At 40.8% G+C, this 141,887-nt stretch overlaps 4 protein-coding genes and 1 long non-coding RNA gene across 17 annotated transcripts; all 5 read left to right on the top strand.

Annotated features, from left to right (window-relative positions):
• Positions 1 to 388: 388 nt before the first annotated feature.
• HHEX (hematopoietically expressed homeobox) lies at positions 389 to 4,671 on the top strand. Its single transcript, XM_048945284.1, has 4 exons — positions 389 to 779; positions 2,003 to 2,181; positions 2,265 to 2,315; positions 3,442 to 4,671. The coding sequence occupies exons 1-4, from the start codon at positions 398 to 400 to the stop codon at positions 3,661 to 3,663; spliced, it is 834 nt and encodes a 277-aa protein (XP_048801241.1). The 5' UTR covers positions 389 to 397; the 3' UTR covers positions 3,664 to 4,671.
• Positions 4,672 to 16,047: 11,376 nt separating this feature from the next.
• On the top strand, positions 16,048 to 37,692 carry LOC125693392 (uncharacterized). Of its 4 annotated transcripts, none has more exons than XR_007377080.1 (6): positions 16,048 to 16,154; positions 18,734 to 18,861; positions 20,028 to 20,212; positions 33,965 to 34,195; positions 34,305 to 34,454; positions 36,130 to 37,692. It is a non-coding gene; the product is annotated as an uncharacterized LOC125693392 (long non-coding RNA). The 4 variants fall into 4 exon arrangements; XR_007377078.1 differs by lacking the exon at positions 36,130 to 37,692 and adding an exon at positions 21,854 to 21,901 and having other exon boundaries at positions 34,305 to 35,391; XR_007377079.1 differs by lacking the exon at positions 36,130 to 37,692 and having other exon boundaries at positions 34,323 to 35,391.
• Positions 37,693 to 44,075: 6,383 nt separating this feature from the next.
• On the top strand, positions 44,076 to 128,881 carry EXOC6 (exocyst complex component 6). Of its 8 annotated transcripts, XM_048945271.1 has the most exons (24): positions 44,077 to 45,657; positions 63,531 to 63,702; positions 65,021 to 65,068; positions 65,171 to 65,261; positions 66,174 to 66,219; positions 73,753 to 73,957; positions 74,765 to 74,920; positions 75,833 to 75,901; positions 76,650 to 76,733; positions 76,827 to 76,873; positions 77,245 to 77,365; positions 78,688 to 78,759; positions 79,409 to 79,506; positions 80,604 to 80,709; positions 81,650 to 81,759; positions 82,812 to 82,923; positions 83,936 to 84,070; positions 87,376 to 87,555; positions 90,539 to 90,568; positions 97,340 to 97,481; positions 105,472 to 105,545; positions 126,902 to 127,014; positions 127,274 to 127,285; positions 127,751 to 128,881. In XM_048945271.1, the coding sequence occupies exons 1-24, from the start codon at positions 45,536 to 45,538 to the stop codon at positions 127,881 to 127,883; spliced, it is 2,478 nt and encodes an 825-aa protein (XP_048801228.1). In that variant the 5' UTR covers positions 44,077 to 45,535; the 3' UTR covers positions 127,884 to 128,881. The 8 variants fall into 8 exon arrangements, with proteins under 8 accessions (XP_048801234.1, XP_048801228.1, XP_048801229.1 ...); XM_048945272.1 differs by lacking the exon at positions 127,274 to 127,285; XM_048945273.1 differs by lacking the exon at positions 90,539 to 90,568 and having other exon boundaries at positions 44,079 to 45,657.
• Positions 128,882 to 129,521: 640 nt separating this feature from the next.
• Positions 129,522 to 135,014, top strand: LOC125693388 (cytochrome P450 26C1). Its single transcript, XM_048945280.1, has 6 exons — positions 129,522 to 129,713; positions 129,796 to 130,020; positions 130,121 to 130,396; positions 131,713 to 131,868; positions 134,011 to 134,493; positions 134,579 to 135,014. Exons 1-6 carry the CDS (start codon positions 129,522 to 129,524, stop codon positions 134,936 to 134,938), a joined length of 1,692 nt encoding a protein of 563 aa, XP_048801237.1. The 3' UTR covers positions 134,939 to 135,014.
• A 1,850-nt stretch (positions 135,015 to 136,864) lies between these two features.
• LOC125693389 (cytochrome P450 26A1) lies at positions 136,865 to 140,950 on the top strand. Of its 3 annotated transcripts, XM_048945282.1 has the most exons (8): positions 137,750 to 138,050; positions 138,254 to 138,478; positions 138,586 to 138,648; positions 138,760 to 138,870; positions 139,002 to 139,151; positions 139,490 to 139,624; positions 139,826 to 139,978; positions 140,155 to 140,950. In XM_048945282.1, exons 1-8 carry the CDS (start codon positions 137,862 to 137,864, stop codon positions 140,494 to 140,496), a joined length of 1,368 nt encoding a protein of 455 aa, XP_048801239.1. In that variant the 5' UTR covers positions 137,750 to 137,861; the 3' UTR covers positions 140,497 to 140,950. The 3 variants fall into 3 exon arrangements, with proteins under 3 accessions (XP_048801240.1, XP_048801239.1, XP_048801238.1); XM_048945283.1 differs by lacking the exon at positions 137,750 to 138,050 and adding an exon at positions 136,865 to 137,345 and having other exon boundaries at positions 138,586 to 138,870; XM_048945281.1 differs by having other exon boundaries at positions 138,586 to 138,870.
• The last annotated feature ends 937 nt before the right edge of the window (positions 140,951 to 141,887 follow it).

Genomic DNA, 141,887 nt, shown 5'->3' with positions numbered 1-141,887 from the left:
GCCGGGTAGGGGGGATCGCCCCACGGGATGCCCGAAGTCCGGGCCCGGTGCCGGAGGAACGCGCCCCGCCGCCCGCCCACCCCGGGTGCCCGCTCGGTGCCGTCGGGGCCCGGCTCGCGTTGATTGGCGCCGCGGGGAGTCCGCTCAGGGGAGGCGGGGGGGAGCTTTCGCCGGCGGGGGTGGTTTCCCCCTTCCCTGTCCGGGCTCATTGGCTAGACGGAGCCGCGGCAGGAAGGGGACAGAGACCACGCGGGCTCCGCCCCGCGCCGATAGAAACCTATCGGAGGGGAACCCGAGCCCGGAGAAACCCGCGGCGGCGGTGGCAGCAGCCGGCGGCCGCGCTCGGGGCCGCTCTCCGAGGGGCGGCCGGGCCGCGGCGGGCCGGGGGGGCCGCGCCATGCAGTACCAGGCGCCGGGCGCGGCTCCGGCGGCGGCCCTGGGCGTCGGCGTCCCGCTGTACGCGCCCACGCCGCTGCTGCAGCCCGCGCACCCCACGCCCTTCTACATCGAGGACATCCTGGGCCGCGGCCCCGCCGCCGCGCCGGCCCCCCACTCCCTGCCCGCCCCGCCGCCGCCGACGCTGCCGTCGCCCAACTCCTCCTTCACCAGCCTGGTGGCCCCGTACCGGACCCCCGTCTACGAGCCGACCCCCATCCACCCGGCCTTCTCCCATCACCTCGCCGCCACCTACGGCACCGGCGCTTACGCCGGGCCCCTCTACTCCTTTCCCCGCGCCGTCGGCGACTATACGCACGCACTGATCCGCCAGGACCCCCTGGGTAAGCCGCGGCCCCCCCTCCCCGCCCGGTCCCTATCCCGTCCCCTCCCGTCTCATCCCGTCCCATGCCGCCGTCGGGGAAGCGGCGGAGCTCAGCCCCGGCCCACTCGGCGCCCGCCTGCTTTACAGTAAATTCAGGGCAGCTCCGCGTTGGGAGCGAGACCGCAGTGCGCGGCCGCGGTGACTCAGATTTGTTTTCCTTCAACCGAGCGCCTCTCAGAGTGTCCTTAGTAATGTCGCGTGTGGTTTTGGTGGGGAGTTTTAATTGTGCCGAGAGATCGCGCAGCAGATCGCGGCCTTTTCCTGCCGATGGGTCCCAGTGCCGCCCGCACCGGCCCCGCTCCCGGCCCCGCGGCTCGCGGATGGGATCCGGGGGGGGGCATTCCATCCCGGTGCGGGGCCCGCGCTGCCCTCAGTGATTGCAAAACGCGCCCTGAGTCACCGCACCGCAGCAGCGAAGGAGCCTGACCCTTTCCGTTCATACAGGAAACCTTGAGCTCTCGATAGGAGTAAATCTGGTTTCAGTAGCTGTTAAGTGTTTTCCTGGCCGCCCGGAGCAGGCTCTTCCCCGGGAGTCGTGCACGGCGCTGATTACTTTATCGACATCCTCAATACAGACAAATTCAGGAAACACTCGGCTTCTGATAGCCGGGATCCGTTTTTCTGATATTGTTCATTTCCTCTGTGTGGGATGTGCCTTTATGACAGCTAAAATAACCAGTTGCTTCCTATTTTTTGAGGCTGTTTTGCACCAGAATTACTAAAGCCTGACGCAAGCAAAAATCTTGAAAAACAATGCAGCGAATTTCAAAGGCTGCGGGCGGAGGACGGGGGGACAGCGGCGATGCCTCGGCCACGGCCAACGACGCCGGGCCGGGACCGACCCCCGGGGGTGTCCCGCAGGCACCGGGCTGGAGCGCGGCGCGGGGTTGGGGCGTGCGGGCCAGGGCCATCCCGGTGGGAGATGGAGGAGACACGCGGCAGTGAAAGAGCAGAAGGAAGCGAAGGACTTTTTTTTTTTCTTCTACTCTGTATTTTTTTTGCGCGATAGACCAACAGGAAACACATTGACGGAAACGCTGCCAGAGCCCGTGGAGGGGCTCTGAACGCTCACTGCTCCGCCGGGCTGCGAAAACAGAGGAGAGAAAGTTGGGGCCGGGAGCGGGGCCGGGGTTCGAGGGGCCGGGATTGGCGGTGACGGTGCTGCTCCTTTTCTCCCCGAAGGAAAGCCGCTGCTGTGGAGCCCCTTCATCCAGCGGCCGCTGCATAAGAGGAAGGGTGGGCAGGTGCGCTTCTCCAACGAGCAGACCATCGAGCTGGAGAAGAAGTTCGAGACGCAGAAATATCTCTCCCCGCCTGAGAGGAAGCGCCTAGCCAAGCTGCTGCAGCTCAGCGAACGCCAGGTGAGGCCCAGCCCCACTCTCCGTGGCCGGGGGGTCCCTGCGTCCCGACCCGCACCACCCTGTGCCTTTCTCTCCCGCCGTAGGTCAAAACGTGGTTCCAGAACCGCAGAGCCAAATGGAGGCGCCTGAAGCAGGTACGGGATGGTTCTGTTTCTATAGCAATACGGGTTTAATGGCGTTATCTCGGCGCGGCGCCCGGTGCGGGATGTGTGCAGCACTCATCCGGCGCTGTTTAACCTCTTCACCTTGATTAAAACGGCAAACACCGCGCCGCGGCCCGACGGGGCTCACTCGGGCAGCATTAATGCTAAAAGCTCTTAATGCGGCTCCGGGTCAATGCCGGGCGGCCTTCACACCGCGCCCGTTGCAACTCGGCACTAATTGTTTTGTAAACCCATATGTTGTTTAGCCAATTAGCGCTGGGGAGATAAGCGAGCGACGGTGAACCGCTGCGGCGGTGGGGTCGGAGGGGACGGCCACGGCGCTTTCAGTGACCTCCCCACCCCAACCCCCCGTCGGGGGCAGCGCGGCTCTTTACGGGCGGTCCCGATGCGGGGCGCTGCGCGGCTCCTCCGCCCCTACGGACCGCGCTGAAGGCAGAGCTCTGTTTTTATGGCCCAGCTCAGTCGGGTCGGAGCCCTAAGCTCAAACGTTTGGGAAAAAATCCCAGTCGTGGTCCACTTTGGGCACGCAGGAAATTTGATCTGCAACTTTGCCTCGGGTTTACAGCACCTCGGCTCAGATCTCCTCCTTCCTGCACTCGATGTTGGTCCATAGCAGAGCCCCTCGGCAGTGCCTGTAGCTCCCGGCCCCGCAGCTGGTCCCTCCGTGCCGTGACCCCACACACATCCCCACACACCCTACGGCAGTGCCATGCATCTCCACCTGCTTCCCCCACTGTGGGCACACGGGCTCTTGTATTCAGCAATGGGCTTCAGTTCGATTTATGTTTTAATAGTGCGTGTTTTCACATTGAAGTTCGGCCTTGGAGCTTAATTATACTTAATTATATTTTTCTTCTCATTTGCTTTTGAGCCACTGATGAATTCGGTCTCCCTCCTTGTGCCACGAGGATTGCCATGTAATTGAGGACAGGTCAGGGCATTGTTTGGAGCCTCGCACCAAACATTCACTTCGCTAAAGGGCAGAGTTGGCTCCGAGTGCTGCAGTGGGCACAGCCCGTGGGACTCAGCCCTTCCCACACAGAACCCCGTGGTGCTTCCCTGTAGCTCCGTACCCAGTGACTTTCTGTCTCCGCAGGAGAACCCCCAGGCCACCAAAAAGGAGGAGGCGGAAGGCACCAGCGATCACGGTGACCCACGACCAGAGGGCAGCCCCAGCCCCGCTGGAGGGGGCGAGGCCGAGCCGCAGGACAGCCCCTCGGCTGCCTCACAGGAGGACCCCGAGTCCGATGTCTCTGACGACTCCGACCAGGAGGTGGACATCGAGGGCGACAAAGGCTTCTACAGTGCCACACGCTGATGTCCCGCAGGCACGGAGCCGAGCTCGGCTTGTGCTCTCCCGGGACTGCGGGACTGTGGGACTGAGGATTTTATGATGGGAGAGGACTTTCACCATTCCGCTGAAAGACAAAGAAGCACAAACGGACTCGTTCTGTAATGATCTGAGAAAGAAAAGGTGTATGTTCTACAAAAGATCCGGTTTTTGGCAGATCTCTGATTTGATTATAGGGACTGATCGGTGGTTTGTATTTACCGTGTAAGATCTATGTACATTGATTGGTGCTCTGACTGGGACACAGCGCTGTGCCCACCTCTGGCTGCTGGAAAACACCTCCCCCCCCACCCCCCCAGCTCATGTGGTGGGGGAGCACAGAGGGCAGGACTGTGCCTTTGTGTGTGCAAACGAATGTGCTTTAAATGGATTACTTTAAGTGCCCTTTGCAGGCAGAGAAATGTATTCTGTGCCATATAGAGGGATTGGAGCATCCCGACAGTGCCTTACCCCACACAGGACCTGCTGCCGCCCTCCCCCCCCCCCCCCCCCCCGAGGGATTCCCCCCGGACTGGACAAAGGCTGTGGCCGTGTTCAGTTTTGCTCTTGATGGAATGAAATGTCTCTCATCGTATTTTGGACGACTTTGCTCCACAATCTGCGTGGTTCCATTTGCAGGAAACAAAACAAAACAAAACAAAAAACAAAAAACCCACAACTCAAAAGCAATGCATCAAACCAACCCAGTTTGTTTTTTTCCTTGACAAATCTTCCCCAGATTTCCCATTTCAGAAGGAAATGAGGGGGCTGATAGGGCACTGCAGGGTGCAGCGTGGCAGTGAGCAACCATGCCCGGTGTGTCCCCCTCTGCTTCTGTACATAGCAGTTTGCCTTAAAAGTCTTTGCGGTTTTATACCTCATGTTCATATTTTGTACATATTGGTTCAATGTTAAGAAAAAAAAAAAAAAGAAGAAGAAGAAGCAAAAACTGGTATTTAATTTTCGATGGATTTGTTTGAAATAAAACGAAACTCTGCACGACCGCTGCCCAGTTCCTGGCACAGCCCACAGGTGCCCGCAGCCGGGCTTTGCCCTCCGGCAGCCGTTACCAGCGGCCTCGCGTCCCAATGTATCGCCTGGGTTCTCTACCGCGTGTCGGCTTCGTGCGAGTCCGGAGGAACGCGGGGAGAGAGGGTGGGAGGAGGAGCGGGTCCACGGGGCATCGACCGGAGCCGGGCAGCCGCTGACCCGCCTGAGTCAACAGCGGTGATCCATCGGCCTTTCTCCGAAACGCGGCGGGGGAAGGGGGGGAGGGGGAGACCTCGCGGGGTCTCCCCTCGGCTCGAGGAGCCGGTGCGTCGCGTCAGAGTGGGTCCGTGCCTCCTTAAAGCAGCCGGGCTGGTAACAGCCGAGCAAACACCGCGCAGAGCGGGAGGCGTCTCTGCCGCTGTTGAGCTCCGGCAGGTGTTCTCCGCCGTGAAACGTGTGGGAGAATCGCCGTGGGCAGTGAAAAGCATTCCCACAGCCCCATTCCCCTCGGGCCGGGTCTCCACTGGAGTCACACCGAGCACGAAGCGGTGCCAGCAGGGCAGCCCGGCCGTTCTCCTTCCTTCTCCGGGGTCGCGCGGCACCGGCCGTGCCATCCCGCGGGGACGGGAGCACGCGTGGCACCGAGCCGCGGCGGGCTGCGGGAGCCCCATTTCCAACCGAGGCGATATGGGATCCCCCACCCCGAAAGGTTCGCATCGCACCCGGAGCCCAGCAGGACTGTGGATTTGCGGGGTGTCGGGCAGGTGGTGGGGCTGTGCCAACGCCACAGGTCCCCGCGGAGCTCGCACTGAGGGTGGGCAGCGGTCAGAGCTGCGGCTGACGCTGGAGCCCGCTCCCAGCATCCCGGCCCCGCGAGGAGCTGCCCGCATCCCGGCGATCGCGTCCTCGGCGGGAGAAAATCTGCCGAGGCACTTTACAGCGTGCGGCAAAAGCTTCGAGCCCCTTCCGTGCCACACCGCTTTTTCCTATTTGTTTGCCTGTTGGCTATTTCATGCCGAACTAGCACGTACGACCTTTCCAGCACAACTCCCGTCTTGTTTTCGACTCTTTTATCAGCAGATTCAACTTGAAAATGGTTATCATTTAGCAGAAAAACAAACAGAAAAGCACATTTTTGTAAGCAAAACGTTAATGATTGGAAGAATTGCACCGATTTCAGCTTGACAGTGTGTGATTAATCCTCCGGGTCAGGTACTTATATTTTTAGTCATTGGGTTCGTCGGCCTTTGATATGCAGAACTCTTTCTAGCCTAATAGGCTATCGACCCGGCTGCCAATGTACTTTGACTCCTTAAACAGCGGCTCCCAGGTGCGGGGCCTCGGCTGCTCGGGACGGGCACACGCGGGGACTCCCGGAATTTGGGGCCGCGGAGCTGCGGGTGCTGCGGGTGGGACCCAGCTCCAAATCTCCAGTGCCCGATTCCAAAGCTCCGGATCCGGGACACGAGTGGGACACCCGGTCGTGGTCCCCCAGAGAGCCTCAAGCACTCTCCCTTTGAGCTCCACGAGACAGAAAGCCCAGGACTGCTGGTGACAGCGGGTGCTCACTGCAGAGCCTGTGCTGACTGCAGAGCCTCAGCCTTATCCCGACTCATGGGTTTTGTTGGCTCCAGGCCTGTATTTACATCAGCAAATCAATCTATGTTTCTGAAATATTTCAGATAGTGCACCTGAAGGACAAAAGAACTCGACACAATTATTAAAAAGACTCCTCGTGGTAACTTAAGTGTCTCCATTGTTCCAGAGCTATTGGCAAATGACCGCTGAGAACAAGCAAGCCAAGCCTGGACTGTCATTTTGGAGTTACACACAAGAATTGCTGTTCAGTAGGCACTTCATTTGCTGTGTTAATTTTCTTTTTTCCCCTAATTATCAGGTACCAATCCATGTCACAAAGACGTTATTTCTAATGGGACTCATCACAAAGTATTTTTTTTGCTATCTGACCAACACACAACCACGCCATAAAGCCTTAATGGTAAATAGAACTAATAGATTTTTTTTCTTTTCTATACTAACAGGTCCTGTCATTAAGCAATCGGAGAGGCTGGACTTGTGCTTCTTCAGTTGCATAAAGACTTTCCCCCTTGCTCCTTTGTCTTATCTATCTGTGTATTTATTCATTTTCCCGAGCTGCTGTTTAAGATGTCAAAGATGCCAGGACAGTTCTGGTAACTGTTCCTCTAACTTGTTCACTCGCCATTCAGCTTTCTAGAAGCACAACAGAACAAGGATGTACATAAATGACTAAGAGTTTATCTGCTGACTTGGTAGGAGATGACAATTATCACAACAAGAATGTGTACACACATGTTGGCCACACACTTTAAAATAGATGTTTAAAGGAGTAGCTTAGGTTGAAGGTTTTTTCTGAGTAAATTTTATCAAAAATCAAGGCAGAGGCAAAGCCAATGGATGGCCAGTGGCCTGTAAGAAATGAGTGGGTTCTCGCACCCAGCTGGAAGCACTGATGGTAAAGAAGCATCAAACTTTGCTTTTGTTGGTACAGCTTTGGCAAATGCACAGGGGCAAGGATTGAATGGGCATGGAAAATGAGCTGGAATCTTATCAGCCTTAGACAAAGGACCATTTCCAGAAGTAATTCAATCAAGCTTATTTGAGGACTAAGAATCTCATCCAACAACACATAGATTTCAATGTCCATAATGTTGTATTAGCAGGCTGCTATTGCCTGCTGGGACTCCAGACCTGCTACAGCTGAGCAGAACACAATCTTAGTGGACTTTTTCTAAGTTTTGCTTTTGAAAAGAGAGGTTCTGAGTAAACTGAATGTATTGAAATAGGATCTTTTGCTCCTATCACCGAGATGAGGCCTCAGAGTGTTCCCCCACTTGTCAATTGTTGTCGTTGCTTTGAAAACCTATGTGGAGAAACTCCTTACTGATATCTGCCTGTACTCCACGCTCCTTGGCTGCAGCAGTGAGGCTTTCCATGGTCTCAGTATGTCACTCTAGAAAACATTCTGGCATTGTCTAGACAATTATAAAAGTTGTGCTTTCAGAATTATTTAGCAAACACTTTTTAACATCTTTAAGCATTTGATTTGTCCTGTCTATACAAGGTTTCACAATGTGGTAGTCAAGCCACCTTAGTTTATGTCTTAAAAACACAACTTCTATTCTAGTCTAGACATACTGAAAGAAGGTGTTTGTCCTGGAGTACACCCACATGAAGTGATGGCAGTTGTACAATGAGTCAGGGCTGCTCACTACCATGTAGTTTATCTCAATGACTTACTGCAGATACTAGGGTAAAGATCACAGGTTAAAAGGGGAAGAGGTAACTTTTACATACATCACTTCTTCCACTTCCCTTTCTGTATGAGAAGGAACCCTCCTACCCGGCCCAAAGAACTACTCATCTGCACATGGGGTTGGTCAGAGCAACTGATCCTGCCCACACCTGTGGTGCAGCAGAACACATTATGCACAAAGCTGGGTAGTTACAGAGGTGCCTCTGTAGGGACCCACGCTCTTGGTCCTGTCACCAAACCTTCAGTTCTGCCAGGGAGCCCTTTCTACACCCATTTGGAACAAACGTTGCCCAGGCTAGTACAATATAGTACAAAACAATCCCAGGATCCCACTTCTGACACACTGAGATTGTTCAGTCTAGAGAAGAGGAAGTTGAAGGGAGGCTTTATCACTCTCTACAGCTCCCTGAATGTAGGTTGTAGTAAGATGGGCATCCACATCTTCTCCCAGGTAGCAGAGATGGGACGGGAAGTAATGGCCTTACATTGAACCAGGAGAGGTTCAGATTGGATATTAGGAAATATTTCTTCTCGGAAAGAGTGGTGATGCACTGGCACAGGCTGCCCAGGGAGATGGTGGAGACACTGTCTCAGGAGGTGTTTCAAGAAAAGGGTAGAAGGGGCACTGAGTGACATGGTCTGGAGCAGTCACAGACATGGGTTTGTGGTTGGATTAGGTGATCTTAGTGGTCTTTCCAACATTAATGATTCTATGAGTCTATAATATAATGGTCTTTGAAGAAGAGTTTTGCACTAACTTGGTTTGTTTTGTTCAGTGGGTATCTGGAACGTGGTGCCCAGGCAGCTCTGCTGGCACACTGAAGAAATGTTTGCCAATTTTGGTAGTATGGTTGGTTGGTCCTGGGCTTCTTGTCAAATTAGATATTGAATTCATCTTGGCTGTGTGCATGTCGATGCCAGTCAAATGTAGGGAGGAGCAGTGCTGGACTGGGAATAAAAGTGCTGCTCAAGAGGCAGATGGGGTCTGTCCCATAGCATTAGCTCTGGCTCTGGCCCTGGGTGCTGACCCAGCATGTCTTTGTCACCAACACAGTGCTTGGTGCAATGTGGCCTCCTTGGTGCTGTGACACCCACCCCACACAAACCATTAGAAGCATCCCACCCCCAGGAGAGCAGCTTGAAATAATCCAACAGAGCAGCAGAGCTGGTGGTGCTCAAGCAGGCTGCATTTCCCAGGGCTCCTGAAAACTATTCCCCATATTTACAGCTCTGCTTGGGAACCTGGGGATGGACCCAGATCACATCACTAGGCACTTTTGAAAATCCTGGTCAAAAACGGTACCAGCCCTCCTCCAACTGTGATGCGTGGCAGTCCAAGTGTGCTTAGTTGCAGAATCCTTTGTAAGACAGAAGAAGTGCCCTGTGCTTCAAGAAACAAATACTTTGCACTCACAGTTGTGATTAGGAACAGCAGTTTATAGTAATTCACAATGAAGTGCTCGAAAATGAGATTTCTTTATTGTAACATGGCCCTTAGAAGTAGTTTCTTGATGAAATTATTTTATATTCCCATGCAGATTTTTTAAAATATAATACTTTTGTTTATGGTTTTCTCCTAAACTGTGAATCACTTGATTCACCAACATAACCTGTACAACCTTATTTTCTCTCTCTGTATAATCAATATATCTGGCACTGACAACTCAAGCATAGATCCTGATACTTTAAAATGTAGAGTATTAAGTTATTTGTTGGTAGCACCAGAACAAATGTAGGGTAAATAATGTAGTTAAACAACAAATGAATTAAGGCCTTATTCTTCCTTAGTTGCTTATGGAATCTGCATTACTACATACTTTCCATTATTTGCAAATTACACCAGACTAATTGAATAAACGCTTTAAAATGGGTCCTGAACACTGGTTTAGAAGCACAGAGGAAGTGGTTTCTTAGACAACTGCTGCCCACATATTGATTTGATAACGGGGAGGTGGAGGGGAGAAGATGATTATGTTGATGTACAGAGCTGTTGATTGTTTAATTGAAGGTAAAATTTTTAGCTTCACTAGTCAATTACCTGATCTCATTAAGTCCTTAAGAATCACTAAAATACCATTCTGGCTGAAGCAGCTGCACTTTGCTATTATATTGTCTGAAGCATTAGGAAAATCATTTGCTAATGGTGATTTACAAGTGTAAACATGTGATATTTTTAGCATCTGAACAAGCTTTCCCCATGTGAGAGCTCTCGAATGACTAACATCAACCAGGTGAAGACAGGGAAGGACCTGAAATGTGCTTTTGTGCTTGCTTAAATGAACTGTAAACTTCTAAATATCCAAACCTTATCAACAAAGTGGAAGATGGAAGAAAAACCTCTATTTCTTGACATTAATACTGTTTAAATATACTTATCAAAAGCTTGGTACTGGGCGGAAAACAGAGACTGTTATAAGGATAAACGTAAACTAAGACGTAAGTTGACATCCCTGCGGTGGGAAGGGACACCAGGTAGGGGTGATCTGGAGACCTTTGTGCAGCAAAGACTGCTTGTCCTGTGCCAGGCACCATTAGTTTGGGAGCTGCACATGAGGATTTGTGTACCAACTTCCAGACTCCTTGTGCAACAGTGTGTGCAGCACTGATACGTTCTCATAACTTGTGTGTGCAGCACTGAAATATACATTCTCATAAATTGTGCCATTTTACATGTTTCCAAGCATCACATGAACAAACTCTTCTAGGTTAATGGGTTTTCACTTTGCAGGATGACTGCCACAAAGGAGGTAAACCACACAGGGATGATAAACCATAAAACAAGGAGGTAAACCATACAGGAATGTGAGATCTGCTTTCCAAAGGCCACTTGGTAAGAGCTCTGCTTCTTCGTGTTTTGATCTGGTTTGTTTGTTTTATGTTTAGGTGAGTTCATAGAAAGACAACTGCCTTCCTCCCATCATTCTTGCCAGCAACACGGCTCCAATCACATCAACCTGATGAACTCTCTCAATGAGCTCAATGTGCTTTTTTCTCAGTGTGAAGACGTAACAAACGGTTATGAATCAGTCCCAGAATGAGAGATTTAGCAGGAATTGTTTCTTCTTCCCTTTTTCTCTCTTCTCACCACAAAAGGACAATGATAGATGTTAGAAGCTGATAACTGCTTTAGAACAAGTACAGTGAGACTTGGACTTCTCAAGTGTTTTGAATATTCCCACTGCCATATAGTTTTGGTTCTGTGCCAATTTGTGTGTCACTTACAGTCTATCTGTAGTCAGAAATGACTGTTATTTTATGAAGAATTAAGAATTAACAAAAGAACACCGCATTGATGAGGAGAGGTGCCAGTACCCCGACCTTACAAGCCTTCAGACTTCTTAGGAAATGGAATTGGTATCTTCCAAGAGCTGTCTAGAATAACTCCAAGTTCCCATGTCTCAGTAGCCCTGAGACACCTGTATGCCTGTTACTTATTTTTTTAGATACCCAGTTGAATCGCAAAGTGTGAGGCAGAAGAAACCACCAGTGCTGTGTTCTGCAATTATACAAATTGGCAACTGTGTTCTGCACAAAGCCCCAGGATAAACTAGAAGACCTACACAATTCACAGGGAATCTTCCTGCGTATCATGGTATGTGCCGCCAGTTATTTTAAACACATAGCACAAAGCTATGGCATGAAAGAAAATGTGAAGGGTGTATCAGTAACATAGAGTTGATTTAGGTTTCTTAGACTACAAAATTATTTGGGATATGCTTTTCTGTTTGTTTGCCTTGAACAGGGAAGCTCTGTGAACAGCCAGCTCAGGAAAGTGCCCAGGGCCAAGCATATGCGGAGCTTTTCTAAACTATGATTCTGCTTAAACTCTTTGTGGTTTTGAGATAAGATACTGAGGAAACAGAATAAAAGCAACTACTCACCAAAAGAGTGAGTCGTATCCGAATATCACTTGTGTGTGCAGCCGCCCTCCCCAAAGGACCCATGAGTGGCAGGGGCTGCCTCTGCTGTCTGTGAGTATATTGCAAGGTGTTCATGGGCAGTGGAGTTCATACAGCTTCTGAAATATTTTCTACCCTGAACCTGATGGGTATGTCTTGATACATGGCTGTGCCTTTAAAAGAATCCTTTGTAGAGAAGTTTGGTGAGGGGAGAAGGTGCAGAGTCAGGGTGTTATTTTCTGGAATATAAAAAATATTTAATTCTGAAGTCCGTGTTTTTAAGCTCTGTTAAGTTTTGTATTATATTTCTTTCTCCTGTTATTTTATAGCATGAGTTGCTGATTCTCCAGTACTCTGAGATATACCAGATGCCCTGGGATGTATCTACTACTGATTTTTGTGGCAGAGTTAGCTGGGGTTGTCAGCCTATGGAGACTTTTTCTTGATTCAATAAATCAACACATTATGCAAAATGAAGGTGGTAGGTGGCTGCTTACTTTGTTTTGTTCCATTTCATTTCATTTGAGCTCACGCTGCTTTACACATCTTGGACTTTACAAAATAGAATAGAAGCATTAAGGTTAGAAAGGACCCCTAAGATCACCAAGTCCAGCCATCAATCCCTCCCCTCTCCATGCCCACTGACCATGGCCATCAGTGCCACATCTACCTTTTTCTCGAACACCTCCAGGGATCCCACCACCTTCCTAGACAGTGTGTTTCAGTGCATTGCCACTCTCTTTCTGAGAAAAAATGTTTCCTAATATCCAATCTGAACCTCCCCTGATGCAACGTAAGGACATAATCTCTCATTCTATTGCTGTTATCTGACCCCCATTTCGCCACAACCTCCTTGCCTTTAAGCTCTCTAAAATGTTCTCTAGAAAGGGAGTAATTACGATGAAGAGTTTGTCAAACTGCAACAAGAGTGTGACAGTAAAAGTATTTGATAACAGAACTAATTAACAAATTGTTTCTTCACAACAATCAGTTCACATGTAACGCTGTGAATATAACTCACGAGGAATGGAGATACCTCAGTGATTCTTGAGGATATACCACCTTCTATTTCTAGGTGTGAATAGGTAGTAAATACCCTATAAATATACATAAATTTAAAATCAGGATTTCCTCATGCCCATTAAGGTCAGTAATATATGATACAAAAACAGTGAAGTGTTTTATGTCATCTTGGCAGCAACCTTTTCTCTAATTATATACATCTCATTCCCAGGACAATAATCTTTCTTGCAAACCTTTTAATATGATCTCTTATAAATATTAAAGCTCTTGTTAGTACTTTTGTACAATGCTTATATTGCTTAGACAACGTTTACTGTGAATCTATTGATGTCCCACGTTTAATTCCCAATGCTACTAAAACTAAATTAACAATGTCCTCTCCTACAGTGTCTGTCTCCACATCTAGAAAACTGTTTATACAAGCAATCAGGGAAGTTAGCTGTTCACTGGCAGGGCAAGTGTCTGCAAATAGTCTCTGCAATAACATGTTAGCTACTGCAAATGGAGAAATATGAATTAAGCATATAGATTTTGCACTTGTTTCCCTTGTGCCTCCCCCCTTTCCTTGGCATGTTTGCTGATACATTTGTAATGTCAGAAATGGCTCTGAATGCAGAGCATTAATTAGACATGGGAACTGGAGCATAAAATAACATCTACATTTTATCCTTTTTAATCAAAAGGAAATGCTCTAATGTTGGATTTAGATTTAATGCAAAACTAAATATTTGACTCAATAGATATTATGTCAGTAGATTAGCTGGTATTTATCACAGTTTCCAAAAGCAGGGCTTTAATGCCTCATTTGACATGATTTTGTCAGTGCTGGCAGAAGGCTGATAAACCACCCATTTGTGCCATTACAGCTGTCTCTTGTAGCACTGTGCTGCTATGGAGAGGAGTCAGTTGTCATTTCCTTAAAACCTTTGTTTTTCATCATTTTATAATAGGTTGATCATAAGTTCATTTGGCTGTATTATAGTAGATAAGTTCCAGACTGTAAATCAGGTTCTGATGGTACAAAAATAAATTGACTAAGTGGCTCAAAATTTTCTAACTGCTGCTCCACTGCTGAGGGAGCTGAAGCACTATGGCTAGGGGGTTTCCATTTCCCCTGTAGCATCTTTTGTTTTGTCAAACTGCTTGCAGAAAGCTTGACTAGTTTTATCAGAATTGGTAAAATGGTAATGAAAAGCTGACTGCAATATGAGTAAGAAGTGCTACTCTGATGTCCTGTGCCCAATCACTGACCTGCTCTGGAAGATGAAGGATTTACTACTAGATTAATTGAAAAAATGCTGGCTAATTACTGAATTAGCCATGTGACAGCCCTAGTGTGGCAACTCTCTTAGAAATAAGAAATGGATGTGTATTTAGGAAGCACGCCTTATGGTTGCCAAAATGAAATGAATTGCAGACCTTCAGATCAGGTCTGAATTTTGTCCAGAACTATAAGGACAGTCAGTCCAGTGACACGGAAAATGTATCCTGCTTATCCTTCCTTTTTGTATGGTTGCTCCCATGGGAGCCAATGTTTGCAACATTGCGAGTAAGATGGGCATTCAGCTTTAGTGACTGACTTTTGGTAGAGGAAGTACGTGGAAAATAAGCTGCTTAGGAGATTGAAAACAATACTTTTTATGTCACAGGCATGATGATCCCTTTCCTTTATAAAACAAAAGAAAAAAACACTTCTAATCCTGACAGCTTATATTCTGCCAAGATGTCCCAGCGCTGAGGACACAACGTGTTTTAAGAACTTCAGCTGCCACACGTCTCTGCTCCTTGTTGTCAGCATTTACCCACCATTGCCTTTAAGGCACAATAATCCTTGGCTTTTTCCAGTGACTATTTCAGCTACAGGCTTTAATTTCTCCTTCTGCTTCAGGAAGAGTAAACAGTGGGCAAACAAACCAATTTCCCCAGTATGCCCCACTAGAAGGTGGGAGGAAAGTCAGACATATTTGTGCCTTCTTCAGTCCACCCACTCCTTCCTTCCCTGGGCTCGGCCTTCCGCCCTCCGCGCTGTCCCCAGGGGCACAGAGGTTCTGCCTTCGCTGTATGCAGTGGCAGCGATGAGGTGGCAACAAGCACTCTTTCCTGTAAGGCCTGGCAGGGAGTGAAGAGGTCTTCTGAGGGTCAGTCCTGGAAGAAAAGGAGGCACCTGTGATTCAAAATGCTGTAAGAAGAGCTTCCCTCCTGCCTCTGCCAGCCTGTGTGCAGTGTTTGACAAGGCGAGGTGGCTGCGTTGTTCCTGTGCCCCAGGTCTTCCAGATGATGCTACCACTTCTCTAACACAGCTTAATTTCCTGAGCTGCTGTTGAGGCAAAAATAGCAGTGTAGTGGGTTGAAGGTAAGAACTTCTGCTATCATGACATCCTTATGAGAACCTGCTGAGCCCATGGGACCAGTGGCACAGCATCTTTCCTTCGCTGAGCTGCTGCGAAATCAAATTTTGAGGACTCATCAGTGCTAGTCAGCAGAGGCCACTGAGCTCATGGGATTGGCTCTTTATTCACTTGAAAGTCCTGGTACCTTTTATTCAGTATTTCTGTTTTTCCAGGATGACACCCAAGCAAAGTCTCTGTGATCTCACTGTCTCAGCAGCTTTCATGTGTGAGGTTGACACACAGAGAGTCACCTTTCTGGCATCTGTTTATGCAGTAGAAAGTGAGCAAAGAGACATAGACTTGACCCAGGACAGAGAGGTGTCACCAGCTCCATGTATTGCATTGTTTATTGCATCAGATTGTATACTTCGTTTCCATTCATTGTCAGACTCAACCCAGTTCAGATGAGCTGGATAACTACATTACACAGTGGCCTGAAAAGGAAAGATGTTGCTGTCTTTAACCCATTATGAAACACCAGTACCAGGCCAATTTTGCACAAGTTCAAAATTAGAGAGCACTTTGCAGTAAGCTGTGTGAGCTCACTGCCATGTATCCTAAAGCTCCAAACTGCTAATTAGGTAACGTAGTATGATTATCCAATAATTCTTCATATTCCAGCACAGAGAAAGGAAAAGTTAAGCTTAATAAAGTTACAAAGCCCCTGATTTCTTAGAAATCGCTGTCTGAATTTTGTCTCAGGAAATGACGAGCCTACTACTCACCTACCATGAACAAAAATAAGAAACACCTGTTATCTTGTTGTTCTTACTTAATTTACTTCCTCTGGCCCACTTTGTTTCCTTGCCTCTATTCTGAAGACCTGAAATGAACAGTAGTGATGTCCTTGTTGTTTTTTAACATTTATGATTAAAGAAACAGGTAAGTGTAAGAAGTTGTAAAAAACTGATTTGATTTGCCCTTTTTTTATCCATCATTTTGGTTTATTTTTGCTCTCTTTCCTTTTATCCACCATAGTAGTTATCTGCTATTTTTGGCAGTGTGGCTATTTTTATTTCTCAAGTTATTTTTATCTTATAAGAATATAAGTCACTTAAGGAAACATATCTTACTTTAAAGCAAAATAAAACAATAACAACGATCAAAGCAAACTCTTATTTTTATGACTATACTCTTCAGGAACTTCTTTTCTTTTAATGCTTGTGTTCAACCAGATCACTCAGAATTTCTTTAATTTGGAGTGCAGGAAAATAAAAGCCTTGTATTTTCACTTCTGCAAATGAATGTGTTTCAGCTGGCAGACGTGCCAGCTTCTTGTCTTGAAAAATCTATCCAAGATTATGAAGCAAAAAGGAGTGAAGTTATGTCCAGTGCTCATCTTGGTTGTTGAAAAATAATTCAACATCAAATTTAGAATGAGTAACGCTTCCTGTATGACACAACTGGCTTAAGTAAAATGAAGCTAGTGTGTATCTATTTGTCCTTTCTGCTTAGGGGGAGGGGGAAGAACACAACACTTGATTTGACTGCTTTTTTTCTTTTTCTTCTCAAAGAGATTATTAATATGTTCTAGTGGTATTCCTTGCGGGCATTTAAAAGTCACCATAAGTGCGCAAAACTATGTATTCTCTAGACAACAAGAACAAAAGCTTCTATACGTGCTAAATATTGTTTCATTCAGGAAGTTATTCTTGTGTGTATGTTTCCACAACCATTATCAGTAGAACTGAAGGGTAGCAGCAATATCCACAAGTTGTCTGATTTCCTTCCCGCACTATCAAAGATTGAAACAACAAAGATGAAAACATTGGGGGAAATGCCTGTAATGATGACATAAATGGCTTTCCAGCAAACTTTTAAGGAAGTTGCCTTTAGTTTATTGTTTATAGCGTGCAGGAGAAACTCCTGCCTGAAACAGTTGGGTTGTGTTGAATCTTTTAAGCATTCCCCATGTCTGGCCTCAGGATGTTCTTCAGAGGGCTATGTTCTGGTGTATGCAATGGTGGTGGCAGTGTAAAGATCCTCTGTTGTTTCTGGGATGTTTCTTCTGAATTTGTGTAAATGCACCTGAAATTAGGTTATAGCAAGTTCCTGTAAAAATTTCACTTCGAGCACCTCAGGAAAGCACAGAGGATAAAAAATTACTCCTCTTAGAGCATGTTTTCATTCTATAATGTATTGTGACTTATACAGATCCTGGCACGACCTCTCGATGTTTGCTAGCGCATCTTAAATTATAGCTGTGCTGGGATATATGCAGCAGGCAGCTTAATGAAAGAGCAGCTGCTAAGTCCTGTGACGAGCTGTTATAGCCCATTTCCAGCTCTTGTTCCTGCCTAGGAGAAGTCCTCTAAACATATCTATCCTGCAATGGAATCACATGCCTGGCAAATGGCTTTAACATTGCCCAGCTCCCTTTCATGACCTTATTTTGTCTAAATGTCACAGATCAGTTAAATGCATATCCTGGTGTAGGAATGAAGAGGAAGCTGTTGGCAAAGCAGCTGGTTGGGAAAGGCATTAAAAGTAGATATCCAGATGCTTCCTTGATTAGAATTTCTAGACTGATATTTCCTTGGAGTCTGTGAAACACTGAAGGACTGATATCTTCTCAGGACACCCTTCTCTTCTATAAAGCTTCTGTCCCATCCCTGTCACCACTGCCACCCAATTCCCTTTCCCAGGGCTTCTGCTGACACTTAACAACTGATCACAGATCTGCATGCCACTGAGAGAGCTCCTCTGCAGCAGCTGAGCAGAAGCCTTGGTGCAAGGCCCTGCCAGAGCCCACAGGCTTGTCCTGTGGCAGTGACTGCCGCTATTGCCCTGCCATTTCCTCGCTGAGAACCTCTTGGCTGCTTACCTCAATGAAACAGCTCTTCTATTTGTGGTTAGAAATGCTTCTGAGGAGAGGAAGAAGAAATAAGCCTGTGCCCATAATGGGCTGGATAGTTAGCTGGGCCAGATATCTGGAGTATCTTCTGGCTCCCTAGTGCTCATATTGGAGTAGACCTGTCTGCTCATGCACAGCAAACAGTAAATGCCAGGAAAATTAAATCACTTCAGATCTGTCCCCAGTGTGAGGGGAAGGAGCTGGATGGCAGCTGGGTTTATAACCTTCAATTCTTCCCAAGACTCTCCTGTAATGAATTTTGTGGTTTCTTTTATTTTATTTTATTTTTTTTTTTATTTTTTTAAGTGAGCAGTAGAGACCACCTAAGGTCTGGAGGAAAAAAAACATGGTTCATTTGTAGCTTACTGCAGGAAGAGTTTGGGCCTCTTTAAAATTGAGTATATTTGCACTGCAACTAGAAATATTGAAGAGGTTAAAATAGAATTTACTACAATATAAGTCAAGTTGACCTCTCTAACTCAGAAAATATCACTTTATAAACAACATTTTTAAAATGTAAGACAGATGAAAACGAGTCAGTACATACTGAATCTTATTTGGTGGGCCTGTTTGCTGTGTGCTCATCAGATCTTGCTATCTTTCACAGGCCTGTGTAAACTCTCCAGTCTTCATGGTTTTGAGGACAGAGGCTTCTTGCTCATTTGTTGTAGAGGAGGCTATAAAACCACAAGATAAAAATACTTAACAGCCAACTAGCATCTGCAACATAAACAGGTGAGGTATGAATATCCATTGCCCCACATCTTCTGCCATCATTTGTGCAAATCCAAAGTGGTGTAAAGGAACGTCAGAGTTAGGAACCATTTCAAATTGTGTTAATCTGTTTTCTGTTACTCTATAGAGAAAGCAGTGTTTTACATTTGTGTATAATGCTTAAGGAAATGCCAGAGTCTACAATATATATTTTTGCATGGCTTCGTACAAGCTCTGAAGAAGGGAAAAAGATCATTTTACCACTATGTAATGTGTTGTTTTTGAAGTGGGGTAAAGTAAAATCTCTTTTCCTTCTCCAATAGTATTAGTTTGGTAGTATTATTTTTTTCCCTCTTATAACCAAGCAGTAGGCATGTGGGCCGATACACATTCTTATTGACTTGCTGACAGACAGCACAATAACCAGTGGCTCCCTTCTAAATCTCATGACAAGGAAGATCCTGTGCAAGCTCGTCAACATCTGAGAACCTGCTGTTAAAATCTCTTGGTTTCATTTCCATGTCTAATTCCTATCCTGTGTCTTTCCTGATTTGCCTTCTCTCCTCTGTTCCTGTCTTTTCCCCTCTGGGCTTTCAGCTCACCAGCCACTGTGGGATGTGCTGTTCAGTGCAGCCGTGCGAGTGCTGGTGTGGTGACACAGCTGCTCATTTGCCTAACTCATAGCAAATACTCAGGGGGGCATTTCTTAATGTTCCGCAAGTTGGTCACAATTGGTATATTGATTAACATAGTGATGGGAAACAAGAATTGCTGTTTTTGATTTTTTTTTTTTTTTTGTTTCCATTTGTCTTCCACAAACTTGCTTTTTGTTTCAAATAAATGGCCCGTGTTTCACCCTTAGATTCATTCCTGTAAGGCTGGAGTGATGATATTTACCAAGGAGCTGTTTGTGAGCTTCACTGAGTTTTTAGAATCCTCATCAGGAAACAGTGTAGAAGCATATGGCCAGTATATTATTTCTAAACAGCCCAGTTCTATATTCTTGTAAATGCTCCTACTAGCTTGTGGTAGCTTACAATCCCTTTCCAATTGTTCTGGCATTGCTGTAAGACATTTTGCAGTCAAAAAGGATTTTCTGGTTCTTCTCTCCCCAGTCACTGTCTCCATACACTTTGTGATAACTCATGCTAGTGAAAACTAACCACTTTATTTGTGTTTTTTTTCAGGTTAATTTCAGCTGAAGTTTCCTGATCTAACTGGTCATGTGGTTTCATGGCTGCTCACTCTCAGAGATGCAGTAAGATCACACACCTGAACAATGGCAAAGCTGCTCCTTTCAGCCACAGCATCTCTGCACGCTAGCCAACGTTTTCAGGAAGCCTAAGTTTCAACAGTGCATCTCCAGAGATTGGTAAGTAACATCAGTGAGCCCTGTGACCTGTGTAACCTCATGATGCTCCGGTTAACCATGCTCTGTAACAGTGAATTTTGCCTGTGATGAAAGTTTTGTGACCTGAAAATCGGTGTCTCAGGAAACAACAATTTGCAGAAATCCTCTAGTCAGCCTTTTTCTGATGAAGTGGTTTGAATTAGTGGAAAAACTATGTCCAGATTATGCTCTGACAGCCATCTTTGTATCCACACCTGAGTGATGGTTTTTCAGGGGAAGAGCAAGCTTGGCACCTCATCCCTGTGCTCTGCATAAACTCATTAGCTGCCATGGCTCAGGTCTTCTGCACTCCTCAAGTGAAATGGCAGATAATGAGGATATATAAGTTTGTGAAAGCTGAGGAGCTAAATAACTTTTCTGGGACAGTGACAGACTTCACTTAACACCCTGGAGACATAGGCAAGCAAGTTAGTCAAACACAGTCTCAAGAATGTCTCACATAGTTTTCTCTGCTGTTGAGGAGCCCACTTAGAGATAACAGGACAATAAATACTAAGTACTTGAGTCAGCTGGCTGTCAGAGTACAAATCTGATATTTGATCCTATTGCACAAAGTAGCACTGATGTCATAAAAGATATGAAAAGCTTTACGCTGTCTTTGTTATTTCTAAATCACCTCATGCTTTCATATTTTGATTATTTTTAGTGTATATCCCAAAAATAATAAGTGATATGCACCATTAAGTATATGCAAATGTGGACAAAAAGTTAAATGTTAAAACGTTTCTGAAAATGAAATTGTTATGATGGGTTTAAGAAGATGGTGTCCAAATCCAAATAAGATATTAACAAGTATTTCCTAACAAAGCAATATGACCCATATGAGTCAAGTATTACTCCTATACGTTTATAGACACAATGCTTTATTCTTTAGGTGCCTGATAACTTTGTTCAGAGTTCAAGTTTAAATACAACTGTCTACAATAATGGCAACTAGAAAGAGAAACAGCTCCACATCTGATTAAAATGCTATCATGGGTGCTGCTCCTACTAAAACAGTTCATAGGTATCCATGTCTGTTTTTTCATAGTTAAGTGCATCCATTAGAGTGTATAAAGAGCAGCTAAAGCATTAAATTACATTGTTGAGGAAGCAACCTTCTGTGACTGGACTAATGTGGTGCTTGAATGAGAATTGTTTTATTTCAGGTTCTCTCCAGGTTTCAAAAAAAAAAAAAAGTACTACAAACTACTGAAAGGTGACTCTTATTGCAACATTTGGTTGTTTTTTTTAATGAACTTTGAAGAAATGATGCTTGACTAATGGATGTCCAGAAGATCACAGGGCTTTTCAAATAGGCATTAAAATAACTCCTGCTACTGCTTTTGTTTGTTCCAGAGTAGATTGTAGTAACTGTCAAGATCACTGCTTACAAACTGCAGACAGATGGACTGATTTTGGAGAATGTTTCTGCTGTTGCACTATAAGGCTGCTGCAATTATATAATCCCAGGTGTCAAGCTTAACTCAAGGGCAGTGTTCAAAAAGCAGCCTTTTACTTAGTAGCTATTGGGAGATATTGCCACGAGTCTCGAAGTGTACGAATCTTAGTTAAATGGGAATAAATATATTGCATAAGTTTCTGTATTTATCTGCTGGGAAGAAGGCACAATTGACTTGAAGGCTGTTCTAAAATTACCATTGGAAAAGGGTAAGGCTTTCTTGTCTCTTTGGTACTATGTAATTTGGTTATGCTTTCATTCTGAGTGAAGATGCATCTTGGCTCTCTGGTATCTATTGCAGTTGTTTGCATTACTCTTTTTACTTTCTTGATGGCTTCCATTAAAAAATAGAGTACCTTGCCTGAAACCTTCAGATGGAAAATGCTCTAATAGAAAAATGCTCAGAGTCTTGTAGGTGGTGACTATTTGCTCAGGTAAAATGTGTGGAGAGGTGAACAACTACAAGTAGCTGGTCCTGTTTTTTAGAAGAAGTTATACAAGTAGCACTGTTTCTGGCTTTTTTTTTTTTTTAAAGTAGCTTATTCAGCTGTAAAGATTCGGGGCTGCTGTTTAATTAGCTGTTTAGAATTGTACACTTTGCATAATCATTATTTGACTACACTGAAGAAAAAAAAAAAGGAAGTTCAGACTATTCATTACTCAACTAAGACAATCTGAGATGCGAATCAGACTTTCCGATTTCTCTTCAGTGCTCTAAAATTTTGAGGTAAATAATTCTTCCAGGGAAAGACACTCAGACTTCTGCCTGACCAGTTTTTATTTTGGTCTCGTACGTGGTCTTACCTTTATGCAGAGTTTCTCATAGGTGGGAGGTATTATGTTCCAAGTTCCTTTGACATAAATAATCTATTTGACTTGGCAGTGGTGAAAATTCTAAGTTGTTCTGCAGTGTTAAATGAGAAACATCAAAACCCAAACAGACTAATATCAGATGTGAAAATTTCATCACATACATTTACCATACACACACGTGTATGCACATGTTATAGGCATAGAGACTTCTTTGAAATGTTTTGTACTGATTACTTTTCATACCTTAACAAGATGTGAGTGTTCTTGCCAATATTCTTCATCTATTATACCAGAAAATGAATAATTTTTGAAAGTTTTAAATGCATAAATACCTTCTGTAACTGCCAGCATAGCTAACTTTGTATTTTTTGCACTACTCCCACATTCTCAGGGGCTCTGAAAAGTGTACTTAAGGTTAATGGGGCAGATCCCACTGTTCATCCTGAATTCCTCAGGCTATACCCCGAACATAACTCTTCATAACTACAAACATTGGCCAAAATGGGTTGGAATGAGAGATCCTTCTCCTCCTGTCCTTCTGCTCTAGGTCCCTCTCCATGCTTCCTCTGTCCTTTGTTTTCAGGCTCCTGCAGCACCACCTGCTCACCCTACCTCCTTCCAAGCAGGCAGCAGCAGTTGGATTTGGGCCCCAAGGCTCTCTTACTTCGTTCTTGGTATGGCTCATGGTCCCAGCATGTGCTGAAGCTATGCTAAGGGGGTGCTGTGGACATGGTACTGGGGAACAAGTGTTTCCAGATATGTCCTCATACAGTTTGCAGCAGTGTTCCTGAATTCCTGTTTTGACTGTTGTCTACAGATATTGATGAAAAGCCCTTTTCATGACAAAGGCAGGAAGCTTTTAACATGAAAACGGTCAAACTGTTGTCACAATTCAAAGCAAATATGAGGCCTGGATAGAAACACAATGTAAACATTCCCAGGAGAAGCTTCTTGAGACTTGTTAGGCAGAGCAAAGTTGGCACAGTATCCCATTAGCAATGCTAAAAATCAAATAGTTTCTTATTTGTTATTTTTGCACTATTTAAGTGACATTCTATTTGTTTTAACATTTAGTTGCTGACGCACAAGTCTCCTCTGTCCACTGATTCACATCATATGAGCACGCCGTGCAGTCACAAGTGTCTGCTTTGCTGAATTGTTTTTGCAAACGAAAAATCAATAATTAATCCATAGCTGAGATAGAGAACTCAATCCCATTATGAGATTGCTGCCACTGTGAAGGCTTTCAATTATATTTGTATTAAAAGAGGAGGAGACTGAGGGCATTTGCTGCTTCTGGTTTGGTCTACTGCTCCAGTTTTTTTTGTTTTTTTTTTTCCCTAAGGTGCCTATCACCAGGCTATCTCAGTAACAATAAACTAGTTACTCAAATGTTGTACTGAATAGTGCTTTCAAGATAACTCAATGTAATGAGAATGAAACTTTCTGATAATGATAAAAATATTTGTTCAATGACTTTCTACCATAATTCCCAAGTGAACAAGAAGCCCATGAGCTCATGAAGTGTGTTTAGTAATTCAGTAACATCTCATACCTGAAAAAGGCAATTTGCTGTCCAACTGATTTATATTAACTCACCTGCTGGAGGTATCGCTCTGAGGGGTGGGAATGTACAAATGCTCAGAGTAAAACTAACAAAGTTAGAAGATTAAAGGTAAAGCAAACAATTTTTAATTACAAACTCTCTCAGTATTCGCAAGATACTGTAGAAGGAATGAAAGTAGGACAAAATTGGCAAGCATGTTTATTTTTTCGTTTGCTCAATTTACTTTATTTAACCTGTTGCTGTCACCATGGCAGTTATTCTGTCTTAAAGCATAGAGAGCACATAGTCAGCCACAACTTTTGGTTCTTTTCTCAAGTATACAACAAAGAGGCTATCCAGAAAATTATCTCCTGCTATGGTGAATCTATTGAGGGTGTGAAAGATTTCAGTTTAAGGCTTGGGATTTTCTGCAGTATATTACTCTGGTTGCATAGTCATTAGCATTTGCTGGGTTGTGTTCCCACTTACAGTTTCTTCAGGGGCAAATCTGATTCTCCTGTTCTTTTTCTGCCTGCATACAGATTGCTGCCATGGTTGTGATCTAACTCAGACTGGTGAAACGATCCACTTAGAAAGACTCTTTTAAAGATTTTTGGTGATATATGTAATAATTTGGAGTTATTTGTGGCTCTGTCTTGGTTTGCTCAGGCTCAGCACAGGCATGCTAATGGCAGCTTCAACAGTGATGAGATCATAAGCTTGGTGCATGCATCATGGTCAGCTTTAGGTCTGATCCCCAATACACAGAGTCCAGTGGGACCAGAAGCAATGTTCACACTAGGACTCTTTATGTGTTCAGGAACACAGTGCAGGGCAGATCTCTGGGAATATCACCACAGAGCTGTTGCATTAATTTAGCCTGTTGTTGTGTTTCCCCTATTACTTCATAAATTTGCAACAGAAGCAGAAGTTGTAAAACTCTTCAGCTATTGGTAGCGCTTGATTGCTTTTTAATATGCTGCAGTTGCTTCTCTCTGGACTGGTTACACAGCCTGTGCTTTTGAAAAAAACAATATGAGCTGAAAATATAGCAAGATGTGCACAGAACTAAATGAAAGAAAAAGAATAACGGCTTCAAGGCAAAAATTCTCAAAGACTCTTTATACCAGAACAAGTTGAAGCTCATTTCCCCCACAAGCTCTACTGTGAGGAAAATTCAGCTGCTCAAATATTCACAAAGTAAAATCAAAACAATTATAAATATATTAAATTTCTTGCATTTTGAGTTGATGCTGGTGAAAAATTGAGGGGAAACTGTGGCAACACGTCATGTTTTCTACAGGATTTTTCCTACACTGGAGGGAACATAGACTTTAAGCAGTTACTCTTTATTCCTCCTTACAAGTTAAACATTTTGTGGTTGGCTTCCTTCTGAGATTTTTTTTTTTTAATGTAAGTAAGAATACTACTAGCTGGAAGGTTTCCGAGTTGCAAGCCTCCAGCTGCAGCATTGGAGTTTTCAGGAGAACACGTCTCTGAAGAGCAAAATTTGGCCGTAGTTCCTCAAAGAATCACTTCAGAAATGTGTGAGTAGCACCACTCAGCTGCTTGCTGAATCTTAGTCACTTGTGCCTTGGCTTTTGCAATAGCCACGTGAAAAAGAAAGGGTTATTTATTAAGAGCAGAACAGTTCCCTTTTAGTTCTGTAGCAATCATGTCTCTTTTTTTCCAGTCCATGGAAAGTGTTATCTCAGGCAGCTTTGTGCAGGAAGTTCTGTTTATCACTTCCTCACAGTTGCAGTTTGTCTAGGACTTAAATATATGATATCAGATTGCATCAAAATGTGGGCCTTTGTGTGCTTAACTCATCAAAGGAGTGGACCCTCAGGACTTGATATCACTTCGCTGCATATGCAGTCATGTAACAAAACAAAGTCTATCTAAACAGGACAGAGCTATTTCTGTTGGTAGTGTAGCAAAGCAAGCAGAATTGGTGTAGTTTCAGGTATCTGCACTGTTTCACTTCTTGTTTTTAAATTTATCACTCTTTTTAAAAGTGACATGGTTTGCCTGTTTTTACTATGTAAACTATGTTGAAAAACCAAAATATTACTTGGTTTTTTTTTTAATTGTACACTGTAAGCCAAACTCAACAGAGATCCACTTGGTATAAGTTAGTGCTATGCATGCTTGCATTGCAAAAACACCCTTTAGAGCTTTGAATTCGTATGTTTTAGTCGACTTGAGAAAATCTGATATGATATGAGGCTACCCACAGAATTGTGTGTCAAAAAAGATTGAGATACCATGTCCAAGAGCATAAGAACAGCAGTAAAAGCTCAGCTAGGGCTTGTGAACCTGCTCTCCCACCTTTGCGGCTGTTTCTATTTTCTGTAGCCCTGATAAAGGAGTTCCCTCTTCAGTACAGCAGGCTGCCTTGCCAGATGCTAGTCTTCATGGGCAGCCACAGGAAGCCTATTCAAACTGTGTAGCAATACTTCTCTTCTGAGCAACAGCTCCTCTGTGCTGACTCTGGGTTTCAATACCACTCTCTTCCACGCCCCTTGTGTATCTGATTTGTTTATATTGGCCTTTTTACTCAGCACAGGCTGCTTTCATGGTGGCTTGTAAATGTCTGTTTGCTGTGGAGCCCAATACCCATTTCTGCCCCTTCCCACGTGCTTAAGGTGGGTGTTTTAATGACACAGGTGATGCAAAACTGAGAATGTGAATTTTATGTTGGTATCTGCCCTCAGATCCATGATGTAACACTCTTTCTGCTTACTAACATCTGTTAAATATATATATATATATTTGGCAGTAAATGATGTCTGCTCTCTTTCTTACTTGTGAAATAATATGTCAATATAACATGGGTAAAAACAACTTTTTCCTTTTTTTTTTCTTCCTCATTTGAAATGCTCCTCAGCCCACAGATTACTCCAAACTACATCAAACAACTGCTGTAGGAGCCAGTGTTGTGATCAGAGAGAAGATGTCCTAGAGGCAGAAGGGAGGTACAGAGGCTGAACCTGTGCGGATGATTAGAGAGGGTGTGAGGTCCTTTCCAACCGAAATCATTCTATGATCCTTTTCTGAAGGTCCTTCAGTGAACTGAAATAATGCATTTCTTATTCCGTCGCTGGCCTATCTGCCTTGTCATGCCAAGGAAACCCGAGAGGTGTTTTGTTGTCTTCTCGTCGTCAATTCCTTCCTCCGACTGTGTTTCCCACAGGAGAGGCTGTATAAGCCCTACCAGTCACTTGGTGTAGCTAAGGAAATTTTCTGAGGACGTAGGACATACTGCTCTGGGCTTTGATCTTGAGTTTTGTCAGGGCTTTAAGTTGCAAGCAAACTCTTGCTACCAGGCAGAAAACAAGACATTTCTCAAAAGTGAGGGTTTGTTTGTTTAACTAAAGCCGAACTTTCTTTCCCTTCTCTTTCACTTTGATTATACAGCAAAAATGAAAGTCAGGATTCGATCTCAACTGTCATGCCAGTTCGAAATTCTTCCACTTTGAAAATAACTATATTTTGAAGAAAGTTGCCTTATGAGGAATGCCTCAATTTTCACTGTGGTAGTGGAGGGAAAATGGCTTTAGTTACTCAATATGGATAATCAGTGGTCTGAGTCAAGTTTGTAGATATGAATCAGTCATACAGCACTTCACACGTAGACATTTACACTGTGAAAACTGGAAGTTTTGTGTAGTTCTGCTTTGTGGAATATCGCACCACCCTAAAAGTGCACTCAAAAAGCTTTTTTGGATTTGGTGGGTGAAAAGGGGGAGTGTTTGCCGTTACTGTTTAGAAAAGGTTGACCTTTCTTTGCTATTTCAAATGCAGATGTTCGTAAATGTACTGATTAATATTCATGTATAGTACAAAATATTGCATGTTCTAGTAGGTGGTAGTACACTGTGCCACTGGAGACATTGGAAGGGTCCACCCCTCGTAACAGTCTATGCTGTATGGTTTCTAATGAGCAGGAAAAGTTGAATCAATTGAATTAATAAATTCCCTTATCCAGTTAGGGCAAGACTTTTTAAACAGAATTCCTTCTACCTGTTACTTCTCCCACTTGCTCCTGACCTTCCTCCAACCCCCTAAATGCCCATTTTGGACCTCTGTCCTTGAGGCCACACTCAAGAGCACACATAAAACAATGAAAAATTTAAAGTGCTGCTTCACTAAAAACCACCAGTTGAACAATTTCTCATTTTGGGTCTGCTCTGGGACTCCTAGGGATGCTAATGCATGTTAATTTAAACTCTTTATCAGCAGACTAGCAAGATCATTCACGCATTTTCCAGAGACACCACAGGATTTAGGCTGTTGTCCTAATTGCTATTGTTCAGGCAGCCAGCTATTATATTTACCACAAGCTGTTTTTGTCTTGTTAGGTTGTTTTCCTCTTGTTGGGAGCCTGGTGCCAAACTGAAAAGCAACACCTACCTTGACCACTTTTCGCCTTTTGGAAGCTGAAGTAATTATGCTATAGGTTGCAAACAAGCTTCTGTACAAATGTTGTAAGCTTTTGGATGTGTTTTCAATAGATGGTGAATCTGTTTTTTAGGGAAATGCAGGGTTGCATGACACTAAGCGCTGCACACAGTCTTTCTTCAAGATTGTTTGTTTGTTTATTTGCTTAACTGATGAATATCTTGGTCAATCAGCTATGTTTGTGACCACGTTTTTATGCTTGATCAGGTCTGAACTCAATGACTGTCAGAGGTGAGCTTCTCTGCCCCACAGAATTTTTATCTGTTCAGAAGAATACAACATTTGCACAGCCATGATAATAGAAGTCTGAAAAATGGTTTATTTTCTTTCATTCTCATTTCTTGATTCAGTTCTGGGAGGGATTGAGGAAACAGGAGATCCCACATTTTAGGCAATAAGTTCCTATGAGACTGCACTCATCCATAAAATTGAACCCTAACTGTCTAACTTTCAAACTGTTTTCCTCTCTTTTGTATTTCTAGATATAGTCATTAAACTGCTTTAAAAATAAAATTCAGATTGCAACTCATAGGCTTTTCTGCAGACATAGGCTTGCTTTGGAAAAAAATTATAGAGACTTACCATCAATTTAAACCAAGTTTGAGGCTGTAAAAACAAAAAACAAATGAAACAAAACAGAACAAAAAACCAAAAACATACATACAAACTTTGGTAATGCTTGCTTTTGTTTCATTTTTTCATACTCTTCTCCACTTCATTTTTTTGTTGGTGTACTTCCACCTGGAAGTACTAGAAATATGCACCCAGTTTTGCACAGGATGAGTGTTCTTTTGTTGAAGGCTCTGAGTTGGTATTTAGGAAACCTGGATTCAATTTTCTGCTTTGCCACTTGTTTTCAGTTTAAAATTGTTATGTAAGTCATGTAGTTAATTAAGTCTGTGCTTCAATATCCCACCTGTGAAGCAGTTCATATTTCCTTACTTAAGAGGGCAGCAATATGTTCATTTGTGTTTCTGTGATGCTCAGATGCTATAGGGATCGTTTGTGAATACAGGCTCTTTTAGAATAACAGTAAATTGCTGTCATGCCACATTTGTCTTTGTTTCTCAAGTCATTATCTTGTTTTAACCTGCTGACAAGCTGCTGTGTTTGTTCCTGGACACATGCACCACCCCGTTCCCAGCAGCTCTGGATGTGCTTGCTGTGGCGGTGTTACTCCTGAGCAGCTAACCTGGAACTTGAGGGGTGGGACAGATCATCCAGTAGTGTTTTACAGAGAATTCCTGAAGGCTTTCTATTCTCACTAAGACATTCTTAACTTCTTTCTTTTTTTTTTTTTTTTTCTTTTCCTTTTGAGACCTGAAAGTTAGCAAATCTTTTGCTATAAGCATAGTAATGCTTTATTTAGTATTGTGACTCAGTAGGCAGTGCAAGTATGTACTGTATTTATGACAGTGTATTTGAGCAAGGAAGGAAGGATTTGACTTTGATCAGTTTAAGCTTAGATCCTGGCCCGGTGGATCAACACAGCATCTCACATGTTCAGTTCCTGGTGACCCTCTTTGATTCTTCTGCACATATAAAACTTTATTCCTAGATGAATGGGAGCAAGGTGTATTTAAGAGAATTGACTTCATCTGAAGGCAGCCACGAGTCTAACCAACTCCTATGTTAATGATCTGAAGACTGTGCCTGTTTGACTAGGAAATGGTGATTGAATTCATCTGTCAGCCTTAATAAAAGGGGTCTTCCTCTTCATGCCCTTAAATTAAGAAAGTGAGCAGAATATGTGCAGCACATGGCCGGGTGCTGAGGACTCTTCAGTGTCATGAGAGCTGGCAGCTATTGCATTAAGACCACATCCCATGATGCTGCTTCAGTCAAAATATATTAAAAGGCAATGATAAAACTCATCACTATAGATAAGTGTAGACAATTAGTTAATAATACAGTATCCCTTTTCATGATTGGGCTCTTTGATTATGTTGCAAGATTTTATAAGTCAAATTTTTGAAGGGGCTAAATAAGCGCACACACAAATTAATCCTGAATTTTGTATACTTGCCATTGATTAGAAATGCAAACTATATAAATAAGATTATTTATAGTGTAGTACTCTGCAAAATACATTGTAAAAGAAAGCCTTATAAGTAATTAGATTCCCAAGAAAAATTTAATCACAGCTTCCTGAGCAGCTGTCAGATGCCTGATCAAAAAATGACAAGTATTAAATGCTATGAAAACATCATCAAGTATCAATTACGTAGTAGTTCATTTACATATTTGCTTCTCTATTTTGCTTAGCAAGATTCTAGGCTCTTAAATTTATTCTCAAGCAAATAGCAGCTCTTCTTTAAGTAGGTTTATATGCACTGAAAGGCACATGTTTTTTTTGTCGTTACACAGTGAGTAAGCTGTCTCTTTAATCATAACTACATACTTAGGTAATTATACTATGATGATACAGATACTTTGCTATTCCACTTTTGTTTTTTTTTCCATGATACCTTGTGCTTTTACATCAAAGGGTCTCACAAAGTCCATCTACAATCCGAAAGAACACCTGAAGTTGAACTCAATGACATTGTCATTTCAGTATGTTCTAAGAATTAATAAAAAATTGTTTTGAACTTAAAGATAATTGGAAATCTAAAAAACTCACTAACTAATACGCATAAGCTAAGAACTGGAATTGACACTGGCTGCTTTGGAAGTTTTAAGAAATCCAGCAGCTGAGTAAGTAAAGGAGTTGGAGTAAGAAGATGCAGCTTGCAGTGTTTGGTACATTTATAGTTCTTAAAAGAATGTTTGCCAAGGGCAGTTGTGATTACTGGTTACTGTGTTGTTGACATATATAATTGACAAAAGGCTTTTAAAAGCATATCCAAGCTGTTTTTGTGTGTGATAGGATATGTTATCTAGGCACAGTTTTCAAAATAGCTGCATTGGATTAAATAATGGATGACTTTCCAAGAGAGGATTTAATATCAAATACAGTACAATTTTAAAGAATTCAAGTTCAGTTGCATACTTCTAGAGACCTTGATAGTAACCATTATCTGAGTAAATTAGCGTCCTTAAGTCTTTACACAGTGAACTATGTATTTGATTTAGATGGGTCAGTTCTGTTCTTAAGGACAGAAGAATATACATACTCTGTATAGCTATGTAGAATCTGATCTATGAAATTTTTGTTGTTTTCTGATGTCAAAGGAGTTTCTGTTGGTAGCACACAATTGTTCTTCACCTCAACCATTGTTTCAAAATCTTTCAGAGCTGTTCTAAGGGGCTGAGGTGGAAAGCTGATTTGGTGATGGTTATTTTTTGGGGGGGGTGAATGGTGGTTTTGGTTCTTCTCACTTTAGAGTAGATCTCTGTACTTCTAGCTTGTAAGTAAAAATCTCCTGACTATAAAAGCCATGATTCTGCTATACGCTCCCTTGTTAACCGCCTGTCTAGAACTTTAGAAACTGGGAGTGTCTGGTGACCTCTTACCTCCTAGAACTTTAACCGCAAGTGGCTGGTTGTGTAGGTTAGTCTTGGTTAGCTGCACGAATGCTATAAACAACTCATTATCTCCATCTCTGAATTATTGGCACTAGTCAATGGATGATTGATTAGGTTGGCTCTTTAATTAGAAAATTCACTGAGGAATATTTCACCAAGTCTGCTTTACCATTTCTGTAGTAAAAGGTAGATACAAACTGCATCAGTCACAGTGATGCAATTGTCTTTTGTTATGCTTCATTATATCTGGTGCAGGACTTCCTATTTTCCCTCTTTATATGGGACACCAGCTGTGTCTCCTAGCACAACTGTGATCAAGTATGACATTAAAAGCAAATTAAAATATGCCCACTAGATACCTGTAATGAACTATAGCATAGTGGAACTGTCCTGTTGTCATCTAAGAGAGGTCTGCCCCATGTATACTCTGTAGCCTGGCTGTGAGAATCTATTCCTAACATTTTGAAAGTAGAACAGTTTAATTCTTACTGATAGATGCGTTAATGCATTTGAAAATATGTGTGAAGTTCTCTTTCTGAGTTTGAAAATTGTGATTCTGGTACACTGTGGTATTCAGACGGGGAAAAATTATATAACCTCTCACATATGGAAACAAACATTCAATGAGTACTGAAAAATCTGGGATCTGTATGCATGACTTAGTGGTTGCATCAGTCATTGCTAGAGTGTCACTGATTTGGCTGTCATAAAACCAGACAGGCTTTTATTTTTATGAGAATTGTAATTTAAAAAAAAAAAAAAAAAAAAAAAAAAAAAAGACATTTTAGACAGGTGAAGAGTAGTATCGACTACTGGATATATTACCAATGTAATCTGAATGTTTTCTCCTGAAATTTTTTCTGTGTTTGTAAAATACTTTGGATGAACTTTAACGATCATTCACCATTTTTCAGAAAGTCATTACAATGTTATGGCAGAGAAAATTGCAGTTGCAGTGCAATTTAGGTGGAATTGTCACAGGGAGCATAGAGAGAATGAAGATCAGAAATATGATGTTTCTACTTTGCTAAGCAGGCATTCCTAAACTTGATCAAGTGCTTTCATGTTTTTCTCCTGAGAAACATAAGAATTTAAGTTAATGAGAATTAAATAAATGAAATCATTGGCCAATAAATGTAAACTTCTCTGTCTCAAAATCTGTGAATTAAAATAAGGAAGAAGGAGACGAAATCACTTCCCAAAAGAAGAAAGAGATGATGAAAGCTTTTATTTGTGCCTAGGGTCTTACGTTGATGAACTTGCATGCTATAGGGAAGGTTACTAAAGGCACCCGAAAGCTGCTTGGCAGCTTCCTGGCAGTTGCACATAATCAGATGGCTTTACATTATTTTTCTTCTAGGAAGCAACCCAGCAAGGATTGCTTTTCTGTTGTCAAAGTTTTGAGACTGTGTAAACCAAGCAATTCCTCACCCAGGGCAGTCCCTGCCAGGCCCAGAGGCTGCGAGCGGGGGGGCTGCTGTGCAGGCCTGGTTTCCCCACCAAAAGAGCAGCCACCTCCCTTTCCTGCTGCCCACCTCGCAGGCCTCTCTTGATGCTGTGAGGGGATTCGAAATAAGCCTGGGCAAACCTTTCCTTTTTTGGGAGAACTCTGCAATGAGGAGATCCCTCTTTGCACTGGGACCTTGTGAAAGCTCTTAGTCTGGTGGAATATTTAGGGCCAGGTGTCGTGAGGGTGCATCCCCAGCTAATCCTCCTCCCATTTGCCTTTGGGAAATGGTGCCTGTCTGGGGATTTCTCTGACTTTCTGACCCTTTGAAAAATTTACACTTGTGAGGGATAGTGGTTGTAATGCTCTCTCAGGTGCAGTTGGGTTCCCAAGTAGGCCACAGCATCTGTGGTCGTCTGTCTGGCTGCATCCATATGGGTGAACAGAAGGAATAGTGTCAGGGCTGGGATGTCTGCTTTATTTTGTCATCTCTCTTCTGGTATTTGCCCTAACAACCAGTTGTCCTTGTTGCAGTGCTTGGGCACGTCTCAGGGCATGGTAGAAGCCACCAGCTCATTCCCAGCAGTCAGGAAGGATGAGGCCATCCCAGACAAGTGACTGTCTCGCTGCGTGGATTGGATCTGTGCTATGTATGCCATTTGCTGACCCGGCCATAGAATGGGTGCCAGCCCTGATTAGTTTCCTAGTAGATGTGTAGCCTCTGATACCATGCTGAAATGGAAGTTGCTGTACTCAGGCTGTGAGGTAAGACACAAAAACAAAGTTCCATATTTCATTAGCTGAAAACAGCACATAAAATGGCATAATCTGTCATTTTAATTTCTCCTCTTTCAAAATGCATATGTCCCTGAAGGAAAGCTTCTGCTGATAGGTATGGTGTGCTCATCCTCCTGGGAAACTGGCCTGCAAGTGGTGCTGCGATGACCCCTGTAGCCAAGGAAAGAGAAGTGAATGGCTCAGCCAGATGCTCCCAAACCTATCCTGAAGATGCTGACTGTCTATGGTATGGGACTTGAAGACTGTAACATTAGAAGCAGTGTGTTGTACTTAAAATGCTTGTTATCTTGAAACAGAGTGGACTGATGAAGTAACAGGCAGGGAATCTGAGTCCCTTATTTTTTCAGAAGTTTAGGAATCATTTCAGCTCTGACACAGCGAATCCCAATATCAATCAGTGAGAACTCTTCAGCCCTTCTTGAAAAGAGAATTTCAGATGAATTGGACTATTCTTAAAACTGCGAGGTACTCCAGGCTCCAGCTGTCTGCTAAGATTTTCTGTGCCTCAGTCCAATTACAGAAATAGAGAGTTAATCAAACTCATAAAAAATGTTCATGCAATGTTTGAAATACTAAACTGGACAGACTTGAATTAGCTACCTTTGAGGAGAGCAAGAGACTTTTATCCCTTATACAAGTGTAATCCTATTGATGCGGAAATATTGTAACCAGTATTGCTTAATGTCTTCTTTCTTATTAGAACATTAAGTAGTAATTTCCTTTCCTCCCCCACCCCGCACTTCACCTTATGCATTATATTTACTGAGAACAGCAGGTAACAAGGCAAGCCTGGCATCTGACCAAAAAGGTTTTTTAGCTAGTGATTCATTAGTGTGTATAAAAATAGCTAACCTTGTTTAAAGGCACTTCTTACACAAAAAGAAAGGAGTTCAATTACCGTAGCTCATTCAAAGTGAAGATTTAACATCTTTACCAGGACAGTGCACTAATCCCATGAATCCTGTTTATGCTGAAATGTAGTGCTATTGGCAATAAACAGCAATTTGAGAAGTCATAACACAAGAAAATCATTGTCAAGTGACTTTAGAACTCCCTATAAATTTCCTCTTGATGCCTTTGGCAGTAGTGCTCAACAACAGAGTTAAATATTTGTATTAGATGCTCCTGCCTTTAACAGACTAATTAAAAAGATGGAATTCTTTGATTCTATCTCAAATCATTTTAGTTCTAATCTCTCTCGAGCAAAGTCAGCTCCATAAATTGAGCTAAATGTTTTTGGTTTCTTTCTCCTGAATAGAGACTTTACAGTGTAGCAATAAATTCAAGCACCGGGAAAGTAAATGTAAGTGAAGTGCTTTTAATGATGCTATTGTGTAGTTGTTATGGTTATAATCCCATTACACAGACCTCTGTCTTGAAGGTTACAAATTCTTCGAGAAAGTATTCTAATGGGAAAGGACACTGCTCAATGCTTTGTGTTTAAGCGTGACAAAATAGGGGAGGATTTAAATTTGAAGAACCAAGACACGCAGGCTGCCTGTCATGAAGAGCATCTGATTTGTATTTCCCAAGAAAATATGTAGTGGGAATAATGGTTATTAAGATAAATTTATACTAAGCTCATCCTTGGGATATAGTTGCGGTTGAATGAATGGTGGTGAGGGTAAGGATTTATGCTAACTTTGCTAAGGAAAGGACTTACTGTTATTTGCATCACAGCTATGTCTGGAAAGTGCTGTTCTAATCCACACCTGCAAACTTAAGAAACAATAACTGCATGAGGAACTATCAGTCTGGAAACCTGATCCCAAACTAAATGAAGTCAGTGTGAGACTTCCATTGATTTTAATGATTTGGAGCCAAGTATTTCTAAGACAAAAATCAATATTGTCCCACAGTGGTAAAGTTTTCATGTGTTTCTATTGATTCTTTTGTTGTAGATTACAGGATACCTTGGCACTGTCAAGATACAAAGTTTCAACAAACAGGTTTGATTTATTAACATCTGCAGTAGCAAGTATTTAGTGAGTGTCAGCAAACAGAAGTCTGTCAGAAGGAGCACAGCGGACAATGACTTGTTGCACAATGGGAGTTGGAATCCAATGGGAACAGGCTTTTCTTAATAGCAGTCTGTCAGAACTCTCTGTGGTGTGCTAAGCACAAGTTGTGCATTCCAAAACTTCTTTTTTAATAACCAATGAGAGCATTAAGTGTAAGAGAAGTCTCACCTCTTCTGAAGTACCTCAATTTATCTCCTGTCTGAATCACAGTGAAAAATAACATTGCTATGATAGTATGATTGCAAAAAAAGATGCCAAACTTCTCAAATTAAATTGAACTCAGCCTGTCAGTTATTCTTTATAGTTTTACAAAGGATCACCTTTTAAATACCAACCATGAAATAAGGTGTCTTATTTCAGAGATACATTGCTGCATTTATAGCATCTGACTTACAAATGCTAGTCGTGGGCATGTCAGCAGAACTGCTTGTCCCAGTACTAGTTACAGCTGTGGACTATTCAGCTGCCAGCCCTGACGCAGCACTCTGTACTGCCTTAAAATCAGTCAAAAATCTCCTGTAATATCTCAGGGATGCCTCTTCAATTGCTAGGCTTCTAATTCAACCTGATTTCAATACTATTTGAAAAATAAATAGTTCATACAGTTTAAAAATACTATGGCTATAGTCCAAAGCTATACAACTTTCCTACTCCGCACCCACATGGTAATATTTTAGTACTTCACATTCCTTTATGTGATACTCTCTATCAGTGTACAAAGAGTCAGGGCACAAATCTCCAGGTGTAAATATCATTTCCTCCATCTGAAAGGATCATTCTGCTGGAAGAAAATTTGAAACCCTTGTAGTCTCAGAACCTTCCCATTCCAAACCCAAACTGCTAATCATGCCTGACAGACCACAAAGTGTTATGTTCACTTGTGTTTTCAAAACCGCCTAAATCTTAATTTTCTAATTGAATTTGTAATTACTTGTCTTGTAATTATTACAGTAAGAATCTCTCTAACGATTTGATCGATCATAACAGAAGTGCAGATACCATGTAAATCTTATCGAGATCATCAAATAATGGGATTTTTGTTTACAAGGTGTCGATTGGTTTTAGAAGCTTTGATAATGACTCCAGACAGTCAATAAATACGGAGACTTTTACATTGCCGGTAGGAGCCAAACTGAACTATCTAATCTTTTTAAAATGACAGACAACACAATGAACTCTAAACTTAATCCCCTCCAAACACTAAGGAGACAGTTTAGTGCTTAAAGTACTATTCAGACTCAAAACCTACATTTAAAAAAATCATTAAGCATCGGAGTTAAATACACAAACCAGGGAAATTCAGAGTGAAGGCCACAGCTCTGGAGTGGTTTTCCTTTCCATGGCTCCTGCTCTGTCTGTGGTGGGCTGTGAGCCTGCCAGCGGCTCCTGCAGGGCAAGGAAAACACCTGCAGGTCTTTTGAAAACAAGTTTGTAGTTGAAGAATTTAAGATACATATACATACATATATATATATATATATATATATATAAATGTGAAGTCTTACTCTGTGTTCGAGTGAGGAAATTTTGCCCTAAGGTTTTTAAGAAGAGATGGGGGGGAAATTCTGCAGGCAAAGTTCCAGCTGGCAGAATTTACCCCACTGGGTTCATAACCTCGGAATGAAACACGTGTCCTTTAGGAGAAAAACGGAAGCATAAATGTAAGGCTTATGTAGGTGGGGGAGAGGGTGACAGGCAATGGCTGATGAAAAGTCTGAACAACTTTTTCTCTCTCTCCTGGTGGGGCAGCACCTCCAGGCACTACAGGTCACTGAGATTAACTGTGAAAGACTTCTCCTCCTTTACTTGAAATTATGAAGCAAGCAAGTCTTGCTAGAAAGTGACACCCACCACAGTTAAATGTTTCTCTCGTGCTTGTCAACAGAAAAAAAAAAAAAAAAAAAAAAAAAAAAGTTTGATAAATTATTAAATATATTAAAGTATGTAAATATGTAACACATATAAAACCATCCTTTATTTAACTTTTTTTTTTTTTTTCCTGACTGTAGGGCTGTATCTTACACTAGTAATAAAAATGCATGAAAATATGAATATTCATTATCAATTCTATCAGATAGTTGTTTGCTTTCTAACTTCTTTACTGTTGGCACACTCAGCACAGATCTAGATCTGACCAGTATTGATTGGGTGTCACCATATTTTCCATGGGTTACATCTTGCAAGTCTCTTTTGTTGATCTGTCTTATAAATGTATGTCTAGCTAATGTGTGGAGGAATCGGTGTATTCAAAGTGTTCTCCTCACTGCTTAGCGCAATGCTTGGCAGACAAGTGCTTTGGCTTTGTTCTTACCACAGCCCATGTATCTTTATTGTCTTTCCTGGGTAAATGGAGACAAGAGGCTGTTAAATCTCCACCTTTATTATTAATCAATTCCACTGAATAGGTACTTCCTGAGATCTTTTCCAAAGCCTCTCTATGGCTTACATAAATTTTTGTATGTAGAGGAGAAAATATGATTTAAATAACTGTTTGGACTTAAAATCAGGGATTTTCAGATATCACAATCTGCTTACTCTGTTGAATGCAATTTGTTCCTCTTCAAAATTAAGCATTTTAATTCCTTATGGGTATCCTTTTTTTTTTTTTTTTTTTTTTTTTTTGGTATGTTACAGCGAATAACCTCAGACATTTTAACAACTGATTCTCAAGCCAGGAAATTCTCAGGCTCCCCCTGTCTGCATTTTGCCATGATTAGTTAATTAAGCTCGTCTTTCTGGTTCAGGCAGACTGTAGCTACACATTGTTTAAGCTGTCATTTAGATGAGCTGTGTTATCAGGACAGCCAAAATCTTATAATGTGTTGTTACTGAGAGCTGTGCTGCTTGAATTCCCATGATGAGATCAACTGGCAGAGGTGAGAGAGTAAGTATTTATTTGGCATTCCTGTCTGGTGTTTTAAATCGTTCTGTGCAGTCTCTGTTTATATTGAATGCACAAGCTGTATCTCGATTTTGGGTTACAGTTCTGTTAATGAATTTTGCTGACTCACCACAACATTCAAGATGCTGTAATATGATTTTTTTTATTTTTATTTTTTAACTGTTCAAATGACAGGATTTTGATATTCAGTATTTTATCAGGTGGTCCTTTTTGGTAAAAATTAGGGGAATTTTCTATTTCATGATGCTTATCCTTTGCAGTGCTGTATTTTCATATTGCTTGATAATTACTGCCTGAGTCGGAGAAGAGTTAGGCATATTGTATAGAAAAAAATAATGTTACTGGACCAAAAAATTTCAAAGTACTGCATCAAACTTATTTGGATTTATTTTCTTTCTTTCTTATTCTGCATAAATCTTTATAAGTCACTCTGATAAAGATTGCTTCCAACATACACCACTTGAGCTTACTATGCACTAAAAGACAGGTACTGCAGAAAACCTTGCAGGAGGTTAACCTTGCTGCTAAAGATCTCCACAATTGGTCATGAAAAAATCTAAGTGCTGTCCAGTGGGAGCAGTACCTACAATAAGAGCCTCTGCTTTCTTTCTCTGTTTGGTGACTTACACAGCATTTGCAGGTGTTTTCTCTTTAAAGGTTTCCTTGTGAAAGCAGAGGAGACATAAGGGACCAGCCTCCTAATTAGATACTGCAGAACCTTTTACTCCTCTATTTGCTACCACACATTCCCATTTGTTTTTTAGAGGGAACGGATTTGTAGCTGACTAAGTTCATCACAGATCAAGCTGTAATTCAAGCTCATTATATTATTATTGTTATTATTTGAATGTCTATGAATGTTTGTATTAGTGGTAGCTATGAAAGTATTTATGAAAGTCAAATGACCACTGCTGGCATTGTGGACAACACCTCCTTGGCCTGGGCTGGGTGGCACAGGACTTGGGAATTAGCACTTCTGTGACCCCTGTGGCACTACAGGGCAATATTTGAAGTGTGGCGCAGAGCTCATGGGAAACAAGCCCTGCTCCCAGACCTAACTCCACCACGCTGTGGGCTTTCTGCTGAGAAGGTAGATAACAGGACAACCTTTTTTCCTTCAAAAAAGAATAGCTGTTACTGTATCATGAATTGCCAGCTGCGCAATGGCTTCACAGGGAACTTTACAGGGAACACACACTTCCCAATTTCTGAATTGATCAGCCCCTCCCCTGGCTTTGCTGAGCTGTCTGTGTATTTTTAGCCATGTAACCAGATCTGTCTTTGTTTTCGTGATACATACTTTTTTTTTTTTTTAACAGGAAAGCATTCATTATCAAATGTTGTGAGAACAATACAGTAACTGGAGGTTATTTAATATGAAAATATTGTTGATTGTTCCTTCCCTAGAAATCTCTCTTGGCGACTCACTTCCTGCCAAATGAATCAGCAAAAGCTGCCCCTGAAAGTTGTTAATATATAATACAATCATCCAGCACCGCACTTGGTCCTTATCTATAAAGTTCATTTGTGATCAATGATTCACATCACCCTCTGATTAGTCTCTGAGCACAAACTGTTACTTAATATAAATTAATGGCCTTGGAATCTCTAAATAAACATACCCTTTTGTTTAGCATCATTTCCTATTTTCTTACCAAAACAGAGTCTTACTGTAATTGTTCAGTTTTCACTGGAAAAAAAAGTGTTTGTGGACTGCTGGAATGTTCTTAAAAAACAAGTGGTTCCTTTCAGAGCCATTGGTGCTGATTTACAAGATTTAACCTGCTGTGTTCATTGAGTATAACTGGGAGATAGTACCAGTACGCAGCTACTATTGTCAGATAGGGTTGAGAAATGGTTCCTGCCCTCATTTACTGGGGGAAAAAAAAAAAAAAAAAGTTTTATCTTGAAGTACAATACTTTGCCTATGTAAGTCTTCTGTTATTTTCCTGACCTTTCAAAGTAATACAAAACAAATAAGCTAAATTAGCTAAATATTGTTAATTTCAAACACTTCCTCTTGCACTTCTCGTTATTACTAAAGTAGCCACGTTGCTGTCACAGGTATAACCAGGTTCTTTGGTAAACAGCAGTCCTGAAGGTTCCCTCTGGCCAGTAATTAAATAATTAAATTAATTAAAATAACCATCACAGAGTGGTTTGCTAATGTTAATGATCCCCTCTTGCAAACTTCAGTGGAGCAAGCATGAAGAATGCGGCAGAAGCCTGACCCACAGAGAGCTGGTGCAAGAAGCTTTCTGATCATTTCTTTTTTCTTTTTCTCTTTTTCTTTTTTTTTTTTTTTTCTTTTCTTTTTCATTTCCTTTTTCTTTTTCTGGTAGTTACTTGATTTATATCAATTAGATGGAGTTTAAACTAAGCTGAAATAAGAACCTGGGAGGAGATAAGTGCCTAGAGATATTTAATTTAATTAATTGGTATCCAGAGTGATTCAAGCTTATGTTCAAGCAAGGGATTTCTTTTCCCTAAATTATTTAAATAATACAGGTCATGATAAAAATGATCCAGTAGGTTGTTCTAGTGATTCTGCAGGGCATTGCTTTGCAGTGAGGACAGGCTCAGGTGGAACAGTGTCTGTCTACCCCTGTCTACCCTTGCCAGGCAGAGGTCACCTCCTTTGACATGTCCGTTGGGCACAGGCTCTTGACCTCAAATGTCATTTCCATTTCTAATCTGTTCTGTGCCACTGACACGCACAGCACCTTTCAGGGAAGAAGCAAAGCTTCCCCATGCTCCTGGGCAGCTGCTGGCTTGGGGTTTTACCCAGTGCCTGATCCTTAAGGCAGGGAGAACAACATAGTACTTGTTCCTTGATGGCACCAACATTATATAAGCACAGAGAATGAAATGTGCTCCTCTTGCTGTCACTCAGGAGTACCTCCATCAAACAAATAGCTTCTGTGGCTCTACTGACTTTTACAGAGATAACATCAGTGCCAGTAAGGATCTCTCCTAATATGCTTAGGCACTTGTAAGATGTAAATAAAATGTTAAAAGGAGTTGGTGATGAACTTCCCTCCTAGGAGAGATGTGTAATGTTTTGAACAATTAGCTATAGAAATAGCAGATTAAGTGTGCTATCAAATATTGTTACCTCTGTAATCTGGTTAGTATTTGTATATGCTGTCTTATTTTGAAATCCGATGTAATTAAAACAGAAAGCAATGTATTTACAGATTTTTTCTGTAATCCAGGAAGCATAATTTACTTAAATGTTCTGAAAAGAGAGTCATTTCCCTCTTGGCAAGGAATACAGCAGCAAGCGATCAGCAAAGTTCACAGCCTTGAAGGAATACATTTTATCAGATGCTTGCTACAGGGATGTTTTATGCAGAGACACAGTAGCAGCTCACTTCTAGTGATGTCAGTTTCTCAGCACAGGAGCTCTCCCAGCACAGGAGAACTTTCCCAAGGTTCTTGGCGTGGTTAAAGCCTAACTAGTACAAGTGCGATGCTGTAGGAGAGGCATTTCCTACTTTCCCTTTCAGCTTTGGTGGGTGAAGTCCAGAGATGGAGAGAAGGGAGCAGGATGAAGAGCAGCACTGGGCAGGAGCACCTACAGCAGGATGGGCTTTTGTCGTGTACTGACACTAATGGACTTCTGTGCATGCAGCTGGCTACAGATCCACAACTAGTTATTAGGTCTTTCTTCAGATGTCTTGATCTAACGTAGTTTCAATATGGGTGTAAACTTCTCCAGAGAGCCATGAAGCCGAGCCAGGGGCAATTTTGATTTATTGTGGTTAAATGTATATTTATATGCAGCTGTGATAGCTACAGCAACATTTACACAGCAGATTGAGATTTTTTTGTTGGTTCACATCTAAAGGAAGCTCCTGCATGTTTGAAAAAGGAGTGAGAAGTAATTGCATCCAAAATCTTTGTATCAAAATATCAAACTCACTAAAAATCACACAAAAATGTTCATGAAAGCACTCCATATCATGCTGCCATTGTTGAATTTTTTTTTATTTTTTTATTTTTTTATTTTTTTTTCCATGTTATGGTGTGTGATGGCACGAGGTGTGGATGTCTAAGATGTTGCTGATCTATCTGGGTTGGCTGTGCTCTGCCACATGGCTGCAGATGTCCTTTATTTTATCCTATGTCATGTTATCATGAGCCACTGCAATGGGGAAAGATGAAAGATGAAAGATGATCCAGATGAAAGTGGGTAGACATACTGCACTGATATCCATGTTATTTGGGAATAATAAAACCCTCAGAAGTCTGTTACTGAAATTCAAAGAAATTATTGGAAATTTTGCCCCAAAATAAGTTTGACCTCAGTAGGTAAATGTCCTCACCAAATAACTGCTCTGCATCTTTCCAAGACCTCTGACCAAGAGTGAGTTAACCTATTTAGTTGACCAGCCTTTGCAATATGTGTTGGCAACAGTTGATCGTTTTAAGTGCTCGGTGGGGGAAACAATTTAATCCCTCACATCTTTGTGTTGCAAAGATCGGACTGAAGAAAGGTGAAGTGATCAGGCTGCTGTGGCACAAGATCAAGGCAGAGATCAGTCTGCAAGATGTACCTCACTCTCAGGAGGACTCCTTCTTTCCCCTTAGACTATGGCCAGAATTTGGAGAGCAGGGTCAGATACCTCAGGTGACGGGAGCTGAGTTCTGCTCTGTGTTGCTCAGGAGAGGGCTGATGGCTCTTAAACTGCCTATACTAAGTCTACAGCCCAGCCTTTGTTAAGGTGCCATTGCATCAGGCTGGTATTTTTCATTTTTAATGTATGTCACTTACATCATATGCAGGAATTTAATTCATTGGTAATTAATAACTTACCTTCAGGTATGACCTGCTCTTAGCTGTGAAGAAAGGATAGTTGCAAGGGGCACCTCAAAATACCCAGTATTTATCAGTAGTGATATGACTGGTAGGAAGGGGTAAAACCCAGAGGAAGTTATAGTACTGTGATTTAGTTCAGAACTTTTAAACTTTCAATCAGAATGGCAAAACTCAAACATACAAGTTACAAGGTAGGTACCAAACTCATTAAATGTAATAATTCTTTCTAGTAGTAATTTTATTTTCACATGTTCACTCCAAACTTGATAAATTATCTTTTAATCTAGTGTCTGGTAAAATCAGGCTGAGTAGTTACAGTATCATTTCATCTGCATTTGTGTGACATCCAGTGGCTGGATGGGTCAATCACAGGCACCAATTTCTTACCAAAGGTATAAAAACCATTCGGAACACTAAAGAAATAAAAGTACTGGCTATTAATGCTAACAGAGCAATTGCTTAATTTTAGTTTAAAAATAAACAAATGATTAAAGAAGCTCCAGGGAGTGCCTTTTGGACCTGTACATATGTAACACAGTGCAGCCCTTAGAATTCCCTGTGCCTGCCTCTGGAGTGAGCTCTCCTCCTCTAAGCTCCTGCTGGAACAACTCATCACCCCTGTCAGAAATGAGTAATTTATGTTTTCCTGTATTGAATTCTTAACTGCACCATTGGTGTCAAGACTTGTATTAATTTTGTCTGGCACAGTACTGGGATAATTTTGGTTGAGACTTTTGAAATACCAAAAATAATCCAGTATAACAAGACTGATATGCCACTCAGTATAGAATTATATTTCCAAAAACCTGTTTAAATTGAAAGCACTAGAACGCCAGTCTCATGTCTGAAATAGCTGCCTGACATCAAGTTGTGCAAAGTATGCCAATGACATGAGCCTAGTATTGCTCTGAACACTGCAGGTTACCAAGCAGGTAATGAGTAGTAACAGTTCTATTTGTTGCATAAGGGCACACACTCATATAAAAATTATTGTTGTCCCAGAACATTTTCAGTATGTTTTTATATTAAAACCAGCATCTGTTAATGCACAGAATGAAAAAGGTGAGAATGTGAGAGTTTCTCTGCTTTTCCAGTCTGCTTTTCGAGGTCCATGAACCTGCTCTCTTTTTAAGAACACTATTTTTTTTTTTTAATTTTTTATTTTTTAAATCTCATAATACTTAACAAAGAAACCAAGCATTGACACCTAGTGTCTGAAATGACTTGAACATAATTTCAGGCTTAATGTTTATTACTGGTGAACTATTACAAGGATGTAGACATATTACTTTTGCCAACAAATTTCCTATAAAGATAAATCAGACACAGAGAAAAATGACTGTACTGGCCTGAGTACTGCACACAAGGCAAATGTTACCAGCAGAGACAGGAAAACAGCAGCTGTGCACCATTCTTGGACACAAAGTCCTCAGGAGTCACGAGGTTAGTGCAGGATCTGTTTTTTCATGCCTGGTTCTGCTGACTGCAGAGTCGCTTAGTCAACGATAATGATCAGAATATAAGTCCTCTCCTGAAGTTAGAGCAGTTTTTATGGCCTTCCTATGGCTAGGAAGAGCAGGCCAAATATGTCTGAAATGTATCTAGAAGAAAACAAAGATCAGATATATGAAAATGCCCTTGCTGAGATTGAGTCCTTTGAGCTGCCTCTTGGAACCACCCTAAGGTATGCATCATTTAGATACAGCTATATCGTTCATGGTTGATTTGTTCCACTCTTCAGCTGTTCTGACTTCAGTCAGCCCAGTGTATCACAAACTTTGTTAACTTGACATTGAAATCTATTGGGTAGTGGGATTTAACTTGGGTGTAATTGGGCCTGGTTGGAAAAATACAAACCAAGGACACTTGTGCAAGTCTTTACTGGGAGAAAGCTGTCTTTGGCTGGCTTTGTGTTCTCCAGAAATAAATATATTGCGCTTAAGCATGAAAATAAGGGAAGAATCGCTCTTTTGTGTAGCAGGGCTTTAGCTTAACAGCTATATTTCTATTGAATTAATTGCTTCTTATTCTTAAATTTGTAATAAATGTGACTTTATTTTTAATCACTAAAAACAATGCTTAAAATTTTACTGTTGATATCCCTAAATATCTGAAAATGTAAATAATTTTTTTCACGTGCAGTTTATGGAAACACTTCAGTGGTGAGGGTATAACTGAAAAAATTCTTCTGCATATCCACACTTACAAAAAAAAAAAAAAGGTAATATGTAAAAGATCATGATGTTATGTGCCTAAATATATTGTCAGTAGCTGTAGAAGACCTTTAAAAATAGCCCGCCTGCTGCTGTGGGCATCAGGTTGCAGTGACTATCAGGCTAAAGAAAGAGAATTTCATTTACCCTGAAAAATGTATGTGTTGATCTATTACTTGAGTAGTTTGTTGATGGGGGAGTGTGGGGCCGAAGGAGAAAAGAAGGAATGTGGGAAGATCATTACTGCATTTTTTTTTTTTTTAAAGGAAATACTATATTTCTTGAAGGAAATACTACTGCAGTGATATCCTGTAGCATTTTCCCCAATTTTCTTTCTGCAGCACACATTTCATGTTCTACATTTAGAATATTCCTTGTTGTTTCAGTAGGTGTCATCAACACCTTCAGTTAAGTCAGTGCTGGCTTCCCACCTGTGCAGACAAGAACACAGGTGTATCCTGTCTCCTGAGCATGCAGACACAAGGAGTAGCTCATCTTTGGCCACAGACCGCAATATATGCGATTTAAATAGAAGAGGAGCTATTCCTACTTGACTGAAAAAGGTTTTATGGCACTGGTGCCCAAGGACACTAGCACACAAGCAGCAGCAATGTAGAAATACAATGCCCGTTTGCAGTGCTCCAGATCAGCTCCTGAAAGGCAGCAAGGCAGTGCTTTCGGCATTGGGAAGCTCAAACAAACAAATAAATAAATAAACAAATAAACATACATACAAACAAACAAACAAAGAGCCAACGCGGCGAGTAAACAAACAAACCGAGGCCCAACAAGCAGAGCGGAACTTCCCATTACAGCAAGGCCGCTCTTGAGCCCGCGTCCGCCGTGAGGTGCTGAGGGACGGAGGTCTGCGCCGTGCGGCGCCGCCGGAGCAGCGCGGGGCTCAGGCAGCGGGACCTCGTCCTGCCACGGGCGGCACGACTCCGCCGCCGGTCTCCCCCGGTACCCCCCGCCCGGCTCCGCGGCCGCCCCCGCCCTCGGTCCCTCCCCGGAGCCTCCCGCAGCGGCGCGGCTGCCGGGTCCCTCCCATCCAAGATGGCGGAGAGCCTCCCGGAGCATGATCGGATCCTGCAGGAGATCGAGAGCACCGACACGGCCTGCGTCGGGCCCACCCTGAGGTGAGGGGCGGCGAGCGTTGAGGTGCCGCCGCCGGGCGAAGGTTTCTCCCCTCCCGCCCCGTAAAGCCTGGGCCCGGCGGGGCCCGGCTGACAGCTCCTCCCCGGAGACGGCGCGGGGCCGCCCGCGGCGCCTCCGGCGGGAGCGGCAGCCTCGGGCCCCGGGGACGCGCGGCCTCCGCGGGGGCCCCGCAGAGGCCCGACCGCCGCTTCCCTTCGGGACTCCCGACAAAAAACGGCCGCGGGTGGCCGCGGCTCCGGGCAAGCAGCGTTGACGGCAGGGCAGAGCGCCGGTGCGGCTGTGCCCCCGCCCCCGGTTATTGTGTGCGGGGGAGCGGCGCGTTGCACGGCTTCCGGCGGGGCCGGCGCTGGGGCTGGGGCCACCGGCCGGGACGTGGAGCCGGGACCTGCTGGGTGTGGGCTGTGCGGCGGGCTGGGCTCCCGGCACTCGCCGGGAACATCCTTCGTGGGGGTCTGCGCTGGGAGCCGGAGCGAAAACTGGTTTCGGGTGGGGGTTTGTGTAAGGCCGGTCGATGCACAGTCCATAGACTGATAATTCAGTGTGAGTGGAAGCGGTCGTCTAAAATTCACCACGGTGTTCCTATTCCTGTCCTGGGCGTTTGACAGCATTCATGCCGTGCCCTCAATGGCTGTTCTTTTTTAATCTAGGTACTGGCAAATGGCGTAATTGAAGTGTCAAAGAAAGGATTTTGCTTGATCTGTGCTGCTTGGGGGAGGCAAGCGGTGCCCTCAGCCCGGGCTGCTCAGGGAAGGGAGGGCTTGGGGGCAGTGGGTCGGGTATGGTGTCGTTATAATGAGGAGAGGACTCACGTTGAACTCCACTGCCAGTGGGTGAGAGATGTCTGAAGTGAGGAGGTATGGGCGGCAGCCCATTGGTGGTTTTCTCTTTGGGAAGATGTGGAGATTTGATATGCACGAAACTGGAAGAGGCGGTTTGCAGGGCTGGGAGTGCACCACCGGGTTTCTTGATGGGTGCTGTGTGCTGGGGTATAGGAAATGGCAAATGAATTGGGATGCTGAGGAGCTATATACCGGGCGCTTAAGGAACAGAAGTGCTTGCTGGATGCAAAATGGGTCATTTTGTACTTCACAGTGAGTGATGTTGATACAGTTGACTGTATATGGCTGCTGCCCTCCAGCACTGAGCGTGGGTGTTTGCAGTATGGGAACTTGAGCAGGGCCAGGGCTCGTCAGTCCTGGCAGGACTGAACAGGAGCGTGGTGGTGGTAGAGCAGCCCAGGCACCACCTTGGTCTTAGCCAGCTCAGAACAAGCTGCACGAGGCTGCTTCAGTCTCCCCTTACTGCTCCTGCAACTCAGCCAGTACCAGACATGCATGCACAGGTGCTGAAGCTGAGTGTGATGGGGAGTTTCACCTGAGAGTTCATGAGTTCTGGCTGAGAGAAGGCAGCTGAGGTGTTTTCAGGCTTGAGTTGGCCCTGGAGGCACTTCAGCCGTGCTTGAGCTGACAAGCCCAGGCACAGTGAAGCTGACGTCTGCAAAAAGTACTGCGAACCCAAAAGACATAGCAGCAAAATATTAAGTACAATTGCAGCTTTGCTACAATCTCTGAAATAGAGCTTTTATTAGAGCAACTTATGTGAAGGACATAGAGAAAATAGGATTGAGCAGAGGAAGATGATGTGTTTGGGGAACACAAGTATGGATGGTGGAAAGACATAAAATATGAAAGGGACAATGTCAATCTCTTATCTGTGTTATACGTTTAAAGTGTCAAAGCTTTAATAAATATATTTAGAGTCATGATTTTTGCATATGGTTCCTGTCCTTTTTGTTGAAATGAGCATATAGGGATTTCTTGTTATCTCACTGACTTGCCAGAGAGGGAGTTTTGCGTTGGTGACAGAATTGGTAGAAAAGCAGTGTGGGTTTGTGTGATGTAGCACTTAATACTTACATACAAACCAGTAACTTGGACTGAAGAACATTTATATCTGGCTGAGCACTTTGAAAGAAGCCTGACTGACACCATAGAAATATTTGGCTGTTTTATAGAATCAGAAATGTTTAAAACCAAGACTGAGAGGTCTGCTTAGCAGCCTGTTAAAATTGGTAAGTTGCTGTGAGAGACTGAAAAGCCTAAAACCCCACTTCCGATTTTGAAGTCTATTTCGATAAACAAAAACTTGAACATAAAAGGGAGCATTATTATCTGCACAAGGCACAGCTTTTACTTGCTAAGCAGTATAAATGAAAGAAGTAAGATGGATAATTGTATGTGCAGTGCCTAAGCCACACCACATCAAGTGGCCCATTGATTCTCAGTCGAGGAATCCACTGATACTGTTATTTCACGTGATTACTGAAATTACATTCACTTCATTATATAACATGGAATATTTTACTAATCTTCAGTGCTTGAAGAACATTTACAGCACTATGACATGAGGCGCAGCAATAATATTGCTATTTAAACAGCAGAACAAAGGAAGGGGCTTAAGGCGAGTGCTTTGGGTAGGAAGCGTGAGGTAATGCTTAATGCCAGAGATCATAGGATATGCAAGATCTGACTTATCTCCAATTGCTCCTGTCAAGATCTTAATGTTTTCCTAATGCTTTACAAGCAAGTAGTTTTTAGTTTTTGTTTTTTTTTGGGGGGGGGGGGGGAGGAGAGGGAGGGGAGATGCAGGGGGGTAATATGTAGGCTCTATGTAGCTTTTGTTTTCCCTCAGCATTTTGTTGCCAGCTCGGTGTATCTCTCTCTGCTGGCACAAGGTTGTCTGTTCCAGCAGAGGAGGGGCCATGCTGATGCGTAGGATATTGATATGTAATGGTTTTGTGATAATTGCCAGGTAAGGAACAGTGCGAGGATTGGTTCTGTGTGGGATTTATAGTACTAAGATGCACCCCTGTGGGGAAGCCAGGTCCTTTACAGGAGGAATGAAGGTACAGAGGCATTGCTTATTATTTAGGACAGAAAGTTAGATTCTGAAGATTGCTGTGCACCTTTATAGATATCAAATGCAGAGACTGTGTTTGATTATATTGATAATTATTAATATTATAAGTGTTAACTGGATGATTTTGAAAGCAAAAAACTGCTGGTATTTGACTTGCATGTCTAAACTTAGTGATGTGCACCAAGTCACTACAAATGCAACTTAAATAAACTGCGTAACACTCCTTGCATTAAGTACATACACTGTGCGTAGAGCAGGCCAGGATTTATTTGTTGGTGTTTTTTTTTCCTTTTTCTTTTTCTTTTTTTTTTTTTTTTTTCCTGCAGGCTCTGTGAGACTGCTTTATCAACATCTGTCTAGCTTTAATGGCCAACTGAAAGTGATTAATGACAACATCTGTTAGAGGCTCCTCACACACACCTTTTTATATAATGTGTTAATACCTGGTAATTCATGTCATATACAAGCTGTTTGCAAAACCAGGAAGAGGTGTCAGAAAGAAAAGATAAAAGACAACGAAGGAGACAACTCCCTTATTCCCATTTAAAAAAAAAAAAAAAAAAAAACAAAACAAAAAAAAACCTTTCAGGCTGTCATTGAACTTTATATAAATATATACTAATGGCATTTCAATGGTCAACTTTTTAAAGTGTCTTAATAATTCTTGAATATTCTGTTGTAAACACCAGGGTAATTAATAAGATGAATTCTGTTCAGAGTCTGATTGACCTTATCTTCCGGTTAGTGATACGTTGATCAACAAAGGTCAAGCAGCTCAGTGAAGCAGGAGATGCTGTTCTAGCTGTATCCTGATGAAGAAGATTTAAGAGTCTTTTTTGGCTTGTTTACCACGTGTTATATTTCAAAGGTCTTTTCTAAAAAATAAATGAATGACCTCTTAAATTCTAGCTTGACAGCATCTAGCATAAGCATGTGGGACTACTTTTCTGAACACTTTGTCTCATGACCTTCGTGTTGCTGAGTTTGCAATGCTCTGTGGTCATGTGGGGAAGAGATTCCTATATCCTCTGAGGGGTCTGTCCAAAGCCGAGTAATTGAATGCCTGAAATGCTTTCTGCAGTGTGACAGGATGCTCTGAAGCTTTAGTGTAACCTGATTTATTGAGAGTGTGTGCTATCACTGGTAGGCACACTTTGGCTATGTGGTTCTGTATCTAGCAGCACAGGTGGTAAGCAGCAGTACAAGCAGGGTGATTTCTCTGGCTATTGGAAGCAGAGCAGCATTGCACACTCTCAGGCTGGGAAATGCGTTTTCTGAGTGCTTGCCTTTGGGCTGCTGGGATTTGCAGTGTGGTTATCCAATGGCAAAATGTGGTTGCCCTCATTTTTGCCCCATGGTTGTGTTTGTCAGGTATTGTTATCTAAAGGCATTTTTCTGTGTTCTCATATTTTGGTTTTGGGTTATGAGGCAGCAATTCTCTTGTCTGTAACTCAGTCTTGTTCTTAATGCAGAGCAAATGCAAAAGCATTCTTAGGTCATCAGCCAGCATTTTGAATCAGAACTGAATTGGTCTAATAATGTATCTTAATTTCAAAAAATAGGATATTTCACAGTGTTATAAGCTATTTTTCTGGTTCAAGAATTGGTCTGTGTCTTCAGGAATGCTCTAACTTCTGGATCAGATTGTAGAGCATGCTTTGATATATATGTATGTATCAGTTTATCTTTGTTATAGTAGCTACCTTGTACATTGCAGCTGGGTCTGTAAAGTGAAGAGAACTGCCTCCTCATTGGGTTGGAGGTGTCCTGGTAAACCAGTGGCTTGCCTGTGTTGTGTTTGCTGCAGGCTTTGCGCTTGGAGCAGGGTAATATTCAAAGTATTGAAGTGGAAAGGGAAGAATCGGATAAAGCAAATATCTGTGTGAACAAGATTGTCACAATATGTATTTTTTGGAACAATATTTTTTTGGTCACTAGCCCATTATATAGCATGAGTACAGCATAATAATACTGTATGCTATGGGCTAATTATTTCTCATTTATATATTCAGTGGTAGAACTGCAGTTTTTTCTTTATTCTGTAGGCTAGTCTGATATTTCAGAAATTCTTCAGATTTGCCACTGGTTGCATGGAAGATCTTTAAAAGGTGAGGATTCACTTCAATTGCTGCAAGTTTCAGCACAGTGCTTTGCTTTTACAAAGCCTGAAACTGGTGGATAATCACGTCTGCATCACATTTCTGGTTGTACAAAAATCTTTATGTTCCATGCTGATTAAGTCTGTCATGAAATATGTGTCTGCAAATCAGGTTATCTCAATCTTTGTGAGTGTTTATGCGTCAGCTCCTGACTCAGTCCTTGCAGTGTTTTCCAAATGGAAACTGCTGAGTGAGGCTTCGACCTAACCCCTAACCTGTGAGAAGAATGCTTTTGAAGGAGTTCTCTGTAATTCCATGAGCATTACCAAAGAGCTTGAAATTGTTCCTATGTTCAGGAAACGTGTTTCAAAATACCTGAAAGTTTTTAAAAGAAAGACATCATCTGCTGACAGATCCGCAGGGGTGTACTTAATAGGTGGCTGCTGTGGTCTGTCACATCATGTCTCGTCTCAATTTAACCTGACTGACCATGGTTGTAGCCTATTCACTGTTACATTGTTAAATTCAGGAAAGTCGTCTGTTATTTAGGTAGCTTCTCTACTGAGTTATTCCTCAAGCTGATTTTATGTAGTGTCTGTTGACCCAGATGTTTGGACCTGCAATATGCATAGGAGGTGCATTAATTTTACATCCTACACAAATATCAGTCATATGGGCACTCTCCTGCAATATTTGTGGTTCATCTGGCTTTTCTTTTTTTTTCTTTTTTTTTTCTTTTTTGGAAGCCAGTGGCATGCACTGTTCTCTAGCCTTCTGTGTGCATTTCTGAACCATTGCTCTGTGACTTTGCAGTTTTCTCAGTGCAGCTGTCTACCTGACAACTAAACATAAGCCTCTTTTTGACCCGTAAGTTCTAGAGTATTTGCACATATAAAGCTGCAGCTATAGCAGCTACATGCAGTTCAGTGGTTTTTTTTCACATTCTATATCACGGATTATACTTCAGAAATAATGTGGAAATCTGTGAGGACTGATCTTTCTTAAATAATGCCAGAAATGGGTGTGCAAATAGGAAAATATTTCAATGTGCTGTAGTACAATATTCAGTTCTAACTTGTTCAAAAACATCAAGCTAGTTTTGCATTGACATCAAATAGTCAAATTAGATCTTATCTTACTTAAGGACTTGCTATGGCTAGCTATACCATCCAGGTGCTGCCAGTCTCTCTGGCTACTATCTGACAGTGAATGAAATGCCCAAACCTTATCTCTGTCACCGCAGACCTTGGTAAAACAATGACATCATGGTCGGTTTGATGTTCACCTTGAAGTCTGCTCAGCAACATGTCTTTTCCTCATCTTGTCTGTGTGTGCTGAGGAGTTATTTGTGTTCCTGACTGGCTGGGTCCTGTGCAGAAGCTGCTGCGGACCTGTCCTGCCAGTAACATAGCCTCATGGCTGGAGGAGGGGTGAAGAAGGGGAAGGGCAGGTTTGTATTAGAGTGCATCACCCCCCGACTTATGTGTTTGGTTTAGGTGACCTGAAGAGAGCAAGGTTGTTTGGTTTTGTTTTTTTTTTAAATATTAATTGCAACTAAGTGATATTTTCACTGTCTCAGAGAAAGTAAATTTACATGCAAAACTGCATTGAGCTCAAGTCTTGCAATTCTCCATTAATCAGAGCAGTACAGAATTGATGCCTATGCTGTAGTACATATATCTAAGGGGGCTCCTGAGACATTTCAGCTTCAAACATCCAAGTATCGTGTGGTTGAGTGTCGATACCCTCTGCTCTCCTTCTGTCACAGAGCGTTGGGTTTTTCTGTTGGTAGCAGCTGTCATGGGGGTTTTCAGTTTGCCAACTTCCTTACGCCTGGGGGTGCTTGTGGGCTGTCACTATCCCACTGGTATCAGTGAGATAGCATTTTTTTTTTAAGCTTTGTTTTTAGGTTAATTTCAGCATGAAGTTAATGTAAAGTTAATGCTACGTTGCTTTTTAAACTGAAGGAATTATAACCAGGTGACCAAAATGCACCATCTTCTCTCAAAAATGGCATTAATGCGAGGTTGCCAGCGTTAGCTTTCCTGAAGCCTTGAACAAATTTTTCTGCCACTTAGTCTGTTTGTCAAGAAGATAGAGTATTGGAGTAACTTGTCAAATATTAGTAAAGTCAGGTAACACATACACATATATATACAAAATATTTCCCAACAGAAAGATGGGCTTTGGAATTACACAGGCTTCTCAAAAGTCATCTTCCGTTTTCTTCAGTGATCTGGGAGATGTGTTTGTAACAGGATTGTAGCATAGCTTGTGGATTTGTGTGAGAAAAATCAAAATTTTATGTCCTACGTGTAGGCTATGTGAGCTCATAAAGTTAACACAAATAATATCAAATTATTGGAAAATGTATGCTTTAATTATACATTTAATGTGATACATTTAAGAGTTATCATCTGTTCTTTTTATATTGAATAAAATCCATTCTTAATCAAATTGTTTGTGAAAGTTACATTATTGGATATTTTATTTAGTCTGGAACTTCTTATTTCTAAATATATTCACATCTGTGTGGCATTGGTATTCAAAATGAATTGAAGCAAGTTACTTAGGCATCTTAGTTATGCCAGTGGGCCTTTGTTACTTTAAATGCTCTGTTCAATCTTTGTATGTGTCATGAAGGCTGTACAAAAACAATTGGTATGTAGTTATCTTGTAGATTACGTATAAAGCATCCCAGATACAGATGACATGTGAGCTGTAGGAGATGGCTGACAGTTTCTGGGACATGCACAGCAGAAGTCTGATCAAACCTTTAAAAACATCCCAGAAGTTCAAATTGTCATTTCTAGGTAAATTCCCCATTTCTCTTCAGAGTGATCAATTACTGTTATGGTCTGTGGAAATAAAAAGGGAAAATAAGAATATTGATATATATGGACTTGTTTCTGGTTATATTTTCCATGAAATAGCATCAGTTCCAGCTACGTTCACTGTATTATTTGGATGATGTGTGAAGCAGATGGCCAGACTTGGCATTTTGCTGCATGTCAGAAGCTAGTACTAAAGTGCCAACTCCACTCACTTTCTTTGCCTTGTTTTTTTTTTTTTTTGGTAAATCTACCATTAAAACTCAAATTTGAAAGAAAAAAAAAAAAGTAGCACAGCACTTGTTTTTCAGTTTCTTGCTTCATACATCAGTAAGTAGCACAAAGGCTCAGCAGGAAGCGGCATCTCCTTGGTCAGCAGTGTAAAAACAGGAAGGAGGAAGTCTATTGCAAATCTGGGTTTGCTGATTATCAGCTCTTGTTTTGCTGCAGAGGATGTCCATTAACAGCCATCGGTGTGCTCCATTGCTTATCCAGGGTGAACAATGACTGCTGTAGTGTTGCTGCCACAGAATGTGGACCCTGGTTATAGGAAGTAATGTTAACTAACAAACTGTACTCAGCCCTTTCCTGCTCATAGAAACAGGATACTATTAGTGAGAACAATTCACAGAAATTGCACATACAGGAAAACCAGGCAAGTGAAGCATACCAGCTAAACTAAGATTAATAAAATCTTTTCTCTGACTAGGCGAGGGCTTGGATTCTGCATTGTTCTGGCATGTAATAAGATCTTTTAAATAGTGCATTGAGAGGTGATTATAAATAAGGATGGTAGAACTGGACCCTAGGTAGTGTCTGGCAAAGAAAGTCTGGTTAGGTTTTAAGAAATGTGCTTATTGCCATAACTCAAGTTGAATTACAGGAAACACCTGGACATTATTTTATAAAGCTTTTTAAGGGTGTACATGGCAACCTATATGAAATTACTCCATGGAAAAACCCATACAAAGTTTGTAGTTTGTGTAAACACAAAATATCTTTATATATTGCCAGACAAAGGAAATTTCTGCAGCGTTTCCTGTGAAATTGCAGCTTAAGCTGAACATGTGTTGTAGGATCGTGTTTAGGGATGCCACGGTTGTAGTCAAAATGGCTGTTCTGTTTTAAAGTCTTAATTTGCATGATCAGTTTTTTTTGTGTGTGTGCTTGCATGGATCCCACTGAACTCATTGTGCAAATTTGAATTGTAAATACTATTTTACAGCTGTATTCTCTCTCTCATCTACTTGGCCATTTCTTGCAGTGTGTTTATAGGAGTTAGTTGGGAGCATCTCTGATCGCCGTACAAAATTAGCTTTGGCAGCAAGCAGTTAATTCTAAAAACATGGTTTTCCACAAGCGCTGCTTCTTCATGTGAGGGTTGGTTTATTTGTATCTGTTAGATTGAGGATTCTTTGTGTGTGTTAATTACTGCTTTGAAAAATGGGATACAAATTGTGTGCCTGAATTTCTTTTTTTTTGTGTGTGTGTGACTTGATTTAACTGCTCACTTCAATCAATTAAAATTATTTCCCCCCCATGTTTCTAAATCTGAAGTTCTACAGGTGAATGTTTCTGTTGCATCCTTTGCAATTCTAGAAGTTGCACAGCTTAAGTCAGACTTGTACAACTATTGTGCAGGTGTGATTCCCATTATTGTAACAGCACTCATGGAGATGTAACACCTACTGAACAGTTATCAGTACACTGACAGGAACATGTGTATATAGTTTGAATTGCTTCATTTGTCTTGTGCAATCAGGAAATGAAAGACTGTAGCAATGCAGGAATGGGTGGGGAATGTGCAATTCTTCCTAGAAATGGGACAGGCTGGGCATGGGGTGAATATGGCAGCAGCAGACATTGGTTGGTGATGACCTGCAGCACTGCCTGCACTGCTGTCCCAACAGCTGAGCTTCAACCTCAGCCTTGCTCCTCATGCTGGACCCAGCTTTATGAATTCTTTCATCAGCAGTATCTGTTGGCTTTCTAACTGCCTTAAAACTGAATGGGACAGAAATTAGGAGCAGAAAGTTTGGTGTGTGGAGAATTAGGATTGTAGTTTTCTGATAGTTATGTGTTGGCGTAGGTATTTCAGCTCAGTGCCAAACAGAAGTGAGGGAGAGCATCGTGCTTGTGGTCTGAGGGATAGATTATAAGAAATAAGAAATAAGAATTGAAAGTATTTGAGACCTCCGGTGTGTTTCATACCTGAGCATTTGTAACAGAGACTCACACTTTTAGGCCTTTTGTTTACTGCAGAGCTCTACCCGAGCCATGCTGCCATCAAACTCTACTCTGCATTTCCATGGTCTGCCCCTTGTAAATACGTGGGATTTTCTCTGTTGACATCAATTTTTGCTATTTTTTACATAGTCTATCTCCTCTTTAATGCTGTGAGAGCACGTTATTATAAATGATTTCATTACTAGGAAGAGAATTGTTCACTCAAAAAAATTTAAGGTAATGCTGCATAAGCTCAGAGATATTTATTTTGAATGTGTAGTGATTAAAAGTCAAATCATTACCTGTTTAAAAAACAAACAAGCAAAAAAGACCACATAACTTCAAGAAATAATGCTTGTGATGTTTTGTTGTTACTTGTTTTATGGTTTGGTTTTTGTTTTTTTCTTCAAGTTCACTTTTGCCTGAAGACTGAATACCTGGGCAGTTCTCACTACCATTATAAAGTTATATCTATTGCCATAAATATAAGGAAAAAATTGCTTCATTCTGATTACTCTTGTAATTCACTCTTCCAAGCTAAATTCCCACCAGATAGATTGCAGTGGAAGCTGTGTTGTTTGGATTTCTGATTATCCTCACTCTGTGGTGGTAAACTGGTGTAGAGGTGAAAACCAGGTATGTGTTGTGAAAAGGAAGTTTGGGGTGTTTGCTGAATACTCAGTAGTATTGTCTCCTCTCCTTTTATACTTACAAGCCCAGCAGTCCTGTCAATGTATTAAATTAACCTATGACCATTCTTCAAACTGTAACTTTAAAAAACAAAACAAAACCCTGTGCTGTTATTCTTTTAATCCGGTTTGCAGTTGGGCATTTAATAGATTGCATCCTGGTTGCATCTACAGAAATTATCTGCGTACATCTGTAGCAGAAACATATTTTTGAAACTATACTGTAACCATTTGTGAAGGGGTTTTTGATAGCATCTTCGAGTGACAATGAGTAGGTATGGAAATTGGTATTATTATAGATCAGATAATATGAGAATTACTTATTTATTTGCGTATTATAAAGAGTCAGGTGAGATTCGTGGCAGGTTAGGCTTTATGAGTCTTGGCTGAGTTTTAGCTCTCTGGAGATGACTGTTTTTGCTCAGTAGATGGCAGGATTTGTTTTTTTTTTTTTTGCGTGTGTGTTGAATGGTGCCCTCTGGTGTTACAATCGATTTTTGCAGATAAACGCACATAGTTTCAATATAGGATGCACTGAATTATGTTTTACATTGTGTGCTTCAGTTCCGAAAATAAAATTGCTAAGAATTTCTTTATGGTTGTTAGTAGGATGTCCAGTAAACTTGTTTAGTTGTCTTCAGTGGTAGATGGTTGTATATCTGAAAATTCTCCATAATTTATTTATTAATAACTCAATTCGTGTATGTGTCACCTTTGTGCCTTCAGTTCAGCTGGTAAGAAAGGACCTAGGCAAAAATATCCCTACTGCAATAATGTTGACTGAGAGATGGAGACATCTTTCTCCTTCCTTATATATTTCTTTAATCACTGTGATCACTGAATTATTAAAGTAACCTGCACTACTGCAGTATACTAACCTGTACCTAGGTATGATACTCGAAAACAAATTAGGTTAAGCTGCCTCGAGAATTGACTTTCCCTGGTTTATTTTTCTTTTTTTTTCTTCTTTTGAGTACTTTCTGCACTATCTTGTACCTGCCACTAACAACACATATGTGACTCATATTGTCCAGTTGTTGAGATGAGTCAGAGAACTGTCTGCATATTGAGTTCTGGGAAGAAATAACCTGCTACTCTCATTAGCAGAAAGACATTCTCCACTTCTGCTTGCGCTCTTCATGGATGCCCTGCTCTCCCCATCAGAAGTGTGTAAATGTAGACAAAGATTGAAAGAACTGGATGTTACATGTGTAAAATATGCTTGGTAGCCTAGATGTGCTTATGCCCTTTTTAAGGTACTTTATTCTGAAATATGTGAAGCAACATAAAGACAGATGTTTTTAGGGCAGGTAGAATTGCAGGCATTTCTTTTTGCAGAACTCCATTTCTTTCTGGTTTATTGCAGTGCAGCCATCTATCAGCAGGACTGTTTAATTGGAAACTCACAGAATTGTTATCAGGATTGTTTGCAGTGCCTTAATCTTCAGATTAATGCCTATCAGTTAGTAATGACTTCATTTAGCCAGATCTAGGTCATTTTTGAAATGTGTGTGGGGAAAATAAGCTGCAGAATAGAAAACAAACCACAGTGTAGCATTTGTAACATTGCCTGATGGGTGAATCAGGTACACGTTATTCAGTTCTGTTTACAGTTCTGAGAAGACGTATAATTTCTGCCCATGGACAGAAATGGGATGGCTCTCTCAAGTAGGTGTATGCTTTTAAAAAGGGCAGTGCTTTTGGTCAGACTTATTTCTGAAGCCTCGGAAATAGCAGGCAGATGAAACCTGTATGCGTCCTAAGAGTACAAAGCACTGAGAAAGTTGGTGAACTTTTTAATTCCTTTTCTTTCTTCCCGTGGATCTCAGAGATTTGTGACTCAGAGTGTGATTATTTATTTATTTATTTTCCTAGTAACAGTGGCGATTTTTTTCCTTTCAAACATAAGCAGTTCTATCTCAGGATTTTTCGTTTTCCATGGAGTGCTGCGGGAGGGTGATGTGTTACTGTTACTCCACCAGGTGGAGCTCTTGGCATAGGTAATGAACGTGGAATGTGTATCATTGGTGCATCTCAAGGAGCTCTGTCGAAATCCAAGTTCAGATCGTAGATCGTCAATTAGGTCATCTTTAGTTCGCGTCCTTCCAGAAAGCAGTATTATGTAGAACATAAAATAGCAACTACTGTTTTAATACAGTAGGTATTGGTGAAGGCAGTGCATTAATTGTGAATATTATTATTATTTTGTAATTTTAAGCACTTACGAGTTTGAATTAAATATTATGTTAATACTCTTGTGAATTAACAACCAGTACATTTTTATTTTCATTACCCTGAGGTATAAGTTTTAGTTTTAATACTAAGAGAAATTTTAATACTAAGAAAAAATAACAAATATTGATTCTTATAATGGTGAATACTGCACAGCCTATGCTACACTGTATGCAGTTCCAGAATTTGTGTTGTCTGAAGTTATTTGATAACATTTTAAATGCATAAGAAATCTGATAGCAAACTAATTATGTCACTCAGTGTTTCATAAACATGTCTGCCAGTGATGGTAGATTTGAATGTGATGCAAAAGTATCAGGAGTGTTGAACTGCAGCTACTGGAAAGCCCCAGAACACCAGGGAGCAGCTAAATCCAAAGGCACTGCTATGACCACAAGCAGAAACTCAGGCAGTACAAACCCAGTGGTGGAGTTCCCCTGGTGGCATCTTTTTACAATCTTGTTCTCATTTCAGGTATATTTGGCTTGTGGTGTTTTACTACTGTTTTCACTTATGAGTATGTTGAAGAGTGTGAGTACACACTGATACAATTCTACTTTCGTGACAGTGATACTCTTTTTCCACTTTTCTTTGAGAACAGTGTAAGGAGACCTAAACTTGGAGGGAAGTAGCAACAAATAGAGTTTTTTTCTCATTTTGGTTTTGCATCCGGCATGGACATTGTGTGTGGCCCATGCAGGGAGGACTTGTGCGTGCACAGTATCTTTGAAGGCTCAGTCAGGTGCCTCTAGTCCTTTTACTCTTTATTTCTGCTCCAGAAATGGCACTCTGGGGCAGGTGGGTGTCCCTCTGTGCCCACCCTGCAGGTTTCAGCACCTTTTCTTCTAGCAATGCTCATACAACCAGCTTGTGGTGTTTCAGAGCACTCAACATCAGTTGTCACACCTTTCTCTCATCCCTTCTCCATTCTTCTGAAGGTATAAGTGATACAGCCTGCATGTCTCCCCTCGTTTCCTCAGATGCCAACAACCTGCCCAATGAGCTCACTTAATAGGAATACATCTGGCACTTTTCATTACCATAGCCAGTTCTGCTTCCCACTCTGACCACTGCTTGCCCTCGGCGTGAGTATTCCTGCTGGCAGCTGGGGTCACTCCTCATCTCCAACCACAGTCCTCATGGCCCAGCCACTCTGGGCATGCGAGGTGTCTCTTGCAGGCAGCCTGCCAGGCACCACAGGGGGAGATTGCCTGCTTGTCACACTGTGCTCCTTCCAGCTGTCTTATCACACTGCAGTGGCAGAAAGGGTCAGGGGCATTTTCCCCTTTGTGAACCATTTCACAGGTCAGCAGCTGTGCATTTTCCTCTGGTGCACTTAGGAGGAAGGAGCCCACCTTTCAGCACGTTACCCTTATTTTCCTATCATAAGCAAAGGAGGATAATCCATGGCTTTCAGGGATTGATTCATCAGGCAAGCAGGAATATTTTACTATGTGGATTTTATTCTAAGAGAATATTTGTAAGCAAGCAGGCTCTCAGGAACTGGCTTTCTTCCTTTGCTGTGGGGGACAGCTTGTTGCCTTCCTTACTTCTCCAGATTCAATTCCTTCTCTCAGTATATTGCCCAAGGTCAAAAGGAACTAAAAAAGCATCAAGAATGCATTTAGCAGTGTTTTAATCTTCTGTGAAAGGTCAGGTTCTTACCAGACACTCTGCCATAGTGTTGTTGAGCAGGCACTGATGACCAGGGACTGGCAGAACTCAGCTGTCTGTTTAGAACAGAGGATCTTGAAGACTGTGGGAAGTCAAACTTCTGTGAGAAGGTAGAAAAGAAAGTGCTTTCATAGAATTGTAGATCATAGAATCACAGAATGGCTTAGGTTGGAGGGGACCTTAAGGACCACACAGTTCCAACCCCTGTGCCATGGGTTGGGTGCCACCCTCCAGATCAAACTGCCCAGCACCCCATCTGACCCAGATTTTGTGCCTCCAGGGATGGGGTGTTCACAGCTTCTCTGGGCAGCCTGTGGCAGCACCTCACCATCCTCTGAGTAAAAAATTTCTTTCTAACGTCTAACCAAAACCTCTCCTCTTTTACTTGATAGCCATTCTACTTGACTTATCAATATCAGACTGTAATAAGTCAGCCTCTCCTATCTGTAAACTCCCCTCAAGTACTGGAAGGCTACAAGAAGCCCTCCAAGCCTTCCCTTCTCCAAGCTAAACAAATCTAACTCCCTCAACCTTTCTTCATAGGAGAGGTGCTCCAGCCCTCTGGCCATCTTTGTGGCCCTCTTCTGGACCTGCTCCAACACTCTGTAGCCTTTCCATATTTGGAGCTCCAGGCCTGGATGTCTTTCCCTCTGCTCAGCAGTTCTGGGGGCTTTGGCTCACTGTTCTCTGGCTCTTAAACTTCAGAACAAAGTCTGATACAGACAGCATCAACTCCATTGGAACTTCAGCCTCCTTTTCCTCTGTCTTCTGATTTCAATTTATTTATTTTTAAACAGCTTTGCCTTACAGATTTATGGAGAAATCTTTGTAATAATGGAGGAGATTAGAGGCTAAAAAAATGCAATTTCAAGATTTTCACGCTCCTGTTTTTTATTTTATTATTGAATGCTCCCTGTCCAGGGAGACTTTGTACCTTTGATTTCCCATGCAGTTCTCTCTTTCTCTCTCTTTGCCCTCGGGCATGTTTGGGGGTGCTGGAAGAGGGTGGTACGGAGGCTGCTCTGGGAGCAGACAGGCCTGGCTCTGGCAGCTGCTCTGGACATTTTGGCTGGGGGCATCTGACATGGATGCAGTTGGATAACTCTGCTCTTAGAAGTGTTAGATTTGTACGTTTGCACTTTCTTATATTTAGGGAAAAGTGGAATTTGTTAGAAAAGCGATCCATGCCATTTGAGGTGGTCAGAGAAACAATCTTTTGTATCTGTGTTTGAGCATTAGGGCATAAACAGCAGACCAGTGAGGCTCAGGTCAACCATGATGTAACTGGTTAAGCACCTGGATTAATGCCGTAAGGGCTGGGTTCAGTTCTTAGTTTTGTACTACCTCTTTGTTTTAATGCTGATTTTGGTGGAGTGCATCACAAATAATGGTACCATAACATCAAGCTTGCATGCTTTTACTTTTTTTTTCTAAGAGAGATTTCAATAAAGATTCTTGCGTACTGCATTTAAGTGATGGGGAGGAAGTAAACTTTGATTTTCTTATTTGTATTTAACAGGTCTGTATACGATGACCAACCAAATGCACATCAGAGGTTTATGGAAAAACTAGATGCCTGCATACGTAACCATGACAGGGAGATAGAGAAGATGTGCAATTTTCACCATCAGGGCTTTGTGGATGCTATCACAGAACTTCTTAAAGTTAGAGCTGATGCAGAAAAATTAAAGGTGAGGAGCTAGTTTGTCAGGGTTTTATATTATTGCCTTTGAATTTAAAAAAAAAAAAAAAGAAAAAGAAAAAAAAAAGGAGAGACTCAACTTTTCTACTGAAGAAATAGAATTTTCATGACCTATCACAAACATTCTGTTATTTGAAACCTTTTTAAAAGTGGAATTTGTAGGATTTATGATGAATACTGTTTTGTCTGAGGCAGTAATGCATTTATTTTAAAGTTAAATATTTTATTAGGTCTAATTCTCATTTTCTCATGCACTTTCAGAAAATGGTAGCAAGATAGTTTTGTGGTTTCTAGAGGCTTTCTCACGTGGCAACAAGTAGCAAAGTATTGGCAAAACCATAATTTCTTATGTAGGTCTGCTTTTTCTAATCACGTGTTTACGTCGGACCTTAGAAAGTTTCAAATTTTGGTTAGAATAGTAAGACGACTGCAATTATCCCTGAAAAATATGTTCTATTTACACTGTAAATGAGTAGGAGAGTAGGTGGAGTTAATAGTTTTCTTTAGAAATGAGAACTAAGATTTACTCACAAATCAGAATGCATTATAGTGAATTATGAGATCCGTCCCTTTTAGCTCTCTTTACACTTTTGAGAGCAAAATATGCACACCAGACAGAAAGAGTATAGTTCATCAGAGGTTATGATTAGAAGAGCATTATATAAAGGATATTCAGATAACAAGAGACCAAATACAGCGTCAATGAGGTCATTGAGCATCTTTGTTCAGAAATTAATGAGATTTTTAATAAACTAGAATGTGCTTCCTTATTATGATGACCTAATGAGTCACTTACTATGTGGGAAAATCTGAGGTCGAGCTTTGCCTGCACCTGCAGCATTAAAATGTTGCTGTGGTTTGGAGATTTCCACGTTTGATGTTAATCAACCACCCAGTGTTTGCATTCAGCAAAGTATGAATGTTTAATTACCATAAAATGCAATCACCATTTCTTACAGACAATGAATGGCCCATAGAGCTCATTGAGGTTATCAAAAAGGGACCAGTGGTCAATTGGGTCAATGATTTGAATTGTTTGACAGACCTGCAGAAACAAGGAAAGTTCAAAAATCCCAAGTAAATTTGAGAAGTTTGCCACAGAATCTGTTAGAAAGAACTGTCATAAGTAATTGAAGTTAACGAAAGCCCTTTGCGATCAAAAGTTCAAGTTCAAGCTGTAGAGTTAATTTGAATTTGCATTTCTTTGTTCCAAGTTTCTCATGAAGCATGATCTGATTACAAGGGTGAGCAGTCACATCAGGGCAATATATGCATATTTGTCTAACAAAGGTGAAATTATTTTTAAGGTCCAAGTTACTGATACCAACCGAAGGCTTCAGGATGCTGGGAAAGAGGTGAGAAAATGGTTCTTCCTATATGGGCATTATGAATATTTGTAGCAAATCAAATGTGTTTGCATAATTTAATTGTAATTTTCTGTTAAAAAAACCTCCAAGGTGATAGCCCAAACAGAGGAAATCATCCGATGTAGAGTTCAGCAAAGGAATATTACAACAGTTGTGGAAAAACTACAGTTGTGTCTTCCAGGTGAGTGACAGATGGCTAAAGATGGTTGCAAATAATAATAGTAACAAAAAAGTAAGTCATGGTGGCTAAAATATGAAAGAATTTTATTTTTTAAGTAGTGGCCCTGTAAAAAACAGTGTAGCAAAAGTATTCTGATGTTTTGGAAAGATGTCCACACATAGATTCTGTGACTTTATAGTATTTGACATTGGGTAATTTTGCCACTTTTTGAAAAAACACTGTGAAAGATATAAATAGTGCAAATGAAGTATCTACGTGTACTTTTAATTGTAGTCATACTTTTAATTTGCTAAACAATAAATTTGTTCCTTATTTTTTTAAACTATCTGAATTCTGCAAAAGTTATGAATTTTTCTGTTTGGACATTGTACTTTGTTTCAGTTCTGGTTCATTGCAGTCTTTTATTATAAAGCATAAAGGCTCCAAATAACATTTCAGAGAAGTGATATTGTGGGATTGCACACAGCTCTATAAGGATTTTCTGCTTGTAGGACTTGAGGATATGGTACTGTGGATTTGAGAATTTTTTTTGTAAAGTCTTGCTGACTTATTCTGATTACAGTAGAGGGTTCTATTGTCATTTAGTGGTAACAGATCGTAGACTTGTGAAATAGATAAAGTAGTGGCAAGTGAATAAGTATGCTTGAAATATTGTCTACTGTTCTGTTTAATCTTAGTTATTTTTTCTTTTAAAAGCTATTATGAGGTCAGTTCCTTTTTCTTTCTCTTACCTGCATTCTAGAATCTTTTTTCTTTGTAGTTTTATCACATTACCATTGTAGAAGGAAATGAATTAGACAAATTTAGCATACCCTTTTTCATGGTTTATTTTGTTCTTTTCAGTTATATTTCCTTTTTTATTAACTAAAACCACAATAAGATGCATGGGTTAATCTGCTTGTTTTTATGCAGTGCTGGAAATGTACAGCAAACTAAAAGAACAGATGAAAGTGAAAAGGTGAGTGAATTTATTTTTATTAGCAAAATACGCCTTCTGTAAATAAACTGATAGATTATCAAAAACTGGTGTAGACAAATAAATGTAAAAGTCCTATCATACAGACTTACATTCTTCATAATAACTGGTCTGTTTCAAGAATGCCATTCCATTACAAGTGAACAAATAGTGTACTAAATATAAGAACTTCTAAAAGCTTACTGATTGCTATGGAAAATAATGGTTAGTTGAATAGCATTAAATGCAGTGACAATATGATTATAAAACGTGAAGCAAAATGGGTTTTAGGTTTGCTTTTTTTAAAAAAAAATATTTGAGACAATTTAAGATGTGATAACAAGACCCTTAGGGAATAGAGATCTTTACATAATACATTAATATCTGCTTAGTCTGTCATAATATATTTGAATCAAATTTATAAACCAAGGGAAAAGGACATTTCACTCCATATATGTTTCTTCAGACTTGTCTGATATATTTACACAGATCTTTTGTGTATGTGAGACTATGGGAAGGACATGGAGAAAAAGCGTTGTGTCTTTTCGATTGTCTTAAGGGTAAAAAAAACAACAAACATTTTGAAAAATAGAATTCTAGAATAATGTTCTTTAATAGGTACTTTCTTCCTCTGTTGTTTCTTCACTTTCCGTCTTCTGAGGGAGCCACTCACTGTTGCTGCAGCCCCAGCGTTCCCAGTTCTCTCTGAGGCTGCTCTGCTGTCCCTGTCCCCCAGGGGCTGCTGCTGCAGCATTGTGTATCTTATGCACACCCACCCCAGCAGCGCCACAACTTTCTTCTTCCTGCTTTATACAGGATCGTGTCCACCTTACCCGCAGCTGCTTTTCATGCAGCCTCCGACGCTGATTGCTCTTTCTCTTCCCTGCTGTACTTGTGATCGCTGTCATCATGTATCTGTGTGCCTGGCACCACTGCAGGAAGCTCCCACTAAGTCTGTCTGGACCTAACTTTCTCCATTTGGAACTGTCTGTGCATAGTCAGATGTGTATATTCTAGACAACAATATAAAATTGCTTTTTGACTTTATGTCTGCATTTCTCTTATCTGGATTTCTATTATATGAATATCCAACACCTTTTGCCATAAAGCTGGACATCTGAAAATCCTAAACAACAGATGCCATGCAAGAACAAATCAGCTCTAAAGCCTGGGTGCAGACATGTCCAAAACACATCAGGTATACCATACACTGCTGATCAAGCAGAGCTGCAGCGAATGTGTTGCATCTTCTGCACTAGTGGGTGTGCTACATGGTACTTGTGTACATGTGCTATCTGGGAGACTTTTGCAGAAATATCAGTGCTTCAACAAAAATTTGAACCTGTGCTTTTGCATTACAATCAAAACTTGCTGATGGGAACCAGTTTGGTAGATCTCATCAACTTGACTGCTCTACACTGCTTCCTCTGAAGAGGACACTGACATGGCAGTAGTTCAAAGTAGCTGGCAGTGTGCTGTAGCAGTGTTCTTGGAGCACCTGAGAAGAAATATGTAAAGAGTCCAGTGTCCCAGCTACTCTGCTCAGAGATTGTAGTGCAGAGTATGCTGTCTGAGCTGCACCTCTTCCCACTTCCTTCCTGGTCTGCAGAATCTGCTACATTTTGCATGTTGTTGATGTGGAAATGCTGGGATGAGAGTCTACATTCTGCCATTCCCTTCTTCTGTCAGACAAGGCAAATAACATTCTGGCCAGTAAGAGATATTATAGTTCCTAACATCATCATGAAAGATCACCTTTGATCTTAGTGCTTTGACTCCATGTTTACTAATAGGTTTGTAGTCTACTGTTGGTTCATGGGATTTTTGAAAAAATTATCATTACTCTTTCAATCTAAATTTCCATTATTTAGGAGGTATAGATCTGATAATTTTCCCATGGAAGGAGTTGCTTGCCAGACAGGAAATCTTAAATGTTACAAGTCAAGTGATGGTGTACTGAATTGAAGGGTTTAGACGTGTCATTGTCATACCATAAAAAGATCTAAGGGAAAGGGGAGATGCTGTAGCTTTGATGTACCATACCTTGAAATCACACAAAGTACAGAAAGTTTAGGTTCTGCTGCAGGCTACTGCTACAGCTCAAGTATCTCTTTCATTAGTTATACTACACTTACTACTTGGCCTGTGACTTACAATTCCTATAATATTAGCTAGAGGTGGATATTTCACGGCACTTGCGATTAGTTCAAATGATAATTTACTTGTGGCTTACCAAGCAACAAGTCCAAAGGATGAATGCATTTTGGTCTTTATCATTAAGTGATTCTGCAGTGGCAAGGACATCCAGAACACCCCTCGTAGCTGATATGTGCAAGTACAAAGAATTTAAAAACTGACCTTCTTAATCTTTGCTGTGATGCCTTCTTGGAACAACTGGGGATATGAGCATTCATAACACCTGTCAAAACAAAATGGTGGGAGAGTTTATTTTGCACAAAGATTGTTTTTCTCATAAACCTTCAGTGAGGTTTGTTAATGCAGCTAAGCTTTCATTTGTACTTATTAAAAAAATAAATAAATCTATTTTTGTTTGTGTTTGTTTTGTTTTGTAATAACTTCATTACTCCACTCTCTTTAAATCTTTTGCTGTGAGTAAAACTAACATTTCTTATGCTTAAGAAAGGGAAGAAGAAAGCATGGATGCTCTGCACTTTTGGGGGTAGTTATTTTATGGTAAAGATGAGGGTTCTGTTTTCTCAAAGATAGCCAGATTAATAAGATAATGTGGGGTTTGGCATCTGGAATATATTCTTTTTTATGGAGACAGAAAGAAGATCTACTGAGGAGTCCAAAAAGCTATCGATTGGTAGAAACTTTTGGTCTCTGCCAACATGGGTTATGTTTGAACTGATGACCTAGAGGTGAAAGGCTCTGTATCCTATTTATCTGTTTCCTGAGCCATGCATAACACAAGTTGACAAGAACTATAGTTGTGAGAGAAAATAATTGACGAATCTGCTCTAAACAGACACAATTGGCTGGAAAGATTTATGAAGGGTTTAAAGTCTTAGATGAGGAAGCACAAGGGAGAGGCCTAGTTTCTCCACTGCTCTCCTAAAGACCTGTTGAGATTATTATGTATTTCGTCAGTACTTTCTCCATCTTTAGTTTTAAGTCAGAGATAAGATCGCCATGCTTCATGCAGCTCTCTTGGCATGGCTACTGTGTTTGGGTTTGGTTATATGTATCTGTAGAAATATCCCAGCTTCTTCAGGAGACTGTAGATCAACAGTCTAATTGGGAATTATTGAAATTGATGGCTTTGCAGGTCTTCTTTCACACAAAACAAACAAACAAACAAACAAAACATAGAGAAACTGTTGAATTGTAAAGGCAACTGTAAATAAAAAAATTGTGCAGTGATTTGTTTTCAATTGCAATTTCTCTTCAGCATCTGTGTGAATTTGACTCTTTCACAGTATTATTGAAAAATTCTAGTTGAACTCCCTCAAATTTGTCTTGTTTTGATAGGGAACAGAAAGTATTTAATATTTACTCAGTGGAAATGTAATAAGCAGGGATATATGGTATTTGTCTGAGAGGGAAGCACAGAAGTCAGAAAACATTTTTTTTTCTTTGTAAATTAAGTTTCTTTCAAGGGTTGTTTTTTTTTTTTTTTTTTTTTTTTTTTTAATCTAGCAGGGAATTTTAGTACATAAATATGCATTTCTTTATGTTATCGTGCATGTAAATGCTTTCTGCTTAATAAAATTCATGGCATTTGAGTTGCTCCTGTCCTGTACAGCTTTATTTCTCTAGTTTAACCTGGAGCTTTGTTAAGTAAGTTACAGTATTTCTTTTAACTGCCTTCAAATGAAATTCCATGATAAATCTTAGAAGTTCTCTGTCATTTAAAATATAACTTGCTTTATGTGCACTGGTAATAATTCAAAGTTATAATTGTTTTCTTTTTCTTTGGATCATACAAAACACTAATATTAATCTTCTGATTTTGTTTGCTTATTTTTTCCTGCCCTGCTTCATGCTGACTTTAGAAGTTTCCTTTTTTATAGAGAACGTGTTAGTATAGGTCAATCTATCCTACAGTATTCTGGTCTTGATGACAAGATGAATCAGTTCTGCACAATCTTTCATCTTATGAACTCTATTGGTGTTTCAGATTTCTGTTTTCAGTTTCTGAGCTTATAATATAAAATCTATGTTGGAGAATGTTTTCTTAAAAGATTATGCCGGAAGAATAGACAAGGGACTGGTATATTTGTATGACAGAAATAACAGGAATAATTCCTTAGATTGTTCATATAGACAATCTTCACATTCATATGATAGATAATGTATGATATAATAATATTGTCAAAACTTAATTCAAAACATTGAATTAAGTCTGTGGAATGTTTTTAAAGCAAAATATACAACTACATAATTGCTTGAAATTACATGCCAATTTTTTTTTTTTGCTTAAATCCTGACTTACAGGTGACCTTCAAATTAATAAGATTTCAGTGCTTTATCAGAACAAATGTTAAAAGGGCAAGGTCCTGAGCTCCATATATATATAATTAGTAAGGGACTCTAGAATGGATTTTAAATGGATTATGTTAATTCTCATCTTAGAAACAGCAGTCAAAAACCTTCCAGATGAACCAATAGTGTTCTGATAAGCTGATCTGTATAATTTAAATACAAACCTTTTGTACAATTTTGATGCTATTACGGTTTTATTTCCCAGAAGTCTCACCATGTGGGCCCCTTGGTCATTTGCGAGTTAAAAAAAACAACAACAAAACACAAAACCACACACACAACCTCCCCCAGACCCTTTCTTATCTGCAACATTCCTATTGCCTTATGTATATTTTATATAAACCAAGTATATAATAAACAAAAGCTGCTAATTTACACTTGAAACCTCTTTATTTGCAGTCTTCTGAAAGCAGTTGTGTTCTGGAATAAAAGAGAAGGCTTTTCCCATACTCTGGCTATGCTGAATTGCTATCTTAGTTTAGAAATACTTTTATTGAGAAAATCTTAAAAAAAAAAAAAAAAAATTAAATTAAATAAAATTAATAAATTTAAATTTATAAATTAATTAATAAATTAATAAATTAATAAATGCTTTTATTTCAGAATAGAACATTAAGTTGCAACTGTGTTATTAACAATTTGCTATTTCTTGTCGACAGAAGAGAACCATCAGCTTGAATTTTATTTCAGTTGGAACATTGCCTACTATACCTACAAAGTAATAGTAAGAAGCACCAGAACTGAAAAGGACACTTTTACAGTTTTTCTTGAACATTTTCAAGAGACTTTGCACATGCTCTGTTTTCCATTTTCAAAGTAATTCAGTAATTTTGCATTTCTGATTGTGTAGGAATTCAAGAAAGAGAAAGAGCCAAGGCTGTAATATGAAAAGCTAAAAATGGGATAAGGATTTTGCCCTGCATTTGTGGAAAGATTTGGAACTGAACAGGAAGTTGACAGTCTCATATCAGTTTCTCTTTTTCCCATTCATTGATTCACCTTAATCTGTTATGATAGACCAAAAAAAAAAAAAAAAAAAAAAAAACAACTGCTGTCCTATTCACAGTTAACCTCTTTCCTGCACATCTCTTTAAAATGTCATCACATTTTTGATGATCATGGCTCTATGTATTGCCTTTTTAGTTTGGTTGTCTATTTCAAAATTAGTACACTTCTATTTTACTTAATTTTTTTCAATAAATTTTCACAGTCAGAAGCTGATGTGACGCTTGAAAATGATATAGAGAGAGCTATTGATTCCACGAATGGACATGATTCAGAGCTCCTTGTGGTGCTCATCTCTCCACTTAAGAGGAAGCATAGGAGAACCAAATTCCATCTGTAAATTTTCCCCCAAATCAGTTGGAAGCATCAAAACTTTACTTACGTCCTACAGGCCTAAAGTCAGTAAATAGTTCTAATAAGTATTGGCCCAGAACACCTGTAAAAGAGAACTGAAACTGAAGACCAGAAAGGAACTGTAGGAAAAGATAGGGTTGATGTCAGTATTTGGAAGATCTGTGTTCTCAAAATTGCATTTATTTAGTATTCTTATTGAAGAAATAAGATGACAGGTTACTGATTCAATGGGTGTTGTGCTATGTATGATATAGTTCTAAATCCGATTGTTCCTTTAGTTTAACATTTTTTGGAAAGGACTTTTTCATTTGGTTGTCATCTATGGTGCATGTTTGTAATAGCAGTACATCTCCCAGACATTTTTGCAGCAATGATTTAGAAATCAGAACAAGAACCTGAGATATTTTACTAGATTTTTCATCCCATGATTTTGAGTTTGTGATACCTTTGTTAATATGACAAAAGTCATTTGTAATGCTTTTTCATCAGAACTTGAGTTAAATTATTACTTATTACATGTAATTTCTGTACCCCCCCCAAAAAAAATTCTATAATATTAATTCAAAATGTTTTGTAGTAATGTACTGAGAGTTCAGATCTTGACTGTGTAGCATTTTCAATGTCACAGTCTTTGTTTTATTTGATGGAAACAAATCTTATTCATTTTTCCTGAAATGGCCCATGATATGGCTTGTTTTGCTCCTTCGCCTACATTTACCAACCTTTGCTGTTTTCTTAATACTTGAAATACTCTGAAATTAGTATGGAATCATATTTTATACGTACTTTTAACTGGAGTATTTTTTTTAGACTCATTGTCACTTACGAAAATTTTCACAAAATAGCTTTTAATGTATGTTACAACATCTTATGGACATGAGAGGAAATAATTCTTTGTGTTTTGTTCTCTAACACTCTATCTCAGGCTGTTTCTTCCATATTTCTGATACATACAGTCTATAGTCTAACAGTAAACTGAAAAACAGTGAAAATAATCTGATCTTTGTTGTTTTCTTTCTTTCTTTGACCTCAAAGCTTGTTCAGTGTAATCATTTTGTTGGTGATGCATACTGTATTTTGTCAGAACAGCAGATTAGATGCATCATTTACAGTAGGCTGGAGATAAGTTTATACATGTCTTTTCCAGCTACGGGTGGTGAAAGGAGAGTGAGTACGGATGTGTGTGTAGACATAAGTCGAAAGAAGCCAGATATGTACAGGCACACATTTCCAAGATTGTTTTCTTTGTTTGGTGCATGTACTCCAACACTGAGTGACTGGTAATTTGCATTTCAAAGATGAAACTAATTTAAACACCAGCAATGAAACTCATCTAGAAACAGATTGTTGTTACCGTTTTACTGCCTCCATTCCACAAGCTACTGCATGTGGCATTAGGAATCTATTGATCAATACAACTAATACCATAGAAGCCTACTTAAAATCTTGACTTGACTGAGTCACTCTGAAAGCTCACTGTTTTTTATTTTCCCAAAATAAACATTGTACTGATGACCTTTTGTTTCACGTTGTTCATTTGACTAATATTAATTTCAGTCATTTCGTTAGATGCCTATTGATTCCTTGTATTATATTGATATATATAACAAAGAATGTATTTTATTTAAATTTGATAAGAAAGCTATGTAATTTGATTTAATCTCTTTGTAGATATTACTCTGCTTTGAAGACGATGGAACAACTAGAAAATCTGTATCTTCCCAGAGTTAGCCAATATCGATTTTGCCAAATAATGATAGAAAATCTTCCAAAACTACGTGAAGAAATAAAAGAAATTTCTATGTCAGATCTGAAGGATTTCTTAGAGAGTATTAGAAAGCATTCTGACAGAATTGGGGAAACTGCAATGAAGCAGGTAAGCCTACATACCAGGATGATTTCAGCCCCATTACCTACTGAAAACTGACCTAAACCTTCAAATATTCTTCAAGAACTTCGTTAATTAACATAGTTCATGATATTTCTTTATTACTAGATTGAGTATTACTAATGAATGCTGCAGCTTTCTTGCTGCAGCAAGTAAAATTTTGATTTGATTTTACTGTTGGACTGCCTGATTTTCTTCTAAAGTTTTTAGAATTTTGTTTTGTCTTTCAGAAAAAAAATTCTTGTGAAATGCAGAGCTGATGAGTATAAATGAAACTTAAGTGTGTCTCTCAACAAGACTACTGGACGTTGTATTGTCCCATGCCAGCCCTGTGCATCCCAATCACAAAATAATACTATGCTAACTTGGTGCATTTCTTTCAGCTATATGGACAATACAGTACATTTGAATGCATTTGACTTCTGCAGCTGTCTGTTCACTGGGGCTTAATTGAAGACAGAAAACAAATAGCTGGCAAATTCTGTTTTGATAACTGTACTTGAGTATTAATTATGTGCTTGCAGGTTATTATTGGGAAAATTACAGATAACTTTTACATTTTTTTCTGTTGCATTCTGGGGATTAGGGAAGAATTATGCAAAAAGAAGCTGTTGAATTCGTTTGTCATCCCAAATCAATTGAGGGCAAAACCATCAGAGTGGGCTGAGAGCAAACAGCTTGCAATTACACTGATTTGCATTCTATACGACCACCTCTTTTTCATGACATAGCATATATTTATAAGTGATGAAATTTGAATTATATCCCTCTTAATTGGTGCTACTTTCAAAACAGGCACAACAGCAGAAAACCTTTAGTACCACTCTTCAGAAGCATAATAATGTCAACTACGGTCGGAATATGCATTTAGGTAGAAGCAGAATTTTGGAGTCTAAGAATGAAATGACATTGAAGCGAACGCTTGAAGAAGATGATGATCATGATGAAGAGGTAGCCTTTTACTAAATCTTATTTAAAGTGAATTTTGCAGTTTTGTCGAACAAAGCTTGCAGTGTGCTGTCTGTAGATGGAATAATATAGATGGAATAAGAAGAGAACATCTTCAATGGACAATGCCCAGATCTTCATTTTAGGAGGAAAACAAAGTGCAAAATATTAATTTCATTAATGCTAAAATAGAGTGTCAAGTTTGGGGCCATTCAGTTGAATAGAGCATGTAATTATTCAACTGAATTCAACTTGTAATTATTCAGGAATTCAGTTGCAAGTTACATAATACACTACCTGCCCACTGCAAACTGTATGTGGTGCCCTGGAATATTCCTCTGTTGCTAAAGTGCGTGTTTCTTTGTTGAGAACCTTAGCTTGTGTTAGCAGTCTTTTAGCTACTGAATATTCACTATCCATAGATTAAATAAACTAGCAAATATTTAGATATTTGTATTTGGTGCTCTGAAAACACGGTGAATAGAATGTTTTTGCAACAGAAATGCAATCTAATACTGTAAGGCAGAGAGAGGAGGGAGCTTCTGTGATAGAACGGTTTTTCCTAAAGTTGCTGGCAAAGGAACTGATGCAGTTGCTCTTGAAGTCATTAATGCAAGCTCCTTCCACTTTCTACAAAGTAACAGTTTTTTTAGCCATAAAATCTGTCAACATAGTTAATTTTGCTGACCTTAATTTGGTCTTGCTTTTGTCTTCAATCCCAGTGTATTTCCATATTCATTTTAATCTTAAATTTATCAGTCTATTAACCAAATTGTGCAGTTTTAAACTTGATGACACAAGGCAATTCCTTTAAAGTAAGATAATTTATCAAGTATTTATTAAGTGGGCAAGTTCTGTTGGTAATATATCAGCAGATTATGAGTTTTAAGCTTTATAACTTTTTCCTGTCCACAGGTTTTAACTGCTCAAGATCTTGTGGATTTTTCTCCAGTCTATAGATGTTTGCACATCTACTCAGTTTTGGTATGTATTAAGGTGGCTTTAAAAAGATCTCTTCTGAGTTAAATGTCCTTTATTTTATTTCTCCAATACATACAGAACAAGTGTCAGGAAGATGAGTCAGTGTAGCACCGATTTCAAGTGGACAGATGGTTTCTACTGAATGGTCATCCTAATGAGATGGCCAGGATGTCACTTGAATTCCTTGCAATGTAATCATTAGGCATAGAAGGGTGTTGTATTTCAAGGGCTGTGATAGGAGAAAAATCCAAATCATTAGTCTTTGTATTTAACAATTCCAAAGGGAAGAAGTGAATATTAAATAAATTGTTTATTTTTCTCCAGCAAAGCTCTTGCATGCATTGTTCAAGTGTATCATATAAACACAGAAATGCTGTTGTAACTTTGCAGTGCAGTCAGTTTCTTGACTAACCTGAAGATGCATTTTAAGACACAGTGAGTTTCAGCTGCAGAACAATAGAGAATATGCCTTATGCATGAACATAAATATTTATTCAAATGCATAATATTGTATGACAATGCGTAGATGTGAGCAACATTTTTCTATATATTTATTTCTTTTTTAAATACGTATATGTAATCTGAATATTTTATGCATTTTAAACTTCATTAATGTCAGCAAAAAGTCTGTGAGAAACAAATGCAGAATATGTGTCTTAATTTAAAACAGATTATTTTACACTTAGGTTAATAAGTGATTTTTAATACTGAGAGAATGACCTTGTTTTAACTACTTTTGTCTTTTTTTTAGGGTGATGGAGAAATATTTGAAAATTACTACAGAAAGCAAAGAAGGAAACAAGCGAGACTAGTTCTGCAGCCACAATCAAGCATGGTAACCAATACTTGACTTTCTACACAGACTTAGATTGTACCTAATACTTAGTGGTATTTTTAATCTTAAACTTATTTTCTTTTTCACTGCAAGCATGAAACAGTAGAAGGCTATAGAAGATACTTCAGTCAAATTGTAGGGTAAGTTTCCTAAATGGAGATTTACTTCAGTTTTACTGTACTGATTCTTAATTCATCCTTTATTCTCACATTGTCCAAACACTTTCTTTAGTTTCTGCATAAATGATGTGGGTGTTGGTAGCTGTATCTGAGCATTCACATCCTACCATTACAGTACACCAAAAAGACCGTCCGATAACCTGGGCTCCAGCTGGCATAAAGCAAGTTTTTCTCATTTTGACTTCATGCTGGGCAGAGCTGATCCAAATCTACCCAAGTATCAGTGCTCCAATAGGAAAGGGCTTGACTATACTTGTCTCTTAATATTAGAGCAAATTCTACTCTTTCACTTAAAAACTTAAAAACTTAATTGAAGGATTGCTTTGTTTTAGTTTCTTTGTAGTAGAAGACCATATTTTACATGTAACCCAAGGACTGGTAACTAGAACTTATACTGATGAACTCTGGAACATGGCCCTTTCAAAGATCATTGCTGTTCTTAGAACACACTCGGTAAGTGAGAAGATTTATCAGTACTTCAATTTAAATCCTTTTACTTAAAAGCTCTGAGTGTTTAAAACTGAGATGATGACAAAGTGAAAAATTAAACCTCTCTGGTGTTTTCTTTTCCTTGTGATTAAAAATTGCTCAGATTTGGGAGGGAGCCTGCCAAGCTTTTGTTGTTCCTGACAGTATCAGGCTGTGATCCACAGCCATGAGCTATTTGCATAATCCTCCACTGATTTACAATTCACTGGGTCTTCCAAACTTCTCTTAGTCCAGCAGTTTAGAATATGCAGAGTTAATCTGCTGTTATTATTGCAATCCTTCCTCATTAGTCTCAACTGACCTCTTCATTAGATCAGATTGAATAGTTCAGTGCTGAAAGCACCACCAGGAAATAGTTCCTAATTATCATTCCAAATGCTGTGTTTCCAAAATAAACTCTACCAGCAAAACCCTCCAAGCTATCTCTTCAGTGCTATGGTAGTAGTATGTTTATGTTCTAGTAACGATATTAGAAAAAATTTCATGATGTTAGAATGTAATTCTCTATCATTTGAGTATTTCAGTTTATTCAAAGTGCATCTTCTGAAGTTACATTTCAACTCTAGCTCAAATGGTGCTGCTTGATATTTCTTATTCCTCTGTGGCAACCTGTGGAATATTGCTATTTGCTGAGAATGCCTGCTAGCAAGTTGCTTCAGAACTTACCAGGCTGGTTGAGCATAATTTTTGCTATCAGAAAATGTTGAAGAATTTTACCTTTCTCTTTTTGATGTTTGCAAGTAGCAGTTACATATTTAACATGTAATATCTTACAACTCATGTATATGTAGAAAAGAATGGGGAAGAATTCAAATTGCAACTGTAGTTTTATCACAGGAACTTTACAGATCAGTGTTATGTCAGATGTACTAATGCTTTTTAATTCTAGTTAGACCCAGGCTTAGCGTTCAAAAGAATGTCCTGTTGAAATCTGTGATGTTGGTTTAGCAGAGTATTTTGATATGTGCTTATATGCCATTAAAATAAATGTAATTTGCTAGTTTTTAATCTCAGTACAAAACTAACATTTATTCTATCTCATGTTTTAGTTTAGTTTTTTTCTGAGCTTTTATGTTAGTGGTAGTTCATATAAGAAATTAAACAAATACTTTAATGTAACTGCACTGCATGAAGGTAAGTGAGTCTAAGCTGTTTTAACCAAGGCAGTCAGTCAGGGACACAGGTAAGGCTGGAGAGTTCAACCCTCCTTTTGTGCTAATGTTCTTTGAAAACATATGGCCAGTATTTTGAATCATTTTAACAAAACCAGAATTTCTCGCTTTCAGTCATATTGCAATGATCCTGACCTTGTTCTGGAACTGAAGAATCTCATTGTGGTATTTGCTGATACTTTACAGGTAGGTATTATATTTGCAATTCAACTGAAATTCATAGAGCCAAATTTGAACTTTAGGTGAGTACAATGTTTTGGATCCCCCTGATGTCATATATATAAGTCAAGAGTAAAATTACAGAATAATGATTTAAATAATAAAGATGTCTGTACTTTATGCCCTTTAGCCCCTTTTCAGTATTACCAACTGGATGTATGTATTTTGGGTGATCCAGTTAGCATCAGGATATTCATATCTATGCTACTGTTAGCTTTGTACCTTGTGAACATTTTTGTCTTTCGTAAATGCATTACTTCTGAACTTAAACATGAATTAACAGTCCAGCTATCATTAACTGTCTAGGGGGATGACCAAATGAATATCATTGGCAAATATTCTTTTAACATTTACCAGACTGATAAAAAAGATTATTTGCATAAATATAAAGTTAAAATGTTACAGATAAATGGGAGAGATTTCTGCTTGACAGCTGAAACCATGGTAAACAATATTTTGTAAGAATGTAATAAATGATCTTCTACTTGTGTATTTGAAGTAGTATAATCTGATTTGTAGAATAGATTGATCAGTCTCACTTCAGTGTCTTGAAGATGTAATAAGAATGAACAAGTTAGTTCTTGAATTATCCATCCTTTTCATTTTTATACCTTAGGGTTATGGTTTTCCTGTGAATCGACTCTTTGATCTTTTATTTGAGATAAGAGACCAGTATAATGAAACACTTCTTAAAAAGTGGTCTGGATTGTTCAGGTTAGTATTTCAAAATAATTGTGGCTTTCATATTGCATTTCTTTCTTTTTGCCTTTAAATTTTGTTGCAGTTGTAATTCTGGAAAAATTGACTGAGTCAGTATTGCATATGAAGTCTGGATTAGGTAGAAGTAATGTATTCATTGCATGTAACTAATATTTAGGAGAAGAGCCATTGAGGACTGCTTCTGTAATTAATGAGAAGAAACCTTCCCTCTTGGGACTTCACTGGAGAAATACCAAGAGAAGGACACCTGTTTTTCTTCATTAGTAACCTAATCAGCCTGGGCAACTGCAATAGGTTGTTGCCAATCTGTTCCTAATTTAGATTGTCTTAATGTTTAAAGTCAGACATTACATGTATATTACTGACACGCTTCTGATGTTGCCAATATATCTTCATGTTCTTTCAATGCAAGTGGGTTTCCACATGTTCTTTGGAATTTTTTTGAACAAATTATTAACCCAGGAGTAGAGCTCCAAAGCCTATTTGTAGATACACAGTATGATGTGTAGAGTAAATGTGCAGATATTGTTTACCATAAAATATGTTTAATCATATTACAGAAAATCTTAAAATTAAATTGACCACTTAGTATTCTCACACTCTCTAAACTTCAAGTAAAGAAGTCCAGAGGGTACTTCAGTAAATCTGTGCACATTTGCCTATTTAAGTTCTCTGAATCATCTCCATTAGCACACGTAGCTGTGATACTGAAGCTGGATGCTGAGTATCTAGCTTTAGTGTAGGCAGAGTGTAGGTAAAGATCTCCTTACATTTTTTTTCTGGAATAGACTTGTTCTGAAGTTCATTTACTATGTTGTGCTTTTGGGCATGCACAGTAAATGTTTGCAGCTTTTTTTTACTCTGTGATTGGACATAGCTTAAAGAGTTACCATATAATAATAATTACTTTCAAATTCATTTAAACATAATCAGACTTCTGAAATCAGAATGATTCCAGTTCATAATATTTTGACATTGCACATATAAATGTGGTAGTAAAATATATGTTCATTAACATTTTTTGTTATTGTAAAGTACTGTTAGTAGATTACATATCCTTATTTTTGTCACTTTATTAACTAATTTGCCAGGGATATTTTTGAAGCAGATAACTACAGCCCTATTCCTGTAGCAAATGAAGAGGAATACAAAATAGTTATAAGCAAATTTCCTTTTCAAGATTCAGAACTTGATAAGGTAAGGAAAAGTTTTATGTTATTAAGATTTGCCAAAGTACAATTTGGAATGGTTAGAACAGAAATTATATTTGTAATTAGAAAGTAATTAAAAATAGAAAAGCTAGGTAGATTAAGAGTGTAATTATGTATTCATAAATAAATATGAAAATTAAAGCTCTAATCACTTGCTCTGATGTTTGAGTGAATAATGAGACCTAGTGTTTTGTAAACAAATTAATAATTCATTTTAATTAATACAGGCTTTATTTGATGAGTTAGCTTAGATTTTGTTGCCACCATTGGGTTTTGTAACCCATGGTATGTTATATGCTGTAGTTTTGCAGAAATACGGGTAATGATCATCAGGGATATATTAGAGATAGCAACTTCATTATTTCACTTTGTAAGTTAGTTATTTATTATCTGAATATGTGGGGCAAAGTAGATATGAAAGGACTGTAAATAATTCTGCTGTACTGGCATCCCAGTGGGATATTCTTTCATAGTGTCAGCCATTCTCTTTAAAATTTGCTTTCCTAGAAGGTGATTAGTATGTTCTGCCTTCTTCTCCCTTTGATGGAACCGATCAAGTAATATCAAACCTATTGGAAGAATTTACATAAGGAAGTGGGAGTAACTGGTGTAGAGGGAAACTGGTTTATTCAAGATCCACTGCTGTCCTGCAAAGGGACTCTTAATTTTGTGATTCAGCAGGAATATAGCTGATAGAGAACAATAAACACTCCAAACTTTATTGTAATTTAAATAAGGGGTTATGGTACATTTTGTTTATAAGATGTTTAAACAGATACAGAAGTCAGCTCAATTACACCACTAAATATATTTGGTTAAAAATGGAAAAACTTCTGATAAATGAAAATATTAGCAGTGTTAAGGGATTTTCCGATGTTTAATACCAATCTCTCCTTAGAATCAGAGGATTATCTTTATTTTTACAGCAATCCTTTCCAAAGAAGCTCCCAATGTCTCAGTCAGTGCCTCAGATATATATCCAGGTTAAGGAATTCATTTATGCAAGCCTTAAGTTTTCAGAATCACTTCATCGCAGGTAATCTATAAGTACTGTAAATGTGAATAAACTATAGTATAAACTATATGATAGTATAAACTATCCTATAACTTCCAGGTGAACTAACAATTTATATTAGCTTGGAAATACTCTTTCCTGGGTGCTTACTTCCTACGTTTGTTTCATAAGTTACATGTGTAATTCTTTATATTTTATCTGTGATTCCCAGTGCTATAATATATATTTCAGGTGTGTATGTATGTATGCATACATGTATGTATGGAATGCAGGAATGTGTAGATGAATTTAGCTTGGGTAATTAACTCACCAAAGCAGTGCTAGGGCTTTTTTAGCAGTATTGACTGATTTGGACAATCTGGGGATTATTAATGTTTCATTTTTTGTTAAGCCTGTATGATTTCAAAAATATACTTTAATAATGATCATTTCAGAAATAATTGTGTAGCATCCCTGATTACTTTAAACACCTTACCATTTTCAGTGCTTTGAGGTTCCTTAGAAATTATTTTTCCTGCAATAGAATGTGCTGCCTGTGTGCTAATTCCCTCTTCTTTCCTACCTTTTCCTAAAGAAAACATAACTTTTCTGACATTCTTCTGTTCTCTTGTGAACTTCTAAAGCTTAGTTGTAATTATGTTAAATAACGTGGCAGGTCTGAAATCTGGGAGTTATTTGTGGCTGCTCACCCACTTCTGCTCCGTTAAGGATGTAAATGAATCGCTTTCACACATTCTTAATTGTTACTGTTTATAATTTACACGTACTAATTGGTGCATGTTGACCTCTGTGGTAACTCCTTACAAAACACAAATTACTCTTTCCTAACTGCTGTGTCAATGAACATGTCCAAAATCTAAAAATAACAGGTTTTGCTTCAGTGTTGAAATGTAGTTAATGGATAATTTGGTAAATGAAAGAGGTGTTTTGTGTATTAGATCACAGATGACTTGAAGCAACCAGAAATTCAATGCACATGGATAATTCTGAACACTAAAAGTTCTCTTTGTAAGAAAGAAATTGAGTTTTGCTGTCAAGTATTGTCATGTTTTAAAAATGCACTTTTATTTCAGCTCAACAGAAATAGATGACATGCTTAGAAAATCGACAAATTTGCTGCTGACAAGAACTCTCAGTAGTTGTTTACAGAACCTAATTAAGAAACCTCATATAGGCTTAACAGAGGTAAGTTTTATGCCCCCAAAACTGTGTTCTTCTAAGGAAATTAGTGCTAAAATGATTCCTGTAAATGTGAATATAATTTAGTATCGAGATTACGTAAGAAAAGTAAGCAGTGTTTAAAATTGAAATTTTAAAGAGATTATAATTGTATAAAAATGTGCCAGTGGCTGTGACATAAATGAAAAAACAACCAAACTATCAAAAACAATGTGGATCTAGTTGGAAGTGTATTTACATAAGGATGCTTACTGACAGATAGATGGCAATGAACAATTTCTGCCTCCCGTACAATAAACAGGGAGTTGTGTTATCATAAAAAAGTTTAAAAGGTAAAGTTGTTACTTCTCCAAACGTTACATTAGTGATCACTGAAAGGTGTTGGAGCCAGAGTGCAAGTAGTGAGGATATCAGAAATCACACCATTGTTTCAGTTATTATGCATTATCTGTGTTGTCTGATTTATGAACTGAATATGAATGAAGGTCCAGCCTATAAGAAGACGTAAATTGTATCTTTATCATGTATATTTATATCTAGAGCAGTTACGTTACCATTTAGGGGGAGATGCAATAGTATTTTTGAAATTTTCTAACTACTTTATGCATTGTTTTTATGCATTTATGTATTTATTTAGATATTTATTTATTTTAACTGCAGCAATGATGTTTGCTTTCTTGTTTCCTTGTTTCTGTAGTACAAATTAGTGATTTGATTTTGGCAATATGTTATCCTTTATTTTCCCTTTCTTTAATTCTAAAATAACAATTGAATTAATGTCACTGAGTAAGTGTCTGCAATCTTCATTCTTTAAATGGCATTTGTATGTAAACTCTGGTGTTGTTCCTTACTGGTATTTGACAGCTAACTTGAAAGTTGTCAGTTAATAGCTGATAACCTGACATACTGCAATAAACTTCCAGCAACAGGGTTTCTGAAAGAAGCCCCCATTTACAAAATTCAAGTGTCAGTGGGTAATAGAAAAAGGCTTTTTATGATAATTATTTGTTTCTTGTAGCTTGTTCAAATCATCATAAACACAACACACCTGGAATTAGCCTGTAAATACCTTGAGGATTTTATCTCTAACATCACAAACATTTCGCAAGTGACTGTTCACACTGCGAGGCTGTATGGACTTTCTACATTTAAGGTATGGTATATATCATCTGTTATGCGACTACATATGAAAAGTTAATTAATTTGCACTGATTTTAATGTATCTAAAAACAAAAGGAGATTGAGTGGAAAGCTGTGTATTTTCTCATTTTGACTCTAAAAAAAATCTGTTGGGAATTGAATTTTAACACAGCAGATAAACACTGTTTTTTATGTTATTGGTCTGGGAATTCAGTATATGAGAAGCATCCACATTCCCACAGATGCCTCTTTTATAAGTTACAGAATGACAAACAAAGTTTGACTGCATCAGAAGTTTTCAGTGGATTAAGTTCCAAGCAGTGTGACATCTTTGCATTTCTGAATGGAATCAAGCAAAACAGCTACTGTAATCTGACATGTTTTATGTTTGTGGTATATTCTCAGACTGTGTAATGATAATATAAAAGCAGTATTTAGTAATACATGTTACAAAGCACAGCTTATTCAATTGTATTTAGAATTCATATTTTGATTTAATATCCTTTACATTTATTTGCACGGTGATGGTTGTTAAAATGGAAATAGGGCTAGATATGATCAATGATATTGGTGTATAATTATCAACAAAAAAGCTTTATTTTTATCTTTAAATAATAAGTATCCTCAGAGAAGTATTTTTCCACATCTTATTATTTTTATCACTTTTATCTCCATGACTGAATGGTTAAGATTATTATCTTCAGCACTGTTCATTCAGAAGGCAAACCTGTATACTATATGGAATCACAGGTATTCACATCAAAGGTTTCAAAGCATTCTCATGAGAAGTATGGTACTCTGTGGGAGGGCATTGGGATGGCACTTAAAGGAGCAGTGTTCTCTGTCAAGGTTTGCTGCTGGCTAAGAGATCAGAAATCTGTCACCTAGCCTCTGCATTTCTCACTTTCTCTCTGTTTGTAAGCAAGAACTCAAATGACCTGTCGTAAAATAATTTTTGAAGTGCCATAAATTACTAATAATAGAAACTCTCCATAGACAATGAATGCAATGAATGGTTTGCATATATTGCCAAACCAAGTTTTGGAATTCATACATGTAAAATAAGACAGAAATTACTTCATCAACCAGGTCTAGCCAAGTAGCTTTTATGGGGGTTAGAACAGAAGCAAATCTGTGTGCCTTGTGAGGAGGAAAGGGATTTCAGGTTTTCTTTATGAAGAAAACATTCCTACAGAAGAATAATCCTGTATGGGTCATTTTATCCAGTAATTTCAGCAAGTGCGTTGCCTTCCCAGTCACCTGGGACTCCTAAGTAGAGATTTTTGGAAAAGAAACAAAACATCCAAAAAAGTCACAAGAGATTCCAGAGCAACTGTAACTTGAACTTTAGGTATGTGGATTTTTTTATAGTATACAGTGGAACAAAGACAGATGGGATGAGGAGGATTAATCCAATTGAGAGTAGTTCTGTTTTCTGCACTGCATTTTTTTCCCCTTGGTATAATATGTGGCTTATTCTGTATTGATATCCCCTCTGGCATATGTTAAAAGATTGTTAAGGTGGAATAGGACATCATAATCCTTGCAATACACTTTATATTTCCAATTGATTGCCAGTGATTTTCCTATTTGTTGTTGTTGTTGGCTAAGAATTTCTTGACTTAAGACAAAGCAGAAAAGGCACAGCAGCTGTAGTGAGATTAATATTGCCCTGTCAGTACAACCTTACTAAATTTTGGCCTATTGTATAGATCTAGGCTATGTTGTTTGTTATGCAGTAGTATAACAGTAGTAGTGTATGTGTGCGTTTGAATTTTCATGTCAGTGGATATTTTCTTGTAAGGACAGTTCATGCTTTTTCTAACATTTGTAACAAAACACTCAATGCAGCCATAGTCTGATTTCATTAAGAGGTAAAACGTTCTCTGTCCTTGAATTTCATCTAATAAATGACAGCTTAGAGTTTACATTACATTTTGTGCTAATGGCTTTTTTAAAAATTTATGTTTAACTACTATATAAACTATTTAAGTTTCATTGGAGATAATTGCAGAATATTATAGCTGTGTATTAGAGCTGAGCTTAATACCTAAGCCATTCAGCAAAGTACAGAGTGAACAGTAACAAACATATAAGGAAAATGGTCTGTTTTCTCTCCTATCTCCTTCCCTGGAGAACCTGCTAGCACAACATTCTCTACCTATAGCAGAAAATTCTTTTCTCATTAATCCTTTTTTTTTTTTTTTAAATTTATATTTAATGAAAAACTGCATGTAGTTCTCCAGCTGGGCCCTCATAGGGTTTGGTATGTTCACAGTTATTGAATTCATCTCCTGGTGGCAAATCATGTCACTCCCATTCTTTCTGACTGATCAAAAATCTCCTTTATTAGCAGTGTTTGCATTCCATGAGATGATCTCAAAAATACACCTATACTGTTGTTTTTCTTGTTTCTCTCTCTCTCTCTTTTTTGTTTTTTTTTTTTATACAATCCTGTTTCATTGCTTCTGTATCTGAGGGCTGCTTTTCCCCTTTTGTTATTGGATGTAAGGTGCCACTTTAAAATACCATTCAAACTGTCTTAGCATTCTTTTGTAACAATGTAAAATTAAAGCCAAGTACAAATTAAAAACAAATAAACAACCTCTCTGCCCTCAAAACAACACCACCTTTATTCATTTTATCATATTAAAAAACTGCGTAGCTTTCAGTGTTTACAACATACTTTTCAGCTTTGGATGGCTGAGTGCAGTTGTGGATACAGTTGTATTCCCTTGCCTCTTTAAATCAGCAGTCACTCTAAACAAAAATGGATAAATTTGGAGGTCTAATTGGTAGAATTCCTTGAACCCAGGGTCTCAGGATTAGACTGTGTAATGGCTGTTTAAGAGCCAGATACACAGCATTGAATCCTTCGCCCACAAAGGAAAAAAAAGTTTGTTTTTAAACGTAATTTTCCTATTAGAAAAAAGCCATTTAACAAACTGCCCCATTTGCCTTGGTCGTATTTCTTATGGGGGAAAGTCTGGTGAACTTTCGAAAGTTTTTTGGTACGATTATGTCACCAAGATAAAAGATGGAGTATTTCCTCTGCCTCTAGAAGTCATCCCATATCCGAATACTGCTGATTTACATTTTCTCTTAAGTATACTTATGTATACTTATAGTATACATAGTAGGAATTTTTAAAAACTAACTTCAGACTTACTGCGTCAAGACACAAGCTAACAAACTTTTTTTTTAACCCTAAAAAACAATTATCTGTAAGACTTCAGTTTCATTGATTAAAAATATTTAATCTATGTTCTAGTAATATTTTAGAATTCTGGTAGTTGTGCAATTTTTTTTTCCCCTCAGGATGCAAGGCATGCTGCAGAAGGAGAAATATATACAAAACTAAACCAAAAAATAGATGAATTTATTCAGATCGCTGACTATGACTGGACAATGTCTGAATCAGATGGAAGAGCCAGTGGGTACTTAATGGACCTCATTAACTTCTTGAGAAGCACATTTCAAGTTTTTACTCATTTACCTGTAAGTTTTCAAAATTAAGTGTAATTTCAATCCATTGGAGCATTATTTTATTTTATAAGATTTTGAAAAAATATGCAATATTTTGAGTGCATGCTAGCAACGAATATATCAGTATTTTCAGTATAGATGTGCTTCAGATGTTTCAGTATGTTGATGATGCTTACCTATGATAATTCTTAGAAAATGCTTTTGAATACTCTAGAAGTAATGCAAACAACAGCTGATTTACAAATAGTCTAAGAAGTTAGCTAGAGCAGGCAAGTCCTCAGATGTCCTTCATTGTACACATTCATTGATTCAGAGGGCACTGAATTGGTGCAAGTCCTTCATTTTTGCAGATTCTGGAGGCCTTGGATTTGGTTCTTTTCAGTTAAGTAACTCTGATTTAAAAAAATAAATCACTTAATTCTTGTTAATTGAGCATCATTGAAACAACTCCCTGTTCTTACTCAAATATATCCTTTACTTTGTACCACTTGAAGGGGCACTAGTAACATGTTTGATGTACTTCTTGTTACATTCCATTGTTCACTTTCCCCTTTCTTTAAGACAAAAAAACCAAGATTTTCTAGTTCAAGCTATGGTCATAATAGTTTATACCTTTGTAAATGTGGAGTAACTTCAACAAGTCTTTCAAGATGCATCTGCTTTTGCTCGGTTTGTCCTTTGTTGCTGCTGTCATGCTGATGTCTGGTTGCTTTACCCACATGCAATGCCTGTCAGGAATCAGTTCTCAATGCATAAATATTTCGAGGCTCCAGACTGGTAGATAAATTTATTTACATTCACAGCAAGGTGCTGAAGTTGCTGACACAGTGGGCTTATCAGATCTTCCAAATTATGTTAAGTGGCTGTGATTCTTTCGTCTTTTTTTAATTACTCAAAGACATGGCCCATTCAGTGTTGGTGTGAATGGGAAGTATGCAGCACATGTTCCCAAGCCAAGTCAACTGAGCACTTTTTTTAAAGGATAACATGCTTGTTGGTTAAATTCACTGTAACCTTTTTGTTACTCATCAAACAAATGGCGCTGCTCCTCAATGGCTATTTGTGTATAGCAGCTGTGAACAATGATGTACAGCTTGTGATATAGGTCTTCTAAAATAGAGTACAGACAGAAATTTAAATGTCCTACTATCTGCTGAAAGAAAGTTGTAGGTTTCTTGAATGAGATAATTTGTTAGAAGGGTTGGAAAGTAGCATCTATGGCATTAAGAGACTTGAAAAACATTAAAGGCATAGAAATAAGTGCCTGAGGATGCAAGCCAACCTTTGGAGAAAGGTTGTTCCTATGAACTGTTTATTTTGTAATTTAAACTTTGACCAGTTAACAAGCTGGAGCTGTATGGCTGAGCAGTCTGGTCTGGCAGGAGGTTTTTTGTTGCTTTTGGATTTCCCTCTGTATCACTCTGGCTTGGCAGATTGTGGAAACGTGCAGTCCTGTAAATGTTGTGTATGTGCTGTGGAGACTGTATGAAAATGCGTGAACAGTGTAATTGTGGTGGTTCTTGTTAGATATGTAGTAGTAAGTTATTTTATCAAGAGAAAATGTATAATAAAGATTTTCAATGGCAAGCTCAGAACTAGATTCCATAGCTCAGTAAAATACTAGTGCTATGGAGTCCTAACCAAAACTGGATTAGCTTATGCCACAGTTAAAACTGGAAGAGTTTTAGTATGTATTTCCATTAGCAGAATAAGACTGTCGCTGTGTCATTTCTGTAACAGTTTGTATTGCTGGCAGAAACAATCCTACTGCACAAAATGGTTTGTCAGAACCATGTCTGTAACTGGAAATCAAAAAAAATCCTGAGCAGTGGTTGTAATTTTAGGAAAAAAAAAAAAAAAAAAAGCAGGACAAATGGAGGAATTATTTCCTATCATGGTATATCCTGTGGTATTGAAGGGGTTTTTGCTGGAGCTTGAGCATCAGTTTGCTATGTTCATCTTCCATAGTCTGGTTAAAGGGTCGTTGACATTCTATCTAATATTGTTTCAAACTCAGTTTTCCAGTAGGGGTGTTACAATCTGTTTACTTTTTGGTGGATGTTGGATTCCTGTCATTAGAGCCCTGTCTTGTCTCAGGTATATGTGTAAGCTGTGGAAACACACCTGCAGGTCTCCTTTTATGCTCTCACCTGAGGCTATACTGAATTATTTCTGTAACGGTGTAGACATAAGTTTTAAAAACATACTTTCTCTGTTAAATGTTTTGTGAAATTTGTGTATTATTATAATTGGAACATAAGAGATCTAAATCAGACCATGATCTCAATGTTTTTGAACTTGCACATTTCATGGCACAAGTTTGCTGGAGTCTGCTAGACCCATGGAATCACTGCAAACATGTCTTTGAATGTTTTTTTTTCAGTTAAGTTTTACATCTTAGTTTTCTCCTCTGTATATATGTACTGTGCTTTAGCATCAGTTTTGGAAAAGAAAATATACTCATTCCATCTTCCAGTTATAGCACCATTACCTTTGCATTAACAGTTATTTAAGGACTGTGTAACATTTCAATTATTACTGTCCTAAGCCATTCTAAATTTTGCCTAAGTATGTTTATACCATACAGATAGCCTTCATAGGCCAAGACAGTAAACATGGCACAAGTATTTTGGAATGTATTATTTGTTATATAGAAAACTTTTTGGAAAGGCATAAGAACAGATGTTTCCCAATCTGAAGTTTGCTGTTTTAATATTTTGGCATATGGTTCTTTATTATAGAAAAACATTTTATTGCTGAACCAGTATTATTTCAATTATAATCTCTTTGTTGTACAATGGCAAAATACTGTATAATTTCAAAGGTGTGCTGTTTTTTTTTTTTTTTTAAGCAATTATATAAATGTTATTTTTTGGAAACGTTTCCTTATCTTTTATTGCTACCAATTTTTTATTCTTTTTTTTTTTTTTTTGATGTTGACAGTACATCTTAATTTTTTGTTTTGATTTGATTGCCTTACTGGTTTCCTTCTCAGAATAACAACAATGACCATGCAGCTATGTCGGTAAGTAGATGCAAGATGAAGAAAAAGCATGTGAACTGAAAAAACTATGAACTGCCTGCAGGCTTATTGCTTCAATTTTTAATCATTTAATAAAAAGATATTTTTGTTTTGCTGATGTTTCGCTGTGTACCTTGTGTGATTGCATGCAGGAATCAGGTTAATGACTAACACAGGGCTTTCGTACACTGGAATGGCAGGAGCCCTAAAAGCCTTGCAGAAAGCAGGTGGGTGTGCATTGCATCCCAAATGAGATCATTTAGAGGAGGCTCTGAAGCCTTTCAAGAGTGAGGTCAGGTATCAAAATGCAGCGGTGAGGCATCCAGAATTGAGGTGGAGTGATATAACAGAATAAAGTATTAATGAAAGGTCCTTCTTTTCTCTGCTACGTCTGTCTGGCATCTAGGGAGTGTGTTTGCCCAAATACATATATTTTTTAGAAGATGATGGATTGCAATTCTTCCAAGCTCTGATTACTTTCAGGTCATGAATTTTTGTACAAGCACTTTATTTTGATTTAGCGTAACATTTCTATTATAACGAAAATGTTGAAATTATTATTATTACTTCACTGATTTTCTGTGAACATATAATTTTGGTTTATCATCTCCAGTTAATTGAATCTTATTACTGTATGCTGCTTAATTGAACAAATGTACACTGTGCCATTCACTAAGTGAACAAGCATATAATGCACTTACTGTACACAGTGTGGGAATTAATGCTATGAAAGATGTAAAATTTACAGTTAAAATGATCTTCTCAGGGAAAAGAATAATTAGAGTTTAATAATGATAATTATATATAATTTAATGTTAGTGACCAGAGTAAAAGTTTTAATACTCAGTATCTAACTGGTCCACAGATGTGTTCTTGTACTCAATAGAGCATAAGCTTCAAATACATGTGCAAGAGGTGGACAAATATGAAAGAGGCATTTTATTCTATTAGTTAAAGCCTTCAGTTTGTGTTGAAACAACTGTCAGTAATAACCATAACAATTTGGAATTAAAATATATCTGTTAAAGGGGGAAAAAGTTGTAGAATCAATGTTGTTATTTAAGATTCTTTGCTCTATTTTTCAATTTTCAATAGTAATGTCAGAAAACTTCAGTTGTTGTATTTGTAGTGTAGATTAGATTTTGTATGAAGAGCAGCCAGACATCTAGACAATTTTGTTACAGAACAATACTCTTAGGATTAGGTGCCAAAAATAACTGGGGGAATCTCAATGTCTTGATTATCAGGGAAGCTGGAAGTGGATCTGAAGTAGTTTGTGTTTAAATGTGCAGAGAGTGTCTGCAAAGCTGAGTAGCATCCATTAAATAATTAATTTTACTCCTGACTGCCAAGAAAATACATTGGACATATATTAAATTGTTAGGTTTGTTCTATTTTGTTTTAATATGAGATGGTTTAAATGTTCAATTTTTTTTTTTTTTTTTTTGGTGTTGGTTTTTGTTTTTCGGTTTTTTTTTTTAGGATTTTTAGTTTGCTACCTAAATTTACCCCGAAATTTGACAAAAGATAAAACTAAAGCTTGATTTGTGACTTAACCTACATGGACACATCTAAATAAAACACCTCATCTAAAAACTCAGCAGAAGAGTGTACTTTAAAGAAAGGTACTGCAAATAAGGGATATGTTTCCAACATGTAAAATCCTCATTGATGTTCTCAGTTCTCTACTTCCATTGGACTTGAGATTGGTGATCTTGTTAAGAAATGCCATCAGCTTCAAGATGGGCATGCCGTGTCATAGCGAGGGCAGGGCAGGGAAGCTGATGTTCTGCAGCTGGGAGTCACCTGGAAGAGCTTTGTTTTTGAAATGTCAGTGTTCTCCCTGTAACAGTGACTTCCAGCTGTGGTTTTATTCTAGAATCCGATGGTGTTCATGTACTTACATCTTCATCTCTTCCTTTCACAGTCTGGAGAGCTTCTCTCCTTCTCTCTCCAGATAACTGAGAGGATAAGGGTTCCATACAAGAACTCCTTTAAAAATAGTTCCCACGCCACCTTTCCAAGTGGGAAAAGTTTGTCTGTTTCATTGAAAGATGTTCCTCTACACATGTGCTTCACTAATGAAAAGAGAGATGAACAGAATGATTTTTTTCCTAACTTTACCCAGCTGCTTTAGCAGATTATGGAAATTTCCAATTGCCTCCCCATCACTACAGTGTTACACTGCACTGTGTTAGATCACATATAGTTCCAATCTGTAGGCAGAGGCCTTTTGAGAAGAGGAATAAATAAGACACAGCTTGCTACTTCAAAACTTTTTCTAGATCAACCAAGTAAAAAGCCAATGAACCTGAACTAGTAGAGTAGGAAGTAGTCCATAAAGTAGGAGTTTGGACTGAATAATGCTAGTTGTGTATTCCAGTGAAAATTTCTGTTAATTGAATACTTATGATGAACTGTCGAGGTGACATGAGCACTGGGAACATTGACTGTTTTATTTAGAAATATTTCCTGTTACTGTTGGGTAGGCGTCAGTATGCTGGTTGTATCATGACTGAGCACTGCTAACATTCCAGGGGTGAATGGCACAGAGGATACATTGCTTTTGAAAGCTTATAACTTCTGAGTCATGTAGCTTTTAAGGATTCTGATTTCTGAAGTCACAAGAATTTATTTTTTTGTGATTATTGTTGTTTTCAGTCTCTTTTATATAAACAGCCTGTTTTAGATTCATGCTGCAATGTATGGTGTCATTAGATACTTCTAATCAGAAAGAAAATCCAATTTTCATCATACAGCTGTTAACTTCATAAAGACAATTGAATGATAAAACTTGTTGAGGACCTGCATTTTTTAAGTTCGTATTTTGAACAGCTTAAGAGTAATCAAGCCTTTTATTTTTAGATTAGTTTGTTTGAAAACATAGAGGATGTGTATAAAGGTTTTTACAGTTTATGTGCTTTGTAAGTACTAAGTATTGGACATCCCTTTAGGAAAGAATAGCTAGTAAAAAGTTACAAATACAAATTATTTTCAATTAGATGCTATTTTCAGTAGAATTTGATACGGATACTTGAAGTAAAATTGAGTCCTAAAGTTCTATTAGGTTTTTTATATGCTTGTTTCTTTATTGATAATTCAAAAGTTGGATGTTAGTCCTGCTTTAGTTTTTATAACTGATGAAATCCATGTGTTTATGGGTTGGGTTGTTGCTGCTTTTGGTTGTTTTTTTTTTTTAATTTTTTTTTTTTTTCTGGACATGTCATACTGTGAAATTAATTCTTAATCTTAACTTCTTAGGTTTAACAGATAAGTTTTGCTATTTCCTTTTGTGCTGAGGATGGTGGTTTGTGTTTTTTTTATTGTTTCTGTGATTGACAGCAGAAGCCTAATTTCACAGCTTGCAGTAAGGGTAAAGGGGTGGTGGTTTTCTGCAGCTATATTCAAAAACTGTCAATCAAAAGCCTCCATAGGCTACTTAGAGAATGGGTTTTCTTACAGATTTCTCCAAATGCTGCTTCATGCTGTCTTTGATTGGCACAGCCTGGCAGGGAGGATGGATGAATCTGTCACTGGTCAGTTAATTGTGTTGCTGGTCTCAGCCTGACATCAGGTCTTTGACTCTTAAGTGGCTCAATGCAAAACAAATTAGAAGATTGTAGTCATATTTCTCTTTCTGTATGCTTTGACTTTGTTGAATGCAGTCCATAAATCATATTGACTGACACCATAGTGAATGATGAAAGGTGCTTTTGAGACACTAGCGTGGGTCTTAGAAAGCAGTGCTGCGGAGGTGCCATGCAAGGATGCATATGGCTGACCCTTTGGGAATTTCCTAGGAGCCAAATGTCTCTTCACTGCAATTGTTCTTAAGAGAAAAGCTTTTGGGTCCCATAAAAAGGATTTAATATGTCAGCAGATTCTCTTTATAAGCTCCTTTGAAATATAAGAAGTTTGTCTAAGGGTTTTCTTTTTTTGAAAATTGTATTTCAGCAAAATGTGAAGGCTGGGTCAAAAAAAAAAAAAAAGAAAAAAAACGGTTGCCCTTAACACTGTTAGCAGGTGTTTTTGCTTATAGAATAGGGTCCTTGTTTCCTACACTTTGCATTGGTTGAGTGGAAGAATAGGTTTTGTAGATAGCAGCAATTAACATAGGCATAGTGGAAATAATAGGAGGCAATACTGGAGCAAATGTGAGAAGGCTGCTGAATCTCTGCATGCTATTGAATATTGATATTTCTTTGATACAAAAAGTTGGCACAGCCACCCACTCTCAAAAAAAAGAGAGAAAAAAAAGTGTTTTAAAACTAAATGAAATTTATTTCACTGTGGAAAAGAAATATGTGTTCTTTTTATGTTCACAAATCCTCAAATTTTCTCTTCAAAATGCATTATGAAAAAAAAGTAATTGATCAATTGGTGGATGATGGAAATTTGCAGAGGGATTTTAACTGGAACTTGTCTGTTGAACACAAATTTGGAATTCATTCTTTTCTGAATGTTGTACATTCAGAAATGTTGTACTGAATTTTGAGGAGGGTAACAATAAAGCTCATATTTATCTGAGGTAAAATTCAGCATTTAGGTTGATGTGTCTAGCTTTCTCCAGATTACAAAAAATTGAGTGATTGTGTTAAGTATAAACTATGTGTGGTAATCTTCCATTACCTGCCATGTGAACAATAAGCCTGTAGTTCGAGTTGCATAGTTGGAAGTAGTTGAAATGTTAGGATGTTTCCATCTTAAAAAGTCTTACAAGAAACATTAAATGTACATGCATTGATATTTATTTAAAGTCTAAGAGACTTTATCATGTCATTTTTGTATTGTAACCATTGTCTTGTGCTCCAGTACTATTGATATTTGCCAGATTGCAACAATTAACTACAGATGCTTATCAGAAAGATAAAATTCTGTTTTTGACTAATAATAATAGGAGGAATACACATTGTTTGCATATAAAATAAAGTAAATGTTAATTTTTTTTCTGACAACCTATTAATCTGATTGAACTTTTATTACAGTATAGAGGCAGCATAAATAGGACATGGAGCTGATTTGATGGAGCAGTACATTAAACAGAGATGCACTAGATGTTCCATTAAATCAAAATGGCATTTCCATTAAGTATTTGAAACCTACTACACAATAATTAAATGAACTGTGGCCCATTGGATTGCCCTCCTCACCTCTTTTTTTTCTTCATTTTCTGTTTTTTTTTCTGTCTTTTTTTTCCCCCCCCATTCATATTGATATTGTTCTGCTTGGCGAATAGAGCTGCATGTCTCCCAGTGTAATTACCATTGGATTTGGGAGACTTTTAAGCATGCTGTTCTTGCATTGTTTCTTACATTCCTTGTTGTCAGTTCATCTGTTTTGGTCAAAAATGTTATTTGCTTTTCTGAGGTGTTCAATTAAGAAACTGACATCTCGTTTTAGATATAAAGCTCCTAGCAGTTCGAGGTATTTTAAAGCTTTTTATTTTAAAGAGGTATTAGCAAAAGCCATTTAATGTGTGCATGAAAATTCAATAATATGTACAATTCTTCCTGTTAAGGACGAAATCTTCAGATGCTAGAGTAGAACTTCACAAACTTTTTGAACAGTGAACTGCTGTCAGTCCTTAGCACTTCTCATGGCTTATGTGTGTTTCTGTGAGGCAACAGTGAATTGACCATCCTGATCTTGCACAAAGCAGTTGGGGAACCATTGCTTTAGAGAATAGTTGCCATCACTTTACTGTTGGGTAGTAGTAAAATGGCAGTGGTTTATGTCCCCGTAGGTGGAGTACATATTTATGATTTCTTTCATGTAAGCATGTAAATAGTTACCTTTGTTTCAGTGCACATTGTAAACATTTGCATTAATTGAAAAGCATGGTGTAAGCACATAAAACCATAGTTTATTATAATTCCATTTGCAAGCCAAGATCTCTGTGCTTTTGAAGTTTGCAGTGCTATGAATAGAATGTTGGCATCTGATTGAGTATCTGCTCTTAATTGGTTTTTCTTCTATAGCAGAATTTCCATATTTTTTATAATTTTATGTACTAAAATGTTAATAATTTGTAAAATTAACTTCTGATTTTTGTGATTTGTTTTATTGTTCTCTGGTCTGGAAATGATTTGTCTCAATTACTCATATGTTGTGAAGAGAAATGTTACTAACTAGCCTATGATTGAAAAATTATTTCTATTCTGTACAGCAGAGGGCTGTGTTTCATTCTGTACATGGTTGATTACTGACAGCACTGATTTATTAAGCACCCAAAAAGATGATAGATATCATGAACATTTTCAATAATTTATCAACAATCTTTGAGATGAAGTTCAGGCAACTAAAGTGTCCATGATTAGAGTAAGCTGCTATGAGAAATGCCCCAATTGAAATCAATGGTTTTCGTTAATATCTCTTTTTTTTCTTTAAATGGCTGTTGTTAAAAATATGTAGCAGGTTGATATACTTTTTTACTTTCATTCTGAGTGAAAAAAATAATAATACTCATGCATCCACAGCTTATATTGTTATTATGCTCTTCTTTATTTGGAAATGTCCTTGTATCCTTGAAGGCTGTTGGATTTCTGGAAGACGTATCAATAATTGTTTGACATCCATTTAATTTAGTTTCCTAATTGATTTCATAGAAACAAAGCTAACAGGCCAGAGAAACAGCCAAAAGTGTGATCATTCTTCTTCTAATCTAAGTCCTGCATCATTAAGACATTGAGCATATAATAAAATCAAATCAGATAAGCTGTTCCTTAGTAATATATCATTTGTTTCTATCTAAAAATGTGTTGCTCTTTCTATTAGGGAAAAGTGGCCCAGACAGCTTGCATGTCAGCCTGCCAGCATCTTTCAACATCTCTAATGCAGATGCTACTGGACACTGAATTAAAACAAATAAGCATGGGAGCAATTCAGCAGTTTAATTTAGATGTGATACAGTGTGAATGTAAGTAGATGTTCTGGTATTCTTACCTATGTCTGTCTTAAAATTACAAAAGAAAGTATTTAATGTTAACCATATAGTCATCTTTTTCTATAATCTACTAAAGTTTTGCCATTTTGTTGTTGCTGTTTTTAATATGATTTAGTTACAGTTTCCTTTAAAAGTACTTACAAGTAAGTAGGCTAACAATTTTGGGGAAAAAATTAAGATTTTTTTTTTTTTTAAACTTTAGTATCTGATTGAAGTATACAACTGTTGCTACTTCTAATGGAATCATGGTCGCTACATCCAGTAAAAAGATGACTATGGTCTAGCACAGAATTGACCAGAAATACTACATAAATATTATGATTGTAAAGTTAAGCACAACAAAGTCAAATGTCTGTGAAATTTTAATTTTCCCACTTGAGATGATTTATTAAAGTATTTATTACAGTACAAATTTTAATTGTGCTGTTACAAAGAGTTTTCTCCTTCCTAGAACCAATGCTTGCTCACTGTGCAGAGTGGTAGTGCTCATTTAGTAAACATCAACTCACTATTCAAAATATAGTATCAGAATTATTTAATAAAACTGGTTGAATCTAGCACCGATGACGGGATTAATTTCCCCATGTTCTACATGGAATTCACAACTGTAAGATGAGCTTTTACTCTGTATTAAGGAAGTAATTTCATAACGTTGTGATGTGAGTAGATTTTATGCCTATTTTCGCTGATGGCTGAGGTTCACTAAGAAGGCTCGCTAGGACTTCTTTAATGCATATCTTTAGTCTCTCATGCTCTGTTTGTTGTTGTTTTGTATTTTTTCCCCAAATTATCTTTCCTCTTATATGTTTGAGGCACAGATCTCAGTGATTTTAGCAACCTCTCTAGAATGTGGCAGTTCTGTGTATCTCTTGTGTTTAGCTTGGGCACATGAAAAAGAAACCTGATGTCTGCTCAATTAGCAGCCAGCTATGGGTAATTGGAAATTTGTTTTCAAGCAATTTAGTTAGCATCACGAAGGATTCTTGTGGGATTCCAGGGGCAAAGGTAATAGAAATTTTTGATGACCACATGCACATCTTTCCACTTCCTACTCTATTTGTTACATTCCATTTAAAACTCTGCAGCAAGAAATGAAGGCACCTTTCTGACAGGCCCTTCATATTGCAGACTTAGAGCTTTTCAGTGCATGAGGTGAACTGACAGGATTATCAGGATCTGTTTGGAAAAAAATATACAAGGGCTGCTCCGAAAGTAATGCCTCAGATTTTATTCTGTTGGCCCACGACATCAGAGGTGAATATTGGTGGTATGGCAATAGAGATTAAACTTTCCCACTAGTATTCCTTTAAGTGTTGTTGCCATGTGACAGTGGCAATAGCAGTGTGAAATGCAAGCCATGCTCTGGATGGCCATGCAGATGTTTACAAGCATGGCATGCAGGCTCTTGTTCACAGCTGGTGAAAATGCATAACTAATGATAGTAACTATGTTAAAAAACAGTGTTTTGTAGCAGAGTATTTACCCATTTTGTACTCTTTGTATCTGTTGTAGTTTCTAAATAAGAGGCATTACTTTCGGAACAACCGATAATATTTGCGATCATGACGTTAAGGTTTGTCCTAGGATGTGATTGCACAAGTTGGCCACAGATGATGTTTTGATGTTTGATTCTTAGTGCATTTGATAATGCGAATGTAAGTGTTCTTTTCTAGTAGATGGGTAGGGCTATGTGCATGTGCATTCATCTGCATTCCCAATTTTAAAAAAAGATTGTGGCTGTGAAAGCAAATTGCATAATATTCATAGTGCTGACACTGAATAGTTCACCTAGACAAGCTGAACTGGTGCATCCACTACACAGTCATTTGCCTTCTGAACAAACAGCATAAAAGCAGAGAGTGCTTGCCCTCTGCCTTGTTATTCTGTTTCTAATGTCTGAAATATGTACAACTGCAAATAGATTAGACTGTAATTATTTCTTTTTACAATGCTTTTAAAGCATAGTAGAAAAAGAAAATGTTTTCACACAGAAACCCTTTGGGATGCTTAAAGATAACTGTGGCAGCTTGGCCAAATAATACTCTGCAGTAAATGATGTCTTACCTCCTGATTCTGTGATTCTGTGGAATAAGGGATTGGCACTGGGTGTTGTTCAGAGACTGCTTTGCTGTTGCAGTTTCATTCATAAGGTCCATCACAGGCACATTCCAGGCCTCGCTGTGATGCCTGTGATTTATGTTCTTGTTCATCACTCTCTCCCAGCTTTATTCTTTGACACTTTGAGATTAATGGGTACAACAGAGACATTTCAAGTAGTGCTTAGTGTGTGCGAATAATTCACAAATATCAGGTAGTTTTCTACTGTATTGTATACATGGATTTGACATTTTAGTTATAGGCAAGGCAGAGTATACTGAGATGCATTCTGAATTAAAAATTCATGTGAATATAGAAAGTTCTGAATATTTGAAGATGCATTTTTAATACATTCTTGACAATGTTCTAGATATTTGTTTTGATCTTTAAGATTGCATTTTTATTATTTCTAGTATGAAATGGGGGAGATCTAGATAAATGCAGGAAAATGTGATTACTAGTCAGAAAAGGCAATCGGCAGTCTGATAACCAACACAACGATCTGTTAATAAGCTCTTAAGTCAGTAAATCTTAAAATTCATAAGAATCGTAGTAACCAGGTAAAATGATAATTGGACTTCCAGGAAATTAAGGTGGAAGAGAAGGAGTTTATCTTGTGGTGATCACTGGGATTTCATTATTCTGCACTTCATTTCTATGAAAAGTACCTGAATTTAAGAGGCAGAGCAGAAAATCTGAAACTATCTTCATGATGCTTTTGCATAACAATAGTATCAGATGGTCTTCTTGGTTGCTTTAAAAATAGTATTGATCGTCTTGCGCTGTTCTTCAGTTTTGCATATTCCTTCCAAACATTACAAAAGCTAGAAGTTTGATTTCAGAATATCTTGTTCTAATTGAAGTATTTTCCACGCTCTCTACATATTTATGAACTGGAACAGTGTTTTACTTTTGTTTTTCATGTCATTCTTTCTTAATAATGATCTTCCATTAGGATAATTGATTTCTTACAACAGTGTTCAGAAAAATATGTGTATGTATTAGTTTCCATTGAAGATAACCCAGTGAACATGCCTTTGCCTGTACATTGCACTTCAGTGTGCAAAGGAAGAAAATGGGTTGGGAAGGAGAGGCATTTGCCATTTCTTTGGAATTCAGATATGTGTTGGTGTATCTCACTTCATGAGAAGCAAGGTGTAAATAATAGCACAAGAGCTTTCTAGACACAGAGATGACTTTGGGAATGTGTGCTGTTTGTGTTAAGGAATCAAAAATCTACAACAATCCAAAAGCCTTTGAACAGTGATATTTATGAAATGCAGGGATATAGAAGTATATTTCTGATTGTCAAAGACATATGTTGGTAAAATACTGTATGCAATTTAATATAGATTTTAAAATATGAAAATTTTATGTAGAATGTTGTATTACAAAGTGATTGTATATATTTCTCTGACTCAGACAATATGCTTCACAGCTGTATTATTACCCAGTCATTTTGCTGAAGAGATCCAAACATACAAAAATATGTTGGCTTCTTCTCCACACAGATAGTTTTTACACTGTGTTTTCTGCTTTCACAGAAATAAAGACATGTTTTTTGATCCAGTTGGTACATGCTCAGGGATATGATTTAGTGGGGGGTTGTCGGGGTAGTATGGTTAAGTTGGGGTTGGACTTAATGATCTTTAAGGTCTTTTCCAACCTGAACAATTCTGATTCTGTGATTCTATAAATACAAGTGTAGATAACTTCCTTTTGCTTTAAAGTTCACACTGCAATTTAAGTGAACATAATTTGCTTTAATTTACCAGATCTAGATACCTTAAGTAGGACTGTTCAGAAATTCTAATGGTTGGAAAATTTATTAGTAGCTTTTGTAATACTTGTGTGTGTTTTAATATAGTTGAAGTCTATAGTTGAAGAGAAAGGATCAATTAGCAGGAGGGACAATTGAGTAGGCTTCCTTTTTCATCCAGCCATGAGTCTATGCAATGATGGGAAGGTTTTTAACTTTGACTGACAGTGAGGGTGAAAGAAATTCTGGGACAGCATCAATTAGCAGACAATTAGTGCAAGGCAGGTTGCAATATACCTTCCAACCAGTGCACTGTATTGAGAGTTGCGGTGTCCAAGAGCAAGTGGGATTCTTGACCCATGCGCTCTCTGTTGACCATACATAGAGGTGATCTCCCAGGTGAGTATGCCAGAAGCTGAGGAACTCAAATCCTGTTTTCTCTTGAAAAAACATAGTTCTCTCCTCCAGAGGCCCCTCACTTTACCTGCCTGTCTTCCATCTACAAGGCCAGGTCAACTAGGCTCACTTGAGACCATCCTTCATCTGCTGGCCACATATGGCAGCAGAGGAGCAGGAGAAGCAGTGATGCCTGGTAGTGCTGGGGGAGGGCTGGGGCTTGGCAGCTGGTGGCCCTCTCAGTGTGGCTCTCCTCAGCCTGTTTGAACAGCTGGAGCATCCAGCAGGGCTGCAAAGTGGCCAAAGACTGCTCCAATATTTGCCCATTCTCTGCTCTTCATTTAAAAGTATAGTTGCAGCTCTGCCTTTTACTTGAAAATTGATACTATGACACGAGGAAAGCCCTAATTCAGCTTTTGATCCAAAGTCTGGCCCTGATTTTAATTTCTGTAATTGAGCTGCAAACTGTCAGAAAGTAAGATAAGTACTGAATTCCCAGACCAGCAGAGCATACATGAATGATAGCCAAAGGACTGTGTTTTGAGAGAATACAATGAAGGGACCTGTTAATAAATCCAGAAGTGCATAGAAATTCATTACTACTCACAGATGTCTTCAATTCTATTTTAGCAGACACAAGCTTTCTCATAAAATATCCATCATATATATATATATATATATCATCATATATATATATATACACACACACACACATATATATATATATATATCAGTTCACATATAGCCTGTATACAAAATGTAATGAGAAGAGCAGATGAAATGCTTAAAATAGAGTAAAGCCATATTTGCAACATTTAAGTTTACCATACTTGGGTACCTGTTAACTCATAGCCCATCTTGTATTGTTAAATCTTTTTTTTTTTCCATTGGATTCTGCCTCCTGTAAATTCCAAACTGGCTGTTACAAGGACTGTATTTCTGTGCTTAACAGTGAGGAGCTTGGGTGTGCTGTGACCACACATTTTACCAAATATCCAGCCTTATATACTCAGAAAAGGGCAACGTGGTGTTAACAAAGCGCAAGGAAAATGGTTATAGCAATATCTTTGTGAAGAGCAGATTCATCTAATGCATATATTCAGCTTATTTTTCTGAAAGCATTGAAGTTTCTAATTCAAACTGCCAAGCAGTTAGTTGTTTGCCATTGTATTCAATAGTCTTGATGGTGATCTTTGCATTTTCACTCTCAGATATTGTAAAATTCCTGAATGTCTTTATGCATGCTAAGGTAAACAAACAAGTAGCCCCCTACCCCTCCAAATCCTCTTTAAGATTAACATGAATGTAGGGGGTAAATATTTTTAAAGATCTATATATGACAATGTTTCATTACTATCTGGAAAAGGACCCTTAGGACAAAGACATTAAGAATGTTAATCCTGTTCTTATAATATCTTCCTAAAATGCTGTGCAGTAGAAAATATTTAATTAGCTTTGTAAAATTGTTAGCAAAACTTAAAAGCCCTGAGCTGAAGGAGTGGGACTGTCTGACTGTTACCATAAGTAGATTATCTTTTTGCCCTTTGAACTCATGAAATTTTAATAATGAAGAAAATTCTGCTGTAGTCACCTGTCAAAAATGACCCAAATATAAGAATAAATATTGTTGTTATCATGAATGCCCTCAGTGTCATAAATAAGTTTATAACAGAAAATTGTAATTAAAGAGAATAGAGCATAGACAGTAGTTTAGTTTGAGGCCTTTCATGCTTGCTCTGTAGCTACCTGAGTAGTAGGTGCTTTCTAGTGAAAAAATATTGCATTATTAAATATATTAGGGTAAATTCCCAACTATGTTAGCTGCATGAGCAGTATCTAGTTTGTTGATTGCTTAGGACAATAAGCATAAGAAAAATTCTCTTCAACTGTTTTGAAGCAGAATGTCTTACGTAAGTGGATGTATAAGGCAGTGGGTGTTTCTGTAAATGTCCCTTATGAATGTGTGACTGGGATAAGAACATGAGAACTACCAACTGAGTGAGGCTAAGGCTCCCTTTAACCAAGCATCCTGTCCCTAGCAATGATCAGTGACAGTATTTAGAGAAGATCATAAAACACCAGCTGTTTATTGAGTGGCCCCTCCCTTTGCAGATCCATCTTCCAGCAGTACATAGGGATTTAATGAACAGTGTATTCAGACTATTCTGTATAATTGTTGTGGAACGGCCTGTATTACAAATATACATTTTTTACATTTATACTTGTTTCTCATTTGTATTTCTGTTACGCGCAACCTGTCTTGAGAATGAGTCCCATAATGTACTGTGTTCTATGAAAAAGTATTTTGATTTGTAACATTCTCTCCATTTATTTCATTGTCCATTATTTCTTGTGTTAAGAGAAGCAGTAAGTCAGTGATAGTTTCCTTTTCATCTTTTTGCACACAGTTAATGACTTCCTTGACTTTGGTTATTAGTCTACTGAAGTACTGCTGTCTGAAGGGCTGGATGGAGTTCATGAGCAGGCCTTCTGATCATATATAAGACTACTGATTACATAGCATGTGCCATATTGTGCCTGATCTCCAACTTTTTAAGTGTTATCATCATACAGCTTTTTATTTCTTTACATTTAAGAGAAGGCAGTGCCTGCACATGGATACTTTTCAATATGTCTGCTATAAAATTCCATCCCATCAGTGCTTCTTTTGAGTACATCCTGAAGCCACCTGAAATGTCAGGACATTTTGCTGAGCTTGTGTTCATGTGATTTTCATAGAAGGAAGTGGGAAACTGCTGAAGTCTTAATTTGATAGCTCTCTGTGACATGAACAAAGGAGGGGGCATGATGGAAAGCTTTGTTGTTTTCTCTTTCCTGAAAGCATTGAACTTCTTTACAGTACATCAATGCTTTCTGATATTTCTTGATTATTAGTTTAGCTATGATGTACTACTTTGGGGATTTGTAGTTTTAATGAATTTCTAATTTTACTATTTTCACTTAATAATAACAGAAATCTGTGATGTTTCCCTTCTTTTATAGATTATTGACTTTTCTTTAATTGCCTTCAAATTGCATATGACAATAAAATAAATAATAAAATCATTAATTTTTAGGTTTGAAAATCTTTGAGGTTTCCTAACTTAAATAAATAGCTGGTTTGTTTCATACATATGTGTTATTTTTTGTGCTTAGCTGATAGCTTTACCTTCCAATTTTGTCAGTCTGTTTTTGGGTTCAAGAAGAGCAGAAGTTCATTATCATGAACAGACATTTCAGTTCTGTTCTGACTGTGGCACTTAGAGTTTTCCACCTGTTGTCCACACATTTAACAAGCTCTCACCTTATTGTCTTTTATTGCTGTTTGGATAGAGGTGGTGTTTTATAGAGCAGATGCTGTAACAAAAGCAGATGTTTGAAAATATGCTGACAGCCATGGAATTGGTGTTATTTCAAAATATCTCAGTAATCACTCACCTCAGGCTGAAAATGTGAAGTTGTTGGCTTTAATGTTTGTAAGATTATTGCTGGTTTAGAATTGTAACCTAAATGTCTTCCTAAAGATATTGTTCTTGGAACGCTTTGTTTGTTGGTTCTTTTGTTTTTAATTAGGGTGGGTTAAATAGTTGTAATGTGTTTGCATCAAACTGATTTCATTTTAATGCTAGCTATCATTTATAATGCATAGTGCTAATTTTTATGTTAGATTATAAAAAATATACATCCATAATTTTGATCTTTTTCTTGCAGTGTTTGCTAGTTCTGAGCCTGTGCCAGGATTCCAGGGAGACACCCTGCAGTTAGCTTTCATCGACCTCAGACAAGTAAGACACTAGTTGTTGTTTTTTATCCTACTAATTTCCCCTTTTGACCAATGCTGGAGTTATTAAATTTGAGAACCTTTCATGTTTTAGCATTCCCATGTAATTGGTTTTGAAAAGCAGTTACTAGTGGCACTACTCCCTGTTACTTAGTATAAAACTATTTTTTCAAGGTGGTGTTGGGGGGCACCGTTGTACTGGTGGTATTATTACATGGATGTAACATTGAATTTTCGTCCTGACTGTTTTGTGAAGATCCTGCAATGCTTTTTTAATTTTTTTTGAAAGAGTACACGTTACCCTGGTGTGCTGTTACTGTTGTTTCATTCTGAGCAATTGCTCCTTTCTAGGGAATGACTCCCTGGAGAGTAGAATCAAGCATAGTATTAATGTTTCCTTTACTTAGTACATATTCTTTTAAACAGTTAGAAAGTCACTTTATTCCAGCCAGCTGATCTTTATTCTGTACCAAAATTAAGTTAAAGTGCCTTGCTATTGAAATCACTTTTTCTCAGTTGTTGTCTAAAGGAAGGATGTTTTCCAGACTAAAGTTAACTTATCTTAATTTCATGTAGTCATTTCTATTCCCTGCTCTCTGAATTCTGATAATATATCCAACCATAGTAATTCATTTTCATAAACCTTTCACACTTGAAGTAAATTTTAAAGAATTTGTTTCACAAAATTTCAAGTACAAAGTGTTATTTAAATAGCGAAATGGAACATTAGCTGCACAAGGAGGCTCTTTAGCTTTCTGCAGATGCTGATAAGATTTTTCAGCACCATTATGTGTCTGTCATAGTCATCAGAAAAGAGTAGAAATGCAAAATTATCTATGTAGTAAGAACATGTTTGCTTTTAATAGTTTGGTAGTTTCTTTTTCACAGTAAGATAATAGAAAGGCATTTCAGAAGGGAAAGTTCCCTTGGCAACAGTGTTCTGATTTCTCCTGATAATTGGAAAGGACTAAGTATATTTTTAAATGAGAAAGTTTAAAGCTCGATTTACCCATTATATTCTTAGCGGAACATAACATAATGAACAATATCTACAACGGGATAAGCCTAGCCTGTCTGAGAAGAATGTAGGATCATGGCCATAAGATTCATTAATGAGATACCTAAATATTAGGAGCACCAGACTTCAACATATTTGATAGTTTAAGTCTGGCAAAGTACAAATCTTGCCTTGACTAACGACCTTCCTCTTTTGGTTTCTCTTTTATTCTCCTTTTATTATCAGTGTTAGAACTGACTAAACATATTCCAATTTGTACAAAGACAATTTACTTAAAGGGAAAGAATGTTGAGAGATTTTTGGCATCATTTCTTTCATCTGCCAGAGCATTATAAATCTTTGTGGAGCCTATGTTTGTTCCAAGGGAAAATGTGATTTCCAGCTATGCAGAAGCATATGCAGCTATGCAGGGTATGCACGTACTTGCTATAGGAAATAAATAATATTCTGTATGTATTAAGTACCAGCTGTTGAGCATATCATGTAAATAAGGATTATATTGCCTGTGATAGCAGTCAGTTTATGTTAGCAATTTACGTTTAGAATTCTCTTGATGCAAATAACATTTTGTAGAGAACACTCTATATCCCATGGAAATCGTATTGATTTTGAAAGCTTTATAAACAGCAAAAGTGTAGGTTGTAATCTAAGCATGTACGTATAAACAGGTCTGGTATATTTGTTTTGTTTTGTTTTTACCATATCATTGCATGTTTTACCAAAAGTGGTTAGATACTCTAAGACCACATTAAAAATAACACTTAGCATTTCATAAGCATTTGCAGTGTTTTCCATCTCTTTCTTATTTGTGATCCATTTCTATCTTAATAGAGTGGATGACAGTTCTTTTCAAGAATACTTAGAAAAGCAACAGAGCCTTTTTCAGAAAGTTCTTATAAAAGGTCATGCTTCTGTTTTTTAGTTTGAATTTGATACTTCTTCATGAATTGCAGGATATGAAAGATAAGGAAGTAGGTCCAGTGGTCAGGTTTTACCTGCCCACCCGGACTGTGCCCTGAGGTCAAACTCCTGATATTGGCTGTTTGGTACAGAGGAGCTGATGACAGGTAGGGGCTGATACAAGGGGGAAAGCTTGAACCGTATCAAAGCTAAAAGGCAAGAGATTTGGGACTCAGTGAGAGACTGTAACTAAAAGATGGATCAGCAGGATTGCCCTCTTCTTAAAAAGCAGCTGACCTGCAAGGGAAAAGACTTTATCGTCCTGCCAATCACATGCTTGCTAATGGAAGCCAGTTATCTCAACAACAGCTTACTCTCTCTGTGTTGTACTAAGACAATGTGTAAGATTAATGAGGATTGGGCAGTAGGATATTGTAGCACATTTTCCTAAAGAGGTAAAGCGACTTACGAGGAACAAGCTTGGAAGAAAGAGAGGGAAGAGCTACATTTGAATGATTACTGCAGGGAGAGAAGCAGATTTGAAAAGAATTGCCATTAGAATTTTCATCCTAACAGTTCCTGAAGGCAGTGTATGAACAGTACGTTGTTCCCTGCAAGGCTTCCTTCCTTCTTCCCACAAATGCAAAAGAGCAAACAGAAAGTTGACATGAGAGAGTTGCTTCTGAAAAAACAAAAAACACAGTATTTGCAGAAAGTTGCAAGAAGCTGAGAATAGCAATGGGGCAGGCACTTCCCAGCGTCCTCTCTGAGCAGCTATTTCTTCTTATACTGTCTCCTCTTACACTTCCGTATTCCTTAAAGAAGCTTAGTAATCTGGAGAAATCCTGGTCAATAAAGATTTTTGTTCTCTTCCCATAACTTCAGTATCCCGGCATCTTACAGAGATGACTTATCCCATGCAGTTGGCTAATCACAAAAGGTGCATTTGTTCGCCATTCTATTTTCTTCTGCCTGGAGGAAGGCTTTTGCGTGCATAGACTTCTTTCTAATTTAAATGTTTTGGTTGTATTCTGCTATTTATTTTTGGCAGACAAAACAGAAACATTTTGGAGCAGGGCACAGTTTCTGAGGAATTTAAGAACTTATATGTCACATGATGTAATCTAGAAAAATTAATCCAGGATAGTTTCACATTCAGACAATCCGCTTTGTGCAAGTGATTGACGTAAGATAGAATAGTCCATTATATTTGCTTTGTGTGGATGGATATGTCACAAGTGTAGCCAAAAACCTGCTTGGCTTTTGCATCACTGTAAGTCATTGCATGACAGCCTATGAATTATCCTCCAAAGGATATATGTAACTATTATCATCCCTGCGCTGATAAGAAGGTATTGTACTTCAGACTTGTTAACACAGGCAGTGGCTATAGAACCATAGAATAACATACAGAAACTTCTTAGAGAGCTACCTAAAGTTTACTGCAGAGAGAATACTAATATACAATCCCCTCTACTAATTAAGAATCCAATGACCATTATACAAAAACTTGAAGCTCCAGCTAATTTAGCAGCTACTAAAGCAGCAAGCAGCTGTTAAGAAAATTTATATACATAAACATTTCTGTCCACATTTACACATCTCTGTACGGCTGTAATTGTGTCATATGCTTTTTGTTTTGAGGTTTGACTTGAGGTCATACCTGGGTGCACCATTTCATCTCCCTTACTTAAAGCGTTGAGGAGCAAGCCAGCTCATCAAGGCGATTATCAAAGTGGCATGTGACTCTTTAAAGAGAATGCTCTTTGGCATCTCATGAAGATGACCCAGCTCACCTGTGACCTGCATTGCTCTCTGAAGATAATCTCTTGCTACTGACTATATAGGGAGCCTGGGTAAATAGTGCACTGGCCCAAAATGAAGTGGAATGAACTTCGGGGATTTTACTACCATTTCAGATCCTAGGTCAATTGGAATTAACCTTTGAAAGTAAAAAAGTCTTAGTTCATCCTACCTGAATTAGTCTCTGCCTTCTCCATGAATTAGTTTTGTCCTAGTTATGCTCTGTTCTTTAGTGTCCAAAAATTAGTGTTACTGTTCTGGAATGTGAGGCAGCTGCTTCTTGGATGTCCTGCACATTTAAACACTGTGGGGAGAAGGCCTCAATATTAGAATGTGTGTGCTCCTCTTTGGAGAGCCCATGCAGTGTGCAGTGGACAGTAATGATAACCTAGTAGTAACCTTACAGATCCGGTTGTATGTTGTATCAGTAGCTGTAATTTCCCAGGGCAAATTTCATGCTTCTTAACTAACTGAGAGGAAATAAATGCCTCTTCTTGAAATAAAATCATTGCCTGCACAGTTACAGCCTAAGCTGCTGATTTCATTTTATTTTTTTTTCCCATAGACTTCACAAGTGATTTCTCGTGCTTCTCTCCAACGTGACCATTACTTCAGTTTCAGACAGGTCTTCCTCTACTGATTCATGTCAGACAAGTACTGGGCTAGTTTGATGACTGTGAAATTTTCTTGTTTCAGCAGGGGTGTGAAGATAACTGTGTTTTTTCTTGGCAATTTAGGAGGTGACATTAGTATTCTCTAGTTGCTGTCAGTGCTGTTCCTGCAACAAGAATAGCCATCTGAAATGAAGCAGAATCAGGTGTTGTAGGTAACCACCAGGTTAGGAAGTTCCAAGTTAAGGAACCACCACAGGAGTCACCACCCATGCGGTAATGTAGTTTACAGTCCCTAAATTCCTCAGAGGTGATGAGGGAAGTATTTTTCAGCTGTATATGTTAACATTCTGATACTATTGTGATCAATGCAGTTAATATACAGAATAATGTGCCGTGGAAACATTAGCAGATACATTTCTCAGACTTCTATATATGTGTGTGAATAAGCATGCATTTCCATAGGCATAAGTAATTTTCAATGCACAATACACTTTTTCTTCTAAAAATTTATATCATATTTGACAGCATAGTGCATTTTCTTTTGTTTGCAAAGCATAATGGAAACTGGATTAATAGTTTCTTGGGCTGTTTGTCCAGTTACTTTGTAATGCATTTTCTGGTGTGCAAGAAATACTGCTAAACTTCTGAACAGTAGAGCTGCATGCAACAGATGTAAGTTTATTTCAAACTGAAAATTCTTATTAATAACCTTTCTTTTCTTTTGTTACCGAAATTTGCTTCTCATTTATTGGTGAGAGCTGTCCTGATAAACTCAGTAGTGACTCATGAAAATGTGGAACAGATCGCTGGACTTCAATCTCAGCCACTGGGTTGTCTGCCCTTCAGTAGATGTCAAAGAATAAGTTGCAGGCTGTTGCCAGAAGAGTCTACCATTATTCTTTTAGGGCATGGGTTCTACAGGCATCCTGTTCCTGCAGATTGCCTTGGCTTTGAAATGAGTTAGCTACCCCTGGGCCCTGCTCCACAAGTCTTAACCAGAGAAACCATTAGGTTTTTCCAGGAGGGAGAAGTCACTAGCTATATGTGCAGGAATAAGACTTTAAAATCCTCATGGTTTAAAGATAAAAGTAAGCCTCTCTTTCATAAGACAGTGGTTTGAATTTTTAATTATCAGGTAGTATTGAATATTTCATCTTCCCCTTCCTGAGGGAAATTGTTGTTGAGACTTTCATCTTCACAGAGGCTCTTTCACAATACGTACTGATCCCTTTCTCCCCCCACCTTCACTCCCCAGCTTCTCTGAACAAGCAGAGGAGCATGTTACATCTGTAACATGAAGCCCAGCCTCAGGGTGCTATGTAATGGGATTTGCACTTCTCTAGTTTTCAGTGCAATGCTGCTTATTCAGCTAAAGAAAGGAGCTCAAGTTTCAGACAGCAACAAAACAGGAGCTGCACCTCTCCGGATTTCAGACCCTCACTTCACTGGAGAAGGAAGCAAGTCTTCTTGGCCTTCTTCTCCATTAATTGGATCCCTACTAAAGCAAGAAAGAGGACTTTAGTCCACACATTGAACAGTGCAGAGACACTGCAAGGCTCAATTTTTCATCTATTTGTGTCATACTTTGTTAACGTGCGTATACATACTTGTGTTCCAAATAACACAGTTATGAATATGACTGTGTGATAAATATGTTATCCAGCTTGCAAGAGAATACACAGTGCATTTTCTGAGTACTTACAATTAAATTTCTGAGACTTTCTGAGTCTTACAATTAAATGAGAATTATTCTGACAAACATAAGAATTTGTACGCATTTATATTTCCCAAAGGAAACTCCTGCTTTTGACTTTTTGCCTAGGCTCTGCAAAGCCTGTAGGTAATCACAGTAGGGCAAATTGTTTGTGTAGATATCTTTGAGGAAGATCTCAATCAGTGCTCTGTACACAAAAGGCAGCTCATTACTGGGATGGGATTTATACTTGCCAGCTGGTAAGAATTAGGAAGCTTTGGAAACAAATGCACAGAAATTAGCAGTGGGGAGGGTCAACACCAAGCACAGCTTTAGATACACTATCTTGATAAGAATTTGGATAACCAAAGCGCGATGGCAAGTCAGTCATTTCCTGGCAGTAGGTATTCCTGCCCCATTGCTGTCAGGAGCTAAAGGCACACGTGCCAGTTATTACATCTGTGTTCTTTGGGACACTAAATCGTTCATCAAATCCATTGCAAAATGGTCTGTATCCAGCTTCTGAATGCCCCTGTTTAATCAGAGGAGTGCAAATAACACACTGATACTGCACCAGGTTTTCATGCTAGATCCTGGCTTACTGGCATGAGGAGCATACCTGAAAAATAGATTTTAAAATCTCAATGTATGAATTCTACTACTTCCCTTCAGGAGACCTATCAATAGCTTACCTTATTGAAATACCTTAAAACAATGTACAAGTGGCTGTTTAGCTACAAGATACACTATTCCATCTCTGTCAAAAAGCAGAGAATTTCTCCAGAAAAAAAAGTGCAAAAGAATATGCACTGAAGACTATGTACTGAAGTCTGCAAAGCATAAAATAAATGGCATCTCCTAACTGACAGTGAAGAATGCTCTAGGTATCTGTAACTGTGTAAGTTATCAAAAATAAAAAATATTCCTTCTTGTTCCTTTGGCCTAGTTCATTTAAGGGACACAGTTCTCTAAGTTGTTCACTTACAAAACCAGATATATGCACAGGTTAGATGAGCTGCCAAGAAATCATTTAGAAAATGTTAGAATTCATGAAGCTTGATGTTGAGACCAGGAGATACTATGTTTGCAGCAGATAGTATGTTAAGCAAGGTTGCTGTTGTTAGTCGAATGTACAGTTTTTAGAGCTGAGATAGCAAAGGGTTTTGTTGATCTTTTTGCCACGTGCAGGTGGAACACTTGATTTTTCATAAGCAGTGCAGCGGAGTTCCAGCTTGTAAATACTGCCATCACATAAATTAATAAAAGCTTCACTGGAGCAGTTAATCAAGGCAGATATCAAAAGTTCCTTGTCAAGACTCTTTAGATGGATATATCTGAGTCCCTGTCTGATAAGTACCAGCTGTCAGAATTAATCATCTTTCAGAATCAATAATACTTTCACAAGACAATGTTTAGAAGGAATCAATCCATTCAAAACCTACAGAGCTGTTATTATGATGATACTCCATATCTCTGGAGAACTTTTGGTTCAAGAAAGTTCATCCCTTAGTTGCAGATGAATTCTCTCTGAGATTATGATATAAATGGCACTATAGCTGTATCCTCAGAAGTTGAAGTGCATATACCAGTTATGCCTTGTCTGTAATACCAGAACCAAAAAGCCTCTGTTTTCTCAAATGAAATATTAGATTTCTTCAATAACTTTCATGCTATGTCTCTGGGAAACTACTTATGGAGTAGTCAAGTTTTAGTCTGCAGCATCTCCAAGGATGTTATGAGAGAAAGCAAAAAAAATGAACCTTATATGGAAAAGGTTTTCCATTGGGAAAAAGGTAAAAAAAAGATTTCCATTAGAAGTCTTTTCTGTTCTTTTGCACAAATACCTGTTAGTAGAAAGTTGTCACTGGGCTCACTTTCAGATAATTTCTCAATCTTTTACTTGAAATATAAAAAAATGATCCATTTGTCTATTGAATTTATTAACCCCTGCTTATCCTTTATTTGAGTCACTGATGTAGATTCCATGCAGTGGAAGCTATTTAGTGGAATGAAGCATTTCTCTGGCATTTTTTCCTGGCAGCTTTGCTCGCCAGCTCAAGCTTGCCTTTATCTTTGTCCTACCAGAAATGCTATAAATGCAAACTGAAGGCTTTACTTGTAGCAAGATTTGAATGCCTGACTTTCCTAGAGTCTGGGAATACATTATATCAAGCTGTTGTCTTTCTGCTGACAGCCAGTTGCTGCAGGATCTCTGCCATTGTGTCTGGGCCCTTCTATGGCTCTGATCTGATGGATGGAGTTCAGTGTGGGAGCCTCCAGCTCCACAGGACTTCCTGTGAATCCTGTGGGTGGTATGTGGTTCCTATGACTAATGAATGAGCATTGTTAAATGAACAACACAAGAAAATTGTTGCTTTTCAGGTTACTTGTTATTTGTGTTCTTAGCATCTATGAGCCCTAGTCACCCATCAAGGAGCCATGGAGCTGCTAGCTGCTTCAGTGTAATCAGTAATTTCTGCCTCAAAATTGTTTACATGCTCCAGCCTTAGCTAAGCAGGTAATATCCTCATTATTAGTAGTACATACTGGGCTGCACTAATAGCCCCCAAACCTACAGCTTTACCCTCAGTTTGTAGTTGCTTCAATCAATATGTTTAGATTCCAACCCTTCTGTAAATTCCCTGTCCAGCACAGACAAAAGGCAGAATACAATATCCTGCCCTTCCCCACCCCCCCGTTTTTTTTTTGTTTCTCATTTTGCAACAGATTCTTCTGTAAAATGAGAGAGATAATCCATCTATTCTTTGAGAGTCACTATAGGGACAATTGAAAATTCTGTAAAATCAAGAATTTATACAACAAGGAATCCAGGAAGCCAAGGAATTCTCTGCTTCAGAACAACAGCAATGAATGAAAGGAGGCAGGGAGGGTTTTTTTTCTGTTTCTTTGTTTTATATGCCTTCACAATTCAAGGCTTACAAACCTTTACATAGATGGAGTGTTCATTTGGAATATACATTTCCATACATTCAGAAATGACTATATATTCATTTGGACCATAGTGTCTTAGAAAATAACTGTATCTTCAAAAGTGCCTTTACAATATAATATATCATACAACATAATACACTATGCAATATAATATGTATTTCACCTCAATAATAACTGTAAAAACTCTCGGAGAGGATTTACCCCCCACATATTATTGGTGAAAGAACAGCACAATTAGAGAACTCTACAATAATAGAGTGAAGATGAGGGGGGAGGGGAAGGGGAAGAATGAATAAGAACAGAAATGCAAAGAAATGGGAAAAAGGAAAGAATGGATTTTGGAAGATGAAAAGATGAAAAAAATGAAGATATAGCATGAAGGATATAATAAAGAGAGAGAAAAAACACTGTGCCTCTATAAAGGCACTTTATTGTTCTTATCCTTTTTTCTTTCTGTGTTTATCATTTTTGTGCTTTATGCTGACACCCATTAAGAACAGACATTTTTTTAAACAATGGAAGTTCGAAGAGGTGTTTTCACTCGAGGAAAGAAATGACTTGCAGTGCACAGTTAATGATGTATAGAGTCCACATAGACATGAGCTTGCCTTATTACCTGGAGAATGCAAGCTTTCCTGGTTTCAACAACGTGACTCCAGGAATTGTTCCAGGAGCGCACACAATTAGCCCACACTCCTCCAGAGGGCACAGTGTAACATGATGCAGTTAAACCAGAAGACAGTTTTCATCTTTTGACCTTGTGTCAAACATGTCAATTGAGCAGTTTACCTGAGCTCTGTAAGAGCACATAGGCTACCAGATACTTTCCCATAGAGAGGAACACGCAGTAGACACACAAAAAAATGCCGGTTTAAAAACTGACGCATTTTCTAGACCACAGGAAAAGTGCCAAACGTTTGCAAGGCAAATAGCATGTGCTGAACAATTCTGTGCATTCAGATTCTCCTTTCTTTTTGCCAGCCTAAATTTTAAACAAAAAAGCTTTGCTCTTGTTTAGTGTCTCTGAAGACAGTAAAAGCTGCTCATTCATTTTAAGCACTAAAGGATATTGAGTCTTGTGGAAGTATAGATTTCATCCTAAATTTGATAATGTCACTGAAATACGTATCCAAATGGTAGTTTAGAGAATGGTCATGAGTTCAGTGTAATGCGAAGTCTTGCATCTGTTGACACAGAGTATGGCTTAAAAAGTGAATTGTGAAAAGAGTAACCTTGACTAGTTCCTAGATGGAAATATGTAGGTAATGGGGGAAGGCTGCCTATCTAGTAGATTGAAAAGACACAGGTTGAAACCTTGAATGACAATGTAAAACAGTCTCTGTAACTTAATTAAATAAAACCAATAATGTGATTTAAACTTCTTTGAGTTAAAATTACTTTAATAAGGGTGTTAATTACTGGAGGATTAACACTGCTTACATGTGATAATAGATGTGGTCAGTCAATAAAGGGTGAGAATAATGTTCATTTAAGAAGGAAAAGAATCTAGCACAGGATTACTCACCAGAAAGGGATAACATTTCAAAGTGGCAAATAAAATCGGGGGAAGAGCTTTTCAAATTGCAGGAGACATTTGAGGCTGAATTGTGCCATACCTACCTAACAAGGTTCTGTGTATATTAAGATCTATTGGAGCTAAGGAATGAAGAGTAATTGCTAAGAATTGTGTATTACATAGCTTGGATTTTTTTTTTCTATCTTCCAGAGCAATTGTAAAAATAATTTTTCAGATGAGACATTTTAAGGAAATACTGTCACCTGAAAAGTGATGAGAAACAACATATTCTAAGGAAAAAGATTGATTTCTAGGAAGAATAATTTCTTGAAGGCATGTTTCTTAGAAAAGTAGTAGTATTGGAATATTGACATTGAGCAGGAAGGATTTTTCCTAAAACATTTGCAAACATAGCATCAGGAAAAGCAAGATCTTTCACAAGTAGCCTACAAAAACAAAGTCTGGGTTATCCGGGTTTCTTGTTACTGCAGCTTACTAGGCTTAGAGACCTTTGCTAAACCAAATTATCTAGGCAAGAAAAGCAAAACGAAACAAACAAAGAACCCAACAAATACTATGATTTTATATGGACTGCAGTGTTTGTTAAAATGCATTTAGAGCCATTTGACTGATATAAATGTGGAGGTAAACTTGTAGTAGCTGGAAAAGAAAGTGAAGGTTGTCTGTGAAAGAATAGGAAACTTCAGTGGTTTGGGCTTTGCTCTTAACTTGTCTATATTTACATTCCTGAGCTACTGATTGTGAAATTCCTTGTCCAGTGGTTCCCAGGTCTAGTATAGCTTTCCCTCAGGGATGTAACTTCATCTGCTATGAAGGGTGGGTGTGCAGGCATACCCTGAATGCACTACTTTGGAAGAAATAATGATCTGTTTACAGTAAACTCATGGTGAGGACATCTATAAGTGTCTGTGCCTTACAGATTGCATTGGATTTTTATTTTTTTTTCTTTTTGATGCAAACAAACAAAGAAAAAAAGTTGCTGTTTTCTGGCCTCTGGTATCTTAGATTTCAGATGTGGTTAAAACTTCTACTTGTGTTACTGCTGTATGTGTTTTTACAATTGCAACTATCACTGCTGTGCTAGATGCTCTTTAATATTGAGATGTAGACCCTATGTAACATGGATGTTATGATCATGTTCTGAGGCACAGCCTTTGAAGGGGGACCAAGGGTAGAGCAAATACAGCCACACTAGAACATTACATCAACTCTGATGTAAAATACTGGAGTCTTTGATGACTGCCTAACGGAGGATAGCAGAGGTGTCCTCTGTCAGTGCCCACTAGAGATGACTGAACTCTGTTGAAACCAAGTGCTGTGCAGTCAAGAGATACTATAAACTATGTATAGCCTCCTGTCAGGTTGAAAGCCTCAATATTCTCAACAGTGTAATTTCAGTATTTTCCTGAGATGCTATTTGGATCTGGTGTTTTTGTCCATGACAAGGGATGACTTGAAAACTGGGAAAAGGAAACATTCAGTCCTACCAGTCAATAGCTGGCTCTGAGGAGCTAGACTGGATGCTTCCTGGGTCTGTTTTGTGAACTGCAGTTTTATACAAAGATCTGAAGATGCTCATCTTTGCAGGTCTGATGCCATGGAGCTGTGCCATACTTCCTTGTCTTCCTGTAGATATCCGTTTGCATTCACAGGCTGTAGAAACTCCTTCCTTCAAACCTAAAAGTAATCAGATTGACATTTAAACTTGCAGCTGCAATTATGCTTGAGCAGAACGCTGCAGATGTTTAGTCCCAGAGTACAGCAGCTTGATGGTATAGATTAAATGTGCATGTACACAAGGGCAGTTTAAAATAGTTCTAAACAGCATTTGTCAAGTAATGACTTTTCGTAGCATAGTATATGTACTGAGCTTTGGTGAATAGTTACTCATGTGGATACTGCTGCATTGGAAATATGGCAGATGGGACAAGAGAGTTCAATTCCAGAACACACCATGGCAGGTGTTCTATATTTAAATTTTATTGCAGTTACACAAAGTTTTGTGATTCTAGATGAGCACGTGGTTGAAAACAAGACTGTTATAAGTCTCATGCTATTGGGAAAAAACTGCTAATAAAGGATTTGTGTTTTTTAAACTGTGATGTAAAAATTACCTCAAGTTCATTGCGTTCCCGGTAAGTTTCAGTGTTTAAGTGTTACTAACACACCCGTATTTTAAAAAAGGAAGAAAAAAACAGGAGCAAAATGAAAATGACAGCTGTAAAAGCAACTGTGATATATTAAGGACTTCTTGATTCTTACAGCTAAAATGATATTTTCCATACCTGTTCAGATCAGAGGCAGAAGCTCTGTTTTTGGGGCTGCACTTGTGACTCCCTGCATGCCATTTGCCAGCGTGCCTCTGCGTCAGCAGCTCAAAAATAAAAAACTGTTGACAAACCCAAACACTGCATAATGCACAGTGTTTAATCCACGCACATTCTGCCACTGACATAGATTATGCTTTGTCTGAAGGGACTGCGTGTACAGGCTGATGGGATGGACAGGAGCAATTTGGCCAGAGCTGTGCCCTCTGGAGCCTGACTGCCTGCCAGGCTTCTGCTTTTCAAACTCTGGCCTGTTTTGCTCTTTTGCTACTGGCCAGCTTACTCATTAATGATGAGGAGAAACAAGCTTTACAGTAAACATTTGCACTGTAATCAAGCAAAGGTTCTTCGAGTATCTATTACTTTTTGTGATATTGTATGTTGCATAGGGCTTGGCTATTTGCCTCAATGACTACTTCAATGACTTTCTTTGCAAGTTACAGCTTTGGCTCCTTGATGTCTTAATGAGATTTGTTAAAGCTATACGACAGGAGTGGTTTTTTTGTTATTAACAGCAACAAGCTTGCTTATGTGGCCTCAGCAGTGTATGCAGGCAAGCCGACATTCATTTCAGCGCCAAAAAATCCAGAATGCATTTGGCTTACATACATGACAAGACCAGGCATCTCAGAGTGTGCCTGAAGGTCCAGGTTTTAGGGAAGCCCTTGGGGAGAATTTAGGCTATAAAGGATATATTCAAAAACAGGAAACTTCTCTTTTTTCTTAGCATAACAACAATTCCCAGAGGTCCAGCTGTCATAGCCCCGGCGTTTACTTGTTACACACTTACAAATGTGTCAAAGATTGTACCCCAACAGATACAATTTTCACGTATAAATTTGAAACAGATGTAAGTGTTTAGATATAAAACTGCCTCATTCTTGTGAATGTTTAAGTGTATCCAGTTTAGGCACAATTTCCGAGTGCTTAGAAAAAGAAAGACAGAGAAAGCAAGCGCGTTGAAACGCGGTGGGCTTAAAAACTGAAAGACACCGCCTTTCTAACACAAACTATCCTTCCTTTGAAAATCCAGGGCTCAGTTTTCAAAGCATCGCGTAGGAATTTAGCCTGCGACCCCCATTGACACTAATGGGAATTGCATAGTTAAGTCCCCATACCATCGCTTTGAAAATGCATTTGTTCTACCAATCCAGAAAAAGGGCAGCATGAACTATAGGGAGACATTCGCAGATCAAGAGATCAATTTACACTTTGAAATACAAGACCCGAGTGTGTTATTCCAGTTATGTGATCGGTAGGGGGGATTTTAAAAATCACCACGTTCACAAAATAAGTCACCAGGAGTAAATAAAACCAAATATTTTGGCAAGTGGCAGGCAGACTTGCTAACCAGACTAACAAGGTATTTGTCAGCAGTGAGGAGCACCGACTGACGGAGTGCTAATTGCGTTCGGTTGGTGCGCTGGTAGCCCACGGTTCGCAGGCGCTGCCTTTTCTCCTTGTTAGCCAGACTTAGATACCTGTATCTTAAATACTTCCGTTGTTCCTTTGCGAACGGGGAATGTTTAGCACGAACAAGGCTTGTCTTTGTGCCGCTCTGACTTCGGTCCTTCGCGTTTTAGTTCCAATCTAGTGTTTTCATGGGCCGCATGCTTTAATAAATGGAGATGGCATGTTGTGAACTAGTGGGCATGTTATCTTACTGTTCCTGCAGGGGTTTTGTTAATTCGTTGCAAATAAGTGTGTACCTGTGGAATGTATGTTCACGTGTGCTTGTCTTTCTAAAAAGAAAGCGACTTTGTTTCATAGTGATGTTACTGCAGTGAGTCCCAGCCGTAGCCCATGGCCCCGTTTTGCTGGGCAGAGTATAAATAAGGGTTTTAACAAAAGGAAGACAGTGTTGCCTCAGAGTTCACGAGTTGATGAGATTATAGCTCCACTGAAAGGTTAGCATTATGTCAGAAATTATGAAACAAGGACTCTGATTGGCATGCTTTCTCTTCGGTCAGCAAACTCATTTGCTCTTCTGAATAGAAGGTGTCTGTAGGTACATTGTGAGCTCCTGGGCAGGGATTTTGAGGAGTGGGATGGTTGTGAATGGCTTCTGCGAGTTTACTGTCTCTAAAATGAAAAAGTCCCCTCCCAATTCCAGCACTACTAACAGTATTATTAATATACTTGCTATTATTTTATCTCACTGACTTACTTAGCCAATGGTCACGAGGCTTTTTTTTTTCTAGGTCAAAAGCTGTGCATCCTCTAGGAAAAATGTGTGATGTTATTTCAGTATTCTCTCTTACAGAGGTTTGCCATAGCCTGCAGCTGCGTATGCTTGGCACCACTGCTTTCCCAGCAGAGCTCACCAGTGTTCGAACCTTTGGGATTTTTTTAATTAAAGAGGTCAAAATCCATTATATCTAAATTTCAAAGAATTTACCAATTAGTTGTAGTCTGCAATGCCCAGCAGGTGGCTTTTATGCTATTAAAGGGAGATTGTTTCCATCTCTGATCAAAGCAAAAACAAAACAAAGGAAAATATAGAATATTTTGCTATAGACAGTGCGAACCTCAGGCAGTGTAGATTATAGGTGCAAACCGTACATTAGGAGACTGCTCAGTTGTACCACTTCAGCAAAAGCTCTCTATATTTTCACACCGATCCCCGTGTGGATTTTAACAGCACTGTCTAAATCTGTTCAGATCACCGATTAGCTGAGAAGATTAGACAGCTTGCTATTTCCTGAAGTTAAGTTTTTAGCATTTGCGTATTTAAAAGTAAAAGTAGAAATGCGCAATTAAGAAGATTAACGAATTTGATAGAAGTAAAACCAGAAAAAGCTGACGGTGCTGGAATGCCGCAGGATGCAGAAAAGTTCTAATTTGCACTTTTCAACGAATCCAAACTTCCCAGATTTTTACCTACTTAAAAGAATGTTTGTGACCTTTTGACCCTTTTGTTATCCCTTACTCAGAAAGGCCTTTATTCTGTAAGGCTTAGGTATAAAAAAATAAAAAGAGCGTTAATGGCATAACAGTCCTTTCTGATCACCCTGTGTAAGATGTTTATGCAAAGTGTCAATAGAAGCAATTGGCCTAACAGTGTGACAACCTGCTTTGCTTGGAAATGGGCTAATCTCCTGTTTGGGTTATCCAGAGGTCAGGTAAGGATTTCTTTTTTTGCACTCCCCATAGTGTGCGGGTGCATAACCTGAAAACACCATAGAGCAGAAATCAGGAGCAACTGAGCCCACGGATACCGCAAAGCTGTTAAAAAAAACAATCCTGCCCTTTTTGCTTTTCCTGAATTTTGTCCGGATCTGCTTTTGATTTTTCCCCCCTTTCCCAGAGAGTCTCAGTAGTATTGCTTCTACTTTAGCACATATGATGGCCTTTTACAATATCAACTTCCACTGCATTGCTTCACCCTTGCTTTTTTCATTTGTGGGTCGTTTTGGGGGGGATACTTTTTTCCCAGACGGATCTAATCCCACCCTTAATTTGAAATTCACATGCAATCTTGCTGTGGGTGGCAGGTTTGTGGCTGCCCCATCCCAGCAGGCCGAATGCACACTCTCACTTAGAGGGCCGCGATGTGGCCCAGGCCTGGAGCTCTGCTGGCATGAATCCACTTCTGTGTGTTTCCATAAGTGCCTTTTTTTCCTGTTCATTATGCCCCTTGGCTGTGGAAAGACAGCATTTATCAATTTCAGCAAACTAAGCTGCAAGTGTTCTGACATTTTGTCAGGCAAATTGTACCTGAGAGAAGGTAATTACACATGCAGTGGAGTCCAGAAGTAACTGGGTGATTAGGGGTTAATAAGCTGCTCAGCATGCAAAATATTCCGCTTGTGAGTGTGGAAAGGAGGTCTGAAGGACATAACCAACAGTGACGTGTTTCAGAATTATTTTTTTGAATTCAAAATTACTCTTTTTTTGGTGGAATATTGGAATTTACAGGAAGATGAGCTGGATGTTAGATGCACAACTTCTCATTTTTATCTCCACCTCCTGATCCGTGGGTGCTTTGCTGCCCAGCCAGAGCTACTTGCTGACACTCGTGACACTTCAGAAGAGATAACAGCACCACTCCATCTCATACTAAGCTATCTTGAGAACTTTAAATTAGACAACATTGTGTGTTGTCTAGAAAAATTTGAATGGACACTGACCCCATTTCCTCCTGCAAAGCCCTCATCGTCATCTCCCATCTCTGCCGCGGTGTTGGCTCTGCGGACAGCTGGCTCCCAAAGTCGCATTATCTCCCAAGATTATTCCTGACAGTTGCCCCAAAGTAAAAAGGAAAGGGCATCTGTATGATATCTGAGGATGTGACAGAGGCTCAAACAGGACTGAAAGGGCCGGATGGGTGAGTCTGACCGTTACCAAGTGCCTAAAATTCTCATGTAATTACAAGATGGCCTAAATACAGGAATAAGAGTGAGCTACTGAGGGCTTTGGGTACGGGTGATACAGAACAAAACTTTACTGACTAATGATTATCATTAATTTCTACCCTAAGATGGTCATATCACCCTGGAGAAACCTTGGGGGAAGGAAGAGTTCTGAACTTGAATTATAGATGCAACCCATTTGAAACCTGAATACTGCCCCTTAAATCTTAAGACATTTTTTCCCATGTGGCATCAATATTGTGTTGTGTTGTTTTGTGTTAACCAAAGCCAGTAGCTATCAAAGTCTTGAAGTAAGACCTCTTTTGACTGAAAAGTAATTTAGTGTCCTTTACAACAATATCATTGTGTTTAAAACAATTTTTTATAGAAAAAGGCAACATTGTCTGTTGTAAAACAAAGTATATGATTATATAGAATTATAAGAAATTATGTAGTATTACTTTTATGTAAGCAAAAGTATGAATAAGCACCTTTTTTTTGAGGTGGTATTTATTTCCAACAGAGAAAGCTTATGTTAGACTTGTAAAAAGGTATTTAGGAAGCACTTAGGCAAGTACAGAAAGTTAGAAAATCCAAGGCTTGTAGGGCATCACTCAAGTGTAGCATGGCAACAAAAGGCCTCAAGTTGAGGTGTATTGATCTGTGTATACATGGCTAATAATGTAGTGGAGAGGGCAGCACTTAAATATGCAGTGAAAAGAAGATGTTGTCCTTGGGATCATCAGCTCTGATGTTCCCAAGATGCCGGGTGAAATTTCCCCTTCTGTCTCACTTTTAGAATAGGCGTACAGCCTGCCTACTTGTAAATGTTAGCAGGGGACAGTCGATTGACACTGCATTTGAGTGTGGGTAGAGCTTTTCCTGTGTTTCTTTCTTGGTAATGATTCACCAATGCACATGCTTATCTGCAAATTCTAGTTAGTTGCTTGCAGTCAGAAAGGCTTTAAGAACTATTCCCATGCTCCTAGGGAAACATATTCTGCTTCATTATAAAATTCTCAGGTATAGCATTGCCTGCCTTAGCTTATTCTTATTTTCCATGGTTGTTATGGGATAAAGAGAGTACAAGAGCACCTTTGTTCTTGTGTAGCAGAGCACCTATATCTGCCTTAATAGGTGCTTCACCGTGTCTTAGCTGTGTAAGTTGGTTCTGACATGGGTGGATCCTTGGGTGTGAGCAGGTGGTTGGCTAACAGCCCATGGTCTGCCCTGCCCCTGAGAGCAGAGGGAAAGGTTTGGTTCTGTCCTGTTTGAAGGATTTCTTGTACATGTTAAGTATGAAGAGATGCATGTACAAAATAAAATGTTATTTTTTACTGTAATTTAAGTGCAAACAGTGCACATTCTAACCTCAAGGAAGTAGCAGCCAGCAGTGTGAGTGTGCTGTGCTATAGCATGGATTTTGATTTATTTTAAGGCAGAAATGTATTTATTGCCGATGCTCTTACTACAGAGCATGCCATTATGGGATACTGCTTGATGGACAGCACATCCTGTTTTCAGTTATTGTCGCAGTAATAGCAGTTTTAGTGGATAAAATAGCAATAGGGAGTGATTGCTTTCATTTGGCCTCTAACAGCTTGATTTTGGTTGCCACAACAAGAACTATCGCAGGACCAATGGAGAGGCCCTTGAGACAAGCTCACCTCACCTTTTATCCCCAAATTGTTTTGTGTTACTGTAGCTGATACATGTTGGCAAAATTAATACCTTTACAGTTAGACTTGCCCTCAATACTTTTTTTTTCGCATTAGTAATAATCACAGTTTTTAAAACATTATAGATTTACAGCCTTCTTTTATTTCAGTGGAATTTAACGTCTGCCCAATGTTACATCTCTGCAATAAGAGTATGTCAGCACATTGAGCCAAATCCACAAAATCTTTCCATTATACCTTCACCTTGAATGCTGTAATACCACCAAAGGCAGTTCCCTCTCCCTGTGGTTTTGCCCATGCCCAGTCCCTGTCACATCGTAAGATCATTTCAGTGTAAATCTATTGTAAGTGAAATTACAGCATAAATACAGGGAAGAATTTGGTGTTTTTTTCCTTCTGTTGAGGAAGATGGCCAAGTGTTAATTTTCATGATAAATTCCACACAGCTTTCAGTTTGCATGTGGTAAAAAAATTTATTTATTGCATCTTCATGCTCTTCTGTTATCTTTCAAGAGTCTTGTACATAAAGATCAAGGTATCTTTACCCTCTACTAACTACCACAGGATTAGGTAGGCCAGCTGGAATTATATGAAGTAGTCCAAACACTTGTCAGCATCTTTGGATGGATGGGCTGTCTTCCAGCTCGTGTGTGTGTGCTCAAGACAATCCCACCTTAAAGAGGCCTTTCTGCCCACATGAGCTGTATGCTGCCGAGCATCACATCAGATGCAGGGGAACACAGACGTGAGAGAAGCAAGCAGTTCCTGCCCACCTGCAGTATAGTACCGCTGTCAGAGCCCGTTAGTGCAGCAGTGTGCCACAGTACAGCACTGCAGCTGTCAGGGGGACTGAACCACCGTACCTAATTGTGCACAGCAGCAGCCTGCGACCTTCTGCAGTGTCTGCAGCCCCTTTGGAGCCCTACGTGCCAGACTGTGTTTGGTTGGTAGGTCTGACCTTCCACCCTCACTGTCACTGAGTGACTCAAACACCGATGGTACGAAGACCACAGTGTCAGTGCTGCAATGGGGATATTTCCTACCCCTACAAATTTGGTTTACTGAACACAGCTGCTGCAAGAACATCAGTGTGGTCCTTTTATAAAGACCTTCTCCATGTGGATCCCAAGTGGCAAGTGGCTCTGTAGTTGGTGGTAATTGATTCATGCGTTCTGTTTGCTTCTTTGTGAGAGAGAGGAAACATGAAGTCTCCAGTTTATGTAGCCTGTGTGCCTGTGGCTGTCAGCTTTATCTTCCCCTCATGTTGTCTGTCCAACTGTCCCACTTTCTGCTCTTTTGATCATGGTTTGGTGTTTACTGCACAGCCTCTGTGAGGACTGGGCACTGCTGGCTGTCTCAGCACAGGTAGTAAGGGATAGGTAACGCACAGTGGTGAGGGCAGGGGCTTCACAAATACCGCTAATTCCTGGGTTATCAGAGCCTGATAGCTCACACCAGCTCTGTTTGCTTAGTGACTGACAGCATATTCTCCACAGATCAATAGGAAAATTAATGGTGACCATACTGAGAAAGCAGTTATGAGAAAGAACTGATTGCATTCGACCTTGACAGCTATGGTGGATGTGTAGTCAGCAGAGAATGGAACAGCCTCCCTGCCTTTCACCCAACTGAGGTGTTCAGATGTAAAATCTGGACGTCGCTGAAGTCTGTAATGTTTTTGTAGGACTTTGAAAGGACTTTGCAGTACCTGTGCCACAGGAAGTGTTACTCTGTGTTCAGAAAGCATTTTATTACATATATTAATTAGAAAATAATTAAATTAGACACTTTATTTGAAAATAACTTAAGGGTTCAGAAAGGAGAGGAGAACAGAAGCATGCAAGTTTGAAGGTGCAGTGCTTGGCGCTTGGGTCCTTACTGCAGCGGCCCTGCTCTGGCTTACAGGCAGAAGAAGCAAATGCTGAACGGGAGGGGTGTTCCTTCCAACAGCAAACCGGTGCTGCTGTGGCGCAGGGCAGCCCGGAGCAGCCTCCAGCCGCGGGACGAGGAGGCCGGGCGCCGGCTGCGGGAGAACGCGGCGGTGCCCCGTTGGCATCGGCTGCTGCTGCGGGCCGGCATCGGGCGGCGGTGCCGAGCGGCGGCACCGGGGCTGCGAGCGAAAGGCCGGGCCTGCGTGCTTATCTCTACTTGGAGGGTTTTTCTTCTTTCACCGTTGAAGCAGTTGAGTTTTTCTATCCAAAAGTGCACTCGGGACAGAGGTGTAGGGATCGGTCACCATAGAGAGTCCCGCGCGGGGGTTCTTTAATTCACTTAATTGAGACTACCTGAGCTTCTCCTTTAGGTGGCCGGGAGCAGCGATCCCTTTCTCCCTCCCCGCGGCGAATCACCCGGGGCTGGGGCCGCTGGCATCCCCCGCTGGGCCTGGCCCCGAGCCGCCGCCTCCCGCCGTGCGGAGGGCGAGGAGGGGGCCCCGGGGAGAGAGCGGCCGGCAGCTGCCGCCCGCTCACCGCTTCTTCTCCCGCAGCTCTTGGACCTCTTCATGGTGTGGGACTGGTCCACCTACCTGGCCGACTACGGGCAGGCCACCTCCAAGTACCTGCGGGTCAACCCCAGCACGGCCCTCACGCTCCTGGAGAAGTAAGTGCATGCGCTGTGCCGGCCGCGGGGCTCAGCCCGGCCCCGACGGGGCGGCTGCGGAGCCGGGAACGGGGCCGCCCTCCCGGCGGCTGCGGCGCTGCCCGGGGCCGGGAGCCGCGGAGCCGCTGTGGAGCCGGAGCTGCCGCCGCGCCGGGAGACGCGGGGAAGCGGCGGTGGGATGGGAGCGTGCGCGGGCTTGAAGGGCTTTTCTAACGGTGTTCTCTTTTCTCTCCTCCCTGTGACGATCTGCGCTTTGCAGAGTGCACAGAGGGTATGTACCGCTTAGCTCTTATCGAATATTTTTTCTTCAGTTTATTACGTTTTCCGAACTTCGTTTTAAAATCCATCGATAACGAAGCTCAGTAGTAGAGCCCGGGGGCGGTTCGTGCAGCCTGAGCTCGGCCCAGAGCCACTGTTCCACTCGGATCTTTGTTTTCCTCCCTCTTTACGCAGCTGTAGGGGCAGCACCGCTGAAGTGGGATTTGCCTAATGTGATTTGGGAAGTAATATTTGTTACTGCGAGCTCTGAGTGCCGGAGGTTTAATTTAAGAACATACAGATAATGGACTTTGTAACCTTTCAGTTTGTTATAGTGCAGAGAACAGAAAAGGAACGAGAGTAAACCTATTGAAGTAGAAAGGAAACCTATTTTAGTAGTCAGGTTTTCCCTTTTCAAATGGTGTTTCTAACATGTCAGTACCATTTCCTCCCCTCACTCCCTTTTTTTTTCCTCCAGAATGAGAGACTCTAGCAAAAAGAACAACATTTTTGCTCAGTTCAGGAAGAACGATCGTGACAAGCAGAAGCTGATTGAGACTGTGGTGAAGCAGCTCAGGAGCCTGGTGAATGGCATGTCCCAGCACACATAGGCCTGCTGCTGCAGAACTGATCCTTACCACACCAAGAGGTATTTCAGAGCCACCCGTTCTGCCCAGCAGTGCTCTCAGTTGGGACATTTGTTTGACTGGTAAAGGAAAAGCGCAGCCCACAGCAGAGATGTGGGGCCCTCAGCAAATGTTCTTTGTACGAATTTTTAACGGATCGAAAACTATTTTGTATATTGTAAACAAATGGTGAAAAATGAGACTGTACAATAAAACCAGCTCTATCACATTGAACATGGGGCAGCTGAACTGTAAATACATTATTTATAAGTGTCTGCAGACAAGATGTTTGCAGGGTTGCTCTGGGCAGGAATTATCTGAGAAGTGATCCCTTATGGCTGGTTTCAGGATGAATCCTAATTTAATGTGTTGGTTTTTTTGTTTTGCTTTCTTTTTTCTTTTTTTTTTTCTTTCTTTTTTTTTTTTTTAAGTGCTGAGATCCCCGCATTCAGGTACTGCCTGTCACTTTCCTGCATTAAATGTATAGTAGCCTTAAGGTGATTGGACATCATTTTATCTACCGAATTGTGTAGTCTGGAGGTATGAGAAAATCTTCTCATTTTTGGTACCTTTAAGAACTCCCCAAGTGCTAGGCTTGGTATTTATTTAGTGTTAGGACTTCTAGGCTTTGTTCTCTGAAAGAGTTTAATCTTGAGTTTCTGATTGTAAATAACCATTTGAGTTCTTTATAATGTGACTTTCTGGGTTCTGTTCCTCAGGGTGACCATTTCTAACCGTACTTTTTAAGATCCTGGGCTCTCCCCAGGGCGCGGGTAGGGAATAGATTTGCCACTGTTGGTTCTGTGCTGCCTCTGTTGGTCCCAACGCCCCATCCCAGCATGGAGTGCCCCAGGCCACGCGCTGTGCAGTCACCTCCTGGCAATTTTAGACAGGAGGAAAATGTCTAACAGATACAAACCAAATGTAAAAATAATGTACATTTCGCTGTATTTTTAAGTTATTGACCGTCTAAATACAGTAATATAAACCTTACCCGTGTTTGCCTTTGATTTAATGTGTTTACACGCACTCGGCCCTGCACTTCGGTGGGAGCCGCGCGGCTCCCGGTCATTTACCTCGGAGCGCGCCTGCGGGACCGCGCCTGCGGAGTGGGACCGGGGCGTTATGGGGTCGGGCCGCGATGCCGTGCGGCGGCGGGGCGCAGCGGGGAACCGTCCCGGTTCTGGTTGAGACGGGAAAGCTGGGCTGGGCCGGGCAGGGCCGGGTCGGGTCGGGCTGTGGGGGGAGACCCCCGAGGGGCCATCCCGCAGGGAGCAGCCACTGCCGCCCCCGATCGCCCCGCGCCCCTTCCATCAATCCCGGCTCTCCGGCTCCAATCACCGCACTTAGCTGCGCTGCTTAAATATGCAGGGCAGACGTCATCTGCGAAGGTGGATCGGGCGTTAAGTGGCCAATATCTATATAAATGTGGCCGAAGGGAGAAGCGGGTGCAGGAGGCGAGCGGGGCCGGGCGGGCCGCAGCTGCAGCCGGGAGGGCCTTTCCGCTCGCCGTCTCCTTCCCGGCCCCGCGCGTGGCAGCCGCCGGGGCGGGCACCGCCGCCGCTCCCCGCCCTCCCGGCGCGGGGCAGGGAGCGGGACCCGCGGTGCGCCGCAGGAGGGAGGATGCCGGCCGGGCTCTGCTGGACCGCGGCGGCCGCCCTGGCGCTGCTGTTCCTGGCGCTGCTGCTCGCCCTGTGTCGGCACCTGTGGGCGCTGCGCTGGAGCCTCAGCCGAGATCGTACCAACGCCCTGCCGCTGCCCAAGGGCTCCATGGGCTGGCCTTTCTTCGGGGAGACCCTGCATTGGCTGCTGCAGGTGAGGTGCGGGGTGACGGGGACGGGACGGGACGGGACGGGGGCCGGCGGGAGCCCCGAGCTGACTCACGGCGCGTCCCTAGGGCTCCCGCTTCCACAGCTCCCGGCGGGAGCGCTACGGCAACGTGTTCAAGACCCACCTGCTGGGCCGCCCGGTGGTGCGGGTGACGGGTGCTGAGAACGTCCGCAAGATCCTGCTGGGCGAGCACACACTGGTCAGCGCACAGTGGCCCCAGAGCACCCAGATCCTCCTAGGCTCCCATACCCTGCTCAGCTCTACAGGCGACCTGCACCGCCAGCGCCGCAAGGTGAGCCCCATGGGTGCGTGGCTGGGCAACTCCTGCCCATGCTCAGCTCTCAGACCCGTGCTTTAACCGCCTGCCTCTGTTTCCCCCCTTCTGCTTCTAGATCCTGGCCAGAGTGTTCTGCCGCGCTGCCCTGGAAAGCTACCTGCCACGGATTCAGAAGGTTGTGAGCTGGGAGCTGCGGGGCTGGTGCATGCAGCCGGGCTCCATCGCCGTTTATTCCTCTGCTAAAACCTTAACTTTCCGCATTGCAGCTCAGATTCTGCTGGGACTCCGTCTGGAGGAAAAGCAGTTCAAGGACCTGGCCAAAACCTTTGAACAGCTGGTGGAGAACCTCTTCTCCCTGCCCCTCAATGTGCCCTTCAGTGGGCTGCGCAAGGTACTGCTGCCTGCCCCACTCCTGCCCGTGGCTGGGCCAGGCTGTGGCTGCACAGACCCCTTCCTCAGGCCTGACAAGGGGCACCCCAATGAGTCCAGGGCACTGCCCACCCCGCTGCTGGGTGCCTCCAGCACCTGCCTGCATAGACTCTGGTACAGCATGGAGTTGCCACACGCGTGGCTGGAGCCTTTTCCTCAACTATGGTTACCCAATGCCTGCTGCTGTGCCACTGCATTCCTCCTGGGTTCAAGCCCACTTGTGGCAGAGGTCTGTGTGTGAGCAGAGAGCAGCAGGCACAGAGGAACCTCCCTGTGCACTTTGGGCAGGCTGAGCATTGGAGACCCCTTTTTGGTGCCTGGTGCAGTGCTGGAGGGGAACATGGCAGTGGGACAGCCCGTTATGCCTCTCATAGTCTCCGTTCATTCTCTGCTGCCCTGCCCATTCTTGCCACCTGTCCCTTTTCAATCTGCTCTTTCTCATCTGGCTTTAGGTTCCACAGCCCAAACTGCCTGCCTTTTCCATCAAGGCATTGCCCAACCTCATTTCCTCTATGAACTCTGCTTGCCATCACCTTCCCCACCACCCCCCACTGTCACCATTGTGAGCTTCTACCACCCACCTGTCCCCTCCTGCCTCCTCAGCTCAGCCATGGCCAGTCTGACCCTAGACCAATCTCTTCACCTCCTCCTGCTCACTGCCCCTTTTCCTTTACTCAAGTCCTTCCTGTCTGGGTTCTCCTTTGTAACTACTTCCAAGCTGCTGGCTGTGGCCATTTCTGCCCCCAACCACCTGTTCCTTCTAGCTTTGCTGGAGGCCTCCTGCCTCCATCCATTCCTGCTCTGCAAGGACATTGCTCCTCAGTTGGTTTTGCTGCACAGCCAGAGATTAGCCAGGCGTGATTAACATGTTCCCAATCTGGAAAATCCCCTCATTTGTCACTGTCAGTGCCTTGCTTCCAGGGCTCGTCTTATATTAAGTGACCTCACCCTCTCCATGGGACAGGCTCCTATTGGACCTGGCCAGGACAGGAGTTGTCTGGTGCAGACCTCTCTGGATTCAGTCCCACAAGTTTGCTGCTGTCAACTCATCCCAAAGCCTTTCCTAGGGCTTATACTGACTCACAGCAGGAAGCCAATGAATCCTCAGCAGTTCTCACAACCTGCTGCCTGCTGCAAGGCCCCGGGGCCTGGCAGTGGGCTAACTCCGCTTTGCTGTTGCAGATTCTGGAATTAAAGATGACCAGAGTGGGAGTCCCCAGCCTCTCCAGAGAGGGGGATGTGCCCAAGGCTCTCCTGACCCGTGTCTGCCTCCCACAGGGCATCAAAGCACGGGACATGCTGCATGAGTTCATGGAGAGGGCCATACAGGAGAAACTGCAGCGAGCCATGTCAGAAGAACACAGCGATGCTCTGGATTTCATAATAAACAGTGCCAAGGAGCACGGCAAAGAGTTCACTATGCAGGAGCTGAAGGTAATCGCAGCCCCGCGCAGTTCCCTCCTGAGCCGGTGGCTGTGAGCGTGGGACGGAGGGGTGGCAGGAGAGGGCTGTGCAGGACTGCTGGTAGGGCTCTGCCTTACAACAGAGCTGGAGCCTAAAATGGAAACAAATGCCTCTCTGCCTGTCCTCTTCACAGGCATCTGGCCTCAACCTGGCTTAGGATGCATTTAGACTTACATGGCTGTGCTCAGATTCTGTACATCAGTGTGCACTCGATAACCTCCAGGATGCTGTCCTGGAAATACATAGAGCTGCACCCAGGGCAGTGTGCTTGTAGATCATGTCGCTCCATTCCTCAGGACTGGGAGCCCAGAGAACTCATCAAAATGGGCTCTGGGCTGGAATGATGGGTTCTGGGACATACCCTATCATCTCCTTATTAATTACACTGAGGAGCTTGAGGACTGTGTGATGCAATATGATTCATTGCTGTGACTTAGGGATGAACCCAGCAGTCCTCACTGGGACAAAATGCGGTGAAGAGCACTTTGCCAAAGGTCTTGGGAAAAAAATTGTCGTTAGTGCTGCATCATTCACACCTCCAGGTCATTCCAGGTGAGGCAGGGACATGACACTGCATCCATGTGGCAAGTTTTGAAGCAGTTTTGCATGGGTGCAGTTTAAACATACAGGACACATGGCTTTACTGTTTATTTAGATATTCAAGGATAGTGATCCAATGCTAAATGTTTCGTACATATTTTGTAGAAGTGTAATCTCCAAATTCTGAAGTGTTTGGGAGACATTACAGAGGTTCTTAGATGCAATTAGAACTGGTTTATTTCAAGATAACTAAAACTAATTCCCAGACTCAAAATGTGATCAGTTAGTCTGGATTGAACTTTGTGAGTATTCATGTGTGTATTGCACAAGAATAACTACATGACCTCTCATCGTGTCCCTGGCTCTGATGACAGGTGAGATGACAACAGCAGGAATACACAGATATTGAAGACAGTATGGGGTGACATGGCAGTGACCTGGGGCTGGCTGTCCCTGGCTCAGTGGTCTGGCTCCCAGTTGAGCTGCAGCACTGGAACACACCGAGGCAGCTGTGGGAGAACGCAGCCTCACTGTCACCGGTTGTGTTGGCACTGTAAAAGCAGGGAGAGAAAGTAAGCTTCTCAGTGTCACAATTTACATGGCAGCACCATCAGAGGCTGATGCAGGCAGTCATAAGGGCTATTATTTCAAAATACAGAGCCTGCTCTAATTTTCTTGTGCTATATTGTAATATCCCGGCTTTTAATTGCAAGCTGTGGAACTCACAGATTTATTTTCATCTGTGTCTGCTGTCTTGTGGGTGTAAAGATTCCTGCTGCCGCCTGCAGGAGGTGTGCAGGGGTCAGCAGGGACCTGTTATTTCACCTGAAAGATGCCCTTGAGAGCTGCATTTTGGCAAAAGCCTGCAGTCCAGACAACTTATGTTGCTGGTGATGGTTGCAAATCTTTGCTGCGTTACTCTTGACCTTACCAGAATTGGCTCCAGGAGACTTAAGACATCAGGTGTCCTTCCCTGTGCTTCTGGCCTCACCCTCCAGATCTAGCTCCAGTAACTCTTAACTTTCTGCTTCTGAGCATTGTTCTGAGTCCCCTCCCACACAAGCAAATGGTCAATTACAACAAGATGGATTGAATGGAGCCCATTTTAGCTGCCAGTGTGATCTGTACATAAACTTGCAACCTCATTGCTCCTGGCTGGCCAGAGAGGTAAAAGCTGCAGGGGAGGCAGGGGAAAGTGCTGATGAAGGTAAAAAACATAATGCTTAAAGTGAACTTCAGCCTTTATGATAAAATGCATGTTGAAATTCTTGTTAAGGTTTGTAAATTTTGGGCAGGAAGCTGAGAAGAGCCAGAATGGAAGAGATGTGTGCTTAGCTGTTTTGGCATCAGTTCCTAGGCAGGTGGATGTCTGCTCTGTGTGGAGGTGGACGAGCATGGATATGTCACATAGAGATCCCTGCCAGCACTGGGGGGTGCAGGCTGTAGAGAATGGAGGCAGAGGTAGGGCTCTCTGCACAGGGACAAAACCTGTGAAAGCTGAGAACAGTCTGAAAATCCTATCACAACAAGCTCAAAGTGGCATTCAAACTTGTCACTTTCCTTCCCTGCCAGGAGTCAGCCATTGAGCTCATATTTGCTGCTTTTTTCACCACGGCCAGTGCCAGCACCTCCCTCATCCTCCTGCTGCTAAAGCACCCCTCAGCAATCGAAAAAATCCGTCAGGAGCTGGCATCCCATGAGCTGTACCCACACCAGCAGAACTGCCCCATGGCACCCTGCCCAGCAGCAGACAGGGACAGCAAGCAGCAACTCCTTAGCACAGCCAGCGATGCTCATGAGGACCAGAACCAGCCCCCTGACCCCACTGAGGAGGCAGAGCTGGGGGGTGGCTGCTTCCCCCATCTCCCAGCCCCGCTGGAGCCCACACACCCCTTGAGCAGCCCCCAGCCCCGGGGCTGCCGCTGCCCCTCGGACATCAGCCTGGAGCAGCTGAGCCGCCTGCGCTACCTGGACTGCGTGGTCAAGGAGGTGCTGCGGGTACTGCCGCCTGTCTCTGGGGGGTACAGGACTGCACTACAGACCTTCGAGCTGGATGTAAGTGCCTGCAGAAAAGGGAGAAGGGGGGCTGCCCCCAGGTGTTTCCGCTGGGCCCTAACTCTCCCCTCTATTCCTCTCACAGGGTTACCAGATCCCCAAGGGCTGGAGCGTGATGTACAGCATCCGTGACACGCATGAGACGGCTGCCATCTACCAGAGCCCCCCAGGTGGCTTTGATCCTGACCGCTTCAGTGTCACCCAGCCGGAGGCTGCCGGCCGCTTCCACTACATCCCTTTTGGTGGCGGGGCACGGAGCTGCATTGGCAAGGAGCTGGCGCAGGCCATCCTGAAGCTGCTGGCCATCGAGCTGGTCACCACGGCCCGCTGGGAACTGGCCACGCCGACCTTCCCCGCCATGCAGACCGTGCCCATTGTGCACCCCGTCGACGGGCTGCAGCTCTACTTCCACCCCCTGCAGCCCCGTCGTGGCGGTGAGGCCTGAGCCAGGACGCTGAGCTCAGCCCAGTGGCGGTGGTCATGGCTGAGGCACTACAGAGCAAAGCCCCAAAGGCTTGTTGTTTTTCCCCTTTCTGATGCTCAGTACATTAGGAATGGTCCCATAGAGCCCTGAGCACCAAGGGGAGCCTCACCCCCACCAGCCCAGGCCCACACACATTCCCAGGAGCAAAGCCCCATTCCTGCCGCAGGGCTTTCTCTCACAGGTGTGTGAAGGAAAGGCAAGAGCATCCTGCACACCCCGTCCTGCACACCCTGTCCTGCACAGCACAGCTTTCTAGAGGTGGAAGAGAGGAAAGATGAGGGCTCTGCAGGGTAAAACACACGCTAGGTCTGCCCAATTCACAGTATTAGCTCTAGGTAGGATAACTGTGTCAAGAGGTTTGTATTGTAAATATTTCATCTCTTTCCTTCACTTCCTATTAGAGCCACCACAAATGAGACATTTGTTGACCCAGTGGCTGTGCGTGCAGTGCCTGAGTGCCATACTGCTGCCTGGGGCCTGACATGTAGCCTTATCCCGAGTTCCTGCAGAATGCAGAGAGCAGCCTGGCACGGGGCACAGACCTGTCGTGAATAAATGTCTGGGAAATGTTCATTTCTGAACAGGTCTGCTTAGTGAGGGCACATCCTGTGCTCCTGCTGGTGCTGGCACATGGTGGAAGGACATCTGCATAGTGCTATGGTGGCTGTCACAGGGCAGCGGTGACCCTGCCTCAGCCCTGCCCTAGCACTGCCCTATGTGTAAGCTCTGATTGGTGGCTCTGGGGCACTGCAGTGGTACCTGGGGCTGAGCCCAGGAGCTGGGGACACATTTTCAGGTGGCACATTTTGAGTGCCAGAATGTCTGGTGTCAGTGCCAGGCTAAAAGCCACCCTGCCTGGGCTGGTCCCCATCACACATCTATGCTGAGGCATGCAGTGGGGTGCAGTACTGCCTGGGGCAAAAATGTGGCTCCCAAATGTGGTGAGTCAGATCTGGAAGAGGTTGAACCATGGGACTAAGTTAAGTGCTGTTGGCAGCTCGACCCCATTGTGAACCAGAGCCTCTGCCCCTCCTGACCTTGTCCTGAGAAGTGCGTCTCCCTGGCTATCGGAAGGAAATTGGTGGCTGCAGGTGGAACTGGATGACTGCTGCGAGGCCGCCGGTGTGGCAGTGACCTGGGGACATGAGGGATGTGTGGGCTCCAGCCATGGGAGCACCGGGGTTCCTCCATCAGCACACTTAAAAATTACCCCGAGCGCTAACGAGCCCCGCAGCCGCCCACTGAAACGTGTAACGTAGATCTAGTTTTAAAAAAAAAGACCCGAAACTGATTTTGTTTTCAGATAAACATGAGCATTTACAAATGAAGTGTAATAATTGTTACTTGTAATCAAAGTTTGTTCATATTAGGCTGTTAATTTCTTGACCTCCTTCCAAGATGTTTTTAATTATCCCTTACACTCTTTACCATTTGATTCTTTTCGAGCCGATGGCTGCGGAATACACAGCTGGGGAGATAATAAAGCCTTCCTGCGGCAATTATCGGTGCTCAGGCCACCGTATCTCGTTATTTTGACAGACAGTGAACTTGGCGCGGTTGCCGGCCGGGTTCACGCAGATGTCACGGTCCGTGTTGTAGGTCACGAGCGGGTCAGCGCCCGGCGAGGGGAGAGCGCCGGGTCAGGGCGCGGCCGCCGCTCCGGGCCGAGCGCCGCAGGGCTGCCTCGAGGGTCCGCCCGGGCAGGGGCTGCGAGGGGCGGGCGGCCACATGGGGGGAGGGAAGGTCCCGTCCGGAGTGCCGAGCGTCAGAAAAGTACTAATTTAAAATGACGCCTCGCCAGCGCCACCACCCCTGTAGACACAAACACACACACACGCAACTTCCAGCGTTTATTGAGGTCGTGGTAGGAGTAAGAAAGCAAAAGTAAAAAGGATAGGAAAATGGAGGGATAAAAGGGAAGCGATCACGATAGTTTATTGGTAGCTGAGGAGCGGTCCGCAGCCTTATCCTTCCCTCCGCATCCCCGCAATGCCCGGCGGCCGCGTCCTTCGGAGCTTATTCTGCACGGGCCATAGCGGAGCCCATCGGGGTCAGCTCCTGCAGCCCCGGGGCCGCGCTACTCCCGCACGTCGAACCCCGGGGCTGCGCCGGAGGGGAGCACAGCCCGCCCGGCGGGTACGGCCGTGCCGAGCGCCTCTCCCCGGCCGCAGTAGCCCCGGCGAGCCCCAGGCGAGGGCGGGCAGCGGAGATCGGAGCCGAGCGCAGCGGGCAGGGTGTTCCCTTTCCGCGCTCACCTCCCTTTCCGTCGGTGACCCGCGGTTGAACCTGCATCGGGAGGCCGAGACGGAGCGCTGCCCGCCGCTCCTTCTTCCGAGACCGGGCAGAAACACGAGCCGGGCCTTCCGAGGTGAGCCGGGGGACGGCGGAGCCACCTCCGCCGACGCGGCTCTGCCCGGGGAGCCCTCAGCCCGGCTACCAAGGGGTCCCGATGGGCGATGAGAGGGCCGGCGACGGAGACCCACGGCGGCTGGGAGGGCCCCGAGGGTGGGTACTTCCCGGCGGCAGGCTCCGTGCTGCCGCGACGGGGCACGTCTCCGCCTCGGTGCTGCCGGTCCCCAAGGAGCGCGGCGGTAAATCCGAAGGGGCGGTTGGTCCCGCAGCACCCCGTCCGTCTGCCCGGCGGCCGTCTGCAGCGGGCGGGATGCGCCGCGCAAAGCAAACGGTTAAAGATTTCGGGGGGAGGAGCCAGGCCGCAATCCGCAATTAAAGATGAACTTTGGGTGAACTAATTTATCGGATGGTAAGGTAGGGTGGGCAGCAACCTGGGAAGGGTATAAAAGACGGCCCGCGGAGAGCCCGGGCTGCACACTCGGAGCTCCCGGGGGGCCGGGCCGGACCGGGCTCACTGTCCTGCTGCCCCACCATGGGCTTCTCCGCCCTGGTCGCCAGCGCCCTGTGCACCTTCCTGCTGCCCCTGCTGCTCTTCCTGGCCGCCGTCCGGCTCTGGGACCTGTACTGCGCCAGCGGCCGCGACCCCAGCTGCCCGCTGCCGTTGCCCCCGGGTACCATGGGGCTCCCCTTCTTTGGGGAGACGTTGCAGATGGTGCTGCAGGTAAGGCGGGCAGCTTCCCCTCTCCCTGCAAGGGACGCGGCTGAGCAGGGCTGCGCCGGGCTTCTGAGCTCAGGTGTGGATGAGCTCATTCTTCTCTTTTTTTTTTTTTTTTTTTTTTTTTTTGTCTTCTCTCCCCCCGATCCCCATTTATTTATTTAAAACTTATTTTTTTTTCAATTTACTTACTTCCCTTCCCTGTCCAGCGGCGGAAATTCCTGCAGATGAAGCGCAGGAAATACGGCTTCATCTACAAGACTCATCTCTTCGGGCGGCCCACGGTGCGGGTGATGGGCGCCGAGAACGTGCGGCACATCCTGCTGGGTGAGCACCGCCTGGTCTCCGTGCAGTGGCCCGCCTCGGTGCGCACCATCCTGGGCTCGGGCTGCCTCTCCAACCTCCACAATGGGCAGCACAAACACCGCAAAAAGGTACAGCCCCAAAGGCGGGCTGGGAACGGGGCAGCTGTCCTGCATGTGGTGGCTGAGCCTGTATCCCCTTCCTCTACTCCTCCTTCTCCTCCTTGTCCCCTGGGCAGGTGATCATGCAGGCCTTCTCCCGGGACGCCCTGCAGCACTATGTGCCCGTCATCCAAGAGGAGGTGAGTGCCTGCCTGGCACAGTGGCTGGGCGCCGGGCCCTGCCTGCTGGTGTACCCTGAGGTGAAGCGCCTCATGTTCCGCATCGCCATGCGCATCCTGCTGGGCTTCCAGCCCCGCCAGGCCGGCCCTGACAGCGAGCAGCAGCTGGTGGAAGCCTTCGAGGAGATGATCCGCAACCTCTTCTCCCTCCCCATCGACGTGCCTTTCAGTGGGCTCTACCGGGTGAGGCTCCAGGCCAGCTAGGGGTGCTCCCAAGGCAGCAGGGAGGGATGGCGGTGTGGTGTAAGTTGGCAGCATGGCGTAAGTTGCTGGGGTGGCACAAGTCCCAGCTCACTCTCCCCCTGCTTGCACAGGGCTTGAGGGCACGCAACATCATCCATGCCAAGATTGAGGAGAACATCCGTGCCAAGATGGCCCGCAAGGAGCCTGAGAGTGGTTACAAGGACGCGCTGCAGCTGCTGATGGAGCACACACAGGGTAACGGAGAGCAGCTCAATATGCAGGTGAGGTTCCCCCCATCCAGATCCATCTCTTCCCACCCTGCTTCTCTCCCTCAGTCAGCAGCGTGTTTATCTTTGGGACTGAAAACGGAGAGCAGGAGTTGCTGTCCCTTTGCCAGGTCATAAAGCAGCCTGTGTAGTGCACGAGAGTCCTGGGGACAGAGGATGCAGCCAGGCTGCTGGATGAGGGGTGTAGGGTTGTGCTTGTGGGGACCACCTCCCACTCTGGCTCCAGGGTGCCCGCTCCAGCCTAAGATCACCAAGCCGCATTGGTGGTGGAGTGGGCCCAATGGGGATACCACCCTCAAGGCATATTTTCTCTCTCCTGTCCTGTGAGTAAGGAGCTGAAGGAGTCTGCCACAGAGCTGCTGTTTGGGGGCCATGAAACCACTGCCAGTGCTGCCACATCGCTGATTGCCTTCCTGGGGCTCCACCATGATGTTCTGCAGAAAGTGAGGAAGGAGCTGCAAGTAAAGGTGAGTGTCTTTTCCACAGCCACTTCCCATGAGCAGGCAGTAGGAAGGTGCCTCAGAGAGGTGTCCCAGGATGGGTTCCCCTTGACATAGGAGGTTCCCTACTTATAGGAGGGTAGGGAAATATCATTAGCTGAGGGACAGCCTGTCTTGCAGTGCATGGAGCCTGTTCTATAAATGTCATGGCAGCATCTTCCTACCTAGGGCTTACTGTCTGGTCCCAACCAAGAGAAGCAATTGGACATGGAGGTCTTGGAGCAGCTGAAGTACACAGGCTGTGTTATCAAGGAGACCCTCAGGCTGAGCCCTCCCGTTCCTGGAGGATTCCGAATAGCACTCAAGACCCTTGAGCTGAATGTAAGTAGGGCTGGGGCTCAGCTCCTCATAGCACTGCCAAGTATGAATGTGCTTCTGTAGGTACCTGCCTTAGTGAGTGGGGGGAATCAGAAGGTGTACCTGCATGTCCCATGCTGAATCTTCAGCTTCCTTAACAAAACAATGTGCTTCATGTCTCCTCTCTCTTCTTTTGGTAGGGATACCAGATCCCCAAAGGCTGGAATGTTATTTACAGTATCTGTGATACCCACGATGTGGCCGATCTCTTTACTGACAAGGACGAGTTCAACCCAGACCGCTTCATGTCTCCGTCTCCGGAGGACTCCTCTAGGTTCAGTTTCATTCCTTTTGGTGGGGGCTTGAGGAGCTGCGTAGGCAAAGAGTTTGCAAAAGTCCTTCTAAAAATATTTACGGTGGAGCTGGCGCGAAGCTGTGACTGGCAGCTGCTAAATGGACCTCCTACAATGAAAACGGGCCCCATAGTGTACCCTGTGGACAATCTGCCTGCCAAATTCATAGGTTTCAGCGGCCAAATCTGAGTGCTCAACACTTCCCTGCGGCTGGATTTCTGTGTAACATCTCATATGTACATAGTAACTTTTTATTGTAACGAAGGCCTTTAAATATTTAAACTTGTAAATGTACAGTAGTTATTTATGTCTAAGTATTTCAAAAGGCTGTGATTTTTTTTTTCCCCAAGCACTACAATTATGGGTCGCTGATTCATAATTAGATAATTTTATTTCTATAGAAATAAGTTTTCCCCTATTTAAAAATCTTACTGCAAGCTGGCCAGATACATGTTTGACAAGACATTTCACCATGGTGTATGCATTCAGAAATATTCTCAAAGGCATTTGGAACAACGGCAAGTAGCTATCATCCGAATTATCTAAATCATTATGGTTTGAGGTTTTCAGTATTATTTGTGTCTAGACCTCATGTCTAATGTGTGAATTTTAAGTTTGATAATAAAGTTTATTTTTGAAGATCCTCTGTATGAAGATCTGCCTACGTACTAGAGGGTAGCTTAGCCAGATAAATGAGTCTAAAGGGTTTGAATATCAATCAGGCTTGCTTTTGTGGATATGCTGTTTGCTGTTTTTATGCTCACACCTCTCCCCTACCCTCTTGCCCCGCATGTGCTTCTCACTTGTGCACAGTAAACTGTTTCAGCACTGTGATATGACAGTAAGTGCAATGCGTCTCTTTATCATAATGTTGAGACATAGTAAATAAGGAAGTAAAGGGAAGCAGAAGAACAGCACGTAACACGAGTGTTTATCTGGAACTGGAGAAAACAGGTAGGGAGAAAAAAACTCCATGAAGGTTCTCTCCTCCTGTGTTACTGCTGACCTGTATAAACAGAGCACTGGCTCTTGTTCTGTGTTGAGTCTGCAGTCCATGAGCCTTTACTTACAAAGGTGTCTCTTATCAGCTGTTAGAGCAAATAAAATCTGCTATGATTTCTTGTTAAAATGCAACAGTTCTGCGTAGGTCAGAGATAGAGCGTGCATTTGGTTTAAGAACTTCTTTCCTGGAATTCAGCAAAGTGAAAACTAAAAGGCAGGCACTAATGTGAATTGATTAACAGGGAATCAACTGTTGAGATGCAATTCCCTAGGGCTGTGTAAGCAGGGCAGATAAAATGCCCTGGGCATGACCCCTGTTTTGACTTAACCATAAGGTTTTTTCTGCCTTCCTGCCCCCCCCCCCCCCCCCCCCCCACTGCCCCATTACTACATCGATTAGTCTTCCTTCAAAAGTCAAACAACATTGGGTAGCTCTATAAACATCTACAAAGTAAACTCATGTAATTTGGTGTCATGATCACTTCTAGAAACATGTAATTTTTTTTTTCTTTTGCTTCTGTAGCTCACTTTTTCATTATGGTCTCCCAAGGTCAAAATTATGGATGGTGTTAAGCTGA

This window comes from Lagopus muta, chromosome 5, assembly GCF_023343835.1.
Source record: "Lagopus muta isolate bLagMut1 chromosome 5, bLagMut1 primary, whole genome shotgun sequence".
NCBI classification, from domain to species: Eukaryota; Metazoa; Chordata; class Aves; order Galliformes; family Phasianidae; genus Lagopus; species Lagopus muta.
Note: the sequence above shows the minus strand (reverse complement) of the source record. Positions and strands in the feature narration are given on the sequence as shown.

Coding starts and splice junctions, on each gene's coding strand:
- EXOC6 (XM_048945271.1), top strand. CDS start 45,536: ATGGCTAGGAAGAGCAGGCCAAATATGTCTGAAATGTATCTAGAAGAA. Junction 66,220..73,752: donor GAACAGATGAAAGTGAAAAG/GTGAGTGAATTT, acceptor ATCTCTTTGTAG/ATATTACTCTGCTTTGAAGA. Junction 97,482..105,471: donor AGATGTGATACAGTGTGAAT/GTAAGTAGATGT, acceptor TTTTTCTTGCAG/TGTTTGCTAGTTCTGAGCCT.
- LOC125693388 (XM_048945280.1), top strand. CDS start 129,522: ATGCCGGCCGGGCTCTGCTGGACCGCGGCGGCCGCCCTGGCGCTGCTG. Junction 129,714..129,795: donor CCCTGCATTGGCTGCTGCAG/GTGAGGTGCGGG, acceptor GCGCGTCCCTAG/GGCTCCCGCTTCCACAGCTC. Junction 130,397..131,712: donor CCTTCAGTGGGCTGCGCAAG/GTACTGCTGCCT, acceptor TGCCTCCCACAG/GGCATCAAAGCACGGGACAT.
- LOC125693389 (XM_048945281.1), top strand. CDS start 137,862: ATGGGCTTCTCCGCCCTGGTCGCCAGCGCCCTGTGCACCTTCCTGCTG. Junction 138,871..139,001: donor CTTTCAGTGGGCTCTACCGG/GTGAGGCTCCAG, acceptor CTGCTTGCACAG/GGCTTGAGGGCACGCAACAT. Junction 139,152..139,489: donor GAGAGCAGCTCAATATGCAG/GTGAGGTTCCCC, acceptor CCTGTGAGTAAG/GAGCTGAAGGAGTCTGCCAC.
- HHEX (XM_048945284.1), top strand. CDS start 398: ATGCAGTACCAGGCGCCGGGCGCGGCTCCGGCGGCGGCCCTGGGCGTC. Junction 780..2,002: donor GATCCGCCAGGACCCCCTGG/GTAAGCCGCGGC, acceptor TTCTCCCCGAAG/GAAAGCCGCTGCTGTGGAGC. Junction 2,316..3,441: donor AATGGAGGCGCCTGAAGCAG/GTACGGGATGGT, acceptor CTGTCTCCGCAG/GAGAACCCCCAGGCCACCAA.